Source organism: Phyllobates terribilis, unplaced genomic scaffold (genome assembly GCF_046119375.1).
Source record: "Phyllobates terribilis strain yellow unplaced genomic scaffold, ASM4611937v1 Scaffold_470__1_contigs__length_1423970, whole genome shotgun sequence".
In the NCBI taxonomy this organism is placed as follows: domain Eukaryota; kingdom Metazoa; phylum Chordata; class Amphibia; order Anura; family Dendrobatidae; genus Phyllobates; species Phyllobates terribilis.
In genome coordinates, this window is record NW_027363230.1 from 1 (window position 1) to 117,852 (window position 117,852).

The 117,852-nt window shown below is 49.2% G+C and overlaps 1 protein-coding gene across 1 annotated transcript; it reads left to right on the forward strand.

Annotated features, from left to right (window-relative positions):
• Nucleotides 1-73,753: 73,753 nt before the first annotated feature.
• Nucleotides 73,754-102,554, forward strand: LOC141229251 (uncharacterized). Its single transcript, XM_073667440.1, has 7 exons — nt 73,754-73,812; nt 85,347-85,557; nt 85,685-85,861; nt 85,943-86,066; nt 89,695-89,792; nt 89,991-90,081; nt 97,280-102,554. The coding sequence occupies exons 2-7, from the start codon at nt 85,480-85,482 to the stop codon at nt 98,491-98,493; spliced, it is 1,782 nt and encodes a 593-aa protein (XP_073523541.1). The 5' UTR covers nt 73,754-73,812; nt 85,347-85,479; the 3' UTR covers nt 98,494-102,554.
• Nucleotides 102,555-117,852: the final 15,298 nt, after the last annotated feature.

A 117,852-nucleotide genomic window follows, 5' to 3' on the forward strand; every position in this document is an offset into this window, starting at 1 on the left:
GAGACGGCTTTTCAAGAGATGAAACTGGCTCTGTGTAGGCAACCGGTCCTGGTTGCCCCGGACTTCAAGAAAGAGTTTATACTCCAGACAGATGCCTCAGATGTCGGTTTAGGAGCAGTCCTTTCCCAGGAGATACACGGGGAGGAGTACCCTGTCCTCTGAGTAGAAAGTGATCCTCCTGCGAGAAAAATTATTCGGTCATAGAGAAGGAATGCTTGGCCATATATTGGGCAGTGGACACTTTACGGTACTATCTGTTAGGTCAAAAATTTAGATTAGTATCCGACTATGCCCCACTCGGATGGATGAGGGCTCAACCTCTGGTTTTTAGCCCTACAGGACTTCTACTTCCATGTAGAACATAGAACATGGAAGCTACATGGTAATGCCCATGCCCTCTCGAGAATCCACTGTCTGGCAGTAGAAGATGCCAAGCCACACGGCTTTAGGCAAAGGGGGTAGATATGTAAGGTGGGTGGGTCCAGCTACCCACATACCTCACCTCTGCTCTGGGTGTGGTTAACAGCCTATAAAATGAAGGCTGTTGTTTGGCACATGGTCTGTGTGTTTGGAGGTAGACGGCCTCCTGTGTATGTTTGTCTTCAGACCAAGCCAGGACACTGGACACTACCCCAGCTTATGTGCCGCACAAGCCTGGCTGAGCAGAGACATGCTAAAGGCCCTGTCACACATAACGAGATCGCTAGCGAGATCGTTACTACGTCACGGTTTTGAGATCGCTGGAGAGATCGTTGGGGAGCCGTCAAACATGTAGAACTTGCCAACGATTTCGGCCGCCCCAGCGATCTAACTAACGATCTCGTTGGTCGCTGGGACGCTTTCACACAGCAGCTATTTCAACGATCCACACTCAACGATCCACACTTTGAAGGACTGCACTGTGTCAGAAAGGCGTGCATAAAATTACCTTTCCGCGCCCACTCATCTCCGATTGGTGGACGCTACTGCGTTCTGATTGGCGGCAGGTTTAAAAAAAGGCGACGTTGCGGCAATTCCGTTCCTTTGTTCCTATCTGTGCTCTGCTTTCGGATCGTAGCAGTGTTCTCCGGGCAAGATTCGTCCATCTGGGATTTGTTGAAGCCTTGTCAGCGTCCTGATTTTTGGATCCTAGTTGCGTTCTACTGCTGTGATTCCATTCATTTGTGGATTTTCTTCAGCTGTGACTCAACATCGATTTTTGGGTTCTTCAGGCAGCTGTATTGCTTTGTTTACGTGGTAAGTTATTTTAGTGGATTTTTGCCACACCATACAAGTATACATTTGCTTATACATTGGAGGCCATTTTTAAGGGAGTCAATAAATGGTGTGCAGTACTTTTTACTATGTTTTAAAATGTTTCATGTATGCTCACTGTATGCTATCCTTTTCAGATGGCTTTCAAAAGTGAAGAGTTTGTGAGGGAAATGATTGACCTCTACCGCTCCCTGCCGTGCCTTTGGCAAATAAAATCAACAGACTACTGCAATAGAGAGAAAAAGAGGGAGGCATACCAGCAATTGATTGCCCTCTTTAAAAGGCATGGCCCCAACGAGAAGGTGGATGAAGAGCTGGTGAAGAGAAAGATCCAGGGTCTACGCACCGTATATAAGAAAGAACTCAACCGGGTGGAGAAGTGAAAGAAGTCAGGTACCGGCACAGATGAGGTTTATGTGCCGACATTATGGTATTATGACTTGCTTGCCTTCACCCGTGACCAGGAGCTACCTCGGCGAATGGCGTGTACGATGCGGCCGACCCCGGAAGAAGACCCCGACATCCGGACTGACTCCCCTGTTGAAGATGTAAGTACCTTCTTTGCTTCCCTGTAAATAGCATTTATACTTTCAATGTACATGCCATAGTTTAGCCGCCCCTCATATTTGTTTTTTAGTGCACGTGTACCCATGCTGGTCATAACATACCTGATGGATGTTGTAACCAAATCTTAACTTTAATTTTGTGTTCCCACAGCACCATCGGCAAGATGACGGCATCTCGGCTACGGAACGTGGTATGGAGGAGGCGAGTGTGCTGTCAAGAAATGAGGAACCTATGGCATCGGCAAATGAAGACCCTATGGCCTCTACAAGTGAAGACCTTGTGCCTCGGCGACAAAGAAAATCAAGGAAAAGAAAGGCCAGCTTGCCGCCATCGCCAGATCTAATATCTCTGGCGAACAAGATTCTACTGCTGCAGACCCAGGCCAAGCGGGACAACTTTGCAACATTTGCTGGCGAGAGACTACAGAGGCTGGATGACCGACAGAGGGCGCACGCAGAAAGGGTCATGTTTGAGACTTTAAATAAAGCGGCAGCCGGTGAATTTAATGAAACTTCTACTGTACATACTCTGATCGACCCTGGCCATTTTCAACAACATTCTTGGACCCATATGCCGGACCCACTTCGCAGCACACCAGTGCAGAGGATCCGGCATCCACAAAGCCTTGCCCCCCCCCCCCCCACAGTATCTCATGTGTTCTGATTCTTTTGTTTCCCCCAGGCATGGATACACAAATACAGGTAATCGATATGAAGAACTGTAGTGATGCTTAATTTCAATTTTTGTTATCATTTTGTAAATATTGTTAATTTAATACTTATTTAAATTGTTAAAATTGTTCACATTTTTGTTTGTTTATAAAAAAAAAAATTTATTGTCCTCTTTTTTAACTTTACCCCTGCCCTCTGATCTCACCCTGATTGAAATAAAAAATTTTTTTTGTTGCCTTATTTTCTGCTTTACCTCTTCCCGAGGGTGGGACCCCTCTCCCCTGCCCACCGATCCCTTCCCAATCTCCGTTCCCTCCCGTTCCCTCCCCTCTATTCCCATCCCTGCTCTCCGCTGGTGATCACCTCCTCCCCTTCTCCTCTTCCGGCTCCAGGCTTTATCACCTGTCTTCTGTCTTCTCCCTGTGTCCTCTGGTCTTCTTCACAGCTGGTCTTCTTCCCCTCCTCTTCCTACTTCCCTTCTTTTAGTCTTTGGGGTCATAGTCATGGTGCACGGTTTGGCAATGATCTGCCATACCATGCACCATGAGTCTGACTCAGATTATAGGTTGTATATACTAGATTCTTGATAGGGCGTTGATCCAGGGAACTAGTCTGATTGCCGTATGTGGAGTCAGGAAGGAATTTTTTTCCCCAAAACGGAGCATGTTTTTTTTTTGCCTTCCTCTGGATCAACATGTTAGGTCTTCCTTCTAGTTTTCATACTATGTTCCTATTCTTTCCTCTTCTCTCTTCTTCTTGAATTAGCTGGCATCTGTGTAAGCCGACTTCAGACGGCTTTCCTGCCCCCACACAACTTCAGCTGATAACATCAATAAGCAGGAGGGTGTGAAAGTCGACTTTGGAGTGGGCTTTCCTGCCCCCGCACTGCTTGTCAGGCAGTATCACACAGGATAGGATTAGATACACAACTCTTCAGGCAGTATCACACAGGATAGGATTAGATACACAGCTCGTCAGGCAGTATCACACAGGATAGGATTAGATACACAACTCTTCAGGCAGTATCACACAGGATAGGATTAGATACACAACTCTTCAGGCAGTATCACACAGGATAGGATTAGATACATAGCTCGTCAGGCAGTATCACACAGGATAGGATTAGATACACAGCTCGTCAGGCAGTATCACACAGGATAGGATTAGATACACAACTTGTCAGGCAGTATCACACAGGATAGGATTAGATACACAACTCGTCAGGCAGTATCACACAGGATAGGATTAGATACACAACTCGTCAGGCAGTATCACACAGGATAGGATTAGATACACAACTCGTCAGGCAGTATCACACAGGATAGGATTAGATACACAACAAAGTGTAGACAATAGTGGATATAAACTTCAAATTTTTTTTATAAAAATCTAAAAAATATAACCAACCAAAAAATATCAACTACATAACAAAAAAAAATTTACTGGCTGCCGTGGCGCTCATGGGCTGCCACAAATCTTGCCAGCATCACTCCGTGCTGGTGGATCTCTTCACTCAGTCTCCGTTGTGACGCCAGGAGATCTTGTAGTGTTGGGATTTCTACGGAGGTAATAGTTAAACTTAAGTCCAATAATTCTATACATTCATCAAATTAAGGCTATGTGCCCACGATGCACCACACCCGGGTACCATCCACACATTAGAATGCGCTAATTACGCAAGTACAGATGCAGTATTGCGGAATTGGCGCATTATAATGCAAGTCAATGGCGGCGCAAAAAAACCCCTTCTGCAAAATAATTGGTAGTGCTGCGTTTTTTTCCGCTATGATAATCTGCAGGGGAAATTTCCGCAGCATGTGCACAGCACATGCGGATTATCATTGGGGAACATGGCAGGCCTTCTACCATGCGCTTTTAACGCGTTTCCACAGCAGCAAAAACGCTGCAGAAACGCCTTAAAAAACGCATCGTGGGCACACAGTCTATCAGGTACATGATTGGTATTTAACACTTACGGTTTTCGGGTTGCTCGGATGATGACGAGCTAATGGACCACCCGGATCCCCTGGCATCACCGGCTAGAGAAAGACACAACACTTCATAGTACATGACAGCCCTATACTTTCCAAGTTGTATGGACTGTATTTCATGTGAAAGCATTACCGTAAGATGAAGCTGCACCTATATCACGGAGTGATGCTGGCGAGCCGGTAGATGAGTGCTGCTGGGGCTCCAGGGCTGGAGGTGACTCCCTTGGGGGCTCTGGGGCTGCAGGTGCTGGAAAACAAATAACATTAGATACCTAAGGTAATTGCAGTTGTAACTAATGTGGTGCCATATATTGTGCTAACATATTTTAAAACCACTCACCACGACGGGCCAGGGTCTGTGACTGGATGCTGACGATACGGTCGGCAGACCTATATTTCAGGTCCGCCAGCTTTTTTCTGATTTGGGTAGCAGAGCGCTGCACCCCAAATCTCTGGACCAGGCCCCGACCGATCCTGTGCAGCACCGCCCGCTTATGGAGCACTGGATGCTCAGAGTGCACATGGCACTCATAATCCAGTGCATCCAGCTGCTCCACAAGGTAGCGCACCTCAGAATCACCCCAAGGAGATGCTCTCACCCTGGATGCCATAATGCTGCTAATAAGCTAGGCCGCAACTACGTCGTTAGACCCGCCCACGACGCATCAACGTCGGTAACCACGCCCACGACGCATCAACGTCGTCCATAGACCCTGCGGATTATTACAGAACGCTACTGCGACTTGAATTATTAGCATGTCAGACTAGAGACGCTGTATTGATAATGTGTCATCTGTAGAACGCAGCAGTGTCTCTAGTCTGACGGTCACACAGGAACACTGGTGTTTAGGTGGTTTTAAGTAGAAATATGTATCTATATTTTTATATAGGTATGCATACTTCTGTGTCTGTGAGTATCTGTGTGTATATCTAGTTATCTGTATATAAGTGTGGATATGGGTGTAGATTTTTATGTATCTGAATATGTATGTGTATACGGATGTATATGTATACATATGAGTATACATATGAGTACAACAGTGGCGTACCGCCATTGGTGGCAGGCCACATAACTGCTATGGGGCCCGTGGCCGTAGGGGGCCCGTGAGCCAGCGGACCCCATAGCAGTCTCCCCCATTCTGTACCCCACGCTCCGCTGTTTGATTGCCGCCGCCGCCCACTGCCACCGTGTTCAGACATGGCCACGCCTTTAATTGTGCTTGAGTCGGCCCTGCTGCGGCATTACTACAAGACACAGCCGCACAGCACACTACATGCAGCCATTACTGAGTACAGTGCCGGTGGGTGGCGGTTAATCAAACAGCGGCAACGCTGCTACGATGCACCACGCTGTGTCAGACAGTGGAGCTGCCAGCTGCTGTCGTGATGAGAGAGACGCGCTGCAGAGACTGAAGCAGCGGGGAATAAGGAGTGGTAAGTATGTATTTATATATTTTTGTAAATCAGTCAGTACTGATAATACTGGAGGACTGTGGCTGCCTTTTACCCTATGGGGGGCTGCATTATACTGTGTGCTCTCCCATCCTGGTATACAGGGCTGCGGAGTCGGTAAGCCAAACCGACTCCTCAATTTACATGACTCCGACTCCACCTCCCTCATACATGGCACATGTGATACATTAGGGTCATTACACTGTGCATGTGGAGGCTAAAAAGGAGGAATTCACCATCGGGGTATCATACTGTGTTAAGGGGGAGACTTTTGTTGGCATCAAATTTTTATGGGGCTATGAAAGAGGAATCTAGGAGTTCAGAAAGGAAGAAAGGCTGGAAGGTTGTGAGATCTGCTCTTCTGTGTCCCCAACAATTATTTACTTTTTTATTTTTTTTGTGGGGGGGTCCCAATTATAACTTCTGCTATGAGCTCCCATGATTCCTATGTCCGCCCCTGGAGTAGTACACGTATGTATATACGGGCCCTTACTACTGAAACAATGATAAACAAATCTTTTGCAAAGTTTAAACACAGTTTATTAAACACAGTTTATTACACAAATCAATACAAAACTGAAAGTAGTGTATAATTGTCAGTAGTTGCCCACTATAAGTTCTGATGTTGCCAAGTAACAGCACCAGGACCGTTAAAATACTGGCAGTAGTTGTCGCGGCTGGTCTTCGCATCATGGGTGTTTCTGCCATATCCCACTGGTTGAAAGCCTGCAATTGCAGGATCGTTTGAACGCCATTCTCCGAGCTCCACTTCCCCATCGGCTAGGTCCACAGAGTCCACGAAGCCAGGCGGACAGTACGTAATTGCATCACGTCGACGAAGAAAGTTGTGAAGCGTGCAACAGGCCAAAACAACAGAGTCTATTGATGTAAGCTTCATGTTAATTGGCGTGTGAAAAACTCTGAAGCGGTTGGCCATGATACCGAAGGCATTTTCGACAACACGACGTGCCCTTGACAAACGATAATTGAAAATTCTTCTTTCCTGGGTAAGACTTTTTTGGGGGAACGGTTTAATAAGATTGGGATGAAGTGGGAAGGCTTCATCGCCGACAAAAACAAAATTAAGGTTACCTGTAGTCTCTGAGTTGGGAGGCAAGTGTAGGTCACAGTTGTACAATCGCTCTCCAAAAAGTGTGTGCTCTAAAACACCACCATCAGAAACCCTGCTGTTCATGCCAACATCAACATTTATAAATTCGTAATTGGCGTTAACAAGGGCCATCATGATGATGCTGAAATAGCCCTTATAATTATAAAAATAGGATCCGCTATTTGGTGGCTGAGTGATTCGGACATGTTTCCCGTCCAAAGCCCCACCACAGTTAGGGAACTGCCACAGCTGCTCAAAATCAGAGGCAATCTTTTTCCATTCCTCCTCCGTGTTGGGAAACTGTATGTAACTACGTAGACTGTGGTAAATTGCATTACATGTCTCCGGGATTAGAACACTGAGCATGGGCCTTGAAATGGCTGCAGAAAAATGCAAGTCTTGGAGTGAGCGTCCGGTGGCCAGGAATCTCAGTGTGACTGCCAATCTTTCATCTGCCGGAATGGCAGCACGCATCGCTGTATCCTTCCGTTGAATACGTGGCGTAACTCGTTCCAGTAACTCTTTAAAAGATTCCTCTGACATCCTCAGATAGTTGCGGAAATCATGAGGATTCTTCTCCTGAAGCTCTCTTACAAGTTGCATGTGGGACAATTTAGACCTCTTCTGCAGCCACTCTCTGGTCCACATGCGACGCTTTCGTTTGGAACGCCTCTGTAGCTCTCGTGCCTCATCTTGACGCCGAGCTTCCTCAACCAGCAATGCAGCAACCACAATAGCACACTGCCCGTCGTCCATGATGTGCAAACTGCAAACATAACATGAAAAGATGAGAACACTTTCAACAAAACAATTAACACAAGTATTGAAACTGTATATAAAAAATATCATGGAAAACCATATTCCATTCGGTTAGTGAGCATGACAGAAAACGTGCTGTGTGGGTGCGTGTGCACGAGACCCCTAAAATATCTGCCCATGCAAAAGCATACATATATATACAGATAGAAGCCAAGCCCTCCCTCCCTGAAGAGCAAAGATAACAGATAATTGGTAAATGTGTGATAAAAGAATAAAAAATGGAAATGCATTTGAGACCTCAAACAATACCTACCTCACTAAAGATGCCTGATATGTTCAAAGCAGAGTCACAGCTGGAGAACGCTACAATGATCCGCAAAAATCAGCACTAGTCCAATGAACGGATATTAACAGCCCGGAGAACTCTGGTAAGATCTGCAATCAAGCACGAGGTCAGAAACAAAGGACGGAATCGCTATTCTGTTGCCTTCTTTATGCGCGGCCGGAAATGAGAACCCTGTAGCGACCACCAATCGGGGACGAGGGGCGCGGAAAAGTCCAATTTATGCACGCCTACGTGTCTCAGTTCTGAATCGCTGGACGAGGTCGTTGGCTAGGTGTCAAATACAGCGATGCACACTGCCCAGCGGGAGTGCAACGACCCAGGAATGGTCCAGGAAGCTTTGTAACGATCAACGATCTCACAGCAGGGGCCTGATCGTTGCTGTCAAACGTAGCGAGATCGCTAGCGATGTCTCTATTGCGTCACAAAACCCGTGACGTATGAACGATCTCGCTAGCGATATCGTTATGTGTGACAGGGCCTTAAGGACATTTACTATGTTTGCCTGATCTAAAGGCTGTTTGCTTTTCTGTTTGGCTTCTGGATTTATGAAGCAATAAACCCACATGAACTTTTAAAGGAACATGCCTCCTGTTTTCCTCCCGTTGTGCCCAAGTAAGTAAAATCCCTACAATATGTATAAAGAAAAGGGTATGGTACTCAGAGAATGTTTCAATTATCAGCCCCCAACAGGTTCATTAGGAGGCTTGATACAGGGATGATAATTCATGATGTTCAGCATAGTGTGCCTAATAGCCAGGAGTCCATATTTAAAATATCCCACTTCATCCAAAACCCCAGACTAGGAGGCCCATTCCAATTCCCAGAGGTGAATTGTCACAGGATATACTGTACTGCGCCTACGCTACGTCTCATGAGCAAGAGGTTCGATAATGTCCATCTCCTAGTGTGCATGTCTGGAAGTGACGTGCTTTACGCTGAAAAGCCAGATAAACTGATTGCCGCCGCGTCACTCGTACCCGTGACTGTGCATGCCCGTAGTTATCATTCCACGACAGAGCACATCTAGGATCATTGTCCACAAATGCGCATGCCCAGATGTCTGTGTTCCACACCGGAGTGCATATGGTATTGGATTGCATTCCACCAACAGAAAAATCCTCTCTCTGAGATCAGTATCATGGGAGACTAAAAACAAGTATTGCACATCCTCCCATCATGCAATAGGCATGTAGATCTACTTTATCAGTACAAAAAATATGGGATGGTGGCCCACGGTATATTCCTAAATGGTCATATTTGACCCCTATAGCATAATTAGAGAGATACACAGGGATCACCGCACTTGTTAGTTACTAAACAGTATACGTGGGATATAACTGATAAGAAATAATTCTGATATAGAAGCTCAGATATCTTGATGAGAACTGAATAGCAATGGGTAGAGTATAAAATCCAAAAATGTAATCCAGATTGGGGCTGTATTCATACAAAACAAGTATAGGAAATCTGCTCATTCAGTCCCTTAGGGGCTCTTGAATCCAGTTTGGAAATCCACTCACTTTCCTTTTTGAGGATACATCTATTGAGATCACCCCCTCTCACATTGGGTTTAACCACCTCAACGATGCAAAAGGAGATGTCTCTTGTTTCACCTCAATGTGCACTGTTCATGTGTCTCACTAATGGGGTGTCCCAACCATGGCGTATTTCGCCCAAATGCCACCCCACACTCCTCCTAGACTGCCTCTTGGTCGTGCATACATAATCTAGGAGGCAGGTGCATGTGGCCACATATACAAGTCCTGAGGTTTTACAGTTGTAATAATCCCTCTGGAAAAAGGTTTCACCTGTAGAGGAACTCGAGAAAGATTTATATGGTCTCATCCAATTACATGTACAACTTTCTCCACATCTAAAGAAACCACAGATTCTTCTATCTAGCCAAGTCCCTTTGGGTGCAGGTTTTTATAGAAACTATGCACTAAACGGTCCGTAATTGACCAACCCTTTCTGAAAGTTATTGTGGGAGTAGATCCCACAGCACCCTCAGGTCCAGGTTGGCCACAAGTACATCCTAGTGTTTTCTGAAGATATTAAAGATAAGGTCACTCTGATTGTCACAAGTTCCTATTACTTGTGTTATCCCATATTTTTCTTGGTGTCTTGGTTAGGTATGGAGGAGTGTCTGTCTCTCCTGTTTTTCTGTAAACAATCGCGCGGAATCCAAAATGTACTGTGGGTACTGTAAGGCAGCGGCTTGCTTGGCATTACTGTAATGGTCCAGGATGTGTTTTGGGCTGACCATGTACCTCCCCCTCAGGTGACAGGTCACATGACTGTGACAAAGCACAGGTCCTGCGCACACAGAATGTCTGATCACATAACTGTGACATCAGCACAGGTCCTGTGTGCGTTGTAAGATATATAAACCTTGGTGCTTTTGAGACATGGTGGGTAAGGCGTGAGGTCTGTTCCCGTGTGGGACACCGCTAGAGTGTGAGGCCTATTGAAGCCTGGTGAAGCCTGAAAGGCGGAGGCTGGATCCTTAGCTGTGTAAGCGATCCCAGTAGCTTTGGAGGGCCAGAGGCTTGGAAGGCAAGAGTCCTGGAAGGCAAAGGCTGGATGTGAGGTGAGACCACATACCAGTAGCCTTTGAAGGAACAAGGGCTGGAGACCCCCATCTGGGAAGCCGTAAAGCCACAGTGGTGGCAGAATAAACCTGAAGCAGCTAAAACCCAGCAAAGGTAAAAACACTGCGTTATATGGACATTTATGTTGTTGCCTAGCTGAGGGCTGTAACTGGAGCCAAGTGGACATGTCTGTCGCTGGAACGGCTCCCGAATGTTATGTGTGTAATATGTCGGTGAGCCACTAAGATGGACTGTGTGATAAGCAGTTATGAAGTGCAATAAACTGCTGAAGTGTGAAAACTGAAAAACGTGGCAGGAGCAGCGAGTATCCCCCAGTATGATGACTAGCGCTGCCTTACAGTACCTTTTTCCTTGAATCTGGTGTTTATGTCTATTGCCTCTTTATTAATATTTGTGACATTAGAGCAGTTTCTTCTCAACTGTAAAAATTAGCCCTTGGATATTGCTTTTTTTTTTTTTAGAAGGATGGGGTAGTTGCTATCCCACTTTAATAGTTTATGGTAGATGAGTGTCCCTAGGGTCCCATCCAGGGCTGTGGAGTTGGAGTCGTGGAGTCGGTGCCCATTTTGATGGAGTCGGAGTTGGAGTCGGTATAAAATGGACCGACTCCTAAAATAAATAAATTGGGTACAGTAGTTCAATGTAGTTTGTGAGGAATATTTTTTCATAAGAATTTGGGAAAGTTATGAAATGTCCTATAAATGTCTGTCTTATTCCTGATCTAAGGGTCTAGACTTTTAGCTGAGAAAAAAAACGTGTCCTACTGTAAATTTATGAGCCATGTATGAGGGAGTCGGTGTCATGGAAATTGAGGAGTAGGGGTCGAAGGTTTGGCTTACCGACTCCACAACCCTGGCTCCCATCCCGTACTTTCTTGATTAGTATATCCAGGAAAGGCAACTGGTAATAATTAAACTGATATAAATCTAAGGCCCCACTCTATGGATATTGAGTTCCCTGACAAATTCAAGAAATTGTTCACTCGTCCTTGACCAGATGATAAAAATGTTGTCAATATATCTATCCCATGCCCCAATATATGGTTGTCACCACTTATGATCATCCCTGAATATTGTGGTTTCCTCCCACCAGCCCAGGAATAGGTTAGCAGATGAGGAGGTACAGGGGCTCCCCATTGCAGTACCCCTGAGCTCGGGTAAGTACTTCCTGTCAAAAAGAAAGACGTTACGAGTAAGAGTGAATTTTAGAAGATCGTCCATGAAGTCATTATGTCAGCTACTCTATTGATCTTGATTTCAATAAACGTCTTACTCCTCTGATATCATCCTCATGCAGTATATTACTGTACAAAGCCTTGATATCTAGTAAGGCTTGCTCCCCTACATTCCTGTATACATGCTTGAGGGTATACATGTAGGGGAGCAGGCAAAGGGAAAACCACTGTCCGGAGGGAGTATTCCAACTGTAAAACCTCACGACTTATTCCAACTTCAGGACCTCAGGCGGTACTGTGGGAACATTATACTGTGTGTGGGGGGATAGTGGTACTGTAGGAACATTACACTGTGTGGGGGCATCATACATCCTGCATAATGGTATGTGACCCAGCTTTCCCATCTTGACTTCCATGCAGATTTCTCTATACCGCTCTGCTCCTATTTACTAATGAAATACTTGAAGAGAAAGAATACGACCATATCAACCCAAAGTTGTAATAAAAATTAACTTTTATTCATAAATAGTATAAAAAGTTACTACATAGTCAATATAAGGCACAGTACAGAAATACGAAAAGACATATAACATGTAGAAAAAACCGTCTCACTGAAGGGACGATGTGGTCCACAAATAACGAAGGGGGGGCCTCAGCACCACAGCAAAACATATATATATCTAGTCCTTCATCTGTAATGTCTATAAAGGAGGACTATCGGATAGCCACAGAGAAATACCCATAATAATATCCATATAGTAATGCATGTCACAGGCAGTATTAGAGTACTTGAAGATTTCCTCAGGGGGGACTCATAATCAGTACTATCTGAATGCCATATGTGGGCTACTAGACTGTGCTTTTCATCATATCAGATGCACAGTATGAAAATAGGTAGGTGTAGAGTTGAATAAAGGCAAGTACTGCATAATATCAAGAAGGTTACCTGGGCTACAAGCTGTAATGTCGGGGCTCCCCCACGTGGACCGCTCGCCCACCCCAACGCACGTTTCGGCGTTTGCCTTCTTCAGGGGGCGTCAACTTCCTCCGGGGGAGTATGGACTTAAATACCATGCTGGCCAATCAGATGGAGGGGGTGGACCCGTAGTGACGCGCGTAGCGTCCCCGCTGCTAAGCAACCAGTGACGCGGGCGTCATGCAAGGAATCACATGATGGTCACATGGACCCATGTGATGCAGGTCCTTGCATAAAGACGCCAGGCGGCACGGGGTACTCAGAAAGCGGCGACGCTCGCGCGTCAGGTCCTATTAGATTCACATAATTGGGGAACATACCGGAAGATATATACTATTCTTGCGCAATATAGTATATTTTTTCTCTTTCCCACTGCCACCACTTCAGTATATGGATGTATCATATAGTAACACTATGTCACAGTCCAGCAACTTAACATTATGACAATCAAATAATACATCATTACATCAATTATATATATCCCATCATACAGAGGGCTAGTATAAATCATTTGCAATCCCATAAGTATATAAGTAAATGTGTAAGGGCCATATTGTCACACCAGTAATATATACTAAGTGAGATTTTAAAAAATAGAGATAACATCACATATATCATCACAAGTTCACAGAGAATCATGTATAGTGTGGGGGTAGCGAACTTCCCTGATCCAGATTCTATCAAAACAACAGGGTATATAAAGATCATATAGCACAAGACAAAAAAATCCACAGTATATATATATATATACACACCGCAGTAGTTGTTCCCAGATGAGATGGATTATTCAATGTATTCATATTCACATATTGGTCCATATGGTATCAGCCATAATATACATATAACTCGTCGGAGGAAGTAAGGTGCAAACGGATGGTGAAACACACTAAAAATAAAAAAGTAGATTAAAATCATAAAAACCACAACAGAGATATGTGACAGGGGAGGAATCTAAAGAAAAGGAGCGAAGCTGAGATTCTCATTAAGTCCATTGGGATGTACGGTATTTAGTCGCCAAATCCATCTAGATTCGAGCTGAGCCAAACGTTGGCTCTGTCTACCTCCACGAATACCCATTCTCAACGCGTCTATCCCCCGAACCCTCAGGAGGGAACTGTCACAGTCATGATGCAATTTAAAATGTTTAGGTATGGTCCTGAGTGTGGAGGGATCCATGCAGTCGATTGCCGCCACGATCCCCAATATATGTTCTCTTATTCTAACTTTAAGTTGGCGCGTTGTTAGGCCAACATAAATGAGCCCACACGGGCAGGTGGCGTAGTAGATAACAAAACGTGAGGTACATGTAATACGACATTTTATATCATAAATTTTAGTACCAGCTGCATTAGAAAAAGTACTGATCCTGTCCATATTGGGGCAGGCGACACATCGACCGCACGGAAAACTCCCACAGTCAGGACCTGATGCACCAAAGATAGTAGACGTACCTGGTGCTGTTTGATAGTGACTGTGTACAAAATAGTCACGGAGATTCCTAGACCGGCGTACAGTGATGGGTGGGCGATCAGGAAGAATTTTTGACAATACCGGGTCTATCAAAAGGATGGGCCAAGCTTGAGTCAAACATTTCCTCATGCGCCCAAATTGTCCATGATAGTTTGTTATAAACCTTGGTTTGTCACTGATCTTAGGACTTCTTTGCAGATAGAGCAATTCGTGCCTATTTGAATATTTGGCACGATGATACGCTCTTTTCACCACTCGTTTACTGTAGCCTCTCTCATAGAATCTCTTCTTCATATCCATAGACTGTCTAGCAAAGTCTTCGTCACTGGAACAAAGTCTGCGAAGTCGCAGAAATTGTCCAGTGGGTACTGAACGAACCATCCACGGAGGATGGGAGGACGACGCGTGAAGCAGCGTATTCGTGGAGGTATCCTTTCTATAGATGTTTGTTTGTATCAGATTATTGTGGTCCCTCGTAAGGGTAACATCAAGAAAGTTAACTGTATCCATATCCCAATTGAAAGTAATATGAATATTCATATTATTGGTGTTGAGGAGTTGCACAAAAGTCTGCAAGTCCTCAACAGAGCCCTGCCAGATCAGCAGGATATCATCAATGTAGCGCGTCCAAAAGGGGACGCGCTCCATTGATGCCTGCAGATCCGGCAGGGAGAGGTCCCTCTCCCACAGCCCCAGGAACAAATTGGCGTAGGCTGGCGCAAAAGATGCACCCATAGCTGTACCCTGGAGCTGTAGGTAGAAGGACCCCTTGAAGGTGAAGAAACTGTGGGTGAGGGAAAATTCCAAGAGGCACATCACCAGGTCAACAATATCTCTTGGTAGATTAGAGGTGTTGAGAAAGAATGCACAGGCCCTAAGACCATCCACATGCTTAGTATTAGTATATAATGATTCCACATCTCCTGTCACAAGAATCATCTCTGGATCCAGGTACAATCCATCCACTTTCTTTAGTAGGTCGCCTGTATCTAGAAGGAATGATGGAAGGCTTTCTACTAGTGGTTGGAGTTTACTATCAATCCATCGGTTTACATTCTCTAGAAAGTTCCCTGTTCCAGAGATGATTGGACGCCCAGGTGGTAAGGACATATTCTTGTGGACTTTGGGCAACAAGTAGAATGTGGATATCGTTGGTTCATTAACCAATAGTGCCGAAGCCAGTCCGGCAGTGATGGTCCCATCGGCTACGGCTTTGTGGATAATTTTAGACAAATCGGATGAGAAAGAGGCCAAAGGATTGAATGTCAGACATTTATAACAGGTTTTATTGTGAAGCTGTCTGAAGGCCTCTCTCTCATACATGTCTTTTGGCCACAGCACGATGTTCCCACCCTTGTCGGCCGGCTTCAACACTATATTGGGGAGGTTCTGAAGAGCATGAAGGCGGTCCCGCTCCTGTGTGGTGAGATTGTCCTTCTCTATATAGCGGGGCATACGTTCGAATTCTCTCGTGACCACCTGTACGAACAAGTCTATGTTGGCGCACGTGGACAGTGGGGGAAATTTCTTGGACCCTACTCTAATAGATGCAGGGATCTTACCTCCTTCATCCATATTGTGTTCCATGGAAAGTTCATCCAGCGTACGTAAGGCTACTTGTTCCTCTTCTGTTGGAAAGAGATTAAATTGTGTCTCATCAAAGAAGTGTTTTTTAAACATCAAGGACCTCGCAAACGTCTTACTCCTCTGATATCATCCTCATGCAGTATATTACTGTACAAAGCCTTGATATCTAGTAAGGCTTGCTCCCCTACATTCCTGTATACATGCTTGAGGGTATACATGTAGGGGAGCAGGCAAAGGGAAAACCACTGTCCGGAGGGAGTATTCCAACTGTAAAACCTCACGACTTATTCCAACTTCAGGACCTCAGGCGGTACTGTGGGAACATTATACTGTGTGTGGGGGGATAGTGGTACTGTAGGAACATTACACTGTGTGGGGGCATCATACATCCTGCATAATGGTATGTGACCCAGCTTTCCCATCTTGACTTCCATGCAGATTTCTCTATACCGCTCTGCTCCTATTTACTAATGGTATGTTCTTCAAGCTACACCAGCTACCCCCCACTTTCATATATGACCTTATTTACTTAGCCTTTGAGTATCCAGCATCTGGTTCAGCCTTAATCAGCTGATCAAGATGAGCACAGACCACTCCCCTCTGGTTCACAGCTGAATGCATTCTGTTACAAATATATTGTGGGCCAGGAGTCTATTAGACTTTAGTCTGTGTCCATAACCTTAAGTGTGTCCATTGCTTAAGTGTGAGTAATATGAATGAATTCTGAATTGAACCTGAAAGGGAACTGAAGGTAACTGGATACTAAGTCACAGTAAACAATGTTTGTCTTTGTTTTCACTCTCACTCCCTTAATCCTTCACCTTTTCCAACCACCCCTAATCCCTACACCTAGTAATGAACTCTTCATCTCTCACTCCATTCTCCCCACCCATCTCACCACCTCCTCAAAGCTACATAGTTACATAGTTTATAAGGCTGAAAAAACACAAGCGTCCATCCAGTTCAGCCTATTTCTTGTGCACTGCAGCTATTCCGTTATTCCTATACCATGCGGTATAGGCCAATTTACATCATTGAGGAAAAATTCACTTCCCGACACCAATCTGGCAGTCAGATTAAATCCCTGGATTAATTAACTAAGCAGTAATAAGATGTAATTTTATTGTTCTCAAGAAAGGCATCCAGGCCTCTCTTGAACTCATTAAGTGAGTTGGACATCACCACTTCCTCTCCCAGAGAGTTCCAGAGTCTCACGGCTCTGACCGTAAAGAATCCCCTTCTATGCTGGTGCAGGAACCTCCTTTCCTCCAGACGCATAGTGTGCCCCCTCGTCTTTGTCACCATCCTTGGTATAAACAGGTCATGGGAGAGATCTCTGTACTGCCCCCTGATGTATTTATACATGTTTATGAGGTCTCCCCTAAGCCTTCTCTTTTCCAATGTAAATAGGCCTAATTTTGACAACCTCTCTGGGTATTCTAGTCCCTCCATTCCCTTTATTACCTTAGTCGCCCTCCTTTGTACCCTCTCTAGCTCCAGTATGTCTTTCCTGAGCACCGGAGCCCAGAACTGTGCACAATATTCTAAGTGCGGCCTTACCAGCGCTTTATACAGAGGAAGAACAATGTTCTCATCATATGCTCCTATTCCTCTTCTGATGCATGCCATGACTCTATTTGCCTTCGCAGCTGCTGCCTGACACTGGGCACTCCAATTTAATTTGCTATTAACCAAGACGCCCAGGTCCTTCTCCATGTCAGATTTCCCCAACGGTTTTCCATTTAATATGTATGGATGACTGCTGTTTTTCTTTCCCATGTGCATGACCTTACATTTATCGGCATTGAACCCCATTTGCCATTTTTTTGGCCCAACTCCCCAATTTATCTAAATCCTCCTGTAGCTGTGCCCTATCCTCATCTGTATTAACTACTTTACAAAGTTTAGTATCATCTGCAAATATTGCTATTTTACTATGCAACCCTTCCACTAGATCATTAATAAATATATTAAATAATATAGGGCCCAAGACAGACCCTTGAGGCACCCCGCTAGTAACCCTGGCACACCCTGAGCTTACTCCATTGATAACCACCCTCTGCTTTCTATCACTCAGCCAGCTATTTACCCACTTGCACACATTATCCCCCAGACCAAGCATTCTCATTTTATATACCAACCTTTTGTGTGGCACAGTATCAAACGCTTTGGAGAAGTCAAGGTATACAACATCCACTGACTCTCCCCGGTCCAGCTGTGAGCTCACCTCCTCGTAGAAGGCCATCAGGTTTGTTTGGCAGGAGCGATCCCTCATGAATCCATGTTGATATGGAGTTAGACAGTTATTATCATTAAGATATTCTACAATAGCATCTCTAAGAAATCCTTCAAACAATTTACCCACAACAGACGTTAAGCTTACTGGTCTATAGTTCCCAGGGTCACTTTTAGACCCCTTTTTGAATATTGGTACCACATTTGCTTGGCGCCAGTCTAGTGGGACAGTCCCTGTCCATAAAGAGTGCTTGAATATAAGATACAGCGGCCTGTCTATCACATTACTTAATTCTTTTAGTACCCGGGGTGTATGTCATCTGGGCCTGGTGACTTGTCTATTTTGATATTATTTAGGCGTTTCTGAACTTCCTCCTGGGTTAGGTGGGTGATATTTAGCGGAGGGTTTACTTTATCACTCTGCATTTCCTCCGATAAATTGTTTTCTTTTGTGAAAACAGTGGAGAAGAAGCTATTGAGTAGGTTTGCTTTACCCTCATCGCCCTCTATGATTTTACCCAGGTTATTTTTCAATGGGCCAACGCCATCAGTTTTAATCCTTTTACTGTTTATATAGTTAAAGAACAGTTTGGGATTCGTTTTACTTTCCTTGGCTATTAGTCTCTCTGTCTCCTCTTTTGCTATTCTTATTTGTTTCTTACAGATTTTGTTTTTTTCCCTATAAGATATTAGCGCTTCCTCGCTGCCTTCTTGTTTAAGTTTACCGAAAGCCCTTTTTTTGTTTTTCATTGCCCTCTTGACTTCCTTATTTAGCCACATTGGCTTCCTCCTATTCCTCGCCCTTTTATTCCCATAAGGTATGTACCTTCTACAGTGACTATGTAGGACTGTTTTGAAAATTTCCCATTTTCTATCCGTGTTCCTATTACTGAAGATACTATCCCAGTCTATAAGGTGAAGGGCATCTCTTAGCTGATCAAACTTTGCCCTCCTGAAATTCAGTGTTTTTGTGACTCCCTTGCTGGGCACCCTACTGAAGCACATGTGGAATTGTATAATGTTGTGGTCACTATTTCCCAGGTGCCCCCCGACCTGCACCTCAGTTATTCTGTCTGGCCTGTTAGTTAATATTAAGTCTAAAAGGGCCGTCCCTCTAGTTGGTTCCTGCACAAGTTGTGACAAATAATTGTCTTTGATAATTGACAGAAACCTGTTTCCTTTCTGAGATCTACAGCTTTCGGTTTCCCAGTCTATATCGGGGTAGTTGAAGTCCCCCATAATAATCACTTCGTTATTTTTTGCTACTTCGTCTATTTGTCTCATTAATAGACTTTCCGTGGCTTCTGCTATATTTGGTGGTTTATAACAGACTCCTAGGATAATTTTGTTATTGTTTTTTGCCCCATGTATCTCCACCCATAAGGACTCGACCTCCTCATTTCCCTCCCATACATCCTCCCGTATTGTAGGCTTTAGACACGTCTTTACATATAGACAGACTCCACCCCCTTTCCGATTTCTTCGATCCCTTCTAAACAGACTGTAACCCTGTAAGTTAACTGCCCAGTCATAGCTTTCATCTAACCATGTCTCGGTTATTCCCACTATGTCATAGTTACCTGTAGATATTTCTGCTTCCAGTTCATCCATCTTGTTTGTCAGGCTCCTGGCATTTGCTAGCACGCAGTTTACACGATTAAGCTATTCCTCAACATACAATCCTTTGTCTCCAAACACAGACAGCCACCTCATGCCCTCTCCTGGTCCCGCCTAATAACGCTTTCTCTGCTCCTCCTTACTGCCGGCGACATCTCTCCACATCCCGGCCCTCCTTACCACATTCCCAGTCACTTCCACTTCCTACCCATAATCTATCCCAAACTCTCGTAACCTTTCTAACCTTATACCCATCTGCCCAGCCCCCCCGCTTCCCCAGTCCCCCTAACAGGAGCTCTATGGAACTCTCGCTCCGTCTGCAACAAACTTTCCTACATTCACGACCTCTTCATCACTACCAAGCTTTCCTTCCTCGGCATCACTGAAACCTGGCTCACCCCCTCCGACACGGCCTCTCCTGCTGCACTTTCGTACGGCGGATTCCACCCTCCCATACCCCCCGCCCCACCAGCAAACACGGTGGAGGAATAGGTTTCCTCCTCTCAGATAACTGCTCCTTCACCCATATCCCACTGCCACCCTCAATTACTCTGCCCTGTTTTGAAGTGCACTGCGTGTGCATCACCTCCCCCTCCAACCGGCTATCATCTACCGCCCCCCAGGATCAGCCACCACTTTCTTTGACCACTTCACCACTCGGCTACTTCATTTCCTCTCCAGTGACATCCCCACTATCCTCATGGGCGACTTCAACATCCCCATTGACACTTCCCTCTCAGCTGCCTCTAAGCTTCTATCCCTCACTTCCTCCTTCGGTCTTACTCAGTGGTCTTCCACACCCACCCACAAAGACGAACACACACTGGACCTCATCTTCACCCGCCTCTGTTCCCTATCTAACCTCTCTAACTCACCTCTCCCTCTCTCTGACCACAACCTACTTACATTCTCTACCCTCTCCTCTCCAGGACAACAATCCCCACTCCACAAACTTGCATACCCTCGCAGAAATCTCAAACACCTTGACCTACACTCAGTCTCTGAATCCCTTCTCCCTCTTACAGACATTAGTTCCTTACATGATGCAGATGTTGCTGCCACTTTATACAACACCACAACAGCTGCAGCTCTCGATTCAGTCGCCCCCCTCACACATACCAAAGCTCGCACAATCAACAGACAACCCTGGCACACCAGCCAAACTAAAGAACTGCGACGGGCCTCCAGGGTTGCTGAGCGTAGATGGAAAAGGTCCCACTCCAATGAGCACTCAAACAGTCCCTCACTACCTTCAAGTCCACACTCACTGCAGCAAAACAAACATACTTCTCATCTCTCATATCCTCCCTGCCTCACAACCCCAAACAACTATTCAACACCTTCAATACTCTCATCCGTCCCCCAGTGCCTCCTCCCTCTCCTCTTATTTCAGTCGAAGACTTTGCCTCATTCTTCAAACAGAAGATTGACACCATCAGACAAAGCTTTTGCCTAAAGCCCCACAGCCCCTCCCCACACCTACTCAACCCTCCTCCTCCAAAACCATATTCTCCACCATTACGGAAGATCAACTTTCCTCTTTACTCTCCAAATCACACCTCACCACCTGTAAACTTGACCCAATCCCGTCCCACCTCATCCCAAACCTTACCACTATCTTCATCCCAGCCCTAGCCCACCTCTTCAACTTGTCACTAACAACTGGTGTCTTCCCCTCATGCTTCAATCACACCAATCCTCAAGAAGCCCTCCCTTGACCCATCCTCTCTGTCTAGCTATTACTCCATATCACTTCTCCCCTATGCCTCAAAACTACTGGAACAAGTCCATTCCGAGCTGTCCTCCCACCTCTCCTCCTGCTCCCTCTTCGACCGCCTACAATCTGGTTTCCGACCGCACCATTCTACTGAAACGGCACTGACCAAAGTCACCAACAACCTACTAACCGCAAAATCTAAGCGACACTACTCTGTCCTCCTCCTCCTAGACCTGTCATCTGCCTTCGACACAGTGGACCATTCCCTCTTACTACAAACTCTCTCATCTGTCGGCATCACAGATTTGGCCCTATCCTGGATCTCTTCATACCTAACAGACAGGACATTCAGTGTCTTTCACTCACAGACCACCTCCTCATCTCGCCCCCTGTCAGTGTCCCCAAAGGTTCAGTTCTAGGACCCCTGCTCTCCTCCATCTACACCTTCGGCCTGGGACAGCTCATAGAGTCTCATGGCTTTCATTATATGCTGACGACACACAGATCTACCTCTCTGGACTCGATATCACCTCCTTACGAACCAAAATCCCACAATGTCTGTCTGCTATTTCATCCTTCTTCTCTGCTAGATTTCTAAAACTTAACATGGACATAACAGAATTCATCAGCTTTAAGCCATCTCATTCAACCCCCCCAACTGACCTATCCATCATAGTCAATGGCTGCCCACTCTCCCCAGTCCATCAAGCTCGCTGCCTTGGGGTAACCCTGGATTCTGAACTCTCCTTCAAACCACATATGCAAGCCCTTTCCACTTCCTGCTGACTCCAACTCAAAAATATCTCCCGGATCCGCACATTCCTCAACCATGAATCTGCAAAAACACTAGTGCACGCCCTCATCATCTCCCGCCTTGACTACTGCAACCTCCTGCTCTGTGGCCTCCCTTCCAACATTCTCGCACCCCTCCAATCCATCCTAAACTCTGCTGCCCGACTAATCCACCTGTCCCCCCGCTATTCCCCGGCCTCTTCTCTCTGTCAATCTCTTCACTGGCTCCCCATTGCCCAGAGACTCCAGTTCAAAACCCTAACCATTCAAAAACTAAAGAAAAGGATGCACAGCCCCTATCACAAATTTAGGGTGCGTCATGATGTACCCAAACATTTAAACCAAAACCAAGAGAAACAGGAAGGTACATATGTAGAAATGCGCACACCTCATTACATATTAAGTAAAAAAATATACAAGCTTTATTATACACTTTTAAAAACACAACACACATGATTAACAACACCCAAATACCACAATGCATGATTGGCAGTATACAGAGTATACATATAATAAATAATTTAAATTCATATAATAATCACATATCACAGTACTCCAATATTACTCAATATACACTGTAAGCCCTCATTATATATCAGCCTAAACCGTATATAGCAATTGCATGAATCTGTGTCCCTTAAGCATAGTCCAAATAAACAGTACCACAGTCAAATCAAATGCATATAAGTAATTATATCACTGCCCAATAACCAGATGAGGGTTGATTGGTAAAACCAATCATTGCATATACATAGCCATATCACCACTTATGGATCATGTGTGGATCGATTGATAAGCCCCACGCGTATCGCTGTGTAACACAGCTTCATCAGGGAGGTTATATGTGAGCCACTATATGCAGCAGTATATATAAGCCCATATAATTAGAACAATTCGTTACCTGTGATTGCACAGACATGTGGTGTGCACAGGAGAGTATTTTCAATAGGTGTCATGACAGACGCTCAGGCATGCCCATTCCATACAGGAAGTAACCTCACCTGGTCCCTGGCTATTCCCCAGCCTCTCCCCTCTGGCAATCCCTTCACTGGTTACCCATTACCCAGAGACTCCAGTATAAAATCCTAACCATGACATACAAAGCCATTCACAACCTGTTTCCTCCATATATCTCTGACCTAGTCTCCCGCTACATACCCGTACGCAACCTCCGATCCTCACAAGATCTCCTTCTCTACTCCCCTCTAATCTCCTCCTCCCATAATCGCATACAAGATTTCTCACGTGCTTCCCCCCTACTCTGGAACTCTCTACCCCAACACATCAGACTCATCGACCGTGGAAACCTTCAAAAGGAGCCTGAAGACCCACCTCTTCCGACAAGCGTACAACCTGCAGTAACCACCACTCCACAAATACCGCTGCACGACCAGTTCTACACTCACTTACTGTATCCTCACCCATCCCTTGTAGACTGTGAGCCCTCGCGGGCAGGGTCCTCTCTCCTCCTGTACCAGTCGCCGTCACATTGTGTTCAAGATTATTGTAATTGCTTGTGCTTTGTATACCCCTTTCACATGTAAAGCGCCATGGAATGAATGGTGCTATAATAATAATAATGGCATAATGGGGGCATTACACTGTGGCGGGGGCATCATACATCCTGCATAAGGGGCATAATGTGGGCATTACACTGTGTGGGGGCATCATACATCCTGCATAAGGGGCATAATGGGGGCATTACACTGTGTGGGGGCATCATACATCCTGCATAAGGGGCATAATGGGGGCATTACACTGTGTGGGGGCATCATACATCCTGCATAAGGGGCATAATGGGGGCATTACACTGTGTGGGGGCATCATACATCCTGCATAAGGGGCATAATGGGGGCATTACACTGTGTGGGGGCATCATACATCCTGCATAAGGGGCATAATGGGGGCATTACACTGTGTGGGGGCATTACACTGTGTGGGGGCATCATACATCCTGCATAAGGGGCATAATGGGGGCATTACACTGTGTGTGGGGATCATACATCCAGCATAATGGATATAAAGGGGGCACTACACTGTGGGGGGCATCATACATACTTCATAAGGGGCATAATGGGGGCATTACACTGTGTGGGGGGGATCATACATCCAGCATAAGGGGTATAATGGGGGCACTACACTGTGTGGAGGCATCATACATACTGCATAAGGGGCATAATGGGGGCATTACACTGTGTGGGGGGATCATACATCCAGCATAAGGGGTATAATGGGGGCACTACACTGTGGGGGGCATCATACATCCTGCATAAGGGGTATAATGGGGGCATTACACTGTGGGGGGGGGGATCATACATCCAGCATAAGGGGTATAATGGGGGCATTACACTGTGTGGGGGCATTATACATCCTGCATAAGGGGCATAATGGGGGCATTACACTGTGTGGGGGCATCATACATCCTGCATAAGGGGCATAATGGGGGCATTACACTGTGTGGGGCATCATACATATTGCATAAGGGGCATAATGGGGGCATTATACTGTGTGGGGGCATCATACATTCTGCATAAGGAGCATAATGGGGGCATTACACTGTGTGGGGGCATCATACATCCTGCATAAGGGGCATAATGGGGGCATTACACTGTGTGGGGCATCATACATATTGCATAAGGGGCATAATGGGGGCATTATACTGTGTGGGGGCATCATACATCCTGCATAAGGGGCATAATGGGGGCATTACACTGTGTGGGGCATCATACATATTGTATAAGGGGCATAATGGGGGCATTACACTGTGTGGGGGCATCATACATACTGCATAAGGGGCATAATGGGGGCATTACACTGTGTGGGGGGGGGTCATACATCCAGCATAAGGGGTATAATGGGGGCACTACACTGTGGGGGGCATCATACATCCTGCATAAGGGTTATAATGGGGGCATTACACTGTGAGGGGGATCATACATCCAGCATAAGGGGTATAATGGGGGCATTACACTGTGTGGGGGCATTATACATCCTGCATAAGGGGCATAATGGGGGCATTACACTGTGTGGGGGCATCATACATCCTGCATAAGGGGCATAATGGGGGCATTACACTGTGTGGGGACATCATACATCCTGCATAAGGGGCATAATGGGTGCATTACACTGTGTGGGGCATCATACATATTGCATAAGGGGCATAATGGGGGCATTACACTGTGTGGGGGCATCATACATCCTGCATAAGGGGCATAATGGGGGCATTACACTGTGGGGGCATCATACATACTGCATAAGGGGCATAATGGGGGCATTATACTGTGTGGGGGCATCATACATCCTGCATAAGGGGTATAATGGGGGCATTACACTGTGTGGTGGCATCATACATCCTGCATAAGGGGCATAATGGGGGCATTACACTGTGTGGGGGCATCATACATACTGTATAAGGGGCATAATGGGGGCATTACACTGTGGGGGCATCACACATACTGCATAAGGGGCATAATGGGGGCATTACACTGTGTGGGGGCATCATACATCCTGCATAAGGGGTATAATGGGGGCATTACACTGTGTGGTGGCATCATACATCCTGCATAAGGGGCATAATGGGGGCATTACACTGTGGGGGCATCATACATCCTGCATAAGGTGCATAATGGGGGCATTACACTGTGTGGGGGCATCATACATACTACATAAGGGGCATAATGGGGGCATTACACTGTGGGGGCATCACACATACTGCATAAGGGGCATAATGGGGGCATTACACTGTGTGGGGGCATCATACATACTGCATAAGGGGCATAATGGGGGCATTACACTCTGTGGGGGCATCATACATACTGCATAAGGGGCATAATGGGGGCATTACACTGTGGGGCCAGTAAAGGGGTCCTGTACTATGAGAACAATACGTCTCCTCCCTTCCTGTCTCCATAGTTGGGTCGTATGTATCTATTACAGGAAACAGAACAAAAACCTTATGATTCTTATAAAGGGGCAACACAAGACCCCAAAAGAGTCTCCGTGGTGAAGGGGTTAATGCCCCCTGCGCCCAGTAATGGGGGTCTCCACATACCTCCACCTGCAGAGCCGCCACCACATATATGGCTGCTCTGTGCGCACAGGAGCTGTGATGAGGTCACAGGAGGGGAGGAGTCAGGGGTCACATGATCAGGGCCTCAGTGGATGCAGGACTCTGCTGTGCTGGTTGTCATGGTGCTGGATGAGCTGAAGTTTATGTGTGGGGTCAGGAGGGGTTTACAGGGGGGATGTAGCAGAGCCGCGTGTGTACGAGGTGTACGGAGCAGAGCCGCGTGTGTACGAGGTGTACGGAGCAGAGCCGCGTGTGTACGAGGTGTACGGAGCGGAGCCGCGCGTGTACGAGGCGTACGGAGCGGAGCCGCGCGTGTACGAGGCGTACGGAGCGGAGCCGCGCGTGTACGAGGCGTACGGTGCGGAGCCGCGCGTGTACGAGGTGTACGGAGCGGAGCCGCGTACGAGGTGTACGGAGCGGAGCCGCGTACGAGGTGTACGGAGCGGAGCCGCGCGTGTACGAGGTGTATGGAGCGGAGCCGCGTGTGTATGAGGTGTACGGAGCAGAGCCGCGCGTATACGAGGCTTACAGAGCGGTGCTGCGTGTGTACGAGGCGTACAGAGCGGAGCCGCGTGTGTACGAGGTGTACGGAGCGGAGCCGCGTGTGTACGAGGTGTACGGAGCGGAGCCGCGTGTGTACGAGGTGTACGGAGCAGAGCCGCGCGTATACGAGGCATACAGAGCGGTGCTGCGTGTGTACGAGGCGTACGGAGCGGAGCCGCGTGTGTACGAGGTGTACGGAGCGGAGCCGCGGGTGTACGGAGCGGAGCCGCGTGTGTACGAGGTGTACGAAGCGGAGCCGCGTGTGTACGAGGTGTACGGAGCGGAGCCGCGTGTGTACGAGGTGTACGGAGCAGAGCCGTGTGTGTACGAGGTGTACGGAGCGGAGCCGCGTGTACGAGGCGTACGGAGCGGAGCCGCGTGTGTACGAGGTGTACGGAGCGGAGCCGCGTGTGTACGAGGTGTACGGAGCAGATCCGCGTGTGTACGAGGTGTACGGAGCGGAGCCGGGTGTGTACGAGGTGTACGGAGCGGAGCCGGGTGTGTACGAGGTGTACGGAGCGGAGCCGCGTGTGTACGAGGCGTACGGAGCGGAGCCGCGTGTTTTACGAGGCGTACTTAGCGGAGCCGCGCGTGTACGAGGCGTACGGAGCGGAGCCGCGCGTGTACGAGGCATACGGAGCGGAGCCGCGTGTTTTACGAGGCGTACGGAGCGGAGCCGCGCGTGTACCAGGTGTATGGAGTGGAGCCGCGCGTGTACGGAGCGGAGCCGCGCGTGTACGAGGCGTACGGAGCGGAGCCGCGCGTGTACGAGGCGTACGGAGCGGAGCCGCGCGTGTACGAGGCGTACGGAGCGGAGCCACGCGTGTACGAGGCGTACGGAGCGGAGCCACGCGTGTACGAGGCATACGAAGCGGAGCAGCGTGTTTAACAAGGCGTACGGAGCAGAGCCGCGTGTTTTACGAGGCGTACGGAGCAGAGCCGCGTGTTTTACGAGGCGTACGGAGCAGAGCCCCGTGTTTTTCGAGGCGTACGGAGCGGAAACGAGCGTGTATTAGGCGTACGGAGCGGAGCCGCGTGTTTTACGAGGCGTATGGAGCGGAGCCGCGCGTGTACGAGGCGTACGGAGCGGAGCCGTGCGTGTACGAGGCGTACGGAGCGGAGCCACGCGTGTACGAGGCGTACGGAGCGGAGCCACGCTTGTACGAGGCGTACGAAGCGGAGCAGCGTGTTTAACAAGGCTTACAGAGCAGAGCCGCGTGTGTATGAGGCATACGGAGCAGAGCCGCGTGTTTTTCGAGGCGTACGGAGCGGAAACGAGCGTGTATTAGGCGTACGGAGCGGAGTCGCGTGTTTTACGAGGCGTATGGAGCGGAGCCGCGCGTGTAAGAGGCGTACGGAGCGGAGCCACGCGTGTACGAGGCGTACGGAGCGGAGCCACGCGTGTACGAGGCGTACGAAGCGGAGCAGCGTGTTTAACAAGGCGTACGGAGCAGAGCCGCGTGTTTTACGAGGCGTACGGAGCAGAGCCGCGTGTTTTACGAGGCGTACGGAGCAGAGCCGCGTGTTTTACGAGGCGTACGGAGCAGAGCCGCGTGTTTTTCGAGGCGTACGGAGCGGAAACGAGCGTGTATTAGGCGTACGGAGCGGAGCCGCATGTTTTACGAGGCGTACGGAGCGGAGCCGTGCGTGTACGAGGCGTACGGAGCGGAGCCACGCGTGTACGAGGCGTACGGAGCGGAGCCACGCTTGTACGAGGCGTACGAAGCGGAGCAGCGTGTTTAACAAGGCTTACGGAGCAGAGCCGCGTGTGTATGAGGCATACGGAGCAGAGCCGCGTGTTTTTCGAGGCGTACGGAGCGGAAACGAGCGTGTATTAGGCGTACGGAGCGGAGTCGCGTGTTTTACGAGGCGTATGGAGCGGAGCCGCGGCGTGTAAGAGGCGTACGGAGCGGAGCCGCGCGTGTACAATGTGTGCGGAGTAGCGCATGTACGAGGCGTACGGATCGGAGCCGCGCGTGTACGAGGTGTGTGGAGCAGCACGTGTACGAGGCGTACGGAGCGGAGCCGCACGTGTACGAGGCGTACGGAGCGGAGCCACGCGTGTACGAGGCGTATGGAGCGGAGCCACGCGTGTACGAGGCGTACGAAGCGGAGCCACGCGTGTACGAGGCGTACGAAGCGGAGCCGCGTGTTTAACAAGGCGTACGGAGCTGAGCCGCGTGTGTATGAGGCGTACGGAGCAGAGCCGCGTGTTTTACGAGGCGTACTTAGCAGAGCCGCGTGTTTTACGAGGCGTACGGAGCGGAAACGAGCGTGTATTAAGCGTACGGAGCGGAGCCGCGTGTTTTACGAGGCGTATGGAGCGGAGCCGCGAGTATACGAGGCGTACGGAGCGGAGCCGCGCGTGTGCGATGTGTGCGGAGTAGCGCGTGTATGAGGCGTACGGATCGGAGCCGCGCGTGTACGAGGTGTGTGGAGCAGCGCGTGTACGAGGCGTACGGAGCGGAGCCGCACGTGTACGAGGCGTACGGAGCAGAGCCACGTGTGTACGGAGCAGAGCCGTGTGTGTACGAGGTGTACGGAGCGGACAGTAGCGCGTGTACGAGGCGTACGGATCGGACCCGCGCGTGTACGAGGTGTGTGGAGCAGCGCGTGTACGAGGCGTACGGAGCGGAGCCGCACGTGTACGAGGCGTACGGAGCAGAGCCACGTGTGTACGGAGCAGAGCCGTGTGTGTACGAGGTGTACGGAGCGGAGTCGGGCGTGTACGAGGTGTACGGAGCAGAGCCACGCGTGTACGAGGTGTACAGAGCGGAGCCGCGTGTGTACGAGGTGTACGGAGCGGAGCCGCGGGTGTACGGAGCGGAGCCGCGTGTGTACGAGGTGTACGAAGCGGAGCCGTGTGTGTACGAGGTGTACGGAGCGGAGCCGCGTGTGTACGAGGTGTACGGAGCAGAGCCGTGTGTGTACGAGGTGTACGGAGCGGAGCCGCGTGTACGAGGCGTACGGAGCGGAGCCGCGTGTGTACGAGGTGTACGGAGCGGAGCCGCGTGTGTACGAGGTGTACGGAGCAGATCCGCGTGTGTACGAGGTGTACGGAGCGGAGCCGGGTGTGTACGAGGTGTACGGAGCGGAGCCGGGTGTGTACGAGGTGTACGGAGCGGAGCCGCGTGTGTACGAGGCGTACGGAGCGGAGCCGCGTGTTTTACGAGGCGTACTTAGCGGAGCCGCGCGTGTACGAGGCGTACGGAGCGGAGCCGCGCGTGTACGAGGCATACGGAGCGGAGCCGCGTGTTTTACGAGGCGTACGGAGCGGAGCCGCGCGTGTACCAGGTGTATGGAGTGGAGCCGCGCGTGTACGGAGCGGAGCCGCGCGTGTACGAGGCGTACGGAGCGGAGCCGCGCGTGTACGAGGCGTACGGAGCGGAGCCGCGCGTGTACGAGGCGTACGGAGCGGAGCCGCGCGTGTACGAGGCGTACGGAGCGGAGCCGCGCGTGTACGAGGCGTACGGAGCGGAGCCGCGCGTGTACGAGGCGTACGGAGCGGAGCCACGCGTGTACGAGGCATACGAAGCGGAGCAGCGTGTTTAACAAGGCGTACGGAGCAGAGCCGCGTGTTTTACGAGGCGTACGGAGCAGAGCCGCGTGTTTTACGAGGCGTACGGAGCAGAGCCGCGTGTTTTTCGAGGCGTACGGAGCGGAAACGAGCGTGTATTAGGCGTACGGAGCGGAGCCGCGTGTTTTACGAGGCGTATGGAGCGGAGCCGCGCGTGTACGAGGCGTACGGAGCGGAGCCGTGCGTGTACGAGGCGTACGGAGCGGAGCCACGCGTGTACGAGGCGTACGGAGCGGAGCCACGCTTGTACGAGGCGTACGAAGCGGAGCAGCGTGTTTAACAAGGCTTACGGAGCAGAGCCGCGTGTGTATGAGGCATACGGAGCAGAGCCGCGTGTTTTTCGAGGCGTACGGAGCGGAAACGAGCGTGTATTAGGCGTACGGAGCGGAGTCGCGTGTTTTACGAGGCGTATGGAGCGAAGCCGCGCGTGTAAGAGGCGTACGGAGCGGAGCCACGCGTGTACGAGGCGTACGGAGCGGAGCCACGCGTGTACGAGGCGTACGAAGCGGAGCAGCGTGTTTAACAAGGCGTACGGAGCAGAGCCGCGTGTTTTACGAGGCGTACGGAGCAGAGCCGCGTGTTTTACGAGGCGTACGGAGCAGAGCCGCGTGTTTTTCGAGGCGTACGGAGCGGAAACGAGCGTGTATTAGGCGTACGGAGCGGAGCCGCGTGTTTTACGAGGCGTACGGAGCGGAGCCGTGCGTGTACGAGGCGTACGGAGCGGAGCCACGCGTGTACGAGGCGTACGGAGCGGAGCCACGCTTGTACGAGGCGTACGAAGCGGAGCAGCGTGTTTAACAAGGCTTACGGAGCAGAGCCGCGTGTGTATGAGGCATACGGAGCAGAGCCGCGTGTTTTTCGAGGCGTACGGAGCGGAAACGAGCGTGTATTAGGCGTACGGAGCGGAGTCGCGTGTTTTACGAGGCGTATGGAGCGGAGCCGCGGCGTGTAAGAGGCGTACGGAGCGGAGCCGCGCGTGTACAATGTGTGCGGAGTAGCGCATGTACGAGGCGTACGGATCGGAGCCGCGCGTGTACGAGGTGTGTGGAGCAGCACGTGTACGAGGCGTACGGAGCGGAGCCGCACGTGTACGAGGCGTACGGAGCGGAGCCACGCGTGTACGAGGCGTATGGAGCGGAGCCACGCGTGTACGAGGCGTACGAAGCGGAGCCACGCGTGTACGAGGCGTACGAAGCGGAGCCGCGTGTTTAACAAGGCGTACGGAGCTGAGCCGCGTGTGTATGAGGCGTACGGAGCAGAGCCGCGTGTTTTACGAGGCGTACTTAGCAGAGCCGCGTGTTTTACGAGGCGTACGGAGCGGAAACGAGCGTGTATTAAGCGTACGGAGCGGAGCCGCGTGTTTTACGAGGCGTATGGAGCGGAGCCGCGAGTATACGAGGCGTACGGAGCGGAGCCGCGCGTGTGCGATGTGTGCGGAGTAGCGCGTGTATGAGGCGTACGGATCGGAGCCGCGCGTGTACGAGGTGTGTGGAGCAGCGCGTGTACGAGGCGTACGGAGCGGAGCCGCACGTGTACGAGGCGTACGGAGCAGAGCCACGTGTGTACGGAGCAGAGCCGTGTGTGTACGAGGTGTACGGAGCGGACAGTAGCGCGTGTACGAGGCGTACGGATCGGACCCGCGCGTGTACGAGGTGTGTGGAGCAGCGCGTGTACGAGGCGTACGGAGCGGAGCCGCACGTGTACGAGGCGTACGGAGCAGAGCCACGTGTGTACGGAGCAGAGCCGTGTGTGTACGAGGTGTACGGAGCGGAGTCGGGCGTGTACGAGGTGTACGGAGCAGAGCCACGCGTGTACGAGGTGTACAGAGCGGAGCCGTGTGTGTACGAGGTGTACGGAGCGGACCCGTGTGTGTACGATGCGTACGGAGCGGAGCCGCGCGTGTACGAGGCGTACGAAGCGTAGCCGCGTGTTTTACGAGGCGTACGGAGCAGAGCCGCGCGTGCACGAGGCGTACAGAGCAGAGTCGCACGTGTACGAGGCGTACGGAGCGGAGCCGCGCGTATACGAGGCGTATAGAACGGAGCAGCACGTGTACGAGGTGTACGGAGCAGAGCCGCGTGTGTACGAGGCGTACGGCGCAGAGCCGCGTGTGTACGAGGCGTACGGAGCGGAGCCGCGTGTACGAGGTGTACGGAGCGGAGCCGCGTGTACGAGGTGTATGGAGCGGAGCAGTGTGTGTACGAGGTGTACGGAGCGGAGCCGCGTGTGTACGAGGTGTACGGAGCGGAGCCCCGTGTGTACGAGGTGTACGGAGCGGAGCCCCGTGTGTACGAGGTGTACAGAGCGGAGCTGCGTGTGTACGAGGTGTACGGAGCGGAACCCCGTGTGTACGAGGTGTACGGAGCGGAGCCGCGTGTACGAGGTGTATGGAGCGTAGCCGTAAGTGTACGAGGTGTACGGAGCGGAGCCGCGCATATACGAGGTGTACGGAGCAGAGCCGCGCGTGTACGGAGCGGAGCCGCGTGTTTTACGAGGCGTACGGAGCGGAGCCGCACGTGTACCAGGCGTACGGAGCGGAGCCGTTCGTGTACCAGGCGTGCGGAGCGGAGCCGCGCGTGTACCAGGCGTACGGAGCGGTGCCGCGCGTTTTACAAGGTGTACGGAGTTGCGTGTTTTACGAGGGGTACGGAGCGGAGCCGCGCGTGTACGAGGCGTACGGAGCGGAGCCGCACGTGTACGAGGTGTACGGAACAGAGCCACGCGTGTACGGAGCAGAACCGTGTGTGTACGAGGTGTACGGAGCGGAGTCGGGCGTGTACGAGGTGTACGGAGCAGAGCCACGCGTGTACGAGGTGTACGGAGCAGAGCCACGCATGTACGAGGTGTAAGGAGCAGAGCCACGCGTGTACGAGGTGTACGGAGCGGAGCCGTGTGTGTACGAGGTGTACGGAGCGGACCCGTGTGTGTACGATGCGTGCGGAGCGGAGCCGCGTGTTTAACAAGGCGTAGGAGCAGAGCCGCGTGTGTACGAGGCGTACGGAGCAGAGCCGAGTGTTTTACGAGGCTTACGGAGCAGAGCCGCGTGTTTTACGAGGCGTACGGAACAGAGACGCGTGTTTTACGAGGCGTACGGAGCGGAAACGAGCGTGTATGAGGCGTACGGAGCGGAGCCGCGCGTGTATGAGGCATACGGAGCGGAGCCGCGCGTGTACGAGGCGTACGGAGCGGAGCCGCGCGTGTACGAGGCGTACGGAGCGGAGCCGCGCGTGTACGATGTGTGCGGAGTAGCGCGTGTACGAGGCGTACGGAGCGGAGCCGCACGTGTATGAGGCGTACGGAGCAGAGCCACGCGTGTACGGAGCAGAGCCGTGTGTGTACGAGGTGTACGGCGCGGAGTCGGGCGTGTACGAGGTGTACGGAGCAGAGCCGGGCGTGTACGAGGTGTACGGAGCAGAGCCACGCGTGTACCAGGCGTACGGAGCGGAGCCACGCGTGTACCAGGCGTGCGGAGCGGAGCCGCGCGTGTACCAGGCGTACGGAGCGGAGCCGCGTGTTTTACAAGGCGTACGGAGCGGAGTTGCGTGTTTTACGAGGGGTACGGAGCGGAGCCGCGCGTGTACGAGGCATACGGAGCGGAGCCGCGCGTGTATGAGGCATACGGAGCGGAGCCGCGCGTGTACGAGGCGTACGGAGCGGAGCCGCGAGTATGAGGAGTGTGGAGCAGAGCCAAGCGTGTACGGAGCAGAGCCGCGTGTTTTATGAGGCGTACGGAGCGGAGCCGCGCGTGTACGAGGCGTACGGAACAGAGCCACGCGTGTACGGAGCAGAACCGTGTGTGTACGAGGTGTACGGAGAGGAGTCGGGCGTGTACGAGGTGTACGGAGCAGAGCCACGCGTGTACGAAGTGTACGGAGCAGAGCCACGCGTGTACGAGGTGTACGGAGCGGACCCGTGTGTGTACGATGCGTACGGAGCGGAGCCGCGTGTTTAACAAGGCGTACGGAGCAGAGCCGCGTGTGTACGAGGCGTACGGAGAAGAGCAGAGTGTTTTACAAGGCTTACGGAGCAGAGCCGCGTGTTTTACGAGGCGTACGGAGCAGAGACGCGTGTTTTACGAGGCGTACGGAGCGGAAACGAGCGTGTATGAGGCGTACGGAGCAGAGCCGCGCGTGTACGAGGCGTACGGAGCGGAGCCGCGCGTGTACGAGGCGTACGGAGCGGAGCCGCGCGTGTACGAGGCGTACGGAGCGGAACCGCGCGTGTACGAGGCGTACGGAGCGGAGCCGCATGTGTACGATGTGTGCGTAGTAGCGCGTGTACGAGGCGTACGGAGCGGAGCCGCACGTGTATGAGGCGTACGGAGCAGAGCCACGCGTGTACGAAGCAGAGCCGTGTGTGTATGAGGTGTACGGAGCGGAGTCGGGCGTGTACGAGGTGTACGGAGCAGAGCCGGGCGTGTACGAGGTGTACGGAGCAGAGCCACGCGTGTAAGAGGTGTACGGAGCAGAGCCAGGCGTGTACGAGGTGTACGGAGCAGAGCCGCGCATGTGCGAGGCGTGCGGAGCGGAGCCGCGCGTGTACCAGGCGTACGGAGCGGAGCCGCGTGTTTTACAAGGCGTACGGAGCGGAGTTGCGTGTTTTACGAGGGGTACGGAGCGGAGCCGCGCGTGTACGAGGCATACGGAGCGGAGCCGCGCGTGTATGAGGCATACGGAGCGGAGCCGCGCGTGTACGAGGCGTACGGAGCGGAGCCGCGAGTATGAGGAGTGTGGAGCAGAGCCAAGCGTGTACGGAGCAGAGCCGCGTGTTTTATGAGGCGTACGGAGCGGAGCCGCGCGTGTACGAGGCGTACGGAGCGGAGCCGCATGTGTACGAGGCGTACGGAACAGAGCCACGCGTGTACGGAGCAGAACCGTGTGTGTACGAGGTGTACGGAGAGGAGTCGGGCGTGTACGAGGTGTACGGAGCAGAGCCACGCGTGTACGAAGTGTACGGAGCAGAGCCACGCGTGTACGAGGTGTACGGAGCGGACCCGTGTGTGTACGATGCGTACGGAGCGGAGCCGCGTGTTTAACAAGGCGTACGGAGCAGAGCCGCGTGTGTACGAGGCGTACGGAGAAGAGCAGAGTGTTTTACAAGGCTTACGGAGCAGAGCCGCGTGTTTTACGAGGCGTACGGAGCAGAGACGCGTGTTTTACGAGGCGTACGGAGCGGAAACGAGCGTGTATGAGGCGTACGGAGCAGAGCCGCGCGTGTACGAGGCGTACGGAGCGGAGCCGCGCGTGTACGAGGCGTACGGAGCGGAGCCGCGCGTGTACGAGGCGTACGGAGCGGAACCGCGCGTGTACGAGGCGTACGGAGCGGAGCCGCATGTGTACGATGTGTGCGTAGTAGCGCGTGTACGAGGCGTACGGAGCGGAGCCGCACGTGTATGAGGCGTACGGAGCAGAGCCACGCGTGTACGAAGCAGAGCCGTGTGTGTATGAGGTGTACGGAGCGGAGTCGGGCGTGTACGAGGTGTACGGAGCAGAGCCGGGCGTGTACGAGGTGTACGGAGCAGAGCCACGCGTGTAAGAGGTGTACGGAGCAGAGCCAGGCGTGTACGAGGTGTACGGAGCAGAGCCGCGCATGTGCGAGGCGTACGGAGCGGAGCCGCACGTGTACGAGGCGTACGGAGCGGAGCCGCGCGTGTACGAGGTGTGTGGAGCAGCGAGTGTACGAGGCGTACTGAGCGGAGCCGCACGTGTATGAGGCGTACGGAGCAGAGCCATGCGTGTACGAGGTGTACGGAGCGCAGCCGTGTGTGTACGAGGGGTATGGAGCGGACCCGTGTGTGTACGATGCGTATGGAGCGGAGCCGCGCGTGTACGAGGCGTACGGAGCGTAGCCGCGTGTTTTACGAGGCGTACGGAGCAGAGCCGCGCGTGTACGAGGTGTACGGAGCGGAGCCGCGCGTGTACGAGGTGTATGGGGCGGAGCAGCGCGTGTACGAGGTGTACGGAGCAGAGCCGTGTGTGTACGAGGTGTACGGAGTGGAGCCGCGTGTGTACGAGGTGAACGGATCGGAGCCGCGTGTTTTACGAGGCGTACGGAGCAGAGCCGCGTCTGTACGAGGCATACGGAGCAGAGCCGCATCTGTACGAGGCGTACGGAGCAGAGCCGCGTGTGTACGAGGCGTACGGAGCTGAGCCGCGTGTACGAGGTGTAGGGAGCGGAGCCACGTGTACGAGGTGTATGGAGCGGAGCAGTGTGTGTACGAGGTGTACGGAGCAGAGCCGCATGTGTACGAGGTGTACGGAGAAGAGACGCGTGTTTTACGAGGCGTACGGAGCGGAAACGAGCGTGTATGAGGCGTACGGAGCAGAGCCGCGTGTGTGCGAGGCGTACGGAGCGGAGCCGCGCGTGTACGAGGCGTACGGAGCGGAGCCGCGCGTGTACGAGGTGTGTGGAGCAGCGAGTGTACGAGGCGTACTGAGCGGAGCCGCACGTGTATGAGGCGTACGGAGCACAGCCATGCGTGTACGAGGTGTACGGAGCGGAGTTGCGTGTGTACGAGGTGTACGAAGCGGAGCCGGGTGTGTACGAGGTGTACGGAGCGGAGCCGGGTGTGTACGAGGTGTACGGAGCGGAGCCGCGTGTGTACGAGGTGTACGGAGCGGAGCCGCTTGTTTTACGAGGCGTATGGAGCAGAGCCGCGTGTGTACGAGGCGTACGGAGCAGAGCCGCGTGTGTACGAGGCATACGGAGCGGAGCCACGTGTACGAGGCGTACGGAGCGGAGCCGCGTGTGTACGAGGTGAACGGATCGGAGCCGCGTGTTTTACGAGGCATACGGAGCAGAGCCGCATCTGTATGAGGCGTACGGAGCAGAGCCGCGTGTGTACGAGGCGTACGGAGCTGAGCCGCGTGTACGAGGTGTACGGAGCGGAGCCACGTGTACGAGGTGTATGGAGCGGAGCAGTGTGTGTACGAGGTGTACGGAGCAGAGCCGCATGTGTACGAGGTGTACGGAGCGGAGCCCCGTGTGTACGAGGTGTACGGAGCGGAGCCGCGTGTACGAGGTGTATGGAGCGGAGCCGTGTGTGTACGAGGTGTACGGAGCGGAGCCGCGTGTGTACGAGGTGTACGGAGCGGAGCCGCGTGTACGAGGTGTACTGAGCGGAGCCGCGTGTGTACGAGGTGTACGGAGCAGAGTCGCGTGTGTACGAGGCATACTTAGCGGAGCCGCGCGTGTACGAGGCGTACGGAGCGGAGTTGCGTGTGTACGAGGTGTACGGAGCGGAGCCGGGTGTGTACGAGGTGTACGGAGCGGAGCCGCGTGTGTACGAGGTGTACGGAGCGGAGCCGCTTGTTTTACGAGGCGTATGGAGCAGAGCCGCGTGTGTACGAGGCGTACGGAGCAGAGCCGCGTGTGTACGAGGCATACGGAGCGGAGCCACGTGTACGAGGCGTACGGAGCGGAGCCGCGTGTGTACGAGGTGTATGCAGCAGAGCCGCGTGTGTGCGAGGTGTATGGAGCGGAGCCGCGTGTGTACGAGGTGTACGGAGAGGAGCCGCGTGTTTTACGAGGCGTACGGAGCAGAGCCGCATGTGTACGAGGCGTACGGAGCAGAGCCGCGTGTGTACGAGGCGTACGGAGCAGAGCCGCGTGTGTATGAGGCGTACGGAGCAGAGCCGCGTGTGTATGAGGCATACGGAGCGGAGCCACGTGTACGAGGCGTACGGAGCGGAGCCGTGTGTGTACGAGGGGTACGGAGCGGACCCGTGTGTGTACGATGCGTATGGAGCGGAGCCGCGCGTGTATGAGGCGTACGGAGCGTAGCCGCTTGTTTTACGAGGCGTACGGAGCAGAGCCGCGCGTGTACGAGGTGTACGGAGCGTAGCCGCGTGTGTACGAGGCGTATGGGGCGGAGCAGCGCGTGTACGAGGTGTACGGAGCAGAGCCGCATGTGTACGAGGTGTACGGAGCGGAGCCCCGTGTGTACGAGGTGTACGGAGCGGAGCCGCGTGTACGAGGTGTATGGAGCGGAGCCGTGTGTGTACGAGGTGTACGGAGCGGAGCCGCGTGTGTACGAGGTGTACGGAGCGGAGCCGCGTGTACGAGGTGTACTGAGCGGAGCCGCGTGTGTACGAGGTGTACGGAGCAGAGTCGCGTGTGTACGAGGCATACTTAGCGGAGCCGCGCGTGTACGAGGCGTACGGAGCGGAGTTGCGTGTGTACGAGGTGTACGGAGCGGAGCCGGGTGTGTACGAGGTGTACGGAGCGGAGCCGCGTGTGTACGAGGTGTACGGAGCGGAGCCGCTTGTTTTACGAGGCGTATGGAGCAGAGCCGCGTGTGTACGAGGCGTACGGAGCAGAGCCGCGTGTGTACGAGGCATACGGAGCGGAGCCACGTGTACGAGGCGTACGGAGCGGAGCCGCGTGTGTACGAGGTGTATGCAGCGGAGCCGCGTGTGTGCGAGGTGTATGGAGCGGAGCCGCGTGTGTACGAGGTGTACGGAGAGGAGCCGCGTGTTTTACGAGGCGTACGGAGCAGAGCCGCGTGTGTACGAGGCGCACGGAGCAGAGCCGCGTGTGTATGAGGCGTACGGAGCAGAGCCGCGTGTGTATGAGGCATACGGAGCGGAGCCACGTGTACGAGGCGTACGGAGCGGAGCCGTGTGTGTACGAGGGGTACGGAGCGGACCCGTGTGTGTACGATGCGTATGGAGCGGAGCCGCGCGTGTATGAGGCGTACGGAGCGTAGCCGCTTGTTTTACGAGGCGTACGGAGCAGAGCCGCGCGTGTACGAGGTGTACGGAGCGTAGCCGCGTGTGTACGAGGCGTATGGGGCGGAGCAGCGCGTGTACGAGGTGTACGGAGCAGAGCCGTGTGTGTACGAGGTGTACGGAGTGGAGCCGCGTGTGTACGGAGCGGAACCGCGTGTGTACGAGGTGAACGGAGCGGATCCGCGTGTTTTACGAGGCGTACGGAGCAGAGCCGCATCTGTACGAGGCATACGGAGCAGAGCCGCATCTGTACGAGGCGTACGGAGCCGAGCCGCGTGTACGAGGTGTACGGAGCGGAGCCACGTGTACGAGGTGTATGGAGCGGAGCAGTGTGTGTACGAGGTATACGGAGCAGAGCCGCGTGTGTACGAGGTGTACGGAGCGGAGCCGCGTGTACGAGGTGTATGGAGCGGAGCCGTGTGTGTACGAGGTGTACGGAGCGGAGCCGCGTGTGTACGAGGTGTACGGAGCGGAGCCGCGTGTGTACGAGGTGTACGGAGCGGAGCCGCGTGTACGAGGTGTACGGAGCGGAGCCGCGTGTGTACGAGGTGTACGGAGCAGAGTCGCGTGTGTACGAGGCATACTTAGCGGAGCCGCGCGTGTACGAGGCGTACGGAGCGGAGTAGCATGTGTACGAGGCGTACGGAGCGGAGCCGGGTGTGTACGAGGTGTACGGAGCGGAGCCGCGTGTGTACGAGGTGTACGGAGCGGAGCCGCTTGTTTTACGAGGCGTATGGAGCAGAGCCGCGTGTGTACGAGGCGTACGGAGCAGAGCCGCGTGTGTACGAGGCGTACGGAGCGGAGCCACGTGTACGAGGCGTACGGAGCGGAGCCGCGTGTACGAGGCGTGCGGAGCGGAGCCGCGTGTGTACGAGGTGTACGCAGCGGAGCCGCGTGTGTGCGAGATGTACGGAGCGGAGCCGCGTGTGTACGAGGTGTACGGAGAGGAGCCGCGTGTTTTACGAGGCGTACGGAGCAGAGCAGCGTGTGTACGAGGCGTACGGAGCAGAACAGCGTGTGTACGAGGCATACGGAGCGGAGCCGCGTGTGTACGAGGTGTACGGAGCGGAGCCCCATGTGTACGGGGTGTACGGAGCGGAGCCCCGTGTGTACGAGGTGTACGGAGCGGAGCCGGGTGTGTACGAGGTGTACGGAGCAGAGCCGCGTGTGTACGAGGTGTACGGAGCGGAGCCCCGTGTGTACAAGGTGTACGGAGCGGAGCCCCGTGTGTACCAGGTTTACGGAGCGGAACCGCGTGTGTACGAGGTGTACGGAGCAGAGCCGCGTGTGTACGATGTGTACGGAGTGGAGCCGCGTGTACGAGGTGTATGGAGCGGAGCTGCATGTGTACGAGGCGTACGGAGCAGAGCCGTGTGTTTTACGAGGCGTACGGAGCAGAGCCACGCGTGTACAAAGCGGAGCCGCGTGTTTTACGAGGCTTACGGAGCGGAGCCGCGTGTTTTACGAGACGTACGGAGCGGAGCCGCGCGTGTACGAGGCGTACGGAGCGGAGCCGCGCGTGTACGAGGCGTACGGAGCGGAGCCGCGCGTGTACGAGGCGTATGGAGCGGAGCCGCGTGTTTAACAAGGCGTACGGAGCATAGCAGCGTGTGTATGAGGCGTACGAAGCAGAGCCGCGTGTTTTACGAGGCGTACGGAGCAGAGCCGCGTGTTTTACGAGGCGTACGGAGCGGAAACGAGCGTGTATTAGGCGTGCGGATCGGAGCCGCGTGTTTTACGAGGCGTACGGAGCGGAGCCGCGCGTGTACGAGGCGTATGGATCGGAGTCGTGCGTGTACGAGGCGTACGAAGCGGAGCCGCGCGTGTACGATGTGTGCGGAGTAGCGCGTGTACGAGGCGTACGGAGCGGAGCCGCGCGTGTACGAGGTGTGTGGAGCAGCGCGTGTACGAGGCGTACGGAGCGGAGCCGCACGTGTAAGAGGCGTACGGAGCAGAGCCACGCGTGTACGGAGCAGAGCCGTGTGTGTACGGAGCGGAGTCGGGCGTGTACGAGGCGTATGGAGCGGAGCCGCGTGTGTACGAGGTGTGCGGAGTAGCACATGTACGAGTCGTACGGAGCGGAGCCGCGCATGTACGAGGTGTGTGGAGCAGCGCGTGTACGAGGCGTACGGAGCGGAGCCGCACGTGTACGAGGCGTACCGAGTAGAGCCACGCGTGTACGGAGCAGAGCCGTGTGTGTACGAGGTGTACGGAGCGGAGTCGGGCGTGTATGAGGTGTACAGAGCAGAGCCGGGCGTGTACGAGGTGTACGGAGCAGAGCCACGCGTGTAAGAGGTGTACGGAGCAGAGCCACGCGTGTACGAGGTGTATGGAGCAGAGCCATGCGTGTACGAGGTTTACGGAGCGGAGCCGTGTGTGTACGAGGTGTACGGAGCGGACCCGTGTGTGTACGATGCGTACGGAGAGAAGCCGCGCGTGTACGAGGTGTACGGAGCGTAGCCGCGTGTTTTACGAGGCGTACGGAGCAGAGCCGCGCGTGTACGAGGCGTACGGAGCAGAGCCGCGCTTGTACGAGGCGTACGGAGCACAGCCGCGCGTGTACGAGGCCTATGGAGCGGAGCAGCGCGTGTGCGAGGTGTACGGAGCAGAGCCGTGTGTGTACGAGTTGTACGGAGCGGAGCCGCGTGTGTACGAGGTGTACGGAGCGGAGCCGCGTGTGTGCGAGGTGAACGGAGCGGAGCCGCGTGTTTTACGAGGCGTATGGAGCAGAGCCTCGTCTGTACGAGGCGTACGGAGCAGAGCCGCGTCTGTACGAGGCGTACGGAGCAGAGCCGCGTCTGTACGAGGCGTACGGAGCGGAGCTGCGTGTACGATGTGTACGGAACGGAGCCGCGTGTACGAGGTGTATAGAGCAGAGCAGTGTGTGTACGAGGTGTACGGAGGAGAGCCGCGTGTGTACGAGGTGTACGGAGCGGAGCCCCGTGTGTACGAGGTGTACGGAGCGGAGCCCCGTGTGTATGAGGTGTACGGAGCGGAGCCGTGTGTGTACGAGGTGTACGGAGCAGAGCCGCGTGTGTACGAGGTGTACGGAGCGGAGCCGCGTGTGTACGAGGTGTACGGAGCGGAGCCCCATGTGTACGAGGTGTACGGAGCGGAGCCGTGTGTGTACGAGGTGTACGGAGCGGAGCCGTGTGTGTACGAGGTGTACGGAGCGGAGCCGCGTGTGTACGAGGTGTACGGAGCGGAGCCGCGTGTACGAGGTGTATGGAGCGGAGCCGCGTGTGTACGAGGTGTACGGAGCAGAGCCGCGTGTGTACGAGGCATACTTAGCGGAGCCGCGCGTGTACGAGGCGTACGGAGCGTAGCCGCGCGTGTACGAGGCGTACGGAGCTGAGCCGCGCATGTACGAGGCGTACAGAGCGGAGCCGCGCGTGTACGAGGTGTACGGAGCGCAGCCGCGCGTGTATGAGGTGTGCGGAGCAGCGCGTGTACGAGGCGTACGGAGCAGAGCCACACGTGTACGAGGCGTACAGAGCGGAGCCGCGTGTTTTACGAGGCGTACGGAGCGGAGTCGCGTGTTTTACGAGGTGTACGGAGCGGAGCCGCGTGTATGAGGCGTGTGGAGCGGAGACGAGCGTGTACGGAGCAGAGCCGCGTGTTTTACGAGGCATACGGAGCGGAAACGAGCGTGTATGAGGCGTACGGAGCGGAGCCGCGTGTTTTACGAGCTGTACGGAGCGGAGCCGCGCGTGTACGAGGTGTACGGAGCAGAGCCACGCGTGTACGAGGTGTATGGAGCAGAGCCACGCGTGTACGAGGTGTACGGAGTTGAGTCGGGCGTGTACGAGGTGTACGGAGCAGAGCCGGGTGTGTACGAGGTGTACGGAGCAGAGCCACGCGTGTAAGAGGTGTACGGAGCAGAGCCACGCGTGTACGAGGTGTATGGAGCAGAGCCACGCGTGTACGAGGTGTACGGAGCGGAGCTGTGTGTGTACGGAGCGGACCCGGGTGTGTACGATGCGTACGGAGCGGAGCCGAGCGTGTACGGAGCAGAGCCGCGCGTGTACGGAGCAGAGCCGTGTGTGTACGAGGTGTACGGAGCGGAGTCAAGCGTGTACGAGGTGTACGGAGCAGAGCCGGGCGTGTACGAGGTGTACGGAGCAGAGCCACGCGTGTAAGAGGTGTACGGAGCAGAGCCACGCGTGTACGAGATGTACGGAGCAGAGCCACGCGTGTACGAGGTGTATGGAGCAGAGCCACGCGTGTACGAGGTGTACGGAGCGGAGCCGTGTGTGTACGGAGCGGACCCGTGTGTGTACGATGCGTACGGAGCCGAGCCGCGCGTGTACGGAGCCGAGCCGCGCGTGTACGAGGCTTACGGAGCGTAGCCGCGTGTTTTACGAGGCGTACGGAGCAGAGCCGCGCGTGTACGAGGCGTACGGAGCAGAGCCGCGCGTGTACGAGGCGTATGGAGCGGAGCCGTGCGTGTACGAGGCGTATGGAGCGGAGCAGCGCATGTACGAGGCGTACGGAGCGGAGCTGCGCGTGTACAAGGCGTTCGGAGCGGAGCCGCGCGTGTACGAGGCGTACGGAGCGAAGCCGCGCGTGTACGAGGCGTGCGGAGCCGCGTGGTTTACGAGGCGCACGGAGCAGAGCCACGTGTTTTACAAGGCGTACGGAGCAGAGCTGCGTGTGTACGAGGTGTACGGAGCAGAGCCGTGTGTTTTACGAGGCGTACGGAGCGAAGCCGCGCGTGTACGAGGCGTGCGGAGCCGCGTGGTCTACGAGGCGTACGGAGCAGAGCCACGTGTTTTACAAGGCGTACGGAGCAGAGCTGCGTGTGTACGAGGCGTACGGAGCAGAGCCACGCGTGTACGGAGCAGAGCCGTGTGTGTACGAGGTGTACGGAGCGGAGTCAAGCGTGTACGAGGTGTACGGAGCAGAGCCGGGTGTGTACGAGGTGTACGGAGCAGAGCCACGCGTGTAAGAGGTGTACGGAGCAGAGCCACGCGTGTACGAGATGTACGGAGCAGAGCCACGCGTGTACGAGGTGTACGGAGCGGAGCCGCGCGTGTACGAGGTGTACGGAGAGGAGCCGCACGTGTACGAGGCGTACGGAGCGGAGCCGCGCGTGTACAAGGCGTTCGGAGCGGAGCCGCGCGTGTACGAGGCGTACGGAGCGAAGCCGCGCGTGTACGAGGCGTGCGGAGCCGCGTGTTTTACGAGGTGTACGGAGCAGAGCCACGTGTTTTACAAGGCGTACGGAGCAGAGCTGCGTGTGTACGAGGCGTACGGAGCAGAGCCGCGTGTTTTACGAGGCGTACGGAGCGGAGCCACGCATGTACAGAGCGGTGCCGCTTGTTTTACGAGGCGTACGGAGCAGAGCCACGTGTTTTACAAGGTGTACGGAGCAGAGCCGTGTGTTTTTCGAGGCGTGCGGAGCCGCGCGTGTACCAGGCGTACGGAGCGGAGACGCGCGTGTACCATGCGTACGGAGCGGAGACGCGCGTGTACGAGGCGTACGGATCGGAGCCGCGCGTGTACCAGGCGTACGGAGCGGAGACGCGCGTGTACCATGCGTACGGAGCGGAGACGCGCATGTACGAGGCGTACGGAGCGGAGCCGCGTGTTTTATGAGGCGTATGGAGCGGAGTCGCGTGTTTTACGAGGTGTACGGAGCGGAGTCGCGTGTTTTACGAGGCGTACGGAGCGGAGCCGCGCGTGTACGAGGCGTATGGAGCGGAGCCGCGCGTGTACGGAGCAGAGCCACGTGTTTTACGAGGCGTACGGAGCGGAGCCGCGCGTGTACGACGCGTACGGAGTGGAGCCGCGCGTGTACGAGGCGTACAGAGCGGAGCCGCGCGTGTACGAGGCGTACGGAGCGGAACCGCGTGTTTAACAAGGTGTACGGAGCAGAGCCGCGTGTGTACGAGGCGTACGGAGCAGAGCCACGTGTTTTACGAGGCGTACGGAGCAGAGCCGCGTGTTTTACGAGGCGTACGGAGCAGAGCCGCGTGTTTTACGAGGCGTACGGAGCGGAACGAGTGTGGAGGAAGCGTACGGAGCAGAGCCACGTGTTTTACGAGGCGTACGGAGCGGAGCCGCGCGTGTACAAGGCGTACGGAGTGGAGCCGCGTGTGTACGAGGCGTACGGAGCGGAACCGCGTGTTTAACAAGGTGTACGGAGCAGAGCCGCGTGTGTACGAGGCGTACGGAGCAGAGCCACGTGTTTTACGAGGCGTACGGAGCAGAGCCGCGTGTTTTACGAGGCGTACGGAGCAGAGCCGCGTGTTTTACGAGGCGTACGGAGCGGAACGAGTGTGGAGGAAGCGTACGGAGCGGAGCCGCGTGTTTTACGAGGCGTACGGAGCGGAGCCACGCGTGTACGAGGCGTACGGAGCGGAGCCGCGCGTGTACGAGGCGTACGGAGCGGAGCCGCGCATGTACGAGGCGTACGGAGCGGAACCGCGTGTTTAACAAGGTGTACGGAGCAGAGCCGCGTGTGTACGAGGCGTACGGAGCAGAGCCACGTGTTTTACGAGGCGTACAGAGCAGAGCCGTGTGTTTTACGAGGCGTACGGAGCAGAGCCGCGTGTTTTACGAGGCGTACGGAGCGGAACGAGTGTGTATGAAGCGTACGGAGCGGAGCCGCGCGTCTACGAGGCGTACGGAGCAGAGCCGCGCGTGTACGAGGCGTATGGAGCGGAGCTGCGCGTGTACGAGGCGTACGGAGCGGAGCCGCGCGTGTACGAGGCGTACGGAGCGGAGCCGCGCGTGTACGAGGCGTACGGAGCGGAGCCGCGCGTGTACGAGGTGTGCGGAGCAGCGCGTGTACGAGGTGTGTGGAGCGGAGCCGCGCGTGTACGAGGTGTGTGGAGCAGCGCGTGTACGAGTCGTACGGAGCGGAGCCGCACATGTACGAAGCGTACGGAGCAGAGCCACGCGTGTACGGAGCAGAGCCGTGTGTGTACGAGGTGTACGGAGCGGAGTCGGGCATTTACGAGGTGTACGGAGCAGAGCCGGGCGTGTACGAGGTGTACGGAGCAGAGCCACGCATGTAAGAGGTGTACGGAGCAGAGCCACGCGTGTACGAGGTGTACGGAGCAGAGCCACGCGTGTACGAGGTGTACGGAGCAGAGCCACGCGTGTATGAGGTGTATGGAGCAGAGCCACGCGTGTACGAGGTGTACGGAGCGGAGCCGTGTGTGTGCGAGGTGTACGGAGCGGAGCCCTGTGTGTACGATGCGTACGGAGCGGAGCCGCGCGTGAACGGAGCGGAGCCGCGTGTTTTACGAGGCGTACGGAGCAGAGCCGCGCGTGTCCGAGGCGTACGGAGCGTAGCCGCGTGTTTTACGAGGCGTACGGAGCAGAGCCGCGCGTGTATGAGGCGTACGGAGCAGAGCCGTGCGTGTACGAGGCGTACGGAGCAGAGCCGCGCGTGTACGAGGCGTATGGAGCGGAGCCGCGCGTGTACGAGGCGTAAGGAGCGGAGCAGCGCGTGTACGAGTCGTACGGAGCCGCGCGTGTACGAGGCGTACGGAGCGGAGCTGCGCATGTACGAAGAGTACGGAGTGGAGCTGCGCGTGTACGAGGCGTACGGAGCGGAGCAGCGCGTGTACGAGGCGTACGGAGCGGAGCAGCGCGTGTACGAGGCGTACGGAGCGGAGCCGCGCGTGTACGAGGTGTGCGGAGTAGCGCGTGTACGAGGCGTACGGAGCGGAGCCGCGGATGTACAAGGTGTGTGGAGCAGCGCGTGTACGAGGCGTACGGAGCAGAGCCACGCGTGTACGGAGCAGAGCCGTGTGTGTACGAGGTGTACGGAGCGGAGTCAAGCGTGTTCGAGGTGTACGGAGCAGAGCCGGGCGTGTACGAGGTGTACGGAGCAGAGCCACGCGTGTAAGAGGTGTACGGAGCAGAGCCACGCGTGTACGAGATGTACGGAGCAGAGCCACGCGTGTACGAGGTGTATGGAGCAGAGCCACGCGTGTACGAGGTGTACGGAGCGGAGCCGTGTGTGTACGGAGCGGACCCGTGTGTTTTACGAGGCGTACGGAGCAGAGCCGCGCTTGTACGAGGCGTACGGAGCAGAGCCATGCGTGTACGAGGCGTACGGAGCGTAGCCGCGTGTTTTACGAGGCGTACGGAGCAGAGCCGCGCGTGTACGAGGCGTACGGTGCAGAGCCGCGCGTGTACGAGGCGTATGGAGCGGAGCCGTGCGTGTACGAGGCGTATGGAATGGAGCAGCGCGTGTACGAGGTGTACGGAGCAGAGCCGCGTTTGTACGAGGTGTACGGAGCGGAGCCGCGCGTGTACGAGGCGTACGGAGCGGAGCCGCGCGTGTACAAGGCGTTCGGAGCGGAGCCGCGCGTGTACGAGGCGTACGGAGCGAAGCGGCGCGTGTACGAGGCGTACGGAGCAGAGCCGCGTGTTTTACAAGGCGTACGGAGCAGAGCCACGTGTTTTACAAGGCGTACGGAGCAGAGCTGCGTGTGTACGAGGCGTACGGAGCGGAGCCGCGCGTGTACAAGGCGTTCGGAGCGGAGCCGCGTGTGTACGAGGCGTACGGAGCGAAGCCGCGCGTGTACGAGGCGTACGGAGCAGAGCCGCGTGTTTTACGAGGCGTACGGAGCAGAGCCACGTGTTTTACAAGGCGTACGGAGCAGAGCTGCGTGTGTACGAGGCGTACGGAGCGGAGCCGCGCGTGTACAAGGCGTTCGGAGCGGAGCCGTGCGTGTACGAGGCGTACGGAGCGAAGCTGCGCGTTTACGAGGCGTACGGAGCGGAGCTGCGTGTTTTACGAGGCGTACGGAGCAGAGCCACGTGTTTTACAAGGCGTACGGAGCAGAGCTGCGTGTGTACGAGGCGTACAGAACGAAGCTGCGCGTGTACGAGGCGTACGGAGCGGAGCCGCGTGTTTTTCGAGGCGTACGGAGCAGAGCCACGTGTTTTACAAGGCGTACGGAGCAGAGCTGCGTGTGTACGAGGCGTACGGAGCAGAGCCGTGTGATATACGAGGCGTACGGAGCGGAGCCACGCGTGTACAGAGCGGTGCCGCGAGTTTTACGAGGTGTACGGAGCGGAGCCGATTGTTTTACGAGGCGTACGGAGCAGAGCCACGTGTTTTACAAGGCGTACGGAGCAGAGCCACGTGTGTACGAGGCGTACGGAGCGGAGCCGCGTGTTTTATGAGGCGTATGGAGCGGAGTCGGGTGTTTTACGAGGTGTACGGAGCGGAGTCGCGTGTTTTACGAGGCGTACGGAGAGGAGCCCCGCGTGTACGAGGCGTATGGAGCGGAGCCGCCCGTGTACGAGGCGCATGGAGCGGAGCCGCGCGTGTACGAGGCGTACGGAGCGGAGCCGCGTGTACGAGGCGTTTAGAGCGGAGCCGAGCGTGTACGGAGCAGAGCCGTGTGTTTAACAAGCGTACGGAGCAGAGCCGCGTGTGTACGAGGCGTGCGGAGCAGAGCCACGTGTTTTACGAGGCGTACGGAGCAGAGCCGCGTGTTTTACGAGGCGTACGGAGCAGAGCCGCGTGTTTTACGAGGCGTACGGAGCGGAGCCGCGCGTGTACGAGGCGTACGGAGCGGAGCCGCGCATCTACGAGGCGTACGGAGCGGAGCCGTGCGTGTACAACGTGTACGGAGCAGAGCCACGCGTGTAAGAGGTGTACGGAGCAGAGCCACGCGTGTATGAGATGTACGGAGCAGAGCCACGCATGTACGAGGTGTATGGAGCAGAGCCACGCATGTACGAGGTGTACGGAGCGGACCCGTGTGTGTACGATGCGTACGGAGCGGAGCCGCGCGTGTACGGAGCCGAGCCGCGCGTGTACGAGGCGTACGGAGCGTAGCCGCGTGTTTTACGAGGCGTACGGAGCAGAGCCGCGCGTGTACGAGGCGTACGGAGCAGAGCCGCGCGTGTACGAGGTGTACGGAGCAGAGCCGCGCGTGTACGAGGCGTACGGTGCGGAACCGCGTGTTTAACAAGGTGTACGGAGCAGAGCCGCGTGTGTACGAGGCGTACGGAGCCGAGCCACGTGTTTTAAAGGCGTACGGAGCAGAGCCGCGTGTTTTACGAGGCGTACGGAGCAGAGCCGCGTGTTTTACGAGGCGTACGGAGCGGAACGAGCGTGTATGAAGCGTACGGAGCGGAGCCGCGTGTTTTACGAGGCGTATGGAGCGGAACCGCGCGTGTATGAGGCGTACGGAGCGGAGCCGCGCATCTATGAGGCATACGGAGCGGAGCCGCGCGTGTACGAGGCGTACAAAGCGGAGCTGCGCGTGTACGAGGCGTACGGAGCGGAGCCGCGCGTGTACGAGGCGTACGGAGCGGAGCCGCGCGTGTACGAGGCGTATGGAGCGGAGCCGCGCGTATACGAGGTGTGCGGAGCAGCGCGTGTACGAGGCGTACGGAGCGGAGCCGCGCGTGTACGAGGTGTGTGGAGCAGCGCGTGTACGAGTCGTACAGAGCGGAGCCGCACATGTACGAGGCGTACGGAGCAGAGCCACGCGTGTACGGAGCAGACCCGTGTGTGTACGAGGTGTACGGAGCGGAGTCGGGCATTTACGAGGTGTACGGAGCAGAGCCGGGCGTGTACGAGGTGTACGGAGCAGAGCCATGCATGTAAGAGGTGTACGGAGCAGAGCCACGCGTGTACGAGGTGTACGGAGCAGAGCCACGTGTGTACGAAGTGTACGGAGCAGAGCCACGCGTGTATGAGGTGTATGGAGCAGAGCCACGCGTGTACGAGGTGTACGGAGCGGAGCCGTGTGTGTGCGAGGTGTACGGAGCGGAGCCGTGTGTGTACGATGCGTACGGAGCGGAGCCGCGTGTTTTACGAGGCGTACGGAGCAGAGCCGCGCGTGTCCGAGGCGTATGGAGCGTAGCCGCGTGTTTTACGAGGCGTACGGAGCAGAGCCGCGCGTGTATGAGGCGTACGGAGCAGAGCCGTGCATGTACGAGGCGTACGGAGCAGAGCCGCGCGTGTACGAGGCGTATGGAGCGGAGCCGCGCGTGTACGAGGCGTAAGGAGCGGAGCAGCGCGTGTACGAGTCGTACGGAGCCGCGCATGTGCGAGGCGTACGGAGCCGCGCGTGTACGAGGCGTACGGAGCGGAGCTGCGCATGTACGAGGCGTACGAAGCTGAGCCGTGTGTACGAGGTGTACGGAGCTGAGCCGTGTGTGTATGAGTTGTACGGAGCAGAGCCGCGTGTACGAGGTGCACGGAGCTTAGCTGCGTGTGTACGAGGTGTACGGAGCGGAGCCGTGTGTATGAAGTGTACAGAGTGGAGCTGTGTGTATATGAGGTGTATGAAGCGGAGCCGCGGTTGTGCACGGAGCCATCTGTGTACGGAGCGGAGCCATGTGTGTGCGGAGCCGTTTGTGTACAGAGCAGTGTATATAGAGCCATGTGTGTACGGAGTGGAGCCGCGCGTGTACGAGGCGTACGGAGCGGAGCCGTGCGTGTACGAGGCATACGGAGCTGAGCCGTGTGTGTACGAGGTGTACGGAGCAGAACCGCGTGTATGAGGTGTACGGAGCTTAGCTGCGTGTGTACGAGGTGTACGGAGCGGAGCCGTGTGTATGAAGTGTACGGAGCGGAGCTGTGTGTGTACTGTATGGAGCCGTGTGTGTATTGAGGGGAGCAGCTGTATACCCCCAGGTTTGGTCGGAGACACCGCGGCTCTTTATCAGACTGTAGAAGACTGTAGAAGAACTGACACTGGACACTCGGTAAAACTGCGCTCGGACGTCTCTTGTTTCTCGCACAGATATTGATAACATAAGATGGATTCAGACGAACCCTCCTACAAAACCTGATAACAAAGTCATTACTACAGGACTGGATGAGAAAGGGATTTATTCCACAAGAAACGCTGGGGCCACAAATGAGAGAATCCGGGCCCCGTGGCTGGATACTCCGGGCCCCCAGCGTGTTAGGAGCAGACGGGGTCTTTGTCTCTGGAGCTTCTCTGCTCTGTATAATGAGACTCTGATCTTGTTCTTATAAAGAGGGTTGGAGTAAAATAGAAGCTGCCTGAATATGAGGACCTTGTCTGATCTCTATGTCCTTGTGTACAGAGCTATGGAGATGGCGCTATTCTCTGTATAATAGATGTGATGTCGCTGGAGCCCTAATATTCCTGTACAGGGGTCTCTGTAGAGATAATCTTACCCCAGCATTATGGATTGGGAGACGGAGAAAAGGGGATTGGGGCATTTTATTGTAATTTACCTTTAAAAAAAATGTGCTAAAAAAATAACTGATCATAAAAAGTGGTTCATTTTCTCCCCATGTTGTCTGTAGGAAGTAAAGAGCCGAGGCTGAAGATGCTTTATCTCCACTAGTCTACAAAAGAGGGAAGATTGGCAACTCCGAATGTCCTTGTCTATTTTGGGATTGGGAGTTAGGAAAAGGGGCAGGAGAACATTTTGGGATTTGTTTTGTGGGGTGGGGGCAAGAGATGCAATATTTGTCCATATAGTGTACATATATGAATACAGGTACAGTACAGACCAAAAGTTTGGACACACCTTCTCATTTAAAGATTTTTCTGTATTTTCATGACTATGAAAATTGTACATTCACACTGAAGGCATCAAAACTATGAATTAACACATGTGGAATTATATACTTAACAAAAAAGTGTGAAACAACTGAAAATATGTCTTATATTCTAGGTTCCTCAAAGTAGCCACCTTTTGCTTTGATGACTGCTTTGCACACTCTTGGCATTCTCTTGATGAGCTTCAAGAGGTAGTCACCAGAAATGGTCTTCCAACAATCTTGAAGGAGTTCCCAGAGATGCTTAGCACTTGTTGGCCCTTTTGCCTTCACTCTGCGGTCCAGCTCACCCCAAACCATCTCGATTGGGTTCAGATCTGGTGACTGTGGAGGTCAGGTCATCTGGCGTAGCACCCCATCACTCTCCCTCTTGGTCAAATAGCCCTTACACAGCCTGGAAGTGTGTTTGGGGTCATTGTCCTGTTGAAAAATAAATTATGGTCCAACTAAACGCAAACCGGATGGAATAGCATCATCTTTCTTGACAGGTAAAATTTTAAGCCATTTAGAAAAAACATCTACTACCACCAATGCATACCTGAGACCATTTTTACCTGATGGTAATGGACCAAGGTAGTCAATTTGTAATGCAGACCATGGACCATCTGCAGGTGCGGTTCGCAGTAGTGGCGGTTTCTGTCCTTTTGGTTTGGATTAATTTGGGCACAAATGAGACATGATTGAACAATACTTTGTACAGTCTCTTCCATCTTTTCTCAGTAAAATTTCTCTTTAAGAATGCCTAACAATTTCTGTTGACCCAAATGACCCAAGCTTTCATGATTATATCTCGTGAACTCATCGTGTAGATGTTTTGGTACAACAGGACGCAAGTCCCCGTTTAAGTCATGACACAAAACCCCATTTTCACAAACAAAGGGAGGTTTTGGATCAACCCGGGAAGCAACAAGAGTTGTATCTTTTTCTTGTTCTTCTGCAAAAGAAGGTATATGCGTGTCTGTTCTTTGAACTGCTGAAACCTCGAGGTTCAGGTTCAAACATTTCTTCTCCTGTCAGGGTTGCCTCTTTGGCTAACATATCTGCGGTTGCATTTCCAACAGATAATTCATCATCAGACTTTTTATGAGCAGGAACTTTGACAATAGCAAAACCATTAGGGGTTTTTGAAGCTATCTCAAAAATAGTTTTCAGTGTGTCACTATGTACAAGAGTCTTGTTAGAAGAATCTACATAGCCTCTTTTTTCCCAAACTGGCAGGTAATCCGTCAGTGAACTCACACCATAGGAGCTATCACTGTAGATTACAATGGGACACTGATCGTCAGCATCATTCAGCTGTAGCACCATTTTTACTGCTTCTAGTTCTGCTCTTTGGGCTGAAAAATGATTCGGTAACTTGTGCTTTACCACCTGTCCTCTTGTGGGATAAAAAATGGCATATCCTGTATAATAGTGCCCATCTGAATAGAATCTGGAACCATTTACAAAAACTGCTTCATCTGTTACCTCTGCCTTCCGTCTGAAAAGTGATGGAATCGGATCCTGAAAAGACTGGAGACAGTCATGAGTTTGCCCTTCATATTGCATCAACTGAGGAAGAACTTTGGCTTTATAATCTACCTCAATTTGATTGGGAGACAATGACAGTAACCAATGGGCAAATCTCTGATGTGACACACCTGGGATATTTTTCTCAAAGAGAAGCTTTAGTGTAGAATGAGGAGTTTGCAGAATGGTTTTGTTGAAACCAACAATGTGTTCAGTTGCTTTGACTGCAAAGTAGACACCTACCAAGTGTCTGGCACAAGTTTCAAAACCTATTTCAACTGGTGAGAGAAGCTTAGAAAAATAGCCCAAAATTCTCCACTCTTCTTCCTGCAATTGTAACAGAACAGCAGACACCGCTGTCTCTGATGTGTGAACTTGTAGAGCAAATGGAGCTGAAGGATCTACTGTGGACAAAGCAGGTGCATTCTGTAAATTCATTTTCAATTGTTCAAATGAGGTTTGTTGTTCAACACCCCAAGGACCAAAATAATCATTGTTTTCACTTTTCAAAAGATCATACAAAAGCCTGGCTGTAACGGGTCTGGGAGGTGGAACCTCTGAGCAACTATACAAAGAGGCAGTCCTTGTAAGGAAGCGGGTGGCTCCCAGGGAAGGCGGGCGGGTAGTCACGACAAGTGACAGGGGCAGTCTCTGGGTAGAAGGGCAGGAGGTCACGGCAAGTGACAGGGGCAGTCTCTGGGTAGAAGGGCAGGATAAGAGTCTCTAGACGGGCAGGTGGTCACAGCAAGTGACAGCAGGGAAAGAGTCTCTAGACAGGCAGGTAGCAGGTGAGCGCTCCCAGGTGAGCGGGCAAGAGTCTCTGGACAGGCAGGTGGTCACGGCAAGTGACGGCCGAGCCTCCAGGTAGGCTAGCAGGCAGGTAGCAGGTGTGCGCTCCCAGGTGAGCGGGCAAGAGTCTCTGGACAGGCAGGTGGTCACGGAACGTGACGGTAGAGCCTCCAGGTAAGCTATCAGGCAGGTAGCAGGTGAGCGCTCCCAGGTGAGCGGGCAAGAGTCTCTGAACAGGCAGGTGGTCACAGCACGTGACGGCAGAGCCTCCAGGTAGGCTAGCAGGCAGGTAGCAGGTGAGCGCTCCTAGGTGAGCGGGCAAGAGTCTCTGGACAGGCAGGTGGTCACGGCACGTGACGACAGAGCCTCCAGGTAGGCTAGCAGGCAGGTAGCAGGTGAGCGCTCCCAGGTGAGCGGGCAGACTGATCCATAGACAGACTGGCAGGTGTTGGTAGGCAGACTGTCGGACCGCAGGAATGCACACAGATAGTCAGGTATCAGGCAGGAATCTGGCAGGTAACTGGCAGGTATCTGGTAACGGACCTGAGGGCTGAAGCAGAGTTGCGATGCTTTGCAACAACATTGCTCGGGCACCTCCATTTTGGAGGAGGTGCCTTATATATGGTGAGGTCCTCCGGCCATTGGCCGGGGACTCCTTAGGACGGCGCGCGCGGCCCCTTTAAGAGAGGGGGAGCGCGTGCGCGCTTTCCCTAAGCACAGGTACCGGGAAGCAGCGCGCGCTGCCAGCAGAGCGGGAGGAAGCCGCCGGGCGCAGAGCGGAGAGGTGAAGGGAACGGCGTCCCTGCCTAGCAGGAGGCAGGGACGCCGACGCTACAGTACCCGCCCCTTTAGGCCCCCCCTTTTTTAGGCCAGAGAGAAATTTATCAAGGATGAGAGGGGCATGGATGTTCTCCCGGGGCTCCCACGTTCTCTCCTCAGGACCAAACCCCTTCCAATCCACAAGAAAAAAGGTCTTTCCTCTTACCCTTTTGGTGGCCAGAATATTCTCTACCTCAAACTCGTTTTCAGCGGAAACCGGAGCAGGAGGCGTACCTGTAGACTTGGAAAAAGAGTTAAGTACCACGGGTTTGAGTAGAGATACATGGAAGGAGTTAGGAATCCGTAGGTTGGCCGGGAGTTTCAATTTATAGGCCACCGGGTTAATTTGTTTGATAACTTCCAGTGGGCCGATGAACCGAGGCCCAAACTTGTAGTAAGGAATCTTGAGCCGGACATATTTGGACGAAAGCCAGACTTTATCTCCAGGATGGAATTGTGGTGGATCCAGATGTCTTTTGTCAGCCTGTTTTTTCATCCGCTCGGATGACCGAAGAAGTGCGGATCGGGTACTCTCCCAAATGGAGGAAAATTCGCTAATGAGAGATTCCGCAGCCGGATTGTCCACCGAGGTGGAGACGGGAAACGGGATCCGAGGATGCTGACCGAAGACTACAAAAAACGGGGATTTGGAGGAAGATTCGCTCTCGTGATTATTGTAAGAAAATTCGGCCCACGGTAAGAGATCCACCCAGTCGGAATGGTGAGCATTAACAAAGTGCCGGAGGACACTGGTTAAAATTTGGTTGATCCGCTCTAATTGGCCATTGGACTGTGGGTGATAGGCAGAAGAAAAGTCCAAGGTGACCCCCAGCAATTTACACATGGCTCGCCAAAAGCGAGAGGTGAATTGGACCCCTTGGTCGGATACAATGTGGAGAGGAAGACCATGCAGAAGGAAAATATGATGGATAAAGTCTTTAGCTAACTCTGATGCAGACGGGAGACCCGGCAGGGGAATGAAGTGAGCCATCTTGGAGAAGCGGTCAGCGACCACCCAAATGACCGTACAACCGGCAGAGACAGGGAGATCCGTTCTAAAGTCCATAGCTATATGCTGCCCCTGGGCAGCAGGTACAGGAAGAGGAAGAAGGCGACCGGCTGGCAGGTGTCTCGGAACCTTGTTGCGGGCGCAGGACACACAGGCTGAAACAAAGTCTATTACATCCTTGTGCAGGGTAGGCCACCAGTAATGCCGGGTAATAAGCTGGAGCGTCTTTTTCTGACCAGCGTGGCCAGCTAGCTTAGACGAGTGCCCCAGTGTAGGACCTTCTCTCGATCAGGTACTGTTACGAACGTCTTACCGGGAGGAAGACGATTTAGATTCACGGGGGCCACCTGCATTATTCTGGTGGGGTCGATGATGTGCTTAGGCTCCTCCTCTAGGTCAGAGACCAGAAAGGATCGGGACAAGGCATCAGCTTTGATGTTTTTGTCTGCCGGGCGAAAATGAAGAATGAAATCAAAGCGTGCAAAAAACAAGGACCACCGGGCTTGGCGCGGGTTAAGTCTCTGGGCGCTCTGGAGGTAAGCCAAGTTCTTGTGGTCCGTGTAAATTATTACCGGGTGAAGAGCCCCCTCGAGCAGGTAATGCCACTCCTCCAGTGCCAGCTTAATGGCCAATAATTCTCGGTCTCCTATAGAATAATTGCGCTCAGAAGAGGAGAAGAGTTTGGAGAAGAAGCCGCAGGTTACCATTCTTCCGGAAGATGACTTTTGGGTAAGTACCGCTCCGGCCCTGGAGGAGGAAGCGTCAACTTCTAGGAAGAATTGTTTGTTGCCGTCCGGACGATGCAGCACCGGGGCGGAGGAGAAAGCCTGTTTTAAGGAAAGAAAGGCTTCCTCTGCTTCGGGCAGCCATTCTCTGGGATTAGCGCCCTTACGGGTGAGCGCAGAGATAGGGGCAGTCCGGGAAGAGAAGTGCGGTATGAAGAGGCGGTAGTAGTTGGCGAAGCCCAGGAACAGCTGAATAGCCTTCAACCCCTCTGGTCGGGGCCACTTCTGGATGGCAGACAGTTTCTCAGCATCCATTCGTAGGCCGGTCTGAGAGATTATGTAGCCCAGAAACGGAAGTGAGGTTTGCTCAAAGCGGCACTTCTCATATTTAGCGTAGAGGTGGTTCTGCCTGAGCCTGAGCAGGACCTGACGAACGTCCCTCCGGTGAGTGGGAAGATCCAGAGAGAAGACCAAGATGTCGTCCAGGTACACCACCACGCAGGAGTAGAGAAGGTCACGGAAGATGTCATTGACCAACTCTTGAAAGACGGCGGGAGCGTTACAGAGACCGGAGGGCATTACAAGGTACTCATAGTGGCCGTCCCGGGTGTTGAATGCCGTCTTCCACTCATCCCCCTGACGGATACGGACCAGATTATAAGCCCCACGGAGATCCAGTTTGGTGAAGATTCTAGCCCCCCTCAGACGGTCAAATAATTCAGGAATGAGCGGAAGGGGGTATTTATTCTTCACTGTGATCTGGTTAAGGCCTCTATAGTCTATACATGGACGGAGTGAGCCGTCCTTCTTTTTGACGAAGAAGAAGCCTGCTCCCGCCGGGGAGGTAGATTTCCGGATAAATCCCCGGGCCAGATTCTCCTCAATATATTCTGACATGGACCGGGTCTCTGCAGCGGACAAAGGGTAGATACGCCCACGGGGAGGAGTAGCGCCGGGTATCAGGTCGATTGGGCAGTCGTATGGTCTATGAGGGGGTAATGTCTCTGCTTCTTTTTTATTAAAGACATCCGCATAAGACCAATAGGGAACCGGTAGACCGGGTAGATTGGCTGGGGTAGGAGAAGGACGAGCAGGATGAACGGGAACCAGACAAGTCTTATGGCAGTCCTGTCCCCAGCGAAGGACTTCTCCGGTCTGCCAATCAAGCACGGGTGCATGTTTCTGGAGCCAAGGTAGGCCTAGCAAGAGTGCGTGGGAGAGTCCAGGCAGAACATGGAAGGAGATGCTCTCAGAGTGCAGCATTCCCACCTGTAGAGTTAGAGATTCGGTGATGAGTTGGATGGGATGTGGTAAGAGGCCCCCATCCACGGCGGCAACAGATAAGGGTACGGCCAGAGGTTTGGTGGGAATGCGGTATTTTTCTACCAGGGATTGAGAGATGAGATTTCCAGCAGCTCCTGAGTCAAGTTGAGCCAGTTCAAAATAGCGGTTCTCTCCGCAGATGATAGAGACCGACAGCATCAGAGATGGAGAGGGTTTACTTTTGTCTAGGGCAACCTCTCTGAGCGATCCTAGACACAGGCGTTTCCCGACCTCTCTGGGCAGGAACGGACAGTAGAAGCAGCTCCCCTTGGCACGGCGTAACGCTTGACGGGTTTTGACCATCTTGGTCTGGTCGACCTGCATAGGCTCAGGTGAGTGTGCCTGGGGAGTAACGGAGGGAGTGACGGGTTTCTGGAAGGTAGGGGCTAGAGGTGGAAACCTCCTCTCGCGGGTGACCTCTTTGGCGCGCTCCTGGAACCGGATGTCAATCCGGGTGGCAAGTGTTATTAAGTCGTCGAGAGTGGTAGGAATGTCCCGACCGGCGAGTTCATCTTTAATACGGCCGGACAGACCCTCCCAGAAGACAGACACCAGGGTGTCGTTATCCCAGGCCAGCTCCGAAGCAAGGGTACGGAACCGTAAGGCATATTGGCCCACGGTGAGACTTCCTTGGCGGAGGCGTAGCAGAGATGAGGCGGATGAGGTCTTCCGTCCTGGTTCGTTGAAGACCTTCCGGAAAGCCGTGAGAAAGGCTGGCAGGTTGGACACCAGGGGGTCTCCTCTCTCCCATAGAGGATTTAACCAAGCCAGCGCCTCCCCCATGAGATGGGACATGATGAAGGCTACCTTGGCTCGGTCGGTGGAAAACTGGTGTGCCAATAGTTCGAAATGCAGAGTGCACTGGTTAATGAAGCCCCGGGCCTGGATGGGATCTCCGCCAAAACGAGGCGGGGCGGAGAGGCGGGGACCAGGAAGAGATGCCATGGTATTGATGGGCAGCGGCGGTGCCGGGGTAGTAAGTGTGCGAGTGGAGGCCGCTCCCGATGAGGCAGTCAATGTGTCCAAGCGGGAGTTAACACTACGCAGGTGACTCAGGATGGAGTCCTGTTGGGACCTCTGACGGGAAAGTTCATGACACAGGTCCGAGAGCGAGGGAGATTGGGTGCCACCGGGTTCCATGGCCCGAGCAAACTGTAACGGGTCTGGGAGGTGGAACCTCTGAGCAACTATACAAAGGGGCAGTCCTTGTAAGGAAGCGGGTGGCTCCCAGGGAAGGCGGGCGGGTAGTCACGGCAAGTGACAGGGGCAGTCTCTGGGTAGAAGGGCAGGAGGTCACGGCAAGTAACAGGGGCAGTCTCTGGGTAGAAGGGCAGGATAAGAGTCTCTAGACGGGCAGGTGGTCACGGCAAGTGACAGCAGGGAAAGAGTCTCTAGACAGGCAGGTGGTCACGGCAAGTGACGGCCGAGCCTCCAGGTAGGCTAGCAGGCAGGTAGCAGGTGAGCGCTCCCAGGTGAGCGGGCAAGAGTCTCTGGACAGGCAGGTGGTCACGGCACGTGACGGTAGAGCCTCCAGGTAGGCTATCAGGCAGGTAGCAGGTGAGCGATCCCAGGTGAGCGGGCAAGAGTCTCTGAACAGGCAGGTGGTCACGGCACGTGACGGCAGAGCCTCCAGGTAGGCTAGCAGGCAGGTAGCAGGTGTGCGCTCCCAGGTGAGCGGGCAAGAGTCTCTGGACAGGCAGGTGGTCACGGCACGTGACGGCAGAGCCTCCAGGTAGGCTAGCAGGCAGGTAGCAGGTGAGCGCTCCCAGGTGAGCGGACAAGAGTCTCTGGACAGGCAGGTGGTCACGGCACGTGACGGCAGAGCCTCCAGGTAGACTAGCAGGCAGGTAGCAGGTGAGCGCTCCCAGGTGAGTGGGCAGACTGATCCATAGACAGACTGGCAGGTGCTGGTAGGCAGACTGTCAGACCGCAGGAATGCACACAGATAGTCAGGTATCAGGCAGGAATCTGGCAGGTATCTGGTAACGGGACCTGAGGGCTGAAGCAGAGTTGAGAGGCTTTGCAACAACATTGCTCGGGCACCTCCATTTTGGAGGAGGTGCCTTATATATGGTGAGGTCCTCCGGCCATTGGGCGGGGACTCCTTAGGACGGCGCGCGTGGCCCCTTTAAGAGAGGGGGAGCGCGCGCGCGCTCTAACCACAGGGACCGGGAAGCAGCGCGCGCTGCCAGCAGAGCGGGAGGAAGCCGCCAGGCACGGAGCGGAGAGGTGAGGGGAACGGCGTCCCTGCCTAGCAGGAGGCAGGGACGCCGACGCTACACTGGCCTTATCAGCAAAATCCTCAATGAAATCCCTAGAATAGTTTACAAGACCCAAAAAATGTCACAATGCCTTGTGTGTGGTTGGGATTGGGAAAGAAGCGATTGCCTCTATTCTTTCCTGCAATGGCGGTCTTTTTCCTGAACTTAACAATACTCCCAGAAACCTGACCTCGGTCTGCATCAATTTGACCTTTTTAGTGTTAAATTTCAACCCTGCATCATACAACAGTTCAAACATTTCTGTCAAAAGAGAAACATGTGACTCCTTATCCTCAGTAGACAACAGAATATCATCCACATATAGCAGTATGCAATTAGGCCTAGAAAATCTGGATAATACCTTTACCAACATCTGATGACAAACACTAGATGACAAATGCGCTCCTTGCGGTAACCTGCAAAACAGATATTGCTCATCCAAGAAAGTAAATGCAAACTTGTACTGACAGCTCTTTTCAAGAGGTATACTGAAAAAAAAACATTACTGATGTCTAGTACAGAGAAATATTTTACCTTTGCCATCATGTCATGAGTATCAGCGACAATAGGAGCAACGTTGGGAGTATGTTTATTAAACATCCGCAAATCCAATATCATTCGATATGTACCATCAGATTTCAATACACACCATAAAGGATTGTTACTTACAGAGTTAGCCTTAGGTATGACACCTTGAGCTAACAATTCCTGTATGATCTTAGACATAGAACCAATTGAATCTGGAGGCAATTTATACTGACGCTGTGGAGGAGGATCACGTCCTTCTACATTCACAGTTACATCCTTCATTGTACCCACCTCATTCCTGAACTGAGCCCAAAGAGAAGGAAAGCATTGTACAATTTCAGTCACTACCTTATCAACACCAGTTTCAGGCAATAAATGATCTGATGACACAACATCATTCAAGCAAATACTTCCAACATGGCTAAATTCACTAGGGTCAATGACTACAGGTTTACGTCCATTAGAATCTTTCCAGATCACTGGATTCCCTAGATCAATTACCCATCCGAATCTCTGCATAAAATCTATGCCAAGTATATTCTCAGAATCACAATACCAAATATCAATTCCTGTTTTGAAAGAACCTGGTATTTCCAACACAACATTGGGAACGAGCTTTGCTTTTGTTTTTCCTTTTCCACTGAATCTGATAATATTACAACTTGGAGATTCTGGTTTTACCATCAAATCAAGGTTAGCAAGACTTAATTGTGCCCATTTATCAATAAGAAACACAGCACTTTGTTCTGCCAAAATCACATTGAGAAATGGTCTTCCACAGTCATCCAATATAACTCGAGTCACAAATTCCAATGGATGGGGTGTGGGAGCGTTCTTTGCTAGTCAGAGAGATGGAGGAGATGGGAGCAGACCAGTGTCCTTTTTAAAAGCACTGCCCCTGGAATCTGACTCCTGGTAGACTCCATGCTAGATAAGGAGGGAGTCACTGACTGTGGTGGCCCCTCCCCGGGCCGTGGCGATTGGTGACCCCCCTTCGCTGCCCCTTACTGACCAGTGATCCTGAAGCACCCGGAAGGGTCCAATGAAGCGAAAGGGACGGCTGCTACAAGCTGTCCCATGGATACATAAACACCGGGACATCCCACGTTACTTCCTTTCTTTGTTGGTCCCGGAGTCGAACGTCGCTAAGGCGAATCCAGGATCAAGTCAGATTGCTGAGGCCCTCCGGGCTGGGTTTGCACAGGGGGGGCGAGCGCTGGTTACAGGCCCTAATGTCTGGGCTCAGTGCTCACCCCCCTGGCCCCAGCTCTATATCCCCGGATCACCCTGCCCCAGGCCCTCAACCTTTCATGGGAATATCTTGCTCCCCAGACCCATGTCCCTCACCCCTTGGGCCCACTCACCCACTCCAGCAGGAGGAATTACCCAGGGTCTGGAAATTCCCACACCTGGGACTTGGGGCTTCATTGCTGCCGCGGCCCGGCCCTGTCCCTCGTTCTCCCCCGGTCACTGTAGCCACACAGCGGCAGAGGTCTCGGGTGGCGACCCGGCACTGAGGAGCAGGGGGAGGTTTGGAGGCATCATGCTCGCGCTCTCACCGGGGAGCGGGCGGCCGAGTTGGACCGGCGGGAGCGTGTCGGCGGGGGGTTGCTCAGCTGCGGCGGTGCGACAGACGCTGGCCGGCGATATGCAGGGGAGTTTTGCGCAGCGGTCGCGCGCCGCGCAGGAGCTGGGGAGCGGGCGTGCGACTCCTCTATCCCGGGTATACTTGCTGGGGGAGGCGTGGCTACAGAGTCAGCAGCGCATCACGTGACCCGACAGGCCACGCCCTCGGTCCTGGATGCTGCGGGGCAGAAGAGGAGGCTGCTCCTCATGCAGCGGCGAGCCCTGCGCCTCACTCACAGCGGGCGCAGGGCTCCGCTGCACTATGAACTGAACGTGTGCTGTCTGCAGGGTCGGCGGCGGGCGCAGAGCAAATTCAGGGCTCCTGCCCGCCGCCGGCTCTGGGGACAGAACAGAGCCCATTGTTCCCCACCCCCAAAATCACTCCTGTACCACATTCCGCAGATCAGCGCCCTGGAGAGCGGAGGTCCAGCCGGCACTCCCGCCCTCCAGAGCGCTTTCGGCATAGCACCCCGCAGCCTCACAGAAAAAGCGGGCGTCCAAACATTAATCATTCCCCGCCCCCACAACACATATCGGGGGCTGTGGCAGAGCAGAGCTCCGGACAGGAATTCTCTGCCGGGGGCTGTGCTCTGCCTCCCTCCCCAAACACCCCCCCGCAGAAGCCCCTATAATAAAAATAACAGAAAAGTTCCCAAAATAGAACACAATACACTACACAGCCAGGGAGCATTGCGGCCCCTGTAATCACCGCAGCCCATCTATCGCCCATTCCCACTATCAATACCCCCCTGATGGACACTACGCGCAGCTTAAACGCTTCAGCGCCCATCCTCGCCTCCTCCATGTACCCCTATAATAGTGCAGTGCCGCACGCGCTTGACACCGCTATATCATCGTAGCGCTCATTTGATCATTTAACAGTTAATGCTCCCCTGACGCCCTCCAGCTTGCCACAAATAGCACCGACATGTCCCGGCGGAACGCTTGTAAATGGTGCAGAACCCCCTATACACCCTCAGGAACAGAGAGACTCCAGGCGTACTGGTTCCAGGCAAACTCGCTGTAGTTCCTCCTCCGACAGATCTACGCCATCCCACACAAGTCACCGGCGAAGGAAGCGGTCGTATCAAACAAAGCGGAGAACGGCATCCCACAGGAGGGGTCACAGGTCAAGGTCCTCAAGGTGGCGCTCACCATACTCCGCTTCAGAGATGTCAAGCGCATCGTTGAGCCCCAATAGCCACCTGCACCGATCCCGTCCTCCGCGGGACAGAAATAGTTTAATGGCACCCTCCAGAGCTCACAGCCTGCACGATGCAGAGATTTCACGCAGGTCTAGGAGCAGAGGCACGCCGCTCACCCCGAGCGAGACTGGTGTCGGAGTTCCTCCACACATCGGAGACCCTCCTCCAGTCGCAGGAATGGGTGAGTGCAATATAAGTATAACTGAAATGGGAAATAGTAACACCAACTTAATAGTGGCCCTTAAGGCCCTGGACGAACAACTATCCGCGCCACCAGGCGCAATACAAAATTGTACAAAAATAACTCCACCATTAGCAAGAATACACAAGGACGCTTTCTTTTGTGGAATTAGCCCACTAGGTTCACACATAGATGAGGAAACAAGAATTAAAATTTGGAATAATGACTACATCGACATTTGGTCACTAGCATCCACGGACCAACATACTATAGACAAAGAGAGAAGGATAGTCGACAGACTATTCGACAGAAACAGACAAAAGGTCGCAAAGACAATGAGTAATTGGTTACAGGCATTTTCTGTGCTAGGTTGTATAATGGGCCAAAAGCATCCGGAACGCTGCTCGGAACTATTCATATACCGGGATACAGTGTATACCTCGTACAAAGCCCACGGCGGTTCAGCATGATGGCGCTACGACGAAGAGTTTCGGAGGCAGTTGGCCCTGCCACCACAGCTGGGCTGGGGGGTAAAAGCTACAGACGTCTGGTTACGACTAATGCTGTCACAGAAACACCATCCCTTTCCAACAACAGCTATTGGACAATCGGCAACAGCAGGCCAAAATTCAGTGGTCGTAAATAGACCAGGGGCCTGCTGGCAATATAACGAGGGACATTGTCGTTTTTACGCCTTATGCAGATACAAGCATGAATGCTTAGCCTGCGGAGGAGCCCACCCTGCAGCAGGATGTTCTCACCCCGTAAGCAAATTATCAATTAAACTCCCACAGCCAGAATCCAAGGACCCCAGTGAGCGTAAACGCAATGGGCCCTTGGCTAGACCAATATCCTAAGAAAGACGCAGCGGGGCAGTTACATTTTGGTTTCACATACGGGTTTTTCATCCCTTTCAAACTCAATAAATCGTCCACCTTTGCAAATAACCTTAAATCTGCAAGAGAGCACCCCAAAATACTTAAAAAAAAATACAAAAAGAAGTAGCTCTAGGCAGAGTAGCGGGCCCTTTCCCAACACCACCATTCAGTAATGGTGTTTCCTCTCTGGGAATAATCCCCAAAAAAGAGCCAGGCTCATTCCGGCTTATCCATCATTTATCTTACCCAAAAGGAAAGTCTTTAAATGACGGTTTTTCGTCTGAAGACACCTCGGTCTCCTACGCGTCGTTCGACAGAGCAGTAATGTTAGTTCGCGATGCGTGGCCCTGGGCGCTGCTCGCTAAATCCGACATAGAATCCGCCTTTTGCCTATTTCCGGTACACCCAGATTGTTACCACCTGTTGGGATGCCAAGTGGACAATGAATACTTTTATGACGCTTGCCTCCCAATGGGTTGTTCTATATCCTGTTACTACTTTGAGCTATTTAGTTCTTTCCTAGAAAGGGTGCTGAGGTACGAAACTGGCAATAGGTCTGTCGCACAATACCTAGATGACTTCCTATTCGTCGGACCCAAAGACTCAAAGCAATGGCAATCATTACTCAACGAATTCACAAACATCTCGCGACGGTTTGGAGTCCCACTATGCCCAACAAAAACCATAGGCCCCACAACAAAGCTGTCATTCTTAGGCATCGAAATCGACACTACAGCAAGGTTGTTCCACCTCCCAACAAAAAAAATCAAAAAACACTATACCTCATTGAGGGATTTTGCGCGGCACGAAAAGTAACATTACAGCAGATCCAAGTGTTACTAGGGCTCCTCATGTTTGCTAGCCGGGTGATGCCAGTCGGAAGGGTGTTTTCGCGTCACTTTTCCCTCGAAACAAAACGTGCATTAAAACCAAGTCATAAAATCAGAATCACCAGGCAGCTTCGGGCGGACTTAGAGGTGTGGAAAACCTTCTTACAATCATTCAACGGTCACATGTTATTTATGTTAGAGGAACAGTCCAACAATGAACTAAGATTATTCACTGCGGCGGCAGAATCAGGCGGATATGCAGCGATACTAGATAACCAGTGGTGCACAGGCTTATGGCCTTCGTATTGGTCTGAACAAGGGTTGACAAATAACCACACACTACTAGAACTCTTCTCAATAGTGGTAGCAATAGAAATATGGGGCACGCACCTGGTGAACAAAAATATACGCTTCATAACAAGAAACACCAGCCTAGCGTACTGCATTAATAAGATGGCATCATCGTCTCTCCCAGTGCTAAGCCTACTACGCCGGCTGGCATTCCTGTGCCTAAAACACAATATATGGGTCCGTGCGAGCCACAATGCTGAGGGGTCTAACGCTGCTGCTAACGCTTTATCACAATTCAATTGGCAGATTTTCACAGAGCTCCTCCCCAACGCCCACCCATCGGGCAACAGTTGCCCAGCCTCCCTCTAGGATATAGTGGCGAACAGCTGATGCCATTAATCAGTGCGTCAGTCGCCCCGTCGACGTGGCAAGCTTACGGTAAGGCATGGGAACAGTGGACACGACTAATGAGAGGCAGACGAGTTGACCAATGTGAACAAGCCATGATACAAGTCACCATAGAATTTCTCCACCAGCTAATGATGAGGGGCATATCAGCGGCGTCAGCGCAGCGGTGGCTGACCAGAGTGGCATTTCACTTCCAACTACTGAATTGGGGAGATGTGACAAAGAGATTCATTATTACACAAGCCTTAAAAGAATGGAAAAGGGCTCAGCCAAGTCAGGAGTGCAGACGTCCCGTGTCACTAAAACTGCTTACACAAATCATATCCCTAACACCAGTAACATGCCACTCACAATGTGAAGCAACACTACTGTCTACTGCATTTGCTATCGCATCCTTCGGGGCGCTACGCATAAGCGAATTAGTCCCTCAATCCAAAATCATCACCAATGGAGGCTTATTACACCAGGACGTAGTCATAGCCAATAATGCAATACACATACGCAAATCTAAATCAGACCCAGCGGGCAAGGGCACTTGGGTGCTTCTAAAACCCACAAACAGTACACTGTGTCTGGTAACAATAGTAAAGACATATACAGCCATCAGGCCACAAAGTAATTTCTTCCTATCACACATTGACGGAACTCCATTATCAAGATACCAGTTCCAATCTATATTTAATAAATGCCTAACATCAGCAGGGAACCACCCCAAAGATTACGGGACACACTCATTCCGCATAGGCACGGCCACGGAAGCAGCAAGAGCAGGACTGTCAGAAACTGAAGTTCAGAGGATAGGGAGATGGCGATCCACATGTTTGGCGAGATACATAAGACCGGACTTGTTATCCTAACGTGGTTTGTTTCTTTTACAGGTGACGATAAGCCAACAGTGTGGGTGATAGGCCACTCGTACATATACTGGGCAGAAAAAAGGGCGACAGTCCGCCCGAGCGGGAGGAATATGGAGTTTCATAACACATATTTCAACTGGAGAGGTATTAGAGGCCTGCGATGGCCACAGGTACTAATGGAGGTAATCGACATAGGGAGAGAAGCAACAGGTCCGGTCATATTAGTGATACACGCAGGGGGAAATGACCTCGGTCATTACAAGAGCGCAGAACTAATGGCAATAATGAAGCTAGACACTGAGCGCTTCAGAGCATTTTTTAGTAAACTAACTATAGTATGGTCAGAGATGGTGCCGAGAGCGGTATGGCGAGGAGCGCGAGACATCACGGCCATCGAACGGACAAGGCGGCTAATAAATATTCGGATGGCAAAATTTGTAAATGAAAGAGGTGGTGTAGTGATAAGACACCGAGAACTGGAAGGAGATAAAACAGGCCTCATACGGCCCGATGGTGTTCATTTAACGGATATTGGACTGGACATATTCCGTTTAGGACTCCAGGACGGAGTGGAACAAGCGTTAATGATGATGATGGGAGGGGGTCGGAGTCCTGCCTACGAGTATGCAGGATCCTCCGTGGCCTGAAATAGAAAGGACATGTTGGAAAGTTACTCTTGTTGGCCAACTTGCCGGTGTGAAGACACAGGGCGTGCTGCAACAAGCGTAATTATTTTTGGAAATAAAATGCCTTTCTAATGGAATGAGTATAAAGAGTTAATAAATCTGTGAACGATCCTCACCCATCCAGTTGTAAGAGTTACATTATTGTATTGTTAAGGAAGGGGTGGCGGTAGGGGGGCTGAGCGTCTGGGTTTGGTTGGGGGTCCCCACAGTCTGGTAGACTCCATATTAAATAAGGAGGGAGTCACTGACTGTGGTGGCCCCTCCCCGGGCCGTGGCGATTGGTGACCCCCTTTCGCTGCCCCTTACTGACCAGTGATCCTGAAGCCCCCAGAAGGGTCCAATGAAGCGAAAGGGACGGCTGCTACAAGCCATCCCATGGATACATAAACACCGGGACATCCCACGTTACTTCCTTTCTTTGTTGGTCCCGGAGTCGAACGTCCCACCCACCCTCCCTGATGTGAAGACTGCAAGAAGGACAATCATAAACTTTTCAAGTCACAGCGGCCTGAAATGGAAAGGACATGTTGGAAAGTTATTCTTGTTGGCCAACTTTCCGGTGTGGAGACACAGGGCATGCAGCAACAAGCGGAATTATTTTTGGAAATAAAATGCCTTTCTAATGGAATGAGTATAAAGAGTTAATAAAGCTGTGACCGATCCTCACCCATCCAGTTGTAAGAGTTACATTATTGTATTGTTAAGGAAGGGGTGGCATTAGGGGGGCTGAGCATCTGGTTTTGGTTGGGGGTCCCCACATTCTTCACTGTCATCTCTCTGGTCTGTCCGAATAATGGAGCTTATGGTGACTGTGTTTGTGTATTGTCAGTGTGAGGGGATGTGGGAAAATGGAATGGAGGGGCGGAAGGTTTGATGGATGATTTTGGTATGAGTCTGTTTTTCCTTCCAAGCTTAACTGTTCCTGGTGTACCTGCCTCTGATTCTGCTCTTCAAAATTTCCTGCACTGCTGCTTCAAGTGTCCAGGTATACCACAAAAATAACAATATTGTTCCTTTGTGTGATCCTTTTACCTCTATGTTCAGTGCAATCTCTGTTCCTAGATGTTAATATGGGTTTAGGATTTGGTTGAGTTTGCTCTGATGTCAGTTGTTTATCTTTTTCCTCATGAACTACAGCTATTTTTGCCTTGACCTGGTTCTGCTTATCGCTCATAAAAGCGATAACACGGCAATGTATGAAATATAGAGCTGTCTTCGTGTTAAGCTTTCCTTCTTTGTTTTTAAAAGTATAGTAAATTGGACAGAGCTGCTTTCAAGGACTGTTATTTCCAATTAAAATACTTTCTTAGGCAATGTTAGCCACCCATTTCTTCTGGGGGTGTAATAAAGTACTTGTTGCTTCAGGGGCCGTCACAGACTGTAGTGGGCCCCTGTGCAAGAAATTTTTGGGGGCCCCCCCTGCCCTTCATAAGGCAACAAAGTTATGTAAACATAACCCCCCCATGTGCATCTCTCACCCCCCCATGTGCAGCTCTCATCCCCCCCATGTGCAGCTCACCCCCCGTGCATCTCTCATCCCCCTCCGTTCACTCTCACCCCCCCGTGCATCTCTCACCCCTCCCCCGTGCATCTCTCACCCCTCCCCCGTGCATCTCTCACCCCTCCCCCGTGCATCTCTCACCCCCCGTGCATCTCTCACCCCCCCGTGCATCTCTCACCCCTCCCCCGTGCATCTCTCACCCCCCCCGTGCATCTCTCACCCCCCCCGTGCATCTCTCACCCCCCCGTGCATTTCTCACCCCCCCGTGCATCTCTCACCCCCCGTGCATCTCTCATCCCCCCGTGCATCTCTCACCCCCCGTGCATCTCTCACCCCCCCATGCATCTCTCACCCCCCCTCGTGCATCTCTCACCCCCCGTGCATCTCTCACCCCCCCGTGCATCTCTCACCCCCCCGTGCATCTCTCACCCCCCCTCGTGCATCTCTCACCCCCCCGTGCATCTCTCACCCCCCCCTGCATCTCTCACCCCCCCGTGCATCTCTCATCCCCCGTGCATCTCTCATCCCCCCGTGCATCTCTCATCCCCCCCCATGTGCATCTCTCATCTCTCCCCTCCCCCCCATGTGCATCTCTCATCTCTCCCCTCCCCCATGTGCATCTCTCATCTCTCCCCCCCCCATGTGCATCTCCCATTCCCCCCACTCCTAGTTACTTGTATTTAAAAAAAACAAAAAACTTGTTATACTTACCCCCATGCGATCCCTGCAGAATCCTGGCGCTCGTCCAAATCGCTGACACCAGGTTCTCCTGCCTTCCTGTCATGTGACGGCGCCGTCACATGACCGGAAGTCAGAGGAATCATGAAGGCGCTGCCGCAGCAGCGCAGCGCTAAGATGTCCTGGACCCGGCGCTTAGCATGGGGCCGGGGGCCCCATGAGGAGAGAGACGCACAAGAGGGGGGCTCCGAGGGGGCCCCTACCGGCCGGGCCCCATACTGGAGTCAGGGCAGTCATGCCCTGATGGCGGCCCTGCTGGAGGCTGGAGGGGCCCCCTCTCCCTCGGGGCCCCCGTTCAATGAACCGGCTGCACGGGCGGTAGTTCCGCCCCTGTGTTGCTTGGGGTCTGAGGGCAGACTAGAATTATACACTCAGACACTGGATGTGTGTTATTTTATTTCTCCGATGCATCTTATTTATTTATTTAATTTGAACCAAAAATGGCAGATTTGGAGATAATTATCTCAATCTAAATTCTTGGAAGGGCTACCACGACAGTGTCTAACCCCAGCGTATGATACAGAGAGCAGCACTAACAGAATTGGTGCTGCCGGCAGTCCTCGGTGACACTGTCAGTGTCACTGGCAGTCACCAACAAAATGGCTCCACACTGTGATCCTAAATTTCATCCTCTCTTATCCTTTTACAAACACCCAGAAAGGGAGGAGAGGAGTGACATCACACACATGTACAGTGTCCAGTTTAGGACATGATCAGATATCAAAATCAAACATCAGAATGAAATACCCTGTCTGTCAAGTGATTCTGACTAGTGACTTTAAGTGGCTTTAACAACTGTAATAATAATAATAAAAAAAAGTCACTGTTCGCTGATGGGACTTGAGCCCAAAATTCTGTGTCCAGAAACCAGTGCACTAACCACTGAGATATTACCTCAGTTGAAGAAACCTAACAGTTATATTTGGTTATATGATCTTCAGTGCAAACCTGATTGAAACTCATTGGGACTTATGCACAGGCTGCAAGCAAGACAATTTCAAATGATGTGTGATTCTGATGTGTAAGTCTGATGTGTGACTTACTTCAAACTTCAGAATCACAATGACTTTTAGTCATCCTGAGTATTTTCATGGTTGATCTCATAAGACAAGACAGGATAGCTCAATGGTAAGGCATCAGCCTCTGAAGCTACAGTATAATGGCTCAAATCCTATTAGGAATATTATTATTTCATTATTATTAGAGTTGTAAAAGTCACTTGTCAGTCATGGTATTTAGCCTCAAACTGACATCAGAATGATATTTGATTTTGATATCCTAAAATGGACACTGTACTACAGAGACCCCTGTACAGGAATATTAGGGCTCCAGCGACATCACATCTATTATACAGAGAATAGCGCTATCTCCATAGCTCTGTACACAAGGACATAGAGCTCAGACAAAGTCCTCATATTCAGCAGCTTCTATTTTACTCCAACCCTCTTTATAAGAACAAGATCAGAGTCTCATTATACTGAGCAGAGAAGCTCCAGGGACAAAGACCCCGTCTGGTCCTAACACGCTGGGGGCCCGGAGTATCCAGCCACGGGGCCCGGATTCTCTCATTTGTGGCCCCAGCGTTTCTTGTAGAATAAATCCCTTTCTCATCCAGTCCTGTAGTAATGACTTTGTTATCAGGTTTTGTAGGAGGGTTCGTCTGACTCCATCTTATGTTATCAATATCTGTGCGAGAAACAAGAGACGTCCGAGCGCAGTTTTACCGAGTGTCCAGAGTCAGTTCTTCTACAGTCTGATAAAGAGCCGCGGTGTCTCCGACCGAACCTGGGGAGTATACAGCTGTATACAGCATACACACGGCTCCGCTCCATACACACATGGCTCAGCTGCATACACACACGCCCCCGCTCCGTATACCTCGTACATACTCGGCTCTGCTCCGTACACCTCATACACACACGGCTCTGTACACACACGGCTCTGCTCCGTACACCTCGTACACACATGACTCTGTACACACACGGCTCCGCTCCATACACCTCGTACACACGCGGCTCCACTCCGTGCACCTCGTACACACACGGCTCCGCTCCATACACCTCGTACACACGCGGCTCCACTCCGTGCACCTCGTACACATACGGCTCCTCTCCGTACACACGCGCCTCCGCTCCGTACACCTCGTACACACAAGGCTCCGCTCCGTACACCTTGTACACGCGCAGCTCCGCCCCTTACACCTTGTACACGCTCGGCTCTGCCCCGTACGCCTCGTACACGCGCGGCTCCACCCCGTACGCCTCGTACACGTGCGGCTCCGACCATACGCCTCGTACACACGCGGCTCCGCTCCGTACGCCTCGTACACGCACGGCTCCGCACGCCTCAGACACGTGCGGCTCCGCTCCGTACACCTCGTACACGCGCGGCTCCGCTCCGTACACACGCGGCTTCGTACACCTCGTACACACGGCTCCGCTCCGTACACCTCGTACACGCGCGGCTCTGCTCCGTACACCTCGTAAACGCGCGGCTCCGCTCCGTACACCTTGTACACACACGGCTCAGCTCCGTACACCTCGTACACACGAGGCTCCACTCCGTACACCTCGTACACACGGCTCCGCTCCGTAAACCTCGTACACACACAGCTCCGCTCCGTACACACGGCTCCGCTCCGTAAACCTCGTACACACCCGGCTGCACTCCGTACACCTCGTACACGTGCGGCTCTGCTCCGTACGCCTCGTACACACGGCTCCACTCCGTAAACCTCGTACACACCCGGCTGCGCTCCGTACTCCTCGTACACGCGCGGCTCCGCTCCGTACGCCTCGTACACACGGCTCCGCTCCGAACGCTTCGTACACACGGCTCCGCTCCATACGCCTCATACACATGCGGCTCCGATCCGTACACCTCGTACACGCGCGGCTCCGCTCCGTACACCTCGTACACACGCGGCTCCGCTCTGTACACCTCATACACACGAGGCTCCGCTCCGTACACCTCGTACACACGGTTCCGCTCCGTAAACCTCGTACACACGCAGCTCCGCTCCGTACACACGGCTCCGCTCCGTAAACCTCGTACACACCCGGCTGCACTCCGTACACCTCGTACACACGCAGCTCCGCTCCGTACACACGGCTCCGCTCCGTAAACCTCGTACACACCCGGCTGCACTCCGTACACCTCGTACACGCGCGGCTCCGCTCCGTACGCCTCGTACACACGGCTCCGCTCCGTACACTTCGTACACATGGCTCCGCTCCGTACACCTCGTACACGCGCGACTCCGCTCCGTACGCCTCGTACACGCACGACTCCGCTCCGTACGCCTCGTACACGCACGGCTCCGGTCCATACGCCTCGTTCACGCGTGGTTCCGCTCCGTACGCCTCGTACACGCGCGGCTCCGCTCTGAACGCCTCGTACACACGCGGCTCCGCTCCGTACGCCTCGTTCACGCGCGGCTCCGCTCCGTACACGCGCGGCTCCGCTCCGTACGCTTCGTACACGCGCGGCTCCGCTCCGTATGCCTCGTACACACGCGGCTCCGCTCCGTACACCTCGTACACACGCGGCTCCGCTCCGTACACCTCGTACACACGCGGCTCCGCTCCGTACACCTTGTACACACACGGCTCTGCTCCGTACACCTCGTACACACATGGCTCCGCTCCGTACGCCTCGTACACACGCGGCTCTGCTACATCCACACTGTAAACCCCTCCTGACCCCACACATAAACTTCAGCTCATCCAGCACCATGACAACCAGCACAGCAGAGTCCTGCATCCACTGAGGCCCCTGATCATGTGACCCCTGACTCCTCCCCTCCTGTGACCTCATCACAGCTCCTGTGCACACAGAGCAGCCATATATGTGGTGGCGGCTCTGCAGGTGGAGGTATGTGGAGATCCCCCATTACAGGGCGCAGGGGGCATTAACCCCTTCAACACGGAGACTCTTTTGGGGTCTTGTGTTGCCCCTTTATAAGAATCATAAGGTTTTTGTTCTGTTTCCTGTAATAGATACATACGACCCAACTATGGAGACAGGAAGGGAGGAAACGTATTGTTCTCATAGTACAGGACCCCTTTACTGGCCCTGCAGTGTAATGCCCCCATTATGCCCCTTATGCAGTATGTATGATGCCCCCACACAGTGTAATGCCCCCATTATGCCCCTTATACAGTATATAGGATGTCCCCACATAGTGTAATGCACCCATTATGTACCTTATGCAGGATGTATGATGCCCACACACAGTGTAATGCCCCCATTATGCCACTTATGCAGTATGTATGATGCCCCCACACAGTATAATGTTCCCGCAGTATCGCCTGAAGTCCTGTAGTTGGAATAATCCCTCTGGAAAATGGGTTTCCCTCTGCCTGCTCCCCTACATATAGACCCTCGAGCATGTACACATGCATGTAGGGGAGCAGGCCTTACTAGATATTGAGGCTTTGTACAGTAATATACCGCATGAGGATGGTATCAGAGGAGTAAGACATTTCTTGAAATCGAGATTAATAGAGTGTAGCAGACATAATGACTTCATGGAGGATCTTCTAAAATTCACTCTTACTCATAACTTCTTTCTTTTTGACAGGAAGTACTTCCACCAGCTCAGGGGTACTGCGATGGGGAGCCTCTGTGCCCCCCTCATATGCTAACTTATTCCTGGACTGGTGGGAGGAAAACACAATATTCATAGATGATCATAAGTGATGGCATTCATATATTGGGGTATGACATAGATATATTGACGACATTTTTATCATCTGGTCAGGAACGAGTGAAAAGTTTCTTGAATTTGTCAAGGAACTCAATATCCATAGAGTGGGCCTGAGATTTATATCAGAGTTTAAATATTACCAGTTGCCTTTCTTGCATATACTAATCAAGATTGAAAGGGATGGGACCCTAGGGACACTCATCTACCATAAACCTACAAGCACTAATAAACTATTGAAGTGGGATAACCACCACCCCATCCCCATAAAAAGAGGAATACCCAAGGGCCAATTTTTATAGTTGAGAAGAAACTGCTCTAATGTCACAGATTTTAATATACAGGCAATAGACATGAACACCAGATTCATGGAAAAAGGTATCCACAGTACATTTTGGATTCCACACGATTGTTTGCAGAAAATCGGGAGAGACAGACACTCCTCCATACCTAACCAAGAGAGCAAGAAAAATATGGGATAACACAAGTAATAGGAACTTACGAGAATCAGAGTGACAATATCTTTAATATTCTCAGAAAACCCTGACCAACCTGGACCTGAGGGTGCTGCGTGATTTACTCCCACAATAACTTTCAGAAAGGGTCGGTCAATTAGAGACCGTTTAGTGCATAGTTTCTATAAAAACCTGCAACCAAGGAGACATGGCTAGATAGAAGAGTCTGCGGTTTCTTTAGATGTGGATAAAGTTGTACATGTAATTGGATGAGACCATGAAATCTTCTTCGAGTTCCTCTACAGGTGAAACCTTTCTCCAGAGGGATTATTCCAGCTGTAAAACCTCAGGACTTTTATATATGGCCACATGCACCTGTCTCCTAGATTATGTATGCATGACCAAGAGGCAGTCTAGGGGGAGGGGGCATTTGGGTAATATATGCCATGGTCAGGACACCCCAATTAGTGCACATCGAGGTGAAACCAGAAACATCTCCTTTTCTATCATTGCGATGGTTAAACACAGTGTCAGAGGAGGTGATCACAATAGATGTATCCTCAAAAAGGAAAGTGAGTGGATTTCCAGACTGGATTGACGAGCAAATTTCCTATGCCTGTTTTGTGTGAATACATCCATATTCTGAATTACACTTTTTGATTTTATACTCTACCCATTTCTACTCAGTTCCCTGTGAATCGGGTTCACATATTGTTTTACTTCATCAAGATATCTGAGCTTCTATATCAGAATTATTTCTTATCAGTTATATCCCAATTATACTATTTAGTAACTAACAAGTGTGGTGATCATTGTATATCTCCAATTATGTAATAAGGGTCAGATTTGGCCATTTAGGAATATACTGTGGGCCACCATCCCATATTTTATGTAGTGATAAAGTAGATCTACATGCCTATTGCATGATGAGAGGATGTGCAATACTTGTTTTTAGTCTCCCATGATGCTGATCTCAGAGACAGGACTTTTCTATATGGGAGGAATGCAATCCAGATTCAGTATGCGTCCGGATACATCTGGACATGCACAATCGCAGACAATGACCCTAGATGCTCTCTGGCATGGAATGCATAACTTGGGTCATGCGCAGTGAAGGGTACGTAGCAGCAATCAGTTTATCTGCCATTAAACTTTATAGCACGTCACTTCCGGACGTGCACACTAGGAGATGGACATTATCGGACCTCTCGCGCATGAGAAGAAGCTCAAGCGCAGTACATTATTGTAGACAAGACTCCATTCTGTATATCCTATGACAATTCACTTCTAGGAAAGGGAATGGGTCTCCTAGTCTGTGGAGGGGTTTTGGATGAAGTGGGATTTTTAAACATGGACACCTGGCTATTAGACACACTATGCTAAACATCATGAATTAACATCCCTGAATCAAGTCTCCTGATGAACCTGTTGGGGAAACCCATTGAGGTGGATTGTTGAAACGTTCTCTGAAGAGTACCATACCCTTTCCTTTACATATACCTTGAGACATACGTGGTCCTATTTAATGTATCAGTGTTTTTTTTATATATACACTGCTCAAAAAAATAAAGGGAACACTTAAACAACAGAATATAACTCCAAGTAAATAAAACTTCTGTGAAATCAAACTGTCCACTTAGGAAGCAACACTGATTGACAATCAATTTCACATGCTGTTGTGCAAATGGAATAGACAATAGATATAAATTATTGGCAATTATCAAGACACCCTCAATAAAGGAGTGGTTCTGCAGGTGGGACCACAGACCACACCTCAGTACCAATGCTTTCTGGCTGATGTTTTGGTCACTTTTGAATGTTGGTTGTGCTTTCACAGTCGTGGTAGCATCAGACGGACTCTACAACCCACAGAAGTTGCTCAGGTAGTGCAGCTCATCCAGGATGGCACATCAATGCGAGCTGTGGCAAGAAGGTTTGCTGTGTCTGTCAGCGTAGTGTCCAGAGGCTGGAGGCGCTACCAGGAGACAGGCCAGTACACCAGGAGACGTGGAGGGGGCCGTAGGAGGGCAACAACCCAGCAGCAGGACCGCTACCTCCACCTTTGTGCAAGGAGGAACAGGAGGAGCACTGCCAGAGCCCTGGAAAATGACCTCCAGCAGGCCACAAATATGCATGTGTCTGCACAAACGGTTAGAAACCGACTCCATGAGGGTGGTACGAGGGCCCGACTTCCACAGATGGGGGTTGTGCTCACAACCCAACACCGTGCAGCAGGACACTTGGCATTTGCCACAGAACACCAGGATTGGCAAAGTCACCACTGGCGCCCTGTGCTCTTCACAGATGAAAGCAGGTTCACACTGAGCACATGTGACAGATGTGAAAGAGTCTGGAGACGCCGTGGAGAGCAATCTGCTGCCTGCAACATCCTTCAGCATGACCGGTTTGACAGTGGGTCAGTAATGGTGTGGGGTGGCATTTCTTTGGAGGGCCACACAGCCCTCCATGTGCTCGCAAAAGGTAGCCTGACTGCCTTTAGGTACCGAGATGAGATCCTCAGACCCCTTGTGAGACCATATGCTGGTGCGGTTGGCCCTGGGTTCCTCCTAATGCAGGACAATGCCAGACCTCATGTGGCTGGAGTGTGTCAGTAGTTCCTGCAAGATGAAGGCATTGAAGCTATGGACTGGCCCGTCCGTTCCCCAGACCTGAATCCGATTGAGCACATCTGGGACATCATGTCTCGCTCCATCCACCAACGTCACGTTGCACCACAGACTGTCCAGGAGTTTAGTCCAGGTCTGGGAGGAGATCCCACAGGAGACCATCCGCAACCTCATCAGGAGCTTGCTCAGGCGTTGTAGGGAGGTCACATAGGGACGTGGAGGCCACACACAATACTGAGCCTCATTTTGACTTGTTTTAAGGACATTATGTCAAAGTTGGATCAGCCTGTAGTGTGTTTTTCCACTTTAATTTTGGGGGTGACTCCAAATCCAGGCCTCCATTGGTTAATAAATCAGATTTCCATTGATGATTTTTGTGTGATTTTGTTGTCAGCACATTCAACTTTGTACAGAACAAAGTATTCAATGAGAATATTTCATTCATTCAGATCTAGGATGTGTTATTTGAGTGTTCCCTTTATTTTTTTGTGTATATCAAGGTTATCTAGGGCTTCTGAGGGACAGCCACCGGTGAGTGGGGATGCTATTGTCATCTCGTAGGGTGCCAAACTCTGCACTTAGGCTGTAACAGCTTTGTTTAGGTACAGGATAGGGTAAGCCATTCAGCTTGTAGTTTTGCTAGTTTTAAGTATATATATGTTGTTAGTCCAGTTTTTAGTGCATATATTTTAATTTGGGGGGCGGAGGTTTCCCACAGTACTGCTCATTAGACACACAATTTTGTACCACCCATCTCACAGACTACCCCACGGCAATTAATAAAAACTCAGCACCTTTCTTGGTGCAGATACTAATGAACCCAGAATCTATGAGATATTTACCACACAATAGTTGGATAGGCAAAGGCATATCATCCATAGTGGCAGCCCATGTAGCCACTATAATGCCGGTGAATTGAGAGGGCTCGGTGTGGGTCAGCAACGGGCACCCTCTCCTTCCCAATCATCAAAATTTCAGCTATATACACATTCCCGTGACGGTAATACATTGAATAGGTTAATGAATCAGGAAATCGAAAGCTCACTGATCCATCATTCAGCATTCGCCTGTGAATCTGAGTCTCTGTGCACTGCAGACACAAGGATGTCACTACATCACACCTGTAGTATGGAGCCTCAGTACTCACACTGCACAGACCGGAACGGGGTTGGTTGAGTAGAGTGTGTGTGTGTGTGTTTTTTTTCTTAATATCAAGAATTATGGGGGCATCATATTAAGTGAAGGGCCTTTGGGGCTCTCATACAGAGTGGGCGGCGGGTGGGGGCCATTAAACTGTGTTGGGTGCTTTGATGGACTTTAATGGCCTCCATATTGAGTGCGTGTCCTCATTTTGTTTAGTAGGCTATTGTGGCCATAATACTCTATGAGGGGCTGTGGGGGCCATCATACTTTGTGGGTGCCATTATACTGTGTTGAAGCCTAATTCTGAGCAACATGGGCATACAGGAGCACAATTTCCTGGTGATGAGTCAGATAGGGATAATTAAGTGAGAAATACAAATTTTTGGTCTACCTGGTGGCTTGAATTGATATGGTGTTGTGTGACCAAAGGTAGACATCAGATGGTACGTTCTGAAGGAAAACAAAGATATAATAGCAGTGGGAATTCAGATTCCAAGGCGAGAGCATAGCAGAGACAAAGAGCAGAGAGTGGAGTAGAGAATGAGATCTTGTCAGGATCGGAGGTTGTGTGTAGGCAAGTACCGGGAGACTAGGTCACAGATGTATGGAGGAGACAGGTTGTGGATGGCTTTGTATGTCATGGGTAGGGCTTTATACTGGAGTCTCTGGGTAATGGGTAACCAGTGAAGGGATTGCCAGAGGGGAGACGCTGGGGAATAGCCAGGGACCAGGTGGATTAGTCAGGCAGCAGAGTTTAGTATAAATTGGAGAGGTGCGAGAGTGTTAGAACGGAGGCCACACAGAGCAGGAGTCGAGGCAGGATATGATGAGGGCATGGACTATGGTTTTTGCAGATTATTAAGTAAGGAATGTACGGATCCGGGAAATATTTTTGAGTTGGATTCGGCAGGAAGTGGAAAGGGCTTGGATATGTGGTTTGAAGGAGAGATCAGAGTCCAAGGTTACCCCGGGGAAGCTAGCTTGCGGGACTAGGGAGAATGAGCAGTCATTATGGTGAGATGTGATCTTGAGAGTAGAGCGGAAAGTTGATCTTCTGTGATGATGGAGAAGCTGGTTTTGGAGGAGAAGGGCTGAGTAGATATGAGCAGGTGCTGGGGGGGTTGTCGGCCAAAGCTTTCTCTGATGTTATCAATCTTCTGCTTGAAGAATGAGGCAAAATCTTCAGCTGAGATGATGGGAGAGGGAGGATGTGCTGGGGGATGGAGGAGAGAATTGGAAGTGTTGAATAGCTGTTTAGGGTTGTGAGACTGGCAAGCTATGACAGATGAGAAGTATGTTTGTTTTGCTGCAGTGAGTGTGGACTTGAAATTAGTGAGGGACTGTTTGATTGCGATGAAGTGCTCTTTGGAATGGGATCTTTTCCATCTCCGCTAAGCAACTCTGGAAGCCCGCCTCAGTTCTTTAGTCAGGCTAGTGTACCAGGGTTGCCTGTTAATTTTGTGAGCTTTGGTATGTCTGAGAGGGGAAGCCGATTTGAGAGATGCAGATATAGTGGTGTTACATAAAGCGGCAGCATCTGCATTGTGTAAGGAACTTATGTTTGCAAGAGGGAGAAGAGACTCGGAAAGTAAATGTAGATCAAGGTGTTTAAGATTTCTGCGAGGGTGTGCAGGTTTGTGGAGTGGGGATTGTGCAAATGGAGAGGAGAGGGAAGAAAATGTAAGTAGGTTGTGGTCAGAAAGAAGAAGAGGTGAGTAAGAGAGGTTAGATAGGGAACAGAGGCGGGTGAAGATGAGGTCCAGAGTGTGTACATCTTTGTGCGTGTCTGTGGAGGACCATTGAGCGAGGCCGAAAGAGGAAGTGAGAGATAGAAGCTTAGAGGCAGCTAAGAGGGAAGTGTCAATGGGGATGTTGAAGTCACCCATGATGATAGTGGGGATGTCAGTGGAAGGGAAATGATAAGGACGATTCCTTATCTTAAACTAACAGGATTTAAGCAAGCAATTGTCTGGAGAGGAAGCTACAGTGTCGCCAAACTGGGACATGAGTTCTCCTATGAAGAACTGAAGATGAAATGCCGCAGCAAGGAGCGTGTAGCCCTCATTGAATGTACTTTGAGAGTACCAGTGAGGAGTCGTACAGATACATCTCAGCCAGTGACGTACCATATTTTTCGCACTATAAGACGCACCGGACCATAAGACGCACCTATAGAAAAAAAAATGTAAGCAAAAAATGGGGTCTGCTGCTGACACTGTTATAGGGGTAATGTCCCCCAATTCTGTTAATAACCCCCATCCTGGTATATATGGCCCCCTCCTTCCTGTTATACGTGGCCCTCATCCCCCTCCTGCTGTGCATGGCATCCCTCCATCCTGGTATGCATTGCATCCCAATCCCCCATCCTGCATGGAACCCCAACAATCCCCATCCTGGTATGCATGGCACCCCTCATCCCCATCCTAGTATGCATGGCACCCCTCATCCCCATCCTGAGATGCATGGCACCCCTCATCCCCATCCTGGAATGCATGGCACCCCTCATCCCCATCCTGGTATGCATGGCACCCCTCATCCTCATCCTGGTATGCATGGCACCCCTAATCCCCATCCTGGTATGCATGGCACCCCTCATCCCCATCCTGGTATGCATGGCACCCCTCATCCCCATCCTGGTATGCATGGCACCCATCATCCCCATCCTGGTATGCATGGCACCCCTCATCCCAATCCTGGTATGCATGGCACCCCTCATCCTGATATGCATGGCACTCCTCATCCCTCTTCCTAGTCTGCATGGCCCCTCTTATCCCTCATCCTGGTATGCATGGCCCCTCTAATCCCTCATCCTGATATGCATGTCTCACCTCATCCTGGTATGCATGGCACCCCAATCCCCCATCCTGGTATGCATGCCACCCCAATCCCCCATCCTGGCATGCATGCCACCCCAATCCCCATCCTGGTATGCACAGCACCTCAATCCCCATTCTGGTATGCAATGCATGGCACTCCCATCCCCATCCTTGTAGGCATGGCACCCTAATCCCCATCCTGGTATGCATGGCACCCCTCATCCTGGTATGCATCGCACCCCTCATGCTGGTAGGCATGGCACCCCTCATCCCTTTTAGTGGTATGCATGGCACCCCTCATCCTGATATGCATGGCACCCCTCATCCCTTTTCCTGGTATGCATGGCACCCCTCATCCTGATATGCATGGCACCCCTCATCCCTATTCCTGGTATGCATGGCCCGTCTCATCCCTCATCCTGGTATGCATGGCCCCTCTAATCCCTCATCCTGATATGCATGTCTCATCCTGGTATGCATGGCACCTCAATCCCCCATCCTGGTATGCATGGCACCCCAATCCCCCATCCTGGTATGCACGGCACCCCAATCCCCATCCTGGTAAGCACAGCACCCCAATCCCCATTCTGGTATGCAATGCATGGCATCCCCATCCCCATCCTGGTAGGCATGGCACCCTCTATCTCCATACTGGTAGGCATCGGGTACTCAGGTATGCACCATGTACAGCGTGTGCTCGAGTGACATGCTCGAGTCCCTGCTCCGCATGTTTCACGGTTATTAGACACCCAAAAAAAAACATGCGGGGATCGCTCGTGCATGGCAGGCAATCCCCGTAAAGTTTTTTGGCCGCGAAGCATATGGGGCAGAGACTCGAGCATGTCACTCAAATACCCACGATACTCAATGCATACCAGAGCACCCGATGCAAACTCAAGTAGCGAGCACTTGCTCTCAACACTAGTCGCCATATCGTCATCTTTTTTTCTTACTTTTGAAAAAAATCCCAACCCCAGCCCTAACCCTAGCACAACCCTAGCCCTAGCACAACCCTTGCCCTAGCACAACCCTAGCCCCAGCACAACCCTAGCCCCAAACCCTGCCCTAACCCCAGCACAACCCTAGCCCCAAACCCAGCCCTAACCCTAGCCCAATCCTAACCCAAGAGTTTATTTTTGGTGCCGTTCCTTGTGCGGTATAAGTGATTAGACGACTTTATTCTTCGGGTCGGTGTGATTACAGCAATGCCAGAATCATATGGTGTTTTTATGACTGACAGCTGTCACACACTAAAAGACGCATTTTTTGTAAAATCTAGTTCTTGTATCGCCATATTTTGAGAGCTATAATTTTTCCACATTTTGGCAGACAGTCATGTGACGGCTCGTTTTTCGCGGGATGAATTGACGTTGTTATTGGTGCCATTTTCAGGCACGTGACATTTTTTGATCGCTTTCTATTCCGATTTTTCGGAGGCAGAATAAACAAAAACCAACAATTCAGGAATTGTTTTTTTTCTTTTTTTTTTTATTCTGTTCCGCGTGTGGTAAAATTGATGAGGTAGCTTTATTCTTCGGGTCAGTACGTTTACAGCGGTACCACATTTGTATCATTTTTCTATGTTTTGGCGCTTATACACAATAAAAGCTATTTTATAGAAAAAAATATTTTTTAGCATCGCTTTATTCTGAGAGCTAGAACTTTTTTATTTTTCGGCTGATGGAGCTGTATGGCGGCTTGTTTTTTGCGGGACGAGATGACGTTTTCAGCGATACCATTTTTATTTATATGCGTCTTTTTGATCACGTGTTATTCCACTTTTTGTTTGGCGGTATGGTGATAAAGCATTGTTTTTTGCTTCTTTTTTTTTTACCGTATTCACTGAAGGGGTTAACTAGTGGGACAGTTTTATAGGTCAGGTTGTTCCGGACGCGACGATACCAAATATGTGTACTTTTATTGTTTTTGTTTTTTTTATAATAATATTTATTGATGGGTACATTATATTTTTATTTTTGGTGTATTTTTTTTTTTTTTTTTTTTATATTTTTGCACATTTTTTTTTTTTTTTTTTTCCACTTTCACACAGTTTATACACTTTATTACTTTGTCCCACTCTGGGACTTTCACTGTTTTTTCTCTGATCGCCTGCATGGCACAGGAATGCAGCACCATCCCTATGCCATGCAGGCTGTCAGAAGTGCACAGTGTGAAGATTGCTTGGAGATGCACTGCGCATGTCCAAGCAATCTTCCTGCTCTCTGGTGACCCGGATGTTGTCATGACGACATCGAGTCGTCATGGCAACACCCGGGAAGCCTTTGCAGACTGCGCTGGAAGCCGGAAGAGGAGGTGAGTATCGTCGATCACCTCCCCTTGCCCCCGCAATGCCGCGATCGACTTCGATCGCAGCATCGCGGGGGTTAATGTGCTGGGAGCGGTGCAGGACCGCTCCCTGCACATAGTACCGGGTGTCAGCTGTGACAATCAGCTGACACCCGGCGGCGATCGCGCCCGCACAGCCTGTGTGCGCGCGCGATCGCCATGACGTACTAATACGGGTCTGGCTCTTAAGTCCCAGGGCACAGACGCGTATTAGTACGTCAGATGTTGTTAAGGGGTTAAACAACTCTCCTTAGTGCGATCATACAACATACAAGCCTCTGATTGCTCAGATAATGCACTGTACTACTGTAGTGCTGTGTATCATCACTGACTGTCACTGTAATACTAATGGCCCCATACACATGAGATAAGTGTTAGCTGTCTGCCAAATGACCGTTCAGCCATCTCTCCCGACTCCCCCAATCACACAAATATTCCAGCTTTCCTGTGGTCTGTATGAGAGTCACCTCCAGACTCCTCTAGTGGAGGATTATCTACAGGAAGAACAAACAGATTAGCCTCTGAAATTCAGGCCCCCAAATATATTATATAGTCAACCAACTTTCATGCAGCTTTAGTCTAATGTGTATGGGCACTTTAAAAAGTAACTTATTGAATGCCACCTCGGGCCCGGCCCTAATAGACTTTTGTACATTAAAGGCCCAGGCACCATTATTAGGCATTTATATATCGTAGTAACTAGGAGGCCCCATACTATCAAGAACGTGGGGGAGGAGGGACATTCAGCAAAACTCTACCAAACCTTCTTAGATGCCATGTTTGTTTCTGTCAGCAGCAAGTGGTTAAACTGCCAGGGTTTTTGTTGCAGCCACACCTGTGCCATCCCTGCGGTGTACATCTATGTTCTGATGCCCAAAAGAGGTTTTTTGTTTTTCTTAAATGTTTAACGTATTAAAAATAAGAAAATTTCTTTTTTCATGTTTTTTTCTTTTTACAAGAATTGTTGATACCAATTTTCTTTTGAAACATTTTAATATCTGCTTTATTTCTGGTGTTTTTCTTGCAATATAGGAAAGCCTAATGTCGTCCTCATCATGAAGTAGTTATTTCTCATGTTACGTGTAATGAATATCTCCTGCAGTATTGCTAATGCCGATTCCAGTGTCGGTAAATGGGACGAGAATTAGCTTTATGGAAGATGAGTCTTTGAGAAACGTGTTCAGCTGCAGACTCCGTGGAAGAAACTGCTTGTTGTCTGTGGCCTAAAATATATAGGTTTTATTACTAGATGTAAAGAAGAAAACTAAATACTGTAAAATAATAACTCTCATATGTTTCCCCTTATTATCTCCAGTAATTGTATTATTACACCGGATATTTATGATGTTACATCGGCTCATCATCTTCTCGTTAAGGTCTCTATAATATGAGATCCTCTCAGTGAAGATCTTCTAGATAAGAGAATTTTCCTGATTTACCCATCAAGGATGAATATGGACAGAGACAAGATGGCGGAAAGGATATTACACCTCACCCTAGAGATCCTCTTCCGGCTTACTGGAGAGGTGAGAGATTCTGATGACGTCACATTACATCATTCCTATCTATGGGAATAACAGATGGACAGAACTGGAGAGGTGAGGACTCTGGAAATGTCTGTAGTGAGATTTATTAATGTGTCTCCATAACCAGGATTACACAGTAGTGAAGACCTCTAGAGAGCGCTGTCAGGACCCTGTGTCTGAGGGATGGAGAAGACCCCTGAGCCCAATCACAGGTCCTCCACCTCACCCCCTGATACATGAGGACATCAATGACCAGAAGATCCTAGAACTCACCTACAAGATGATTGAGCTGCTGACTGGAGAGGTGACACTGCTGGGAATGCTGGGACATTATACAGTAACATTATTAAGGATTGGGGGATGACTGTATCATTGTATGTGTCAGGTTCCTATAAGGTGTCAGGATGTCGCTGTCTATTTCTCCATGGAGGAGTGGGAGTATTTAGAAGGACACAAAGATCTGTACAAGGTCGTCATGATGGAGGTTCCCCAGCCCCTCACATCACCAGGTAATAGACAGGACTAAATACACACGGCCTATAATTATCTGTATGGGTCATTCCACATCAAGTGGACCAGTTTTAAAAATCGTCCCCACTCGACCTTCTCCGATCGGATGTACATGTATGTTTGAAAAGAGGTTCTGTAAATTTTTAGGGCCAGATCTCAAATACATTGGGCACTGTTGACCTTTCACTGGAGGTTCCACCAAGCCTGCGGCTTCAGCTAAGAGGATTTTGCAAACTTTGGCACATAGCCATTAGAGTTCTACTGTATACTGGCTATGATGCTGAAATTTGGCATACTAGCTAAACTTTTGCTGCTAAACACGATAAAATTATTACCGGCTATGACAAAACAATATTTCGGCCGCAATTTTGTGTCAAAGTAGCTTGTAAAACGCGTTGCATAAAATTTATGCCAAACTTTGCCCATATATAACTCAAGACCAAAAACCAATAGTAACTGGTGCTTTGCCCTGTACACCAAACATCTACATGACTTTGCATTGCTGCAATATCATGGTCAAACCATATGTATTTGTGGAAATATTCACACCCACATATGATGAAAAACTTAAAAAAAACGAATTTTACCTATTTTTAGGTCAAATTTCTCAAAAAGGGTACCCCTAAAATGTATTAATTCTGATATCATTAGAAAGAGCACATTTTTCTCTACAAGGATCATTGGTTTTTTTTTGGAGTCTCTCAGTTTAAGGAAAGAAAAATGCCACTGAACATGGTGTTATTTATGCGCGTAATGCATTGATTTTGTGTTTGATTTTCAGATTCTTATCACATGTTACAGAGTTGTATTGTTGCTAGTAATGTCTATTATAATCAAAAACCTATAAACCTTTTTGTTTATGAAAAGTTATTGACTATTGTTACATTTTAATGCATATATTATTTCTTTTTTAGCGATGGAGAATGAAATTGATGAAGAATCGGCCCAGTGCTCTATCGGCCTTGCGAACAATTCGAAGTGCCACCTTAAGACATTCACCCATAGCAAGGATGAGTTGAAATTGTTTACAAGCTTTGGATTGGATGAACAGAAATTGCTGGGTCGACGAGTGGGACTAAATTTTGACGAACATTCACAAATCTGTTTACACCATGAAGCTTCATTCTTGACCAAATATGAGCATTTGCAAAAATCGTGTTGCAATCCTTTTGGGAAGAAAGGTCATAACACCAAAAAGAATTTGCGAGCTATCAATTTGTTAGCAGCTGACCAGTTGAACGAATTTACAAAGAATGATGTGAAGCCTGGCCAGAAGATGTGTGCATCATGTCGAAAAGAATTTGCTAACAGGAAAAAATCAGCTGATCCAGTTTCCTCTGAATCAGATCCAGATGGAATGGAATGTTCTCCTGAAAGTCTAAATTCAAGCTTAACATCCATTGGCATCTCTCCTCTGAAATATCCACGGGTAAGCCAGCGGGATTCACTTGGATATGCAAGGAGAAAGATAAGCCAGGTACAAAATGCATTTTCTAGCAAGATTGCTTCAATTGGAGGGCTTGAGCCGAAAGACATTGAGCAAACAAAAACAGCACAGTGCAAAATGTGTCTGGATTACAATCACCTTTTGGCAGATTTGAAGCAAAAGCTGCAGGTGTCCAGTCGGGCAGAAAAGGTCCAAATCTTGACATTGGCACCTAAAAGTTGGTCCATTAAGGCTATATCAGATGAATTCGGTGTCTCTGAACGAATGGTCAAACAAGCTCGAAAGCTTAAATGTGAACATGGGATCTTAGCCTTACCTAGAATCAAGTGTGGCAGGAAAGTTTCTGAGGAAGTGAAGAAAAAGGTGCAGGCATTTTTTTGAGGATGATGAATTCAGTCGAATGTGCCCTGGTAAAAAAGACTATGTATCAGTGCGAATAGCAGGAGAAAAAAAGCAGATGCAAAAGCGACTATTACTGAGCAATATGAGGGAAATGTTTGTTGCCTATCGGGATCGGAATGGCCCTGAAATTGGATTTTCCAAGTTTTATGAGCTTCGGCCAAAGTGGTGCATAACCTTTGGATCTGCTGGAACACATTCCATTTGTGTGTGTACCATTCACCAAACTGTCAAACTAATGCTTGCAGCATGCCCAATCAATGATGACTACAAAGAGCTCATATGCAAAATGGTCTGTGGAATTGAATCCAAGGACTGTATGCTTGGCCGTTGTGATAAATGCTGTATGCTAGTCAATGTGTTTGTCAACAGTGACCCTGAAGATATTATTGAGTTCAAACAATGGATTCACACTGATCAAGACACGCTTGATACCAAACAACTGACTATAGAAGATTTCATTGAAGAATTGGTTTTGAAAATTTTTAAACTTTGTAGCCATCACTACATCGCCAAGCATCAAAGTAGCTATTTAAAATCGTTGAAGGAAAATCTGAGACCTGGAGAGCTTGTGATCCTTATGGACTTTGCTGAAAATTACTCATTTATTGTTCAAGATGCCATTCAAGGTTTCCACTGGGAAAATAGTCAAGCTACAGTACACCCATTTGTAATTTACTTCAAGGAGTTAAATGGTGAAGCTGCGCAGAACATCAGCTTGTGCATAATCAGTGATTGCTCACGACATGACACAGTTGCAGTCCACACTTTCTTAACAGTAATTGTGGAGTATCTCAAGACTCTCATCTATGGGATTCGTCATATCCACTACTTCAGCAATGGATCTGCAGCCCAGTACAAAAATTTCAAAAATTTTCTCAACTTGTGCCACCACAATGCTGATTTCAAGACAGCATTATTACAATTCTTAATAGGATTATAATACCAATTCTTAGGGAATTGGTTGTGGTATAACCACCATGGACCAACGCAAGGGTTTGAATAGTGCAGTTACCATTCATTGCTTATTAATAAATAACACCATGTTCAGTGGCATTTTTCTTTTCTTAAACTGAGAGACTCCAAAAAAAAAACAATGATCCTTGTAGAGAAAAATGTGCTCTTTCTAATGATATCAGAATTAATACATTTTAGGGGTACCCTTTTTGAGAAATTTGACCTAAAAATAGGTAAAATTCGTTTTTTTTTAAGTTTTTCATCATATGTGGGTGTGAATATTTCCACAAATACATATGATTTGACCGTGATATTGCAGCAATGCAAAGTCATGTAGATGTTTTGTGTACAGGGCAAAGCACCAGTTACTATTGGTTTATGGTCTTGAGTTATATATGGGCAAAGTTTGGCATAAATTTTATGCGACGCGTTTTACAAGCTACTTTGACACAAAATTGCGGCCGAAATATTGTTTTATCATAGCCGGTAATAATTTTATCGTATTTAGCAGCAAAAGTTGAGCTAGTATGGCAAATTTCAGCATCATAGCCAGTATAGAACTCTAATGGCTATGTGCCAAAGTTTGCAAAATCCACTTAGCTGAAGCCGCAGGCTTGGTGGAACCTCCAGTGAAAGGTCAACAGTGCCCAATGTATTTGAGAACTGGCCCTAAAAATGTACAGAACCTCTTTTCAAACATACATGTACACCCTTATAAATTTTCAGCAAAATCGGAGAAGGTCGAGTGGGGACCACTGGTCCACTTGACATGGAATGACTCGTATGTAAAGAATGAATTCAGTCTCTGTATGTGTTTCCTCCAGATGAATCCAGTAAGAGGACAACACCAGAGAGATGTCCCCATCCTCATCTTCCACAGGACTGTAAACAAGAAGATCCCAATGTTCCTCAGGATCATCAGGTAGATGGAGAGAAGGTGTCATGAGATCTCCCCTATGATGTGTAGACGGCTGTGAAGGTCTTGTGCTCAGTCTTGTTTTATCCACCAGTATTATATGTTTTATACTTGTGTAATGAGAATGGTGGAGATGGCAGGATTAGAGCTGATCATAGATGGGACTTCTCCACCTGTCTGTGACTTTTACAATATTTGTTTCAGCGTGAAGATCTGACCCATATTAATACTACAGAGACATATGTGAGGGGTGATGAGCGGTGTAAAGAAGAGATTCCTACATATGACTACCCAGGTGAGTAGTAACCACTAAATGCAGAGAAGTCACAGATTCTTCTCAGTCACCGGCTGTGGCTGCTTTATCAGTTCGGTAGTCCGGCTGTATCACAATCGTGTGATCACCATTTTGCCGCTGGAGCATAACATTCGCCTCCATCTGAAAATGTTCAAATGACTTTGTGAATTATGAAAGCCCTGTTCTGTAGAACTTACAACCTGAAGGCTCCACCTACCCCGTGGGATTAGGAGACGCTGACCGTTACCTGCCCAGATCTGTAAACTATAAAGCCAAATGACAGCGTACGTAGAATGTGCTGACAAGTGAGAAAATCACTTGAAGTAAAATATTATGATGGGCCTGTAAGAGAAAGCGGAGGGTAATGATGCAATCACAACAGAGTTTCCTTTTATCTAAACTTTAAAATTTATTTAAAATCTAACTTCAAACAGGATTGTGATAAACTATACAGAAAACATTACACCTGTGCCATGATATATCTCTAAGCTGTGCGTGGCTGATGGCTGTAATATACATTTACTCACGCCTGCAGGAGATGTGTTGGCATGGCTCGAGCCCTGGTTTCATGGATTCACTCAACGTCATAAATTCCATTATGTTTTCGATCCTAAGGAATTCAGATTACTGCACAGTCTCTCCTGAAATGGGGGCGCTAATACTTTCTCTAAACTCCAGTTTAGTGTTGGAGGTCTCCCTTCAAACATACTTTGTTGTTAGGGATCCAACATAGAATACATTTTTTTTTTTTACAGGTTGTGGTGGGATCGGCCGGCCTCACTTATGTGAGACTCTAATACCCTGGTAGTCTTTGAAAAAAGTTCTCCATTGCTTTTTCAAAATGTCCGAGATCTAAATTTAAGACACCTCAGCTCTGCACTATTATAAAAAGTTCTCTTTGAATGTCTATTTTTTCTTCTTGAAACTCATCTGATAGAAAATATTGTCCCTTACGATAGTTTAGATTGCCAAGAGCCCCCGAGCCCCATACTCCAATTACCCCAGAGAGGTTTCACCATTAGTTACTCATTTATTACTGATGAAGACTGTTGAGATTGATCATTTCAATAGATGTGTTATTGTCTATACTCACAGTTTTTGACTACAGTAGTTGGTGCCCAAAATATTCTGATTTAACCCCTTCCTGCAGCCAGTTTTGTGTTGTTAATCAGGTCCCATTTTTCTAATCTAACTTGTCACTTTATGTGGTGATAACTTTGAGATTCTTCACAAATGATAATAGGAAACAAATGGACCTTACAAATTATTTTCCAGCTTCTCTTGAATCTGACAATCCCCTATATACAGCTGTACACTTCTGTCTGGGCACATGGCTGGTTAAGAAGGGAAGGAGCGCCATTTAGCTATTTGAATGCAGATCTTGCTGGAATAGTTTGCAGACACAATGTATTGGGGGCACTGTTCATGGTCACCTGGCATCTAAAAAGATGGCTACCACGAACAGGCTTGGCGCTATCTACTCCATTTTCTAGATACCAGGGATTGTCTTGCTCATCACCATTTAACCCCTCTACATGGATCTGGACTTACACAGAGACCCCTAAGCTTGGGCCACAGTGTTACCTGCTGTTCTGTGGTGTGAGATGGGAAGAAGAATAGTCAGGTAGCCGGGTCAGAACATGGAGGTCAGAGAAAATACAAAATCAGAAGATACAAGAGTAATCAATAAGCAGGCTGGGGTCACAACAGGAAACAAATACACAAGCCGGGAGCTGAGGACAGAGGACTGACCCAGAGGAGAACAAGGCTGTATCTGGCCGCTTCCAGCAATATGCTTCCAGCTTTAGTAGGGTGCGGTGCTTTCCAATTGGCTGAAGTAGATTACTTCAGCTGGACCGCTCACACACCCATATTGCCAGACAGGATGATTCCAGGGGAGGAGTCCTGACGAGATAATTTGCATATTCCCACTGCATTTTGGGGTAAGTGAAGAGTCTCCGCGAGCTCAAAGAACACTGGATTTTGGCTGTTGGAGCTGAAAAGAGGACATTGGTAAACCGCGCGCCGGCAGGCATTTTGAGGCCTTTTTTTTTAAGCTTTTTTCACTGTTTTCAGAACATTAACAGTAAGAACATGGAAGAGTCCAGGAGCCATTTGGTGAGCTGCATATCCTGCTACATGTTCACAGACTTGCCAGTGGAAAAGCCAAACTTCACATGCCAGAAATGCAAGCTTGTGTCCCTGTTGGAGGAAAAGTTGCGAAATCTAGAAGAGAGGTTAACTACCTTGAAAATCATTAAGGAAGGTGAAGAGTTCTTAGACAGAGCAGAATTATCTCTTCATGATTCAGAAATAGAAGAAATTCGAACTGCACCTGACGAAACAGAGGAATGGAAGCATGTGACCCACAGAAGCAGGAGGATCGAGAGGCAGTCAGCACCCATACTGCTCAGGAACCAGTACCAGGCTCTCACGCAGGAGAACCATGAACAAATACAGCAAAATAAGACTTTGCCAGCAATGAATAACCTTGTAAGCCCTCAGAATCCTCCTGGATGGAGAAAGAAAAATGTTGTGAAGAAAAAACGGAGAGTGGTGGTCATGGGGGATTCCCTGTTAAGAGGAACAGAGGACGCTATCTGCAGACCAGACATAACCTCAAGAGAAATGTGCTGTCTTCCAGGAGCAAAAATTACAGATGTGTCTGACAGGATATCAAGACTCTTCAGACCTACAGATCACTACCCATTCCTGCTAATACATGTGGGGACAAATGACACCGCAAGAAAGGACCTGGAAACCATCTGCAGTGACTTTGAAGAATTAGGCAAGAAAGTGAAAGAATTGGGAGCGCAGGTGGTCTTCTCATCCATCCTCCCAGTGGATGGCCATGGAACAATGAGGTGGAATAAGATTCTACAGGTGAACAACTTGCTATGTCGATGGTGCCGTCAACAAGGATTTGGATTTCTGGATCATGGAATGAATTACCTATACTATGGACTACTTGCTAGAGATGGGGTGCACCTTACGAAGACTGGAAAACATGTATTTGGAAGTCGCCTTGCTACACTCATCAGGAGAGCTTTAAACTAGAACAATGTGGGAAGGGAAGCAAAAGGCCAGAAAAAGCCATACAGCTGACAAATACTATTGAGATCTCTGCTACTGGAAGTGGAAAGGAAGAACAAAGACAAAACAATTTAAATAATAAAAATATGGGAGGAAGAGAAACCAATCACAAACTAAAATGTTTTTATACAAATGCACAAAGCATGGGCAACAAACAAGGAGAATTGGAACTACTAATGCAGGAAAAGAAATATGATGTCATTGGAATCACTGAAACTTGGTGGGACGATACACATGATTGGAATAAAAGGCTAAAAGGATACAACTTATTTGCAAGAAACCGACTTGATAAACGAGGAGGAGGTGTCGCATTGTATGTTAGAAAAGCGTATATCTGCACAGAGATTGAAGCTTCAGAGACTGGGAGTTCTGTGGAAACTGTTTGGGTAAGAATACAAGGAGAGAACAACGGAAAGGACACCATTGTAGGCATTTACTACAGGCCACCTGGGCAAGCTGAAGATATGGATGAACTCTTTATGTATCAAATGACCAAGTTCTCCAAAAAATATGACGTAGTGGTCATGGGAGATTTCAACTATCCAGACATTTGTTGGGAATCTCTCTCAAGTAAAACTAACAGGTCAAGCAAATTCTTATACTCTCTTGCTGACAACTTTATCTTCCAAAAGGTAGGGGAGAAAACAAGGGGATCTGCTACTTTGGATCTAATCCTTATAAACAGGGAGGAAATGGTTGAGGAGGTAAAGGTGGCTGGGACCCTAGGAGGCAGCGATCATGCTATTATAGAATTTTGGATAACTAGAGGAGGAAGACATGTGAAGACTCCAACTTCAAGGTTAGATTTTAGAAAGGCAGATTTTAAGAGACTCAGAAAGAGAATAGGAGGGATCCAATGGCTGGATGTCCTTAAGGACAAAAATGTCCAGGAAGGATGGGAAATTTTTAAAAATGAGATTCTCAAAGCACAATCGTTAACAATCCCGAAAAGTAGGAAGAATGGGAAGCATTTAAGGAAACCAGGATGGATGAACACAGAACTTAAACACATGCTAAAAAGAAAGAAAGAAATGTTTATTAAGTGGAAAGAGGAAGGCATATCTAAAGAAGATTATAATGCAGTCTGCAGATCCTGCAGGGCACGTATCAGGTTAGCTAAAGCTGACAATGAATTAAGGCTGGCAAGAGATGTCAAAAGCAATAAAAAAGGATTTTGGGGGTATGTCAAAAGTAAAAGAAAAGTCAAAGATGCTATAGGATTTTTACAGGATGAAAATGGAGAAATGGTAAGAGAGGATGTTGAGAAGGCCGAACTTTTTAATTCCTATTTTGCATCTGTTTTCTCTCAGAAAGAAAATGTAACATCAACTGATCTTTACTGTCATTTTAAAGGAATAGAGGAATCCAAGTTATCTGTAAACAGAAAGATTTTGAGGGAATATTTAGCTAACATAAATGAGTTCAAGTCTCCAGGTCCAGATGAATTACACCCCAGAGTACTGAAGGAGATCGTAGAAGAAATTTTAGAACCACTCTCCATAATCTTTGAAAATTCTTGGAGAACAGGAGAAGTCCCAGAAGACTGGAGAAGAGCAAATGTTGTTCCTATCTTCAAAAAGGGGAAGAAGGTGGACCCAGGGAACTATAGGCCGGTGAGTCTGACTTCTATACCAGGAAAGATCTTTGAACAAATTATTAAACAACATGTATGTAAGTACCTGGATAAGAATGAAGTGATTAACCAGAGTCAGCATGGGTTTGTAACTAACAAGTCATGTCAGACTAATTTAATTTCCTTCTATGACAGAATCACTGACTGGGTGGATCAGGGAAATGCTGTAGATATAGTATATCTTGACTTCAGCAAAGCATTTGACAAAGTATCTCACGCCATCCTTATTGAAAAAATGACCAAGTATGCAATGGACCAGGCAACTGTTAGGTGGATTCATAACTGGCTTAGTGATCGGACTCAAAGGGTGGTTGTAAATGGCTTCACATCCAGCTGGATGAATGTCTCAAGTGGGGTACCACAGGGCTCCGTCCTGGGACCTGTATTGTTCAACATCTTTATCAATGATTTAGATGAAGGAATTGAGGGTAAACTGATTAAATTTGCTGATGACACAAAGCTAGGAGGGATAGCTAATACTAGAGAAGAGAGAGAGAGGATTCAAAAAGACCTAAATAAACTGGAGCAGTGGGCAGCAACCAACAGAATGGTTTTTAACAGGGAAAAATGCAAAGTACTACATCTGGGCAATAAAAATGAAAAAAGCATATACAGAATGGGAGGAATAGAGCTAAGCAACAGTACATGTGAAAAAGACTTAGGTATACTAATAGATCATAGACTGAACATGAGTCAACAGTGTGATGCAGCAGCAAAAAAGGCAAATACAATTTTGGGATGTATTAACAGAAGCATACAGTCTAGATCACGTGAAGTCATTATCGGTCTTTACTCCTCTTTGGTCAGACCTCATCTGGAATACTGTGTACAGTTTTGGGCACCACATTTTAAAAAAGACATAGACAAACTGGAGCAAGTTCAGAGAAGAGCGACCAGAATGGTGACTGGTCTGCAAACCATGTCCTATGAGGAACGGTTGCAGGATTTGGGAATGTTTAGCTTGCAAAAAAGAAGACTGAGAGGAGACTTAATAGCTGTATACAAATATGTCAAGGGCTGTCACATTGTAGAAGGATCATCTTTATTCTCATTTGCACAAGGAAAGACTAGAAGCAATGGGATGAAACTAAATGGGAGGAGACTCAGATTAGATATTAGAAAAAACTTTTTGACAGTTAGGGTGATCAATGAGTGGAACAGGCTGCCACGAGAGGTGGTGAGTTCCCCTTCAATGGACGTCTTCAAACAGAGGCTGGACAGACATCTGTCTGAGATGATTTAGTGAATCCTGCTTTGAGCAGGGGGTTGGACCAGATGACCCAGGAGGTCCCTTCCAACTCTACCATTCTATGATTCTATGATTCAACAGGTCACAGGCACCCGAATCCTAATGGCTGGACAGAGCCTGCGCCACCCAGAGCTTCTGGTTCTGACGTCTCCTTCATCACCAGCGCCTCTTGCAGGATGAATAAGGCGGCTCATGGTGACAGAAGCAGACGTCACAGGAGCAGATACCAGAGGAGATGGGACCCACCATTTGCAGAAGCCCTAATATGACAAAATGTCAGAAAACAAAAGCAGTAGAAATCCCCATAAAGTGACTTCATTTTGGAAATTATAACTCACAGTGAATTAATCTATAGGAGTTTCGATTATTTTGTCTTCACACGCACTTTCTGAAAATTAGCACGCAGTGGATGTTGGAGAGAAAAAATTGCACATTGGCCATTTTTTACCAAACACATAGTGCCCAGATTGTGCTCCAGGAGACACACACCGTAAATTAAGTGGCTTCTTCTCACTATAGTAATGACGAATACATGGATGCTAAATGTTGTTTGGGCACACTGCAAGGCTCAGAAGCGAGGGTGGATTTGACTTCGGGAGAGCGGATTTTGCTGGATTGGTTTATGGAAGCCATGTTGATTCTAAAGAGCCTTTGAGCCACTAATAATGTGGAAACCTCTGTTTGACCTGAGTGGGGACTTGTTTTTTGTGAGATGAGTAGAAGTTTTTATTGGTATCATTTTTCCCTACATAACATTTTTTGATGGCTTCTTATTCCATATTTTGGAGGCAGAATGAACAAACAGTTGGACACCACGCTCTACTGGTTCATCCTATGAGGTTTTCTATTAGACTGTGAACTGTCATTCTGTCAATAACTTGCCATTTCTACAGACATTTTAAGTACAATTAACACAAGAATCCCATAGACAAATAAATAAAGATTGCATACCACTTCTAAATCAATCTAACAAACACATCTCTGGGCTACATGCTAGTCCAGGGAAATGAAGAGATATATGCTCAAGTTTAAATATTCCTCTATTTTTTAGATTTGTGTCTAATAAAATTGATATTTAAACGTGAGCATATATCTCTTCATTTCCCTGGATTAGCATGTAGCCCAGGGATGTGTTTGTTTAGACATTTTAAGTAGAAATGTTAAAAAATATAAATTTCAAGGATATTTTATTCAAAATTAATAATTGTTTTTTTTCTTGGCAGATGACTGTACCGGGAGATCAGAGGGACAGAAGATTTTTAAATTGGATGATCTTGAGATCCCACAGGATACAATTGAAGTGAATATCATTACTTCTTCTATGAAACAGGTCCTATCTTCTGATTCATTACCGACTACTAAGGAAAATCAAAATAAAATAAGCATTACAAAACAAACTTCTCCTAAAGGAAAGAAATCATTTTCACATTCAGAAAATGGAAACAGTTTTACCCTCAAAAAGCATATTCTTAAACATCAAAACATACACACAATGGATAATAGATTTTTTTATTCCAAACGTGGAAAATGTTTTAACCAGAAATCAGTTTTTGTTAATCACCAGAGAACCCACACAGGGGAGAAGCCTTTTTCATGTTCAGAATGTGGGAAATGTTGTAACATTAAATCAGATCTTGTTCGTCACCAGAGAACCCACACAGGGGAGAAGCCTTTTTCATGTTCAGAATGTGGGAAATGTTTTAAACTTAAATCAGGTCTTGTTAGTCACCAGAGAACCCACACAGGGGAGAAGCCTTTTTCTTGTTCAGAATGTGGGAAATGTTTTAACCAAAAATCAGTTTTGATTAAGCATCAGAGAACTCACACAGGGGAGAAGCCTTTTTCCTGTTCAGAATGTGGGAAATGTTTTACCCAGAAATCAAATCTTGTTAATCACCAAAGAACTCACACAGGGGAGAAGCCTTTTTCATGTTTAGAATGTGGGAAATGTTTTAACCATAAATCACATCTTAATAAGCACCAGAGAACCCACACAGGGGAGAAGCCTTTTTCATGTTCAGAATGTGGGAAATGTTTTAACCATAAATCACATCTTAATAAGCACCAGAGAACCCACACAGGGGAGAAGCCATTTTCATGTTCAGAATGTGGGAAATGTTTTAACCATAAATCAGCTTTGGTTAATCACCAGAGAATCCACACAGGGGAGAAGCCTTTTTCATGTTCAGAATGTGGGAAATGTTTTAACCATAAATCACATCTTAATAGACACCAGAGAACTCACACAGGGGAGAAGCCATTTTCATGTTCAGAATGTGGGAAATGTTTTAACCATAAATCAGCTTTGGTTAATCACCAGAGAATCCACACAGGGGAGAAGCCTTTTTCATGTTCAGAATGTGGGAAATGTTTTAACCATAAATCAGCTTTGGTTAATCACCAGAGAACTCACACAGGGGAGAAGCCTTTTTTCTAATCTTTTTTTTTTTTCAATCCAATAAATTTTTATTGAGATTTTTTTCATTAGGTTTTTTTTTTTTTTTTTTTTTTTTCAAAACAAGAAACCAGTACATACAATAAAAAAATAACATACCATAGGGATGACATACATGCATCTCTCCTATATATCCTTTCAGCTTCCCCATTACCATCTGATAACTTGCAGTTACTATATCTTACAATTAACATTCCACATTCTTGAAATCTTATATAACCATAATATTGTAATAAACATTATAATCCTATACACATATAGGTGTGCTATATTACCCATACCACATGTTAGGGAATTCCAATACACATTACAATGAAACATTAGACCTCGCCATTAGCCCCCTCCCCCATAAGTCATTGTCTCTCCAACAATAACCCCCTTGATGGCATTCTAGGTGTATCCAACCATAAGCCCCATATTTTCTCTAATTTATTCATTGAGTTTTGTTTTTTATATACCCTTTTTTCTAATCTGATAATATTATTTATCCTATTTTTGCATTCACTAATTTCTGGACGTGAGGGGTTAATCCATTTGGATGCAATATGTTTCCTAGCTTGAAATAAAATATGTGAAATCCCTATTGAAATTGGGTTAAATTCCATATCATCCTCTAATATACCTAATAGGCATTTTTTGGGTCTGGTTGAATATCTATTTTATATACCCTCTTTATAATAGACAGAACTCCTTTCCAGTATTTACCTAACTCCCGGCATTCCCATAGCGGATGTAATAGGCCCGCAGCATCCATGTTACATCTTGGACATTCAGCAGCAGTCCAGTATCCTATGTTACATAGGAATCTAGGCGTCTTATATTTCCTGTGTATTAATATGATCTGGGGAAATCTCTGAGCCTCATGTAAAGATAATTGGGGAACCAGGTCTAATACCGCTCCCCATTGATCCTCAGAAATTGGACCTATATCTCCATCCATTTTTGTCTAGCTGGAGAAGGAAATATTTTTAAATAATTATCAAGAAGGACTCAGTAAATATCAGAAATACGACCCTTAGTATTTCCCTTCTCTAATACCAACTTAACAAAAGTATTATTTTCTACCCAAAAGGGCGTCCATCTTGATTGTGCATTAAATTAATGCCGAAACTGTAGATATTCATAGAATTGTTTATTTGTCAACCCAAATTCCCCCTTAATTGATCAAAGCACTTAAGTATCCCTTCAGACGATGTGTTTCATATCATATATATGTTATATATGTTTTATATCGTATATATTCCTTTATCCACCCAACTCCGGAATCCCTCTAATTTATAGACCTCTGTATATTTATTATTAAACCATATAGGTGTAGATTCATTGCAGTCTCCTATTTCCATTATATCTTTACCCCTATCCCAGACCTTGTAGAGTAGAGCAAGTGTAGGGTACAGTGATTTCTTGTGTGCGAGGTCATTCAGTTCCACTATATGAATAGGAATATTCCACGGTGTCCTGAGGTACTTAACCCCTTAATCCTATTTGGGTTTGCAGCGCTTTGCCACCCTCCCTAATGTTGCAATATAATGTATTAGTGCATTAGGAATCGCCAATCCACCAGATTCCTTGTCACTTTGTAGTTATTCACATTTTATCCTAGCCGATTTCTTTTTGATATAAGAGAACAAAACTTGCTATGAATTTTCTGAAAATGGGAATTATGGATCCAAATAGGGGCATTATGCAGAATGTATAATAGTTGGGGCATCAATATCATTATTGATAAGTTCCCTCTTCCTACAGCTGATAATGGTAATCTCCACTACGCATTGATTTTCTCTTTAACCCCTTAATGACCTTGGGATTTTCTGTTTTTGCATTTTTGTTTTTTGCCCACCTTGTTCCCAGAGCCATAACTTTTTTATGTTTCGGGCAATATGGCCATGTGAGGGCTTTTTTGGGGGGGACAAGTTGTACTTTTGAATAACGCCATTGGTTTTACCATATCGTGTACTGGTAAACGGGAAAAAAAATTCCAAGTGTCGTGAAATTGCAAAAAAAGTGCAATTCCACAGTTGTTTTTATTTTTGTTTGTTTTTTTTACCACGTTCGCTGAATGCTAAAACTGAGCTGCCATTATTATTCTCATTACGAGTTTGTAGACACCAAACATGAATAGGTTCTTTTTTATTTAAGTGGTGAAAAAAATCCAAAGTTTGCTAAAAATAAATAAATAAATAATAATTAAAAAAAGGCGCTATTTTCCGAGACCCTTAGCGTCTCCATTTTTTGGGATATGAGGCCGGGTAAGGGCTGATTTTTTGCACACTGAGCTGATGTTTTTATTGATACTATTTTGGGGTAGATCCGATGTTTTGATCGTCCGTTAATTGCATTTTATTGCAATGTTGCGGCAACCAAAAAAACTTAATTCTGGCGTTTAGAATTTTTTTCTCGTTACGCCGTTTACCGATTGGATTAATTCTTTTTTTATATTGATAGATCAGGCGATTCTGAACGTGGCGATACCAAATATGTGTATGTGGGGTTTTTTTTATTTTATTTTGAATGGGGCGAAAGGGGGGTGATTTAAACTTTTATATATTTTTTTATTTTTTTTAATATTTTTAAAAACATTTTTTTACACTTTTTGCTTACTTCAATAGTCTCCATGGGAGACTAGAAGCAGCACATGCCTCTTGAGAAAGCAGTCGCGAAACGCGCGTCGAGGCCTGTTCTGACGGGAGCAACCAGCCCTCCTCTGTCCCCCTTACAAGCACCATTCTGTACCTTCTTGGGTGAGTCATTTTGGTCATGTTGGTGATATATTATATGATGAATTCAAAGATACATTTCTTACCTAATTGACCTGACCCCCATTTTACTGTTTAGTACTTTCAATGTTTGCTTGTACCACCTTTCCCGCCTTCTCCTTTTTCCCATCTCCTTCCTTTTACCTACTCTCTATCTAAATTTTTCTGGATGGTATCTCTAGGTGAAGTGTCATACCTCAGTCACTGACCTGAGCCCATCCTGTGATGTTAGCGTATCTTCATGGTTCCCCCTAGGACTCCATTCCTTAGGGGACCCATGCCTATTTATAGTTATTTACTTTTGTGCCTATATTTTTTCATCTCAATCTGTGATGTACTGTTTAGGTACCTAGTCCTTTACTTTTCCATGGGTCTAAGGATATGGTGGGATTTATGATCCGCAAGTCTACACATTGTCTTTATATTTTTGATACTGTTTAAAATAATTTTTAATAATAAAGCTTATTTATGCTCATTTGCCCTCTTCGTTTTTTCATAGATTTTTTGAGTAGGCGCTGTTTTGTGGTTATGGGGTGTGAGTGGTATCCCCTCCACACCACCTATCCGTTGTTTTCAAAATGCTGGCCAAAGTGTTTTCTAGAAGCAGCACTTGCCTGATCGGCTCTGCTGCATACAGAGGACGAGCAGATCCCTTGTATGCAGCAGAAATGCTCTCTTGCTATGAGCACCGACCACTGGGCGGTGCTCATAGCAATCTAGAAATGACAACCACAGGGGTCTCCTGAAGACCCCGGGTTTTCATGCCAACCCATCGGTGACCCGCAATCATGAGACGGGGCCACCGATGGGCAGCGCTAATAACGCGCTTCCCGGAAGTGCGAGTTAAATGCCGGTGTCAGAGATTGACAGCGACATTTAACTAGTTGACAGCTGCGAATAGAACGTGATTCTACCCGCGGCTGTTGTGGGCACGTCAGCTGTATAAATCAGCTGACATGTCCCGGAGCCCGTGCTGAACCGGGGGTCACTACCTTGTGCGTACTATTAAACAGAAGTTTGGAAAGGGGTTAAACTTTTCCAGAAGAAGATATAGATTCAGTGCAATGTAATCCGGAGATCTTTTTGTTATACTTATACTCGGTATTAGAATTTCTCAACCGTTTGTATTCGTGTATGTTCTAATATGCTGGAATTAGGGATATCATCAAATGGTAGAATAACCGACTTATCCCAATTAATGGACAGTCCTGACCATTCACCAAACTCTCCAATAATAATGTTCAGGATAGGATCAATAGACTTCTGGATATCACCTACTGTACATATATAACTGTTTGTGTATTATACAATCACTGTATTTTATGTAGTGTGGGCACCCGCTTCTGCAGTGCCACCATGTAACCAATTGCTTGTGAAATAAAGGTTTTTGACCAAACTCATGTTTGGTGTTTCTGCTTTGGGTTTCTGATTATTCCCAAATGATCTGCCATTCATATCCTAGCATAGATATGTCACCATATTATTGGTACTAGACAATTGTCAGATACGTAGATACTTTCCTTTGGTTTGATATATATTATTTGCTCCGTTCAATTTTTGTTATGTTAACCCCTTTACCCCCGAACGTGGTTTGCACGTTAATGACCAGGCCAATTTTTACATTTCTGACCGCTGTCACTTTATTATGTAATACCTCTGGAACGCTTCAACGGATCCCACTGATTCTGAGATTATTTTTTCATGACATATTGTATTTCATGATAGTGTTACAATTTCTTCAATATGACTTGAATTACTTTGTGAAAAAATCAGAAATTTTAATTTTCATGCCCTTAAATCAGAGAGATATGTCACACAAAATAGTTAATAAATAACATTTCCCACATGTCTACTTTACAGCAGCACAATTTTTGAACCCAAATTTTTTTTTCTTAAAAAGTTATAAGGGTTAAAAGTTGACCAGCGATTTCCCATTTTTCCAACATAATTTGCAAAACCTTTTTTCTTAGGGACCACATCACATTTGACGTGACTTTGAGGAACCTTTATGACAGAAAATACTTTAGACCCAATTTTTTTTATTTTCGCAAGGGTAACAGGAAAAAATGGACCACAAACTTTGTGCACTTTCTTCTGAGCACACCGATACCCCATATGTGGGGGGAAACCACTGTTTGGGCGCACAGCAGGGTTCGGAAGGGAATGTGTATGGCAAGCAATCCCCACGTGTTATTTTTGGCTGTATAGCAGCCGCGAAACATGCAGGGCGGAGACTTGAGCATGTCACCCAAGCACTCGCGATACTCAGAGCATGCCCGAGCACCCGATCCAAACTCAAGTAGCGAGCACTTGTGCTCAACACTAATCACCATATCGTCGTCATTTTTTTTCTTTACTTTTGAAAAAATTCCAAACCTAACACAAACCTAATCCTAACCATAATCCTAACCCTAACACAACCCTAACCCTACTCCGAGGGATCCATTCACTAAAATGAGGCAGCAGAGTTACTCTGACCTCTGTTTAGCGGTATCCTTTTTTTCAGAGGTTCACAAAACTGTGGCTACAGCCACTTTTATGCACATCTAATTAAAAGAGTGACACCGTGGGATCACAGGCCGGAAGGCGTCCATGCTGCCTCCATCTGCCTCATTACAGGGAGTCTTCCGCAGGGGGTTCTGTCTGAATCACGTATTTCAGAGATTTACACAGAAACCCTGGTGTAAGCGCTCAGCGCAGAGAGCAGGATAAATGTGAGACGAGCCTTACTGCAATCTTTGGGAGGCAGAATGAACAAATCAGCAGCAGGTGAAGAATTGATTTTATTTTTTTACGCTGTTCCTCATGCGGTATAAGTGATTAGACGACTTTATTCTTCGGGTCGGTGCGATTTCAGCTATACCAGATTCATATCGGGTTTTTATGATTGACAGCTGTCACTCACTAAAATACGCTTAAAGATTAGTTTTTGAATCGCCATATTTTGATAGCTATAATTTTTCTATATTTTGGCCGACAGTCATGTAAGGACTTTTTTTTTGCAGGACGAGTTGACGTCTTTATTGGTATCATTTTCGGGCACGTGACATTTTTTGATCGCTTTCTATTCCGATTTTTTGGAGGCAGAATAAACAAAAACCAACAATTCAGGAATTTTTTTTTAGTTTTTCTTAATGCCTTTCCGCGTGTGGTAAAATTGATAAGGCAGCTTTATTCTTCGGGTCAGTAAATTTACAGCGGTACCACATTTATATAGTTTTTTTAATGTTTTGGCTCTTTTACACAATAAAAACTATTTTATAAAAAAAATTATTTTTTTGCATCGCTATATTCTGAGAGCTATAACTTTTTTATTTTTCAGCTGATGGAGCTGTTTGGTGGCTTGATTTTGGTGGGACAAAATGAAGTTTTCAGCAGTACCATTTTTATTTACATTTGTCTTTTTCTTTGCTTTTTATTTCACTTTTTGGTCGGCGGTATGATTATAAAGCATCGTTTTTTGCTTTGTTTTTTATTTTTACCGTGTTTACTAAAAGGATTAACTAGTGAGACAGTTTTATAGGTCAGGTCGTTCTGGACGTGGCGATACCAAATATGCTTACTTTTATTGTTTTATCTTTGTTTTTGTTTTTCATAGGTACAGTGTGTATGTATCACACATATACATATATAAAAATATTTTTTTTTTTTATAATTTTTACAACTTTTTTTTTTCTTTTTTTTACCTTTTTTTTCACTTTTTTACTTAGTCCCACTATGGGACTTTCACTTTCTGCTGTCTGATCGCAGCTATAATGTATAGCAGTGCAGGATCACTGTTATATATTATAACCTGTCAGCTCTGCAGGCACGTTACTTTGATCATGCACTGCGCATGATCAAACTAACTTGCTGGTGTCTGGTGACCCGGATGTCATCATGACATCGGGTCACCATGGCAACTATCGGGACCCTGCGCTGATGGTGCGGGATCTCCGATCCAAGAGCAGACGGGCACCGATCACAGTATTTAGGGGGTTAAAGTGCCAGGAGCAGTGCGGGCAGAATCAGCTGACACCTGGCTGCGATCGCTCCCTCACAGCCTATGTGCGGGCCTGATCGCCATGTCGTAATAATACGTACCTGGTCCATAAGGCTTAAGGCACACGGACGTATTATTGCACACGCAGCTGCATGTGTCTCGGCTGATAAACAGCTGTGACACATGCAGGGATTGCCGAACAAACAGGAAATCTCTGCATGTGTCACAGCTGTTTAACAACCGAGACACATGCAGCTGCGGCGCCACTTACAAAGATGCAGAACACACCGCAAATACTTGGCGAGTACCCGAGCCTGCTCGCCAAAAGGGTTAACAATACATGTTTGATCAACACTACTGACAATGTCAGAAAGGGGTTAAAAGCCAAGTAGCACTCCTTCCCATCCGATCCCTGCTGTGTGCTCAAACAGAAGTGTACAACCACATATGGGGTACTGCCACATTCGGGAGAAATTGTAGGGTCCAGTTTCCCCCATTACGCCTCATGTAAGTTATAAATTTGGTGCTAAAACAGTATTTTAGTGGAAACATTTTTGTTTTTTGTTCTCACATCTAAATGTTGTAAAGTTTCATAAATCACTTGCAGGTTAAAAATGGTCAGTGCACTCGTAGATGAATTCATTGAGGGGTCTCTTGTGGGGGGGTTTCTGTTGTTCTCACATGTCGGGGGCTCTACAAATGCGACATGGCATTCTCAATTTATTCCAGACAAATAGTTTGCTTTCCTGTTCTAGCCCAGCCATGTGCCCAAACAGACGTTTTTTACCCCATATAGGGTATCATCGTGTTCAGTAGAAATCGAGTTACAAATTATGGGGTCCGTTTTCTCCTAATATCCATTGTGAAAATTATAAATTTGGGGCTAAAATAACATTTTTGTGAAAGAAATGAAAATTTTCAATATGACGGCCTAATGTTATCAAATTCTGTGTAGTACCTGTGGGTTCAAAATTCTCACTATACCCCTGGATAAAATCCTTGAGGTGTGTAGTCTCCAAAATGGGGTAACTTGTGCTTGTGGGGGGTTTCTGCTCTTTGGGCGCCCTGCAAATTCGACATGATGCCCACAATTTATTTCACCCAAATTTGTGTTCCAAAATTCAAATAGGGCTCCTTCCCTTCCAAACAGAGGTTTCTGACCACATATGGGGGTATCAGTGCGTTTAGAAGAAACTGAATAACAAACTTTGGGGTCCATTTTATCATGCTATCCCCTGTAAAGTGAAAAAGTGGGGCTAAAGCAACATTTTAGAAGCAAGATTTAAATTTATAGTTTTTAATTCCACTTTGCATTAAATCCTGTGTAGCACCTGAAGGGTTAAAAAAGTTTCCTGACAGCAATTTTGAAGCATTTGAGGGGTGTGGTTTTTAAAATGGTATCACTTTCGGGGAGTTTCAGATAAATAAGCCCCTCAAAGTCCATTTATATCTAAATAAATCCTTAAAGATACAGGTTTTGGAAATTTCTTGAAAATATTAGAAATTGCTGCTAAACCTTTAACCCTTCTAATATCCCAACAAAATAAAATGACATTTGAAAAATGATGCAGATGTAAAGTAGACATATGGGAAATGTTGTCTATTAATTATTTAGTACAGCAGGACTAAGTGGTTTAAGGATATAAAAATTGAAAGTTGGAACATTTTCAAAATTGTCTCAAATTCGGATATTTTCACAAATAAATGCAAAAAATATGGACTTAAATTTACCATTAACATAAAGTAAAATGTGTCACGAAAAACTCAGATTCACTGGGATCCGCTGAGAGGTTCCAGAGTTATTACCACGTAAAGTGACACTGTTCAGATTTCAAAAACTCTGCCTGGTCATTAAGGTGAAAATTGTCTCGGGCGCTAAGAGGATAAATGATTTAGATTTCTGGGCGTAGTCACAAGCCTTGCAGCGGTGCGCTCCACATTTATAACAGCCGGTCAGATCAAGCCAGGATTGCTGAAAGAATTTATTGGGATTATCACTGGAAGAAAGACTTTGGGATAAAATACCACTTTGAAGATTTCATTAATAAAAGCAATGCTAAAATTAGCAAAGCAGAAGAGAAAATCATGGAAATTATACAACGAAAACTATAACATGATTCCCATAATTAATCCACAGATCAAGTTTATGAGTGGGGAATGTGGGACAAAACCGGCAAATCCCCTAGATCCATCCTCAGAAACCATAAATATGGTCCCAATATGCATCGTACAACTAACGAGGTCACCTTTAGTTCCTCTGAGCCAGATACCTCAGCTGGAGCAACAGAGGACTCCGACCTGGAGTCTATTCAGGAGCCAAAAAACTCCTATTACAAGAGAAACAAACAAGAAAAAACAGCACAGGAGGAAAGGAAACACCAACCGAAACAAAAAGGCACAGAAATACCATCTCAGGAAGCTTCAATAGGACACTGTGATGTCATCAAACCCTTTATGACGTGGTCAGTAATAATACGTCCCTGTGCCCTGGGCCTTATGGACCAGATACATACTATTCTGTACAGGCGATTGCACCCGCACAGAGGCTGTGCGGACATCATTGCCGTCGGGTGTCAACTGATTCTGACAGCTGACACCTGGTACTCAGTGCCAAGAGTGGTCCCGCACTGTTCCCAGCACATTAAACCACGAAATGCTGTGACTGAAGTAGATCGTAGCACTTCGGGAGAAGGGAGAGGAAAAACAGCCCTTCTTACCTTGGATTGGAGACACCGTGATGTCATCGCGGGGTCTCGATCGTTGCCATGGTGACCCGATTTCGTCATGACAACATCCGGGTGATCAGATACTTGTAAGCTAGTTTGATCATGCATAGTGCATGGTCAAACTAGCTTGTGTCTGCAGGGCTGACAGGTTACAAGGTATAACAGTGATCCTCCACTGCTATATCTTACTAGCTATTGAACCCATTCTACGCCCAGGTGGCGAGCATTTTTATTGGTATATGGTCTCCCATGCTGGTATGTGCTGCTCCCCTCCTGGTATTTGTGCTGCCCCCATCCTGTCCCCACCATCCTATCCTGGTATGCATGGCACCCCTCATCCCCATCCTGGGATGCATGGCACCCCTCACCCCCAATCCTGGTATGAATGGCACCCCTCATCCCCATCCTGGGATGCATGGCACCCCTCACCCCCAATCCTGGGATGCATGGCACCCCTCACCCCCAATCCTGGTATGCATGGCACCCCTCACCCCCAATCCTGGTATACATGGCACCTCTCACCCCCAATCCTGGTATGCATGGCATCCCTCACCCCCAATCCTGGTATGCATGGCATCCCTCACCCCCAATCCTGGTATACGTGGCACCCTTCATCCCCAATCCTGGTATGCGTGGCACCTCTCATCCCCAATCCTGGTATGTGTGGTACTTCTCATCCCTATCCTGGTATGCATGGTACCCCATCCCTCATCCCTATCCTGGTATGCATGGCACCCCTCACCCACATCCTGGTATGCATGGCACCCCTCATCCCAAACCTGGTATGCATGGCCCCTCATCCAAATCCTGGTATGCATGGCACTCCTCATCCCTATCCTGGTATGCATGGCCCCTCTCATCCCCAATCCCGGTATGCATGGCACCCCTCATCCCCAATCCCGGTATGCATGGCACCCCTCATGCCCAATCCCAGTATGCATGGCACCCCTCATGCCCAATCCCAGTATGCATGGCACCCCTCATGCCCAATCCCGGTATGCATGGCACCCCTCATGCCCAATCCCGGTATGCTTGGCACCCCTCATCCCCAATCCTGGTATGCATGGAACCCCTCATCCCCAATCCTGATATGCTTGGCACCCCTCATCCCCAATCCTGATATGCTTGGCACCCCTCATCCCCAATCCTGGTATGCGTGGCACCCCTCATCCCCAATCCTGGTATGCGTGGCACCCCTCATCCCCAATCCTGGTATGTGTGGTACCCCTCACCCCACAATCCTGGTATGTGTGGCCACCTCATCCCTTTCACACTGTACACACATACAAAAAAAATAAACAGTTCTACTCACCTTTCTTCTCTGTGCTTCAGCGCTGCTGCGTCCTGTTCTGCTGGAGGCCGGGGGAGGAGTGCGGCGCCGGAGCACCGCACTGTCTGGCGTCATTTTTATGAAGACACACTGCAAATGTGTCTTCAGTAAAATGGCGCCGGATAACGCTATGCGCATGCGCTTATCCGACGCCTCACTCCTGCCCCGGTCTACGGCAAAGAGAGGCGCCACGGCAACGCTTCTCACGGTCAGGTAAGTATGTAAGTATAGCGTCTGAGATCGCGGTACGCATTCAGTTTCTACGCATACCGCGATCTCCGGCGCCATATACTCTTACCTGTAACGGCTCCATGCATGCTTCTGTCTGGAGCCAGACTGCGCGTCACGCATGCGCAGTCTATCGAGGCTTCAGACAGAGACATGCATCCCCGGTTATATTATAGGTAACTGCGATCAGACTGTAGAAAGTGAAAGTCCTACAGTGGGACAAAGTAAAGAAGTTAAAAAAAAAGTTGAAAAAATATTTTTTTAAAAAATAAAAATATATATTGTACTTATAAATTAATATTATGAAAAAAAAATAAAATAAACGACACATATTTGGTATCGCTCTGACTTCCTGGCGCCTGCGCACAAGATTCTTCCAGTCCAATGAACATAGACGGCAGGAAGAAGTGCGCCTTGGGTAAAAGGAGAAGTGCGCAGGCGCGGGATTTGGCCGCGGCAACAGCACGTCACAAGGCACTGACGTGCAGGGGAGGGGGGAAACATTGTAATTCACGCAGGAGGCGGGATTTCTTGCGGGCCTGGGGACAGGAACGCATCAAACTTGTAGGAATAAAAAAAATACATTTCATAGCAACAAGACCTCTATATGGGATATACAGGTAGGTGTAGATTTACACTTATATCACCTGTATGCCCATATTAGAGGTCAGATAAGTGCCAGGGGTGACAGATTCCCTGTAACTTATCTACTACAGCCTCAACTGACGACCGACACAGACTCGTCATATGGTGAGAACTTTGTACCCACTTACAATTTCAATCTTTTTTGTACACAATTGTGATGTCAACAAATTCATCAGGAATATCCCTCTTAGAAAGCATTCTGACAATGATCGAATTAATGCACATTGTGGTGAATTGAATCCAGAAAACGCCTTCAGGTCACTACGCTTAACGGAGCAACTTTCACTGTTCTGCTTGCAGGATTTGGAAAAAGAAAATACTCATAACAGAACTGCTGATGATCTCATCAAGATGTCATCAGTGTACCAAATCCAAATTTATATCCAGTACAAAAACGCAAAACCAGCTATGGATCAATTACAAAACAAAAGAATCAGAGCTGAAGACGCTTTCTGAAAAATTCCAAGATGGATGAATTTATACCAGCAATATCCAACCCAGTTTACAGTGCGCCTTACAACAACTCAGAACCAAGAACAACTTATCAAAACCTCAGAGAGGAGGATCAGTGGTTGTCACGGATAAAAGGATTATGTGAACTGGGTTGAAGATATGCTGTTTGACAATAATGTGTACAGGCGTTTATCAGGTAATCCAACTCAGTCTGTTAAAACTAAACTTTTTACTTTGTTGGAACAAGGTTTCAGTTTAGGGTTTTTTTCAAAGAAAGAAATGGAGTATCTCAAAATAGAAAATCCTGTCATGCCAATATTGTATGCTCTGCCCAAAACCCACAAAGAAATAAATCCTTCCCCCATGAGACCAATCGTGTCTGGCATTGGCTCTCTGGGGAAGTGGGTTGACCGGCTCTTCCAGCCCCTCGTCCAGAGGGCACCTGGTTTCCTTCAGGATAGTAATGACATGTTGCAGGCCATGAGTGGAATCACACGGCAAACAAATTTTTCTTGGATAGTCTCAGATGTGGTCTCACTGTATACATCGATCCCCCACAAAATAGCTCTTCATGCTCTAAATTTTCACTTTTCACATGAAAAAACACAGTAATTTCTCAGCAGATTTACAATTATTTGTTTTGGATGTTGTACATTTGCTCATAAAAAAAAATATTTTTTGTTTAATGAAACATATTTCATGTAAATCAATGGAGTTTCAATGGGGGCAAAATACTCCCCCTATTTAGCAAACTTAGTTATGAGCTGGTGGGAGGAGGCGTATGTGTACAGCGTGGACAATCCATATAGAGACTATATATGGTGGTGCGGCAGATACATCGATGATGTGATCATCATATGGAATTCTGATGTATCTGCTGTACAAAATTTGATTATTTCAATTGCAACCATTTAACTTAAGGTTTACTTTCCATCAAGAATGGACACACACAGATTTTTTAGATTTAAATCTGGTTGGCATTAAGAAATCTCAATCGTTTCATCTCACCCTATTTTCCAAGCAGCTTTGTTCGCCTGGGAAAAGCTTTCTAATCTTAAAAGAAATAAAAATAATTCTAACAACTCTACGAACTTCCCTCTTTCGCTTATCGCAGCAATATATAAACACCCGTTCCCCCCACATTGGTCATCCATCGGTATAAACAAAATTAAAGACATTTATGACGGTACTAACTTTATCCCCTTCATAGAACTTAAATCTAAATTTAAATTGGCATCAAGTGATTTCCTTTATTACTCAATGACAAAAGATCTGATTATGCTATTTCTCTCTAATAAAAGATCATTATCAGAAGCTTCAACGAATCTACTCTGCAACATAAACCACAACATTTTTTGGAGTTTGAAGTACATTTATAGTTGCTTCAACAAGGATGACCTGTCAACTAAAACTACATTTATGAAAAGGTGGGAAGCGGACCTCAGCGTATCTTTTACACTAGAAATGTGGGAAAATGCCCTATGCTCATCATAGGCCTCAAATATTTGCATGGGGCTGCATGAGGGATTTTAATAAAATCTTATCACATTGGTATTATACTCCCTCAAGACTCTCACATATTGACCCTAACAACGCTCCTCTATGCTGGAGGAACTGTGGACAGCATGGAGATCTGCTTCATATTTTCTGGGAATGCCCAAAAATCAGGAAAATCTGGGCACAAACGTCAAAATTAATTAACAGTCTACACCCTAAAAAGCCCTTCTATCTCTAGAATTGGAATCTTTGACTTCACAAACCAGATTTCTCATCATTCATATTTGTTTGGTAATTAAAAACTCCATTGCATTTAATAGGAAAAAAAACAGAACTCCCCCGTTTCTTTGAAATATTAGGCAGGATTTCACTTCACAAATCATACGAGATAAGATACGCATCAAGCATTAATGGTTCAACAAGGAATTCAAAAAAACGGTCCTTATGGTCTAAAAAATTCCCTGACTAAGAGAAGTTCACAGAAATCCTATATTTCTTCATACTTAAAAGCTTCCTGCAGAGGTTTCTTCTGTCTTTTTCAGAGTTTATGCTTTGTTATTGTTATAGAAAACACAAATTGACTTGCATTCCTCCATTGTAAGTTGTATCTTTCCTTTAATTTGTTTTGTTTTGGATAAATTGTGCTAAATCACTTGTTCACCCTCCTTCCTCATTCCCATTCCCTTCCCCCTTTCCTCATTCCCTTTCCCCTTTCCGAACCTTGTTTGCGTTCGTGTTCGTATTATGATAAAATTCAATAAAAATGATTGGAAAGTAAATCTGGTTGGCATTCCCTCTAAAACTATGATCACCTCAACTTTCAGAAAAAGTATAGCAGGTAATACAATCCTGCATGCAAAGAGTCATCAACCAAAACATACAACTAGAGGTGTACCTGTAGGGGAGATGATCCGGGCAAAACGTAATTGTAGCATGGAAAGTGGCTATATAAGAGAAGAAATATCAGAAATATACAATCCGAGAGGTTATAGCAATTGGAGGCTAAATAGAGCCGAAAAAATAGTTGAGGACAAAACCCGGTTCAAACACAAATCTAATCAATTCGATCAAAAGGACGTCCCCGCTACACTTGTCCTGCAATACACTGTGTGCAGAATTATTAGGCAAGTTGTATTTTAGAGGATTATTTTTATTATTGATCAACAACTATGTTCTCAATCAACCCAAAAGACTCATAAATATCAAAGCTTAATATTTTTGGAAGTTGGAGTGTTTTTTTTTAAGATTTGGCTACCTTAGGAGGATATCTGTTTGTGCAGGTAACTATTACTGTGCAGAATTATTAGGCAACTTAATAAAAACCAAATATAATCCCATCTCACTTCTTTATTTTCACCAGGTAAACCAATATCAGTGCACAAAATTTAGAAATAAACATTTCTGACATGCAAAAACAAAAACCCAAAAAAATAGTGATCAGTATAGCCACCTTTCTTTATGATGACACTCAGCAGCCTCCATCCATAGATTGTCAGTTGCTTGATCTGTTTTCGATCAACATTGCGTACAGCAGCCACCACAGCCTCCCAGACACTGTTCCCAGATGTGTACTGTTTTCCCTCCCTGTAGATCTCACATTTTATGATGGACCACAGGTTCTCTATGGGGTTCAGATCAGGTGAACAAGGGGGCCCATGTCATTATTTTTTCTTCTTTTAGACCTTTACTGGCCAGCCACACTGTGGAGTAGTTGGATGCATGTGATGGAGCATTGTCCTGCATGAAAATCATGTTTTTCTTGAACGATACCAACTTCTTCCTGTACCATTGCTTGAAGAAGTTGTCTTCCAGAAACTGGCAGTAGGTCTGGGAGTTGAGCTTCCCTCCATCCTCAACCCGAAAAGGTCCCACAAGTTCATCTTTGATGATACCAGCCCATACCAGTACCCCACCTCCACCTTGCTGGCGTCTGAGTCGGAGTGGAGCTCTCTGCCCTTTACTGATCCAGCCTCTGGCCCATACATCTGGCCCATCAAGAGTCACTCTCATTTCATCAGTCCATAAAACCTTTGAAAAATCAGTCTTAAAATATTTCTTGGCCCATTCTTGACGTTTTATCTTATGTTTCTTGTTCAAAGGTGGTCGTTTTTCAGCCTTCCTTACCTTGTCCATGTCCCTGAGTATCGCACACCTTGTGCTTTTTGATACTCCAGTAACATTGCAGCTCTGAAATATGGCAAAACTGGGGGCGAATGGCATCTTGGCAGCTTCCTCAATTCATGGGCAGTTATTTTGCGCCTTTTTTGGCCAACACACTTCTTGCGACCCTGTGGGATATTTGCCATGAAACGCTTGATTGTTCAGTGATCACGCTTCAAAAATTTGGAAATTTCAAGACTGCTGCATCCCTCTGCAAGACATCACACAATTTTGGACTTTTCAGAGCCCGTCAAATCTCTCTTCTGACCCATTTTGCCAAAGGAAAAGAAGTTGCCTAATAATTAAGCACACCTTATATAGGGTGTTGATGTCATTAGTCAACACCCCTCCTCATTACAGAGATGCACATCACCAGATTTACTTAATTGTTAGTTGGCTCTCAAGCCTATGCAGCTTGGAGTAGGACAACATGTATAAAAAGTATCGAAGTGATCAAAATACTAATTTGCCTAATAATTCTGCACACAGTGTACAGCAGTCAGTTTTCACAATTAAAAGAATCAATTATAATAATTTATCCATTTTGAAGGAGGACCCAGATATAGCTAAAATAATCAAAGGTGGGTGCAGAGTAGTATCCAGAAAAGCACCATGTTTGGATCGAGCCTCTTAGTTTTTTTGACAACTACACAAGCTGCTTCCTCTAGTTTTCTACACTTAAAGGGTTTTTTCAAGTGTGGAACAACATCCGGCAAAACATGCAAATACTCCCACAAATGTCAGAATGTTACTGACTCAAGTAACAAAAACACCGATTAGATCAAAACGTTTCTTAATTGCAACATGAGCAGTGTAATATACAAGATGGACGCACGGCCGGCAATCTACAATATGTCGGCAGCACAAAACGCCGGTTACAGGCTGGAATCAGAGAACATATTAATGATATCGAGAACTAAGGTGCAAAGAGAAACATATCACAAATCTCCAAACATTTTATACAGGAACATCAAAGTCATCTCGGCACATTAATCATTTATGCAATTGATAAAACACATAAACCCCTTAGAGGTGGTGATACGGAGAAGATACTGAGAACCAGAGAGGATGGTGGTCTGTCAGCGAAACACTGGGGTACCGCATGGTGTAAATCTGAGAAGGGACACCATGCTTTTCTATTACATCTCCATCTGCACCCTCCTCTTCCTCTCACACTTCTTATCAGCATTTGCTGTTTCTCCATCTCTTGATCACCAGGATTAGAGCCTCCATTAGTCTCTCCACCTGCCTTGAGACACTGCGGCCTCGGGTCTTCACCTATGGAAAAGTTCTTTATGGGGGCTGTATGCAAGTTTACTGAAAAGACGGCCTGTAAATCCCCGCTGTGACAAGTCTGTCTCCCCCCGAATGATCTGTTCTCCTTCCGCAGCATATGGCTGACACGCCAGCTTGTCTCCACCTTAGATACCCAGCGATTGTTAGCGTGCGGCTTCCACACATGTTCTTCTAATAGGTTTTTCTTATCTCGCTGATTTTGAATCATTGTCTAAACCTCTGTTCTGTATGCATTGCGGTCTATTGTTAGATTACCGGTCTTGTGTATTTTGATGCCATATAGTGAGTAAATGTCGTCACTAAGAATTCTTATAAAACACAAAAAAACCTGAAAATATATAAAAATGTACTATATTATCGTAATTGTGCTCCTCCTTATGCTTCTACACACAGTCACTGAGTATTTCAATCAAATTGATGTAGCATGCATTAAAAATAATAAATCAATACCAAATTTGGCATTTTATTTAGCTGAAATTGAAATTATTTAAGCTAATGTACAATAATATGGAGTCACATATTGTACTTAAGGGTTTATCATCGCTCCATAGCTAATATGAGATCACATATACTCACAATAGATTGGCAGCAGGTTTATACGTCTGTATTTATATATGATTAGTTCTATGTGTGGCTGCCTCACTTAAAGCGCAGGATTGTGCAAACTAAAGTACATACACTGTCAGGTGGGCGACATTACACTGATTGACATGACACCTTTGTTGATGAAATCCATCCAGTGGTTCTTGTGTAATCTTTATAGTCATTTCTGAGATAATGATATGCTCGTGCTCTGGGGCGGGCATTTGGGGAGGGGCTTTATCTTGGTGATCTGCTTGTGTATTCATTTGTCTGCTTTCTGATAGGTCACTGTGCGTTCAGTGACCTGCCCCCTATTTTAAATAATGCATATGCAATTGGGTATATCTAAGTCTGACATTTATATGCATGAAAATGGCGCCTACGCCCGCGCATGCGCAATAGCGTCTCTCATTTGCCGATAGATGCCATTGCGCAAGCGTGGCCGGCGGTGCCATATTGTTGGAGGAAAAACAAAATTGCCTGCAGCAATATGGCGCCCGCACAGTATCACATACTAGAAGTAAACTCCAGCACCTTCTCCGTATCCATCACAAGAGATGTGAAGTTAAAACGTCCATTTTATTAGTTCCATTAAAAAAGCGCCATATGTAAGGCAGACCTTACGCGTTTCCAACCAAACAGGGGTTCTTAATCATAGGTTACATTGCTGTAGCTAAAAGACATATATACACATATACATATATATATTTATATACATAAACATATGGACTGAAAACAGAAGAGAAAATAGGGTAGAGACCAATCTCTTCCCTTTCATTGGGAATAGGATGAAGACTGTTTCGTTTTCTGACCTTACTAGCCCCGCCTCTTTTGTACTCCGCTACTGGGCGCATCGCTCATTCCCCATCTCCTGGTTCACGCTCGGTGGGTGCCCATGCGCAGCCGGCGGCGCTCGTGGACTTCCGGTCAGGCGCACCTAGGAGGGCGAAGCATTCCACGCTTGCGTTCCAAGTCTCTTCTGTAGTTACGAGATGCCAGACGGCGTTCATGCGCCCAATACACCGAGCATCACATGTACATATCAGTGCGATTTGATAGGGCACGGGTACTATTTAAGGAGCCAGTTAAGCTATAGTGGTTAACCCCCCCTGGAAGAAGCATGGCGAAACAGCGTCGTCGGGGTGCAGCACCAGGATCACTGGGTCACTTTCTCTCTCCTCTGGCTGTAAGTAATTGACATTATGACAACTGGGGATATAGTGGTTGGGTCTCACCACAATATTATTATCTGAATGTCCCTTTGATATAGCTATATTGAGGCAATAAGCCCATGCTGCTGCACTTACACTTTATAGGACATTTGCACTTTATACACTCTGGTCATCATGTATCAAAAAACTGGATTGTTGATATCTGTATATCTATTAGGGTAACATGCCCATGCTGCTGGCACTGACACTTTATAGGGCATTTGTACTTTATACCCTCTGGCCAGTAAGCATTAAAAGCTGGATTGCTGATATCTATATATTCATTGAGGGAATAAATATCTTAACCCTACCCTCGATCCTACAAGAGCCTTTGGATTGAGTCCCATATACATAATCCTGGACAGCTGAAAATTTTCCTTCTTAACTTTTTAATCATTGTTTTGTTCTATGGAAAAAAAACTTTTTTCTTTTAATATATGACTTAATAAAAACTGTAATTTTTTAAATTTCATTG

Bases quoted from the DNA above. Each gene is read 5' to 3' on its own strand.
- LOC141229251 (XM_073667440.1), top strand. From the start codon at position 85,480: ATGAATATGGACAGAGACAAGATGGCGGAAAGGATATTACACCTCACC. The intron at 89,793-89,990 runs GTAGATGGAGAG...TATTTGTTTCAG, and splicing joins ATGTTCCTCAGGATCATCAG to CGTGAAGATCTGACCCATAT. The intron at 90,082-97,279 runs GTGAGTAGTAAC...TTTTCTTGGCAG, and splicing joins TCCTACATATGACTACCCAG to ATGACTGTACCGGGAGATCA.